The following is a 144,179-nucleotide window of genomic DNA, read 5'->3' as shown; positions in this document are numbered from 1 at the left end:
CCTATATTGCTTGAAGAAGTTTCCTCACTGGAAATTCCAAGATCACTAAGGTAGGTTCTAAGGATACGAAGACAAACATGAAATGACTCCTGTCCTTGAGGAGCTTATACTCTACCCAGGTTCATGTCTGTTATTGTGAAACTTTGAAATGTTGTTTCACCTCAAAATAACTCTAACTCTAAATGCACTGGATTCTATCAATCCTAACCCTAACCCTCGATTCTAACCCTAAATGCGTTTCTTCATTTGAAAAAACAGATTGGATCAGATGATCTCTAAATTTGCTTTTAGTTTCAAATGCATAATTCTATGACTTAGGCTTCTAAGTCCTGTTCGCCTCTAAGCCTGTATACCAGATGAACAAAAACAGGATGATTTGAGGAAGGGTAGAGATAAAGAAAAATCACTTCTTTTATATAGAAGTGATGATTGAATTTGAAAGGAGCCCCTACGGGTTTTGGGAAGTAGAGGTGAGGAGGAAGGGATAGCTAGGGCAAAGCCATGGAGGTGGTAGATAAAATGTTGAGTATAGAGATAAAAAAATTAACTTTGGACCCCAAACTGAAGAGTCTTTATTTTTATCCCTGAAGTAATAGGGAACACAAGTAAAGAGAACCACAGGAAAGACTGAGGCCTCTCTGGGGGAGCCAGGTGACTCGGATGGATATTTGCCTGGACTTGGCTTCCCTATATCCTACCCAGCCTGGTCAATAATGGAAGGAAAAAAGCAAGACCAAAAGGAAAATAGACACAATGACTGCAATAATATAGATTTTAAACCCACAAAAGATAACAATGGGACTCTGGTAAATAACAGTGAACAACACTGGTTTCAGAGAACGGAAGGTGAACACATTCCTTCTCTCAGAAAAGCAGTGGATTACATTGAGAAATGTTTCATATGTTGTCAGATGTGATTGCTTTGACTTTGTCTGTCACAGGTGACCTTTTTGTCATTTTAGGTGAGGAATAAGATGATATACTGGAAAATGACTGTGCTGTGTGTATAAAAATACATAATGATAAGAATGATAGACTTCTTGCCAATCTGTTTATTGTCATATGGGTCACTGACTCCAATAAAAGATTAGGTAGACATGGAATTAAAAAATATTTGCTGTTTCAATAAACAGAAGAGATGATTAACTAAATCGTAAAGGGGTTGTGATATATTTTTGAAGTAGAGATTTTTGAAGTACAAGTTGGTGAAGAATTGACTAGAGTGCTGATAGCAGGAATAGAAAAGAAGGAATACCTCATGGAGAGGGAAGAACTTTGAATTTAGAGTTGGAAGGTCTGAGTTCAAATTCTGTCTCTGCTACTGTGTGACTGGATAAATGAATGACCACCTTTCTTTTCCTTTGTAAAAATGAGAGAGTTGGACCAATGTCTTCTGAAGTCCTTTCCAGCTCTGATTATGTGGGGGATAGATATAAGAGATATTTTGTGTACCCCTCCTTTCCTTATCCAGTCATTGAAATAGCATTTTTTTTTGGATATTCCTTGTGAGATAACTAAAAGGAGTGTGGAGGAGGATTTAGATCCTGTTGAATGTGCAAAATCTAAATCTGTAAGAGGCGGGGCTTACTTGGTTCTTTATGTTCTTTTAGTATCATTCTGTGACCTGGGAACACAGATGGCAGGGTGATCCAAGGCTGTCAATGAGCATGGCAGGAACAGCTGAAGGTGAAAGGAAGAGGGAGTATTGTGTTCAGTTCTGGGTATTTTATTTTAAGAAGGAAATTAATATACTGGAGCAAGTCCAGAAGAAGGTGATAGCCAGGATGGATGGGAAGACTTGAAAACATTAGTTGAAAGAATGGGAGATTTGAACGTTGGGAAGTAAAGACTTGGTGATTAGAGACAGGACACATCAGAGCCATAACCAGAGTGAGTAATGAGCTTTGACCCAGGGTTGGGAATTTCTCACAATGAATAAATTTGTCTCAGCGTAAGGACAGTTAAAGGGTCAGCAATAGCTTTGTTCATCCTTAGTTTTTGGAAAAGACCAATGACATCCTGAGGGTGATGACTTGTGCATGAGTTGTATTTAAGTGAGGCTGAATGATGCAGTCATCATCCCCACTCTCTCTTCCAGAGTCCTTGAAATCCAGCGGCAAGACAGAAGTCAAGATGGCTGACAACGGCTTGGAATGTAGTGCTTGCTTCAGGCACCTTTATGGTCATTGGACCAAATTGTTCTCATCTGCCCATTTGGGCCACAGTAAGTCTTCACAGGCTTGGGGTAGACATTCTCTTAACTCACCAACAGGAATCGGGTCTGTTGGTTACCTCCAACCTGGTTTATCCCTTTTAAAGGGTTTTTTTTTTTTAAATTGGGGACTGGCTGAACAAACTCTGGTTTATTAACATGATGGAGTGTTACCATGCAATAAGAAATGACAAATGTATTCAGAGAATCATAGAAAGATCTGGATGAACCCCTGCAGAAAAAGTACAAAGAGAACAATATGCAGATTGACCCAACAAGGTAAATAAAATAAGGACATCTGGATTCTAAGTAGTTGTCCAAACAAATCTCGGTCTCAGAAAAGATAATAAAGCGGAAGAGAGGGAGTTGATCATGGACAGAGAAGTTGGCAGACATTGCAAGACACCATAACTACGTATACTTCTCAACTATCTGTGTTTGTTTCAAGAAAGATGTTGAATTCTCAGGTTGAAGGAAGCAGAGCAGAAGAATATCCAGAAATCACCGGTGGAATGGGTGAATAAGAACTATTTGTTCCAATGGCCACGAAGTGGCTAAAGTAGGCACTGTGGATAGTTTAGAGCTTGGTCAGGCATCAGACACTCCAAGATCATCCACTGCATCCTGGACTATCACCAGTCATCCTGATTTTTCTCCTGCCAATGGACTTTGATGACTCAGGAAGAGAGAGTGAGGTGGACAACTTTGTGCACCTCTGCTTCACTTAAATCCAGTTCACTCCAAAGTCAAGACATCACCCCATGATGCCACTGGACATTTTCAAAAAGTGAAAGATGAACATCATGTTCCATGAGCTATTTGCCTGTCTCATAGTAAATGATATACAAATGTTTGTTTTTGCTTTCCTTCTCGCTCCCAAGAACATTGGGCAGCAGAGATGAGGAGAGAGAGCATTCCCATAAGGAGGGATAGCCAGCTAACAGGTCTGGGCAGGAGAGAATGTCTTATCTGAGGAAGAGCAAGAAAGCCAGTGTCATTGGATCGCAAAGTACATTGAGAGGCAGGGCACAAAGCATAACTAGACTGAAGATGGGAGGGGAGCAGGTTATGAAAGGTTTTGAATTGCAAATTCATATTTGGCTAAATCTTATATTTGATCCAGAAGTGATAAGGAGTCATTGAAGTTTTCTAGGAGGGAGGGAGAGAAGAAAGAGAGAAGGAAGGGAGAGAGAGAGACAGAGAGAAAGAGACAGACAGAGAGACAGAGATGGTTAGATCGGAAAGTTAGGAAGATCATTGATAACTCTGGGGAGAGCAGTTTTAGTTGAATGGTGCCTTGCCAGCTGGAGAGAGTTATGAGAGAAGGAAAACAGTGGAAAGAAGGACAGACAGATATAGTATGATAACTAGTGGAGATTGACACATCAAGGGAGGATTCTGAGGATGGGGGAGACAGGAATTTTTGTTGGTAGCATGGAAGCAGCTGGTACAAAAGGGGAAGGTGAAGAGTGATGGGAACTATGGGGGGTAATCTGGTGCAGAATTTGGGATGGAAGGAGTCCCCTGTACGCACAAAGGGGTGGCCACCTGTTTCTGGGGGCAGGAGGAGAGAAGGAGCTCTCTGGGAATGGTTGGGAGACAGCAGGTTGTGGGGAGGGCAGGCTAGGAAGAAGCTGTGATGAGTGGGAGTGGGGTCTGGTCAGGGGTGGGTGATTTTCTCCATCAGTAAGTTAGGAGTATCTGAGCTGGAGGCGAGGCTGAGAACTGGCCAAGGAAGACTGTTCTGGGGTTAGGGCGTCAAAGGGCTGAGAAGACTTGGACAGGTTTCCCATCTGGACGATGCTGCTGGAGGAGAAGGTTGCTAGTGGGAGTGGAGGCCACTGTGGGGCACGTCTGGCCAGGGGAGCTGGGGGGACAGTGCCCGGGGCCCAGCGATGGAGTCGGCTGTGCCCAGGGAGGGCCCACCTTGGTGGGAGCCCACTGCTCCAGGATATCGCAGCACTGCGGACACAGTTCAGGGAGGACCAAAAGTGGTACCCAGATCCCTTGACAGCCCACCTCTCGGGTCAGTGATGCCTCAGGACAGCTTGGAGAGGGGAGGCCTGCAGGGAGCTGGACCTTGGGGGGCCAGGCTCAGAGCTGGGTGCGGGGCCCTTTTAAAGGTTTTAATGGGGTGTGGTCACTGTGGATGTTACAACTTCTTGGAGCCACATGTGAGTGCTGGAGCACTGTTTTGTAAGTATTCTTATGTTGTTGTAAGTAAGTATTTGTAAGTATTCTTATATCTTTCCCTTATGTTTGAAGTTGGGATGTATGGCATGTTTAGGGAGGACTAGAGCCTCTGGTGTGAGGGCTTGCCCAGACCATCTCAGGGCTGTTCATCCATCTTTGATGTCCATCTGTCACCCAACTGGTCAGACAGGCTAAACCTGGTTGAGGGTAACTGACAGGCTTTAAACCCATCAGTGAATTAGGGGGATGTTTCCCTCAAGCATGTAGAGACATTGCCTGGCAGAATGGGCCATGAGAACAGTTTGTTCCAATAGCCACCATTGGTCAGACATTGAAGACACCAATCTACTGCATCCCTGGTCATTACCAGTCCTTACTTAAATCCAACTTCAACAACATGTTTGAAACTACAAAACCATAAGGCAGGGTAGAATTTAAATAATCCTTCAGAGATACTCTTTTTAAGTACTTTCTGTTTTAACCCTAAGACAAAGGCTTGGGGAAGGCGGGGCTATCATGCAATTTCACATGTATGAGGCCATACATGTTGGGGCTCACTGACTGGAGAGCAGTACGCAATTAACGGAAACAACCTTAAGTTTGCAGTCAAAGGACTTGGACTTCTTGTGAGAGATCTAGGCCTCTGGTTCAGTCACTACCTTCATGTAGATAGCCAGTCTTGTTATCATAATGTTTGGCCTTCCTGGTTAGATTCACTTTTAGTATCATCTTGGTCTTTTCTATAATGGACAGACTATGGGTGGTACTGGGGACAGTGGCAGCAGCCACTGAGAGAAGGAACATCCCAGATCAGGAAGACTCTTTGACCTCATTGCCCCTGATCCCTACCACCTGGGGCTGCTGTAGGCTTTTGTCTACTTCAAAAGGTAATTTTTAACTTCTCTTTGATTGGTGAATTCCCCTGGCTTCTTCTAAATGTCCTCTTCCTTAAGAGATAGATGTGGGGATTGAAGGTAGACATAAGTGAAAGGGAGATCGGAATCTTGTTCTACTTTCTCTCTATACTTCCTGGCCCTTTCTCCATCTGATCACAGAATGATAGACTTTCTGAGGGAGAGATGCCCAGCTCTGGGTTGATATCTCACTGGAAAAAGTGTCAGGAGCTGATGCTGGGAGGAAGAGGTGCTTAACAGGAGGTTGCAGTACCGAATACTACCACAAGGTGGTAGGCTCAGATCAGCATTTTATTACGCAGTTAGAATGTAGTGGTGGTCCCAAGAATGGGAAAGGTGTGTGTTGGGTCTTGTGTTCTGGTTGTAGGCTTTTATGGGAAGGGATGTGCACTAGAAGGAAGTCTAAGAGCCGCAGAAAAGAAGCTTTCAAGTTGTGGTGCTTGGAGAAGATTTTTAGGAGGTGAAATCAGTCAGTACTTAAATTAATTCAGGCTATTTTCTGGAAAGCTAAATAGTGAAGCTGAAACTTAGATACATTGGCCACATAACGAGAAGATAGAATTCATTAGGAAAAACCCAGGTGTTGGGAAAGACTGAAGGCAAAAGTAAAAGAGGACAGCAGAGGATGAGGTGGAAACAATGAACAGGCTTTGGACAGACTTTGGGAGATAGTGGAGGATAGGAGGGCCTGGCATACTATGGTCCATGGGATCACGATACAACTGAATACCTGAACAACAACATGTTAACAGGGAATGGGCAACTGCCTCCCCAGGGTCAAAAGCCTGCTAGGTTTTAGAGCTGAAAGGGACCTTAGACTTCATCTAATCCAAACTCATTATTTTACAGATGAGGAAACTGAGATCCAGAGAAATTAAATCACTTGTCCAAGGTCACACAGGGAGTAAGTAGCAGAGTTATCACTGTAACCCACATCCTCTTTTTGTAAACACATTGTTATTTTATCTTGTGTGGTTTGTTCTTCTTTTTCAAAGAGGACCATGACATCAGGAAGATGATGACATGACTGGCAATTGAATTAATTTACGTGAGTCAGGGTTGTGCAAAATCACCAACCTCACTTTCTTTTCCGGAGCCATCTGGGTCCAGTGGCCAGATATAGATAAGGACAACTAGAGATGGCCCAGGATTTTTCCACGAAATCACCCTGGGAGTATCTTTGCTGACACATATCTGGGGGAGGTTGGGGAGGAGAGGGTCCTTTTGGGGGTTTTGGAAGACCTTGTTGAGTTCATCACTCCCAGGTTCAAGGACTCTTTAGAATTTTGAAAAACTGTCTTAGTCTCCTTCCTTTTCATCCAGGGGGCTTGTGGTGCAGAAGATGGGAGAACACTGGCTAAAGTCTGCTGGTACTGCATTGAGAAAGCCCTATCTAGGGACATATGGCTGTGAATTACACAGCGTTTATTTAGATTGGTAGCCTGTGTCCTTGGGGAAGGTAAAGTCTGGCAGGAAATACTCCTGGTGGATGAAGCAAGAGACTTGCCTGACCTGGAGCCCTTGGGAGCCTGTGGTGGGGAGAGGTAGGGTGCTGCTTCCAGGTGCAGTCAGGGTCAGGACCTTCTTATCGGTCGTTGCTCAGGAAAACAAATCAAGCTGAGCATTTGGGAATGTGTTATTTGGCGGCACTCACTGTCATCTTATATCTGAGAAGTCCCTTCAAAATTTGGGGAATTTGGGATGGGAGAGTGGTTTTGGCAGGGAGGGAAATGCTATGCTCTTCTGCTTGCAGGTGGAGTCTAACCTCCCCATGAATCCTTTTCTGACCACTTCATCCCATACACATTGGTCCTGCAGCTTAATAGTGGGGGGAAAAACAACATCATTGACTTGGGGAGTCAGGAAACCTGGTTTAATTCCTAGCTCTTCCATTTACTGGCTGTGTGACCTTGGATAAGTTTCTTTACCTCTCTGGGGCTCCATTCCCTCATGTGTAAAATAAGGAGGTTAGATTGGATGATTTCTAAGACCTCTTCTTACTCTGGGTCACATGTGTCTTCCCCATTTTATCTTCTTTAGCAGTAATCCTGACAGAAGAAATCTCTTAGCGGCTTAGAATGTTACCAGTTCAATATGAGTATACCGCTTTCACCAGAGATACCCTAAACTTCCCAGAGCAGAGAGAATCTATTTTGTCTTCCTTCTTCTCCCCTTCAGCTCCTAGCACTGTATGGGAGTCACATGACTGCTGTTCAGAGGGTAACTGTGGAAGTGCTTAGTCTTAAAGCTTAGCTATAGGCAAAGGAGGAAGGCGACATCTGGGATGTATTCACGTAATAGCAAGAAAGGGCAATGTTGGGGGAAAATGAATTTCCATCCTTCAGAGAGAGGCTGTAACAATACTTCAATCCACCAAAAGGATTTTCATTGCCCCCTTGACTCACATTACAATCCCCCTTACTGTTTAGGAAACAGCTTTATGGCCAAAAGAAAATTCATGAAGTTGTTGAGTAATGAAATTGATACAAAAAGGGAGAAAAGAAATGAAATAGTATCAATTAAACAATAAAACAAATGAGGAAGAGAGCAGAAAGAAATTCAGAAGGGACTCAGTGAGACTTCTGTTCTTTAGTTTAACACAGTACACAAGGACTTGTTTCAATTTACTATGTATTTTAAAATAAACCAAACATAACAAAAGTTCTCAGTTCCATATAGAGCCCTTTTTTATGTGCTTCATTTCTTGAAATGTTCATGTTTGTTGAAGTCTGTTAAGTTTATAGTAGAAAAGAAAATAAAAAATTGAATGTTGTGTTGTCTTGGCATATGCTTCCAAGTATTGCCAAGGAGATCAGGATGCTGGACCTGAATGCGTACTGATAGGGTGGAAATCCTCGAGTGTTCCCCTCCTTGACACAACGGGAGTTTTGCCTTGTCTTTGGGACTTGCAGAGGTGGGTAATGTGACTCAGATCCATCTTCTTATCCTAAGGGATTGTGGGGAGAAAAGCTGAGAAGCCACAGAACTGGAGGAGAGAAGAGACAGCAGGAAAAGCAGTGACGGAGAGTAGGCATAGGACCTGGAGAGTGAAAGCCTTAGGGGGAGGGGACTGGAAGGGAGATGCCTCCATGAATTTGTCAGCATTGCATTCCTGTGGTCGAGGTGATGTGACTGAATCACACAGGAAATGTGCTTTTCTGGGATTATTTAGGACTCTTAGGGGTGAAGCCAGTAAATACTCTCTTTTCTTATTTTCCATTTTTTTTTTCCTTTTAGAAAGGGTAGGAAGACCTGTTGATTTCACCTTTGATTTCATCTCTCCATCCTGACCCCTTCTCTCCTCTGACACTGCTTCCCCTCTGGGATGGACCCTCGCTACCTCATGCCTGAGTTACTGCAATAATCTAATGGTGGGTCTGCCTGCCTCAAGTCTCTCTCTATTCCAGTCCATCCTGCGTTTAGTCACTAAAGTGCTTTTACTAGACTCCAAGTTTGACCTTGTTACTGTTTTATTCAATAAACTTCAGTGGCTCCCTGCACCTACCTCCCAAGGTTATTGTGAAGATCAAACTAAGTATTTATAGCATGCTTAGCATAGTGCCTGGCACATAGTAAATGCCATATAAATGCTTATTATTGTTAATAATAAGGATCAAATAAAAATGCTATTTGGAATTCAAATCGCTTCATAATTTTGCCCCCTCCTATCTTTCTCATCTTCTTACACCCTACTCCCTGCCAAATATCCTTTCATCTAGTGACACTGGCTTCCTAGCTGTCCCACCAACACTCCATTTCCAAGCTCCAGACATTTTTCTTGCCTGTCTCCCATACCTGGAGAGCTCTCCCTCCTTAACTGTACCTGCTGACTTTCCTGGCTTCCTCGAAATTCCAATTAAAACCCCATCTTCTACAGGAAGCATTTCCCAGCCTCTCTTAATTCCACTCCTTTTCCTCTCTTACTGATTTTCTATTTATCCTGTATATAGATTGTTTGGACACATTGGTTTATTTTCTTCGTTAGATGGTGAACTCCTTCAGGGCAGGGATTATATTTTGCTTCTTTTTGAATATTCAGCATTTAGCATAGTGGTAACACATAGTGGTAGTGGTGCTTAATAAATGCTAATTGACTGACTGACTGATGTTGAGTGACCGAAAAACCTCTAGAAGGGATAGGAATGGCCATTAGGGTCTGGGGAGAAAAGCCAAAGAGGAATGGACAAAGTTTCAAACAAGAACTATTTGCAGGGATTCTTAGTTGAACCGTGAGCAAAAAACCAGAAAGGGCAGAGTGTTGGGTGATTGTTCATTTACAGGACATACTGCTTTCACTTACTCAATGTTCCTGAAGGGATAATCTGTCACATGTGGGCACACACTTGCCTGTTGCATAGAAATAGATATGAATATGAATAATAAATATGAAGAGATGATTTTTCTTGCTCTTGGCATAAGGCAGGTATGTTTATATGTAACTTAAGTCACAAAGTCCACTTGTATGGGACTTTCTCTTCATTAGTGGAGATGAATATCCTGCTCTGCATGAGGTTTGGGGCAGAGTTGTTGGGAGGGGGAGAGTGCCTATCCATTGGAGAAAGGCTGGGCAGGTTATGGTATTGAATGTTATAGAATACAAATATCCTGTAAGATTATATGATGAAGGGAATGGTTTCAGAGAAAATGGGGAAGACTTGTATGAACAGATGTAGAGTGAAATGAGGAAAGCAGGAGAACAATTCACACAGTGGTTATAATACTGTAAAAACAAACCATTTTGAAAGATCTCAGAAGTGCAGTTAATACAGTGACTAACCATGATCGCAGGGCACTTATGCTAAAACATACTGCCCATCTCTTGACAGAAAGTTGATGGACTCAGAGTAGACTGAGGCATACATTTTTGGACATGGTCAATGAAGGAATTTGTTTGGCTTGATAATGCATAATTGTTAAAGTCTTTATTTTTCTTTCTTTTTCAGTGGAAAGGGAGAGGTAGGAGATAGATTTTAATTTAATTGAAAAAATAGAATTTAATTTGAAAAGAATGATGTTAGGATAAAGCATCAGATTATAATACTTCAAAAGCTGGACTTAAATCTGACTTTCATTTGGCAGACTTTAAAACAAGCTTTAGAGAATGTTGTTCTCTTTTCTTGGCAAATGGAGCATATAACCACAATTCCAAATTTGATAATGTGGAATGTCTAATATTACATAATTCAAGTAAATGCCACTTAACTGAAGCCCTGACAGCTTGAAATATAACAGGATAACTTCAAAGTAATTTTTCTTTGGAATCAAATCCTTCTCATTTAGTGGTAAAAGAAAAGAAATAGAAGGAAGTGAGAATAAAAAGTTATTACTGTGGTTAATTGGCGATGGAGCCTTTGCAAAGGGACCTCCAGGTGAACCAAACGTGATAGGGACATGCGATTCAGTCTTCTCAGTATGATTCACCCGTGTAAACAATTGTTCTCCATTAAAATTCGTAACCTACATATTTACATTTTTAGCTCATTTCAAGAACTATAATTATGTTTTGTAAGCTGAATTTTCAGAGCTATAATTAAGGATTCTTATAATAGGGCAGCTTCAGTTAATTGTGGTGGGGGTAGAGGCACAGAAAACAGTTCCTGCTGGGTGGGGTATTGTTGGGAGAAAGGGTAGCTTGTCCCTAGGGAGCCTGATTCCAGTCGCTGTGCTCTCATTGATGGGCATCCTGTGGTCCTCAAGCGTCAGGAGGAGATGGGGGAGGCAATGTGGATGGCAAAGGCAGATGAGAGAGGAGTGACACAATGATGGGATCCCAAGGGTGGCAGCCTGGGGCCGGAGGAGGGGGCAGGAGCATTTGTGTGGTGCCAGTGAAGCACAATAAACCCATGGGGAGGAAACATGCCCCCTTGAATGCTGACACCCAGGGCCAAAGTGTGAGTTAATTTCCTAGTTTTTGTTCTGTTGACCTCACTTTTACTGACTTTTCTGATCATATATAATTTAAAACATTTTTTAATGGATACATGACCCTTTGTCATTATGCATGATTGCAGAAGTGGCCACCACCTTTGTGGTCTTCATCCTGGTGAAGGGAAAGGGTGAATGGAATTCAATTTCCTTCTCTTGACTAGGACAGAGGGCTGGGAATTGTCCATTGCTCTGAGCATCAGCAAAGCTTGATATAGTGATATGCTAAGTCCTAGGAATAGCTTTGTAGATCATCACAGATGCTCTCCCTTTGCTATGCCTAACAGCCATCATGGAGGCAGCGTGGGGTTTATGAAATGTCAGATTTAGCCTCAGGAAAACCTGGTTTTAGTCCCAGTTCAATCACTTCCCTAGACATATGACCCTGGACAAGTCACTTATCCTTTTAACCTCAGTCTTCTCTTTAGTAAGATGGAATAATATCAGTATTTCCTTCACAGGCTTGTTGGGAGGCTCAAATGAGATTTTACAGATGTGTGTATGTAGAAATGTATACATGTATATATGTATATACACATGCATACGTGTGTGTGTGTGTGTATGTATGTGTATGGGGCAGCTTGGTAGCACAGTGGATAGAGTATCCAGACTAGAATCAGGAAGATCTGAGTTTCAATCCTGTCTCAGACATTTATTAGCCATATGAGCCTAGGCAAGTCACTTAACCCTGCTTGCCTCAGTTTCCTCTTCCGTAAAATGAGCTGGAGAAGGAAATGGCAAACCACTCCAGTATCTTTGCCAAGAAACCACACAAATATATTCACGAAGAGTCAGACATGACTGAAATGATTGAATAACAACAAATAAATATGTACGTATGTGTGTGATATATATCTCTATATCTATCTATCTATCTATCTATCTATCTATCTATCTATCTATCTATCTATCTATCATCTATCACCTACACGTAGAGCACTTTTTAAAGCCTAAAGCAATATACAAATGTTAGCTATTACTATCATGCATGTAGCTTCCTGAAGACATCTTTGGTGGTATTCTCTCCTTGGCCCTCTCAGGCCCACTTTGGAGGTATAGCTCCAACCCCAGGTTGTAGAGCAGTTGGTAAACTACCTTATCAAATTCTGTCTCAGTTACAGGTGAGCGGAGGCAAATTCTGTCTTAGAACCCTTCTCTTACTCTCTGCACGACCTTGGCAAGTCACTTAATTGCCCTGAAACTCAGTTTTCTTATCTGTAGAATGGAGTGCTTAGCTATAAGGTCTGAGTTCCCTCATGGTTCTATATCTGTGACTCTTGTTGTCCCTGCCTCTCCCTCCATGCTTTCCTGGGTGGCTCCAGTTAAGTCAAATAATCTTTCTTTAAACATTCAAATAAAAGGGCCCATTTCTTTAATCATTGACCGGCTCATTTGATTCTCCTGTGAAGCACCTTTAATTCTTTTTGTGTAATAATTGGGGATTTTACACAAGTGAGTCAAGTGGGTTTCTTTTCATTTTGTCATGTGTACAGAGGGATCAAAATGTGATGAGAGTTATTTGAATTTTCATCATGACATCATGTTTATATTCTTGAAAATGAATATTTGAACCAAACGCCTCTCAGCTGAGCAGATGTTCCCCTTTGCTAGCATGGCGCCCCTCTAGGCTTCTTCTCCTGGTCCCCAATGACACTGGCAAGTTTTCTCTTGACTGGAGTTTGGTTCCGAGTAACAGTAGATCGCTCTTTAGATATAACCACCAAAGACCTGTTGGAGAACTCTTGGGTTTAGAGTAACAGACCTGCAAACTCCACTTTGGTCTGGGATTCCGGTCAGGTGATACTCTTCAGATTGGGCCAGAAGCCAGAATGGAGTTCCTGCTCTGCTCCTGGTCTGAGTCACGGTCTTACTCTTTGCTTTGGAATTTCCTCTCTTGTTAGGTACGTAGTCCAACCTTTCCCAGAACTCTACTCCTGGGCACAAGTACCCTCTTTGGTCTGCTCTGGATCTATGATTTGGGACTGAGTAGTGGACAATAAAATTGCAGTTGGCACCTTTTTTTGTACCCTCTCCATGGTGCCCTGGGTAGGAAAAATGATTTATTCTATATTATTTAAATATAAATAATATTTACATCTGTTTAAATCCAACTTTATGGGATTAAAGGTTGTTCATTCCCAGAAAGTAACTTGACCTCAGTAGCTCTCTAGGAATTCTGGAGATGACCAGGAGGTATTTTGGATTTCCTCAGGTCTTTTTGTGGTTGTTGTTTAGTTGTTTCAGTGGTCTGACTCTTTGTGATCCCATTTGGGGTTTTCTTGGTAAAGATACTGGAATGGTTTGCCATTTCCTTCTCCAGCTCATTTTACAGATGAGGAAATTGAGGCAAACAGGGTAAAGTGACTTGACCAGACTCATCCAGTAAGTGTTTGAGTTCCTGGATCCACCCAAATCATTCTTTTTTGGGTTACCACAACCAGGATTTATGATGGGTCCATTCAAGCTTGTGTCTTGGCTTATTGTGATTCTTGTGAGGGGACACTTGTCTAAATCCCATATAATGTAACCTTCAGAGCCTGGACGAGAGGGAGCCACACCTCCTTTCCCTCACCTCCTTTTCCGACTTGTTCCCCTCTACCAAATGACCTAATAGATTTTTTTCTAAAACTATTTAAGATTTTGGGGTTTGTTCTCATGAGCAGCATCTGGTCTAGGTCTGGGACCTCTTCTTGCCCTGTTCCAAAGCTTTGATCTGTGCCAGAGTGTGCTGTGCTTTGGTCAGACTCCATCCCCAGTGCCTGCAGAGCTTTTTTTCCCATGTTGACCTGGGCTGGAAAAATCATTCATGGCGATATTATCTTGTATGTCTCAATAAAGATTTGGTTTGATGCATTTTCTACATCTGTTTAGAGAAGTTTTGGGTGGAGTATGGCAACCCTGGAGCTCACTGTATTCTTTCCTATTATTCTGCCATCTTGGCTTCACCTCCCATGTAGTTCCCTTCAAATGGCCTTTCCCAGTATACTTTGCATTGCCATTATGGGTGTTCACATTTCCTTTACTGGACTGCTGGATCTATGAGGGCAGAGACTGTACAATGTTTGTGTACCCCCTCCTTCTCCGTAATGCTCTGTATATGGTAGGCACCCAATGAATATTCATTGCATGAGTGAATGAATGATCTGCACTTAGTACAGGTTCACCTGAGATTGAAGCTGGCCTTAAAAAATAAAGAACACAGGTAAAATAAGGTAAAAATTTAGGTGGTCTCTGAACCTAATAGAAAACCCCATCCCCTCGTTTTCCAGGACTAGTTAATTGGTCTTATAACTCAATCCAGCCTCTAGTAAGATAGTTAATTCAAACACCTTAGGATCAACAAATTCAAATTAAACAAATTTGTTTTGTGTTGAAGCTGCAAAGGTTTCCTGAGGGAGACCCAGGAGGCAGCATGTGCTAAGATGATTTCCTTCTACCTCCTTCTCTAGTGGAGATAGCCCAGGACTGAGATATCAAGAGCCCCAAGTCTAGTGGTGTTGCCTAGATCACTGATACTTCTTCTAACCCAACCCCTGATCGTCAAATGGAGTAACCCTTGGGGAGAAGGGGTCCACAATCCACTCCCAACCCACCATCATCATCAATACCAATGCCAACTGCCATGGATGAGCAGGTTACCCCTGGGGAATAATAGTGTTCCCCAGACCACCAGGCCTTTTTCCACCCTGGTCTCTCTGGTCATCCTCCAAAAGGAGCTACCTTTGTGGAGATGTGACTTGGAAGCTTCCTACATAGGTGCTACAAAAAGTGCCTTTAGTAGCCATGTTTTTTGAACATGGAGAAAAAAAAGTTCTCACCATAGAAGTCCTTAGTGTTGGGGTGCTTGGGTGCATGTACTTGGGCCCCAATTCTAAAATCACATTTCTCTTGAAAAATCACATCTCTCCTTATTCTCAAAACACCTTCTCAGGCAGTTTCTCCCCAGCCCAAGACACAGCCTGCCCCAGCAACAACTGCTATCTCCATTCCTGCTATAGTAGCCAGCTCCACCTATAGAACTCATTAGTTTGAACCAGCTGTGGACTGAAAATCATGTGTACTCTAGACTTAGACATACCTGTACTCCCTTACATTAATCTTGTCTAACAAGACATTGACCAAAGAAGCCTGGTTTTTCCTGGTCAGCCCTGACCGTTGGTTGACTTAGTGACATTTTAGGCCTAAAGCCACACCTCCTGGTAGCCCCCTCTTGGGCTATTTCCCAATGAATTTTGGATAAAATACCTGCACGGTAGATACCAAAAGTGTGTGTTCCTTTAAGAACTGACCCCTCCTTAACCACTCCCTAATCCCACCCCAAGACACCTAGTTAGCATATTTGGCTCCAGTGATACTACAGAATGTCCTATATAAACTTTCCCTGTACCCCTTTAAGGTTGCAGATTCCCTAAGGACTCTTGCCCGCTGAAAAGTGTAATAAATCTTTACCTTGGCTTCAACAAAGCTTGAGTTCGTGAATTCTTCTCCAGATGACTTGCCCCTGGTACCCTGGTTTTTGTGCGGGGTCTCACACCCCCTTTCCAGGCCTCATCACTTAGCCCTGTCCAATAGCTCCACCTCATCAATGAATATGGTATTATCAGTGAAAATGACATTAAAGAAGATACATTCGCATCGTCTTTGCTCTAACCTCGAGCTTTCCATTTGTCTTGTAGCCGTAACCTCCCATGTATATTACCTCTCCCCTTTAGAATGGGAAGTGCTTGAGAGCCTGCACTACCTTGTTTCTGTGTGTATTTCCCTGGCACTTAGCACAATTCTCTGCCCATGGAAAATGCTTAATAAATGCTTCTTGATTCATTCATTTATAAAGGTAGATATGACATTGATCCTGCTTTCCAGGAATTTGTAGAAAACGTGATAAAAGAAGGTGAGACGTGTGGAAGATACATCTTATAAATTGTAAGAATTCTCATCTACTTTTCTGGTCTCAAAGCTTCTTGCTTGGAGAAAATTTCTTTGTATAAAACCTTTAGTGGCTCCCCCTTACCTACCATATAAAGCCCAAACTCCTCTACTGACATTCAAGGCTCTCCATGATTTGTCTAAAGAATCAGTTTTACAATTTTTTTCTGATAAGAATTTGCTTATGATTTTCTGTATCTGGGACACACCATGTCTGACACTGAAACTGCTTCGATTAAAAAGATCAATGTGCAGAAGTTCTTTGTCCACTCTTTTTATTCTTTTGTTGCGCATGTTAACATTCTTCTCCCTTTGACCTTGGTCTAAAGATTTCCTTTTATTGACAGCAGCTGGTGCTAGCTCTGACTTTAAAGGGAATAGATTCTGTGTAGGATGTGTCAAATTAATATCCAACATGGCTCTCACTGAAGCACTTTAGGGACCGTTTCTTTGTTCTGAAGGCTGTCTAATCATCGTTTCTTTTTTTTTTCTTTCCCTTGCTATTGCATTTTCAATTTCGTTTCTTCCTTTTCCATACTCTCACTAAGAAATGTAGTCTTATACTCATAGTCTGGCTCACTCTACCTGGTTCTAATCGTTTCAGCTTTTCCTGTTTTCCTTTCTCCCCTCACGGCCTGATGCCATGTTGCTCCCCAGAATTGTTGAGGAACTCAAAGTAGTGTGGTATTTTTTGGGACGCCCACGGCAGTAGGAATTTCTGCTTGTTAGGTTTAGAGAGCTTCTGATTTATTTATTTTTAATATATTTTCATATTTTAGTGTGACATTTCAAATTTGTTTTTTAAAAGTGCTTGGAGTGGTAGTATAATTAATAGTTCCTATTTATATAATCCTGAAAGGTTTATAAAACAGTTTACAATCTGTTATTTCGGAGTTAGCTCTTATAATTGTTATTGATCCATTCTCCATCTGTAAATGAATTATTTCATTATACTTGTACCCTGGGATTTTTTTTTTTTTGTGAGGCAGTTGTGGTTAAGTGACTTGCTCAGGGTCATATCGCTAGTCCTTATTATATTCCCCCTTGTATTATGCTCTCTCCTTATGGGTTCTCCTGTTAAATGGAAATTTTCATTTATGTAACATTATGATTATCATCTGTTTTTATTGCTTGTGGGAGCTCCAAGAAGGATATGCATATATGTGCACATGCATGTTTAGAAAGACAGGGTGTCCCAAAAGTCTTAGTGCAGCTCAAAGCTAATTCCCAGCTATTCAAAGCTGCACTAAGACTTTTGGGACATCTCATCTCATCTCTCTGTCTCTCTCTCTTTCTTTTTCTCTGTATATATGTATAGGCTTTGGGAATCTTTGTATCTATCAGCTTCAGGAAAATACTGATACGTATGGCTATAGATATATACATATCTTTTGTTAGATCTAGGGAATTAAAGATAGATATTGATAGATGTGAATATATCTTTATTTCCCTAGTCCTAACAGAAATCTCTTTCCTCTTCTTTCCTTCACTTCCCCTCCCTTCTCCTCCTTCTGTCTCTCACCTGCCCAGGGGACTAGCCCATTTTGCTTGGTCAGATGTTCTTGTACATGAAAATCTTGGGAGAAACTTCAGCCAGGGCGACATAGGCTGACTCTGCTTGTACTCTTTCTCACTGGGGTGATGAATCCTCAACAAGAGGGCTTCGTGATACTGTCTTTCTTGAAAAAGAAGCATAGTCAGTGAAGCTGTGACATCCCCTGTGCTTTCTCATTTGGGTAGGAAGGCTAAGGTACCTGCAAGGAGCTCTGGGGGAGTGGAATTCCTTGATGGAAGAGCTGGGCTCACCCTGGAGGGGCGACCCCAGGTCAGGGGCCTGGATTCTGTCCCTGGGGATGGGCACTCCACTCTCTCACTGGCGCCAGCAGGCTGGGGACTTTTCATCCAACAATAAAATCTGGTCCCCATTACCGAGAAAATAACACGTCTTTCCAACCTGTCTTCTTTTATTCACCCAGAGGACTCTCCCAAAGGAGCATTTCTGGAAAGAAAGAGCGAAAATGAATGGGACAATGTAATGGGAATGATTATGACTGGTGTTTACATTCCTGCATAATAGGGTTAATAATAGTACCAGCCTCAAAAAGCTGTTGTGGGGATGTGCATATGTATGTATGTATGTATGTATGTATGTATGTATGTATGTATATATATATATGTATGTAGAGAGAGAGAGAGACAGAGACAGAGACAGAGGGAGACAGAGAGAGAGACAGAGAGACAGAGTGAGAGACACATAGAGACAGAGAGGCAAAGAGAGAGACACAGAGACAGAAAAACAGAGTAAGAGACAGACAGAGAGGCAGAGACAAAGAGAGACACACACACAGAGACAGAGAAACAGAATAAGAGAGAGAGAGACAGAGAAAGAGTAAGAGACGCAGAAAGTGACAGAGAGGCAAAGAGAGACAGAGACAGAGAAACCAAGAAAGAGGCAAAGAGAGAGAGAGACAGAGACAGAGACGCACAGAGAGATACTGAGCATGCAAAGCGCTTGGTAAACTTTAAAACAACTTGTAAATGCCAGTTATTATTATCATTATTAGTGCACTGTATATATTGCTGTCCCTTTAAAACACCCTTTAAAATGCCTTCACGGAAGCCATGGCCTCCCAGACAAATGAGACATAAAAATCTCGCAAGCAGAGGTAAGGGCACTGGAATGTAGCCAGCTGCCCCGAAGAAATGCTATTAACTTCTTGACCTTGAGGAAGTCACTGCACCTCTGGTTTTCATTTTCCTCATCCCTAAACTGAAAGAACTGCACCAGACATTTTCTAAGTTCTCTTCTAGCTCTAAAATCTTGTGATTCTTCCTGTGGATAGCTATGTGAATTTCTTCTGAGATCCCTAAAAAGCATGATGAGACTTTGAGAAACTTCCAGGGAACCATAGACATTGAAGATCTAAGTAAACCCACGATTTGTTGTAGGAGGAGCGGTCAGATCTGTTTATTGAGAATATAGTTTTGTCAGACACCTCATTGTGACCTGCAGTGTCTACTTGGGATAGCCTTCAAAAACCTAGGGCTGTTTTGATGCCAGGATGAGGTAGCGGAATAGAATTTTCATGGAGAAAATGAAAATAAAAAAAACAAAACAACTTTATGTCTTTAGCATGCACCTCTGCTCCTTTTTAATCATGCACTTTTTTTTCTGTGTGTGTATGTGTGTGTGTGTGTGTGTGTGTGTGTTGAGGGCATAAAGACAACATTCCACACGGCCTGTTTGCTTTTAATAAAGCACTCAATCCAGGAAAATAATCAGGATGACTTGGGTCATTAAAGTGCCCTTTAGAAAGAGTCCGTTTCGTTTGTGGATAATAAGCTTCCTTTTCATGCAGCTCACTGCCTTGTTACTCAGAAATATATATTTTTTCTGTCCCCTGGAACACTTTAGCTCCAGGCTGGACTGAACCAGAATGAATGTCTTACAACACGGAAGAAAGAGTTCTATTAGAAGACTGGAAAATCTCTTCCTCCTTTTAATGACAGTATTTCAGCCAGGCTTGGTGATGAGACCAAAGGGAAGGTATACAGAATCTGCATTATAGTACTATACTTTCAAGATAATAATGATGACGATGATGATAACAAGGCTATCCTTCAAATGAGACATCGGGGTGTCTGTGACTCAAAAGGAGGTAGAATAGCCATCCTTATCCAAGGGAGACCTTGTACTTGTTGTGTTTGTCCTTCATTCTCAAAGAGAACCATGATATCAAGTGAGAGAGGGCTGTGCAAGGTCACCTGCCTCACTTTCTCCTCCAGAGCTATCTGAGTCCAGTGGCCTGATATTCATCAGGAGACTGGAGATGACCCAGGATGCAACGTGGAACCCTTGCCATTTTAGGCTAAGGTCTTATCACATTCTCAGTTTGAGTGAGGTACACCCATTCAATGAATAGGCCTCTTCAAGTAGTTTATCAAGGGCACAATTAAGGGAGACTTTAATTTTTGTCAGAAAAGGAAACAGGAGGTTGGGCCCAGAAGCTTGGCCACTCTATTCTTCTCACAGAGAAGGGATACCAGGTTAGAATGATATCTATTTATTTCCTTAAGTATTATTATTCTAGGAGATGTGGTTTTCAGATTCAAGCTAATGTTCTGATCACTTTTGCTTAGTAGGGAAAGGAAGGCCTACGCTCTGCATCCAAGGCTTCACTTCCTACCAAATATCAGTTCCATGATGGACATACGTAGGAAGTAGCAAAGAAACCCATTTTTTCCAAGTCAATAGCAAACAGAAATTGGGGAATGAATACAAAGAATACAAGCCAGGTAATACAGAGTGAAGGAGCTGTCCCATTTGGATGGTGGCAATAGCTCTTCTAAGAGAGAGAATGCTTTCTTCCCCATCCTTAAGTTAGACCAAGCTATGACTTGCACAGAAATTATGTGATTTTAGTACTAATGTGGTTCAGACTTTTGCAAGATACTTTATGTTTATTTCCTATGTATGTTTTCAAGATCATTTATAAACTTTGTATAATCCTTTTTACAAGCATAGTTATTTTATAGCTGTTCAAACTTCCAAGGGAAAAATAAAAGCTATACCCACTGTTTGCCTAAAAAAAATTAAAAATTAAGAGAGAGAATGCCAGATCTTTTCTACAGTTCCTCAAAGTCTCTAGCATAGTGAACTGAGGATAGAGACATGATAGAGACTCCTAGCTCCCTTCATGTCAGCTTCTTCCCAGAGGCTTTTATTTCAGTGACCTGAAGTGGGATTGGCACTATCCATCTTTTCACCTGAAGCTGGAAGCCAGAAGAGTCTGAAGTTCCCAGTAGAAGCTTTGAAAAAGAGTGGAGTCCACCCCCCCCAATCTCCCTCCCCCATATTTGATCTCCACCAGTGAGGAGAGTTCTATACCAATGGACCTTGGGACTTGGGTTACATAACAACAATAGTAAATAAGGTAGATACTTTTATCAGTCCCATTTTACAGATGAAAAAACTGAGTCCGAGAGAGGTAAAATGACTTACCCAGGGTCACATAGGTAGTAAATGTCAGAGGCAGGTTTTGAATTCAGGTCTATCCTGACTCTTAAGTCCAGAACTGATTACACTATACCACCTAGCTGCCCCTCTAAGGTAGAATTCATCTGGCTTATAAAAGAAAGTGGAGGGATGTTGTAGGTAGAGGAGGTAAAAGGAGGTAAAGGAGCTATTGCATCATTCAGATCAGCCTTGACACTTTGCTAAATGTAATTTCATAAGAGATCATTCAGAAAGCGATAAACAGAACCAACCTACTTTCTTCCTTGGGGAATTTACTCGCCAGTTTCATTTATAGGAGTGATGAGGAGCAGTGATTGAGAAGCACCTTTTCTATGCTGGTCTTTCCTTTGGGTATTTGTGCTTAGCTTTCATGAGTTACAACCATTTATTAAAGTGGCAGCCACTGGGATAGATACAGGGAATACAAAATCAGAAATAATACCATTCTGGATCGCAAGGTGTTTACATTCTGTTGGAGGAGACATGTCTGTATATAAGTGTAATGGGGAGGCCAGCCAATGAGGGCCCTCTCCTGGGAGCATGGAAGTGTGTGATACCCAGTTCAGAGACCACAGGGGTGTCTTAAATAAAAAAAAATTGAATATATTTTATTCCCCCCCGTTACATGTTAAAACAATTTTTAGAAACATTAAAAAAAGTTTTGAGTTCCAAATTCTCTCCCTCCCTTTCTCCCTCCCTGAGATAGTAAGCAATCAGATATAGGTTATACATGTGCAATCGTGTAAAACATTTCCATATTCGTCAATTTGTACAAGAAGACTTGAATAAAAAAAATGAAAGTGAAAAATAGCATGCTTCAGTCTGTCTTCAAACACTGTCAGTTCTTTTTCTGGAGGTGGATAGTATGCTTCATCATGAATCCTTTGGGATTGTCTTGGATCATTGTATCGCTGAGAACAGCTAAGTCATTCACAGTTATTCATTGAACAATATTGCTGTTACCATGTAACGTTCTCCTGGTTCTGTTCACTTCACTTTGCATCAGTTCAGGTAAGCCTTTTCAGGTTTTTCTGAAATCTTTCTGCTTGCCATTCCTTACAGCACATACACAGGTGTCTTCTTACAACATGGTGAAGAACACTCTCTGAACTGGCTGCTGAGGCAGAACCGAATGAGCATACAGAAGGCACTAACAGGACAAATCAATCTCCTTCACCTGTTGAGAGTGAGACAAAAATAGCTGTGGGCCTCCTGGCTGGGGAGGGACCTCAGGCTGTCCACACTGGGCCATCTCCATGTTGTTTGTGAATGTACCAAGATGTAAGAGATTGATTTGCTCTGTTCATGCCCAATGTACACACATTTTATATAGAAGAAAACTGAAGCCTAGAGAGGCACAGTGACTTGCCCAAGGTAACACAGGTGCCAAGTGTCAAGGGTAGGATTTGAGTTCAGGTCCTCTGACTCCAAGGTCTTTGCTTTTCCCCATACACTAACCACAAAGGGCTATATTAATTGTTATTATTATACTAAAATTCAAGAACGGTTGACATTTGTGTAGTCCTTTAAGGTCTGCAAAACATTTTACATATACAAGGTACATGCTATTAAAGCTATTAGAGCTTGAAGCTGCCTGATCCTTTTGGAACACTATGCATGATCTCATATGATCTTTGCAGAAATTCTGCCAAGTAGATACTACAGGCACTATTATCCTGACTTTACAGATGGGGAAACTGAGGCTCAGAACGGTTCCATGATATCCCAGAGGTCACGCAGCTAGTCAATTGGAGAAGTAGGATTGAAATACAGCTCTTCTCTCACGCTTGGGCTGCTGGTCTTTTTTCTAGAACATTTTGCCTCTTCCAGTTTCTTGCTCTATAAGGGAAATGAGAAAGCTATTCTGTTTACATCATTGGCTTATTTTCCTTTTTACTCACATGTGGTTACTTTGCGCTTGGAAGTAGTTAGGTGGTACAGTAGATAGAGTACTGGACCTTTGGTCAAGAAAACCTGAGTCCAAAGGTGGCTTCAGATACTTACAGACCCTCAGCAAGTCATTAAATTGCTGTCTGCCTCAGTTTCCTCAACTGTAAAATAGGGATAATAATAGCACCTACCTCCCAGTGTTGTTGTGGGGAAGCAAATGAGATGGTATTTATAGAGCACTTAGTGTAGTGCTTAGAAGATAGTATGCACCTAACAAATACTTATTCCCCCCTTGAAGATATTGTTTTAATGGTTAACTCGCTATTTCACCATTCTGACTTGTAATATTTCATGGTTAGTTGATTTTTTTCTTACCATAATTAGTGTCAAATTTATCTACTCAATTCATGAAAAATATATCTATTGCTGCAGGGTCTGTCAGTATATCTACAAACTGCACATTAAAATGACATCAAATCCAAGGGCTAAAACATTCCCCAGTGATTTAATGGTAGATTGCATAAAACATTTGGATTTAATAACAAATTTGCTAATGAATTGCAGCCACCTTTTTAAAATTCATTAGAATAATTAATTCTGTCCACGAAAGACCTCTTCTTTCAGCAGGGGATGCTGCTGATGAATTTTTTTTTTAGAAAATCTCAGTTTACTTCTCTGCGTTAAAAAAAACTAAGAAACCAAGGCCAAGATGTGATCCAACAGAGCCTTAATTATTCGTGCTTCTATTCCCTTAGGTTTTTATATAGGTGGTCTCCAAATTATGAAAAGTTTGTGTTCCAAAGTTTCAGACATTGCGTGACTGGATCTCAGAGCACATTTCCCTACAGGAATGATAATAAAAACAATAGCTAGTTAGAACTGGGAAATAGTTTTGGTGTTAAGTCATTTTTGAATTGTGTCTGAATTTTTGTGACGCCATTTGGGGTTTTCTTGGCAAAGATACTGGAAAGTCTTACAATTTCCTTCTCCAGCTCGTTTTACAGATGAGGAACTGAGGCAAACGATTAAGTGACTTACCCAGGGTCACAGCTAGTGAGTGATGGAGGGCAGATCTGAACTCAGCAAAGGGAGTCTTCTTGACTCCAGGCTGGGCACTCTGTCCACTGTGCCATCTAGCTGCCCCTGGGAGATAGTTTAGAGATGATCTAATCCAATACTCTAACTTTATAAAGGAAGAAACTAAAGCTCAGAAAAAGGAAGTATCTTATCTGAGGTTATACATTGTTAGTGGGAGATTAGAATCAATGTGTCAGTGAGTGTCCTGTGATCTTTGATTGCCAGGGTTCTACAACCTCTGATGTTCCCCAGCCCCCTATTAATTCTAATGGCTTCCTTGGTTACTTATTTCCTCTTTATTCTGTATGTTGCTTACTTTATTTGCATTCTGTCTCTCTCATTAGATTGTGAGCTCCTTGAAGACAAGGGCTATATTTTGTCTCTTTGTATCTGCAGCAGTTATCACAGTGCCTGACACGAGTAAGTGCATCATAAATGTTTGATTGATTGATTGAGGATAGGGAAGAGCTCAGAAGGTGTTATCAAGGCTGCAGCTGTTGCTAACCTTGCAAAACAATGTCATTATTATGTGACCTTTCAGCATCATTAGAGACTCTGTTTCTAGTTCTGGCTTGTTAATTCCTCATATTGATCTAACCTTGGACCAGTCACTGCACCTGAATGGACCTTAGTTTCCCCTATAAAAGAGGAATGGGTTGAACATCAGGGTTTCTTTACCTGAAGTCTGTGAACTTAAAAATTGGATAACTTGCTTTCCTTTGTAATCCTATGCATTTTATTTTACACTTTTAAAAATACTATTCTCAGAAGGGGTCCATAGGTGTCACTAAACTACCAAAGATGTCCTTGACACACAAAAAGGTTCAGAACCCTTGGACTAGATGACTTCAGTGCCCCTGGAAGTTCTAATGTTCTGGGCAATGCTTTTACTGTATAATACAGTGTCTTATAAGTGATGATCAGGTTCCCAGGTTTGTCCTAATATCCTGTTTAACCCATCATCTCTAAATACAGGATGATGATGATGGTATGACTGCAATAACAAAGGAGGTCAATGTAGCTGAATAGTGTTGGTCAGAATCTGTGTACTGGAAGCAACAGCAGAAGGGAGGAGGAAGGAAATGTCTTCCTTTTTTTAGGGAACCAAACCCCTTTCTTAGAGCTAGCAAGGCAACATTTCTGATTAGGTAAAGTTTGTTTTTGGAACCTTCTCACTCTCTTTTCTGCAATCCCTTTCTATGTGACGGCATTTCCATCTACTGTACCCCTCCTCCACCACCTAATTGTCCCTATGGTGCTTTAAGATCTTTAGTATAGCACTCTGATTTTATAGGTGGAGTGGTGGTGACAGAATAGCCTACCCTAGTGTAAAAAACACTGAATTTCTCATGAGAAGATCTCTATTTGAATCTCAGCTCTGTTACTTATTACCTGTGTGACATTTGGGAAATTTAATACAATTCAATTCAATAAGAATTTATTAAAAATCTACCGTGTGCAAGCAAAAACCTATGCCTGGAATATAAAGCCCAAAATCAAAGCATCTTTGTCCTCAAAGAGTTCATCTTCTACAAGGAAAATCACTTAGGTTTTCTGGGTCTTATTTTCAACTCTAAAATGGGGAGTGAAGTGACTAAATGATCTCCAGGACCGCTTTCAAGTCTAAATCTTATGCTTTCATGTCATGATAGTTTTACTTACCTTCAGAGTGTTATCCATGTGGTGCATGACTCTTCTGCCCAATCATATCTCCCATTCTCTCATGGGCGGGACCCAGTGTTGACAGAGGATGAAGCTTAGAATGATGATTCTTCATCATAAAATGCACTGTTCATTCACTGAAAAGCTCCATATTCTCTAAAGGAAGAAGATTTGATTTAGAGTTAGAAGATTTGAGCTTTAATCCTACTTACTAGCTATGTGATCTTGGTTGTGGGGTCTCGGGTATTTACATGTGAAATGGGAATAGTGGCTTCACAGGTTTTTAGGAAGGAAACACTTTGTAGAACTTTGAACTCTATGAGAATAATTTTATGTAGATGACTTTTTTTTGAGTATAAATGTTGGCACTTACATTTATTGTTTACAAGTCCCCTCATGGGTCATTCCCAATTTCATAAACATGCCCTTCATGGCATCGTTTAAGTCTTGGATACATAGGCTGAATATATCAAGATCAGGAGCATTTGATAATTCTTAACTATCAAGGCAAGGCTATATAATGTTTAATATACTCTCTTTAAGAAAGCAAAGAAATAACACCTCCCCCCACCCACCAACTGACCAAAAACATTTGCTAGTCCCACTAATGAATGAGAGTGGAAAAAAATAACAAAACGGGGGAGAAGATTAGCAGGCAGTTGGAAATTTTTAAAACTAATCTACTCGAAATTAAGATGAACAAAAACATGCTCCTTTATAGCTCATGATGATTACCTCTGTGATTTTGGTTAAAGATGAAAATAGCTGTTTGTAGCATCCATTACCCATCAGATTGTCGAATCACAAAGGAAGGGAATGAGCATTTATTAAGCACCTACTAGATGCTGGGTACTGAGCTAAACACTTTACAAATAGTTTGATCCTCACAAAAACCTGGCACATAGGTGCTGTTATTATCTTAATTTTACAGGTGAGAAAATGGAAACAGACATAAGTTAAATGATTTGCCTACAGTCACATGGCTAGGAGTGGCCTGAGGTCAGACTTGAACTCATCTTGCTGACTTTAGGCCCAGCCCTCTATCCAATGAGCCACCTAGATGCCTCGCAAACTGGCTACAATTTTGCCCTGGGTTACTGCTGATGGGAGGCCACTATAACAAATTCGAGGGAAGGATAAGGATTGAACTTGGTGAGACAGACATGCTTAGCTTCAGCCTCAATGTGCAAACAGTACTTTGGCAGATATAGGGCTTTTGACAAGTTTGCAGGGTCTCATCAATTGTTTCATAGCATACTGACCAGTGCTTTCCAGTAAGGAAAAGCTGAGAGGAGAAGTATGTAACATATTAAAAAATCAATTCCTATTAAAAATTGGTACTGAAAAGAGTCAACTTTATATCTGGAAAATTAATATGTGACCCTGGAGCAGTGACTAGAACATTCCAACTGTGCTGGATGATGAGTTCCAGGAGGAACCAGTCAGAGGACTGGAGGTTTGAGATGATACAGACAAAGGAGTTAGTGGTGCTTGAAAATCACGGGATCACAAGATTTTAGCTTTTGACCAAGAAATGGTCTTAGATCCCCTCATTTTGTAGATGAGAAGACTGAGACCAGGAGAGATTAGATGCTTGGTCCAACGTTATCAAAGGTAGCAACCAACAGAGCTAGAATTCAAACTTAGATCTTTTGACTTCAAATCCAGTTCTGTCTCCACTCCACCAACCCTGGCTGTGGTGAGGAAAAGATCAAGGTCAGATATGTTGAAGGAAAAGACTGGAAGAATCTAGAGCGTGCCATAATTTATATTTTCATAGAATTTTAGGATTGGGCATTTGGAGCTAAAAGAGTCCTTCCCAGTATCTATTTTTGTTTTTTGCTGGAATCTTAGTTTTTATTATGGTAGCAAGAATGCTTGTGAGGCCTCTGACTAAACCACGGTTGCCCAGAACACTAAGTGTGAGATTGAACTCCACGTTTGCCCCTGGCTAACTGCGCAACCTTGGGCAAAGGATGAGACTTCCCTTTCCTCTATTGAAAATCTATCATGGTTCTATCTGGTCTTTAAGATCCTTTCTGTTTCTGACACTCTTTGATTCTATAGTTCTATTATGATCCTCCCATGTTCACTTCCCTCCTAGCACTTAGGAAATTCTCTATTCCTACCTGTCATTTATGACACTGAGTAACGTGGGCTTCATTTAGACAGGTTAGCCCTGTGTTGGAGTTACAGAATATTGGCATAGGAAGAAAGGACTTCAGAGATCGTATAGGACAAGTTCTCACACTGCATCATACAGAAATCTAGTGTTCCATAAAATATGAAGAGGGACTTCATGAAGAAATGTGATGTGACTGATATTATCCCCTATAAATATTAAATATGAAATGCTATATGTGTAATGACCACTCTTTGGTTCTGGGCTCACTATCCCACAGTTAGGCCACTACATTTCCCTCTCCAGGTTCTAGGGCTACTTCTGAGCAGTTTGGGATCTCTCTTCTCTAGGGCCATCAGTTTGAGTCCCCATTTGGGATATATTAGCCACCAGTGACTAGCATCCTAATTTCATGTAACCTATTAATATAATTTTATTTTTAGTTTTTACAAAAGAATATTTACTATGAAGTTATAGCAAGAAGAGAAATATAAACATTCCCCCTAATATCCCAGAGGCCCAGTTTCCCCTATGCTATCTTGTTCTATGAGGAGACTGGGCTCAGATTTAGTCCATTTTTTTGCATAGTCTTGATCCTACCAAATTCACACACAAATGTGACATCCCTGCCAGATGAATTCTCATCTCAGCTAGTGCTAGATTGGGGTCTGAAGGCATTGATGTTTGGGACATCAGGGTTGGGCTGATGGCAAAATCCAAGATAGCCTCGATTCTGAGATTCACAGACTCCTGGATTCCTGGAATCTTTCTTTCTTTACCTGGTGAAACTTACAAGGCCAGATTAATTTTCTTCACTTAAAAGAAAAGGACAAAAGCTGGGGCGGGCAAAGAACCACGACCCATATTCAGAGCTCCTTGTTGTGTAGAATGGTTTCATTTGTGATGATGCTCAGCTTCTAGGACAGCTTTTTTGTTGCATTCTTAAGGGCATTTTGAGTTCCATATTTGTAGAATGGGAATTCATTGCCTATTAGTTTACAGAAGATAGAAGAACTTCTGGCGTGTAATTCTGGTCAAAATGGGTCATGTCTTGCTGAATATTCCATAGGTGATAAACTTTTGCAACAGACCATAATGTGTTGCAGTTTCTATTGTTTGTACAGTCTGCATCAGTCAATTAGTTCTTGATCTTTAAGGATAATATCTCTTCTGTAATTTCTGGTGGTGATGACCCATTCTTGACTGGCAGATTCCTGTGAGTCAGTTATGTGTTCAATACTTCTTTCTTCTTTTATTGTTGGTCAAGTTCATGCAACTGTTGCCCATGGAGGGCCTTCTGATTCTGCTCTTGGATCTTAGACATTCCATGGGCTCCACCTGGAGAGGAATCACTTTCTATCACATTCATAAAATCCAAAGGTATGTTATAATTGTTACTGATGGAAGGAACTAACCTGGAGAAGAGAAGTCTTAGGTGAGATATGATAACTGCCTTTAGGTATTTAAAGGGTTGTTTTATAAAAGAGGTACTAGTCTCATTCTTCTCTATGCCAGAAGGCAGAGCTAAGGATAATGGATGGGAGTTTCAGAGAGACAGATTTCAGCTTGAGATAAGGAATAACTTCTGGACAATTAGAGCAAGAGAAGTACCTAAGGGCAGAATTACTGGGGCTTTGCCCTAGGGTGCTAACAGCACTGTCTTAGTGTGTGCTCTTTGCTCTTTGTGTCCATACCTGACATGAGCTCATACCCAGATCCATCCCACCCCTTCCTTCTGTCTTACCTCACTTGTCTCAGACACAAACATCTTTAGTTATGGTTCTGACTAGAGATGTTCAAAAGTAAAATGGGACACCTCAAAAGGTAGCATGTTCTCTCTCTCACTGGAAGTTTTCAAATTCAGCTTGAATGACCACTTTGTTATTAATGTTGTAGAGAGAATTTCTGTATTGGCATGGGTTGGAACTGGATGGCTTTTATAAGGCTCTCTTCAATGTTAAGATTCTGGGATTTCAAGCACCCAAAGTATACCATGGTCCAGGTAATTTGGGAAACACTGATTTAGTCCAAACCCTGATTTGACAGGTGAGTAAATCAAGTCCCAAAGAAGGAAAGTGACTCTGTCAATGTCACAGTCACTTGGTGGTCTTGGATCCAAGAATAAGGACAGCACATGTCAAGTGTTCAGAAAAAACTATCAGATTGATGTCATTTAAATGAGTGAACTTATTTGCAAATATGGGCTCCAAGAAAGCAGACTTTACAAATGTTGAGAAGTATAGGGTTCTCCTTGTAGAAGCAAGAAACTACCTTATAGTAGAGAATTATTTTACAGTCTGGTTTCTACTCTTGGCTCTGCCATGCAATCACTCAGTGACCTGTCACTTTCTTGGCCATCTGTATTTAGGGTGAATAGTAATCTTGGTGTCAGCAGGAAAACGGGACAGAGATGGCAACTCCAACCTCTCCAGTTTTGCTAAGTGAAGTTTCAAGGTAATTTGTTGAGTCAGTACTAGTGGCAAAGGGTGTGATGGTAGTTGGGAGGAGTTTTCTCCTTCCAACTCAAATAGGAGACAGGCCCAAGAAAGTTGCAAAATGGACGGAACCAACACAATTCAAAAGATAGATTCGATCTAAGGGATTACTGAGTGATTGAGTGTAGCTATGGGTCTCTCTGACCCCCAAAAGACTGAAATAGTCCTGAATTTATGGGTTGGATGCACAGAAAAGAGCGGTGACCATTTTTCCATAAAGAAGAGATTCCATAGTCACTGAACCAGCAGATGGCAGCAGATAAACAGAGAAAAATCAGATAGTGGTATAGTGGTGGAACTAGGGGAGCAGAGAGATGCTGCCTGCTTGGAGTTTGTAGCTTGGAAGACCAAGGAACTTGAAAAAGCAACCAGGTGGCATTATCAGATCAGCAGATGACATTCAGCAACTCTGTAAGGAAGCAATAAATGGTAGCTTTGGAGCCATGGAAGTTCCAGCCAGGATGCAGTCCTAGAAGCTTAAGTTGCCCTGATTATTTGCAGTCTCTCTGTGTTCTTTCTTTCACATGTGTTTCCTGGTCATTTGTGTTCAAGGAGTGTGTTTCAATGTCCACAGTGACATGGCAATATGTGGGAGAGAGCACTCTGATTGTAAGGAGATTCTTTTTTGTTATGTATCTTATTATTATACAATTAAACCAATGTCTTTTCCTTTGAATTAACGTATCTTCTGGTTTAGTATGGTAAAAAAAACACCATTGGGGGCTTGTGAGATGTGATTTTAATGTCATTTATATGGCCAGTGTGCCTTGAACTCAGGGATAGCTTTAAGGGCCCATATTGAACATCTCCTAAAATATGGGAGTTGGACTAGATAATCTTTAAGATCTTTTCCAGAATTTACATTTTATGTTTAATTTGCATCTTGAAGACCATGACCCTTCAATATGATGGGAGTGAGAGTCTAAATCTCCTTCCAAGGAAGGAACTATTAGAGGCAATAGAGTCCTTGACATGAGCTTTTCCGAAGTTGTTGTTATATGGCTTGCCTACTCTATTTTACTTGTTTGGAGATTGAAAATGATGATCACTTAGCAAGTGGTGCACATACTAGTGAAATCAGTCTGATTGTCAGAATACTTAAAAAATTCCTGTCCCCATTCTTCAGATTCTGGGTGTATAAAAGAAAGTGACTTTTAATAGCCAACTTCTTAAGTGTGTATAGTCTCTTACTATGGAGCTAAAATGTTATTAGAAATATGAATAGAACGTGGAGTAGTATTTTCCACTTTCTCCAGGGAAACGAGTGCATTATAATAACAACAATTCAGGGTTAAATCTTCATACCTGTGCACCCCCTCTTTCCCTCATTACTACTCTCTTTCCTTGCATATTATAAATTCAGGTTTTAGCTCTAACAAGCTGATAAACTGATTACACAGACAGTTGATTCAGGGATGACCCCTATGTCCATAAATAAGTCTTTTCTCTGTTAAAATGTAGTCATTTTCATGTTTCATGATGTAGTTTGGTGCTTGTCAGGTTCAGTGCCCACTGATCCTCTCTTTGAAGAAAATCTTCATGATACAGAGGAGTGAAACTTTTGTATGAACTACTTCTGAAGCATCCTTTTCATCAATTTCTTCTCATCCTTACCTTTTTTACCTTTGCATTGAGGTCTTCAAGTATCAAAGTGTGAATTGATTTGATTTCGGAGTTCTTCTCAAATTCTTCACAGTATTCTCACCACTTCACTCTCAACAGCTGATATTGTCACATGCGCAGTAATTATGCTCATGGGAGACTTTTGGCAAATACTTATCATTAGGTACTGTGCCATGTGATGCTTTGATGTCATCTGGCTGCTCCAGGTGCTGCTGCCTTCTTTTCTAAGATTGCCTTTCATATATTTTGTAGGTATTTTGGATGTACGTATTCATTTACATGTTGAGTTCCTAATTACAATATAAACTCCTTTAGGGCAGAGATTTTTTTTCCTTTCTTTGTATCTCCAGCATTTAGCTCAGTGCCAACACATGGCGAGTACTTAATAAATACTTATTTATTGATAATCATTATTCATTGTGATTATTTTGTTATAAATATGGAAGTAATAAAGTATTTTTATTTTTAAACAAATATCTATATACATTATGTTTTAAAATTCTACTTAAGATTTATTTGTATGTTATTTTAAAATTATAATAAATTCTAAATTTTATTTGAATTAAATACAAGCTAAGGAAATTGCTTGTGTAGATTGTTTTATGAAAACTATGAGCACATGTGACAATTTTTTGCAAAAATGGGGAGCATTTCTATAAGAAGTTGGGAAGCTGCTGCATTGATTTATGATGCACTTTCCTCAGAACAACCCAAAGCTTTGGGTACAGATCTGAGGATACACAACATGTATATATCCACTGAGGACCAGCTTAGTTAAATTTGGAGAGGCTCATCACCAGAAGTTGGGTCATCAGGTGACCCAATTCAATTCCAAGGAATTTATTAAGTGCCTATTTTATGTAGGTAGGTATATTAAGTACTTACCATATGTAAGGAATTATGGTAGGCACTTGGGATATAAGGACAAAGTGAAAGATAGTGCCTGCCCTCAGGGAGCTTATATGTAACATAATTATTTGAGAAGTAGTGACTCTAATAACTAAGGTGATCAGAAGATTCCCACAAGAGTGGGACATGAGTTAAGCCTTTGTAGCAGCAACACCCTGACACATCCAGCATGATCTGCTAGCACAGGTTCTTAGATCTGCTTTTTTAAAAGGAAAGCAACTTTTGAGGGGTCAACAATCTTCTTTAATGACATTCACCAACAGAGAAAATACAAGCAGAGAAATAAAGACCAACAGACAGGGTTTCTGTCTGACCATAAGCAATACATACATCACAGATCAACAGACAGATCCAGCTGTCTGACCATTACACACATACTTAGTTATCAGAGATAGAAACAACAACATCTGTGTTTTCAAAGCCAGGGAGCTCCTTAATAGCTACCCAGAATCTCATCTGGCTCAGGAATCTTCTTCCAAAGAAGCCCCCAAAACTAAAACCTCACTTTAGAGTATATAGACACTTTTCAGAGCTGGAGGGCATGACCCTCATGACCCAGTGCCTCATTAATTAACAAAAGGTGTGGGCTTTCCTACAAAACAAGCCTCTCCTAATCAAGCTTCCCTTAAGGGGCTCCACCTGAGGCCCATTAATGGGCTGGGAAGATCTTTAACTCTCATTAACATTACAGCCTTGAAGGAAACAAGGGCTTCTGTGAGGTAGAGGTGAGGAGGAAGTATATTTACAAGCCTGGGGGAAAGTCAATTCAAAGTTATACAGGTAGGAGATGAATGTTGAGTTTTTTGTTGTTCAGTTATGTCTGTCTGACTCTTCATGACCCCATATGGGGTTTTCCTGGCAAAATTTACATTTACAGATGAGGAAACTGAGGCAAAAAGAATTAAGTGACCTGCTCACTGTCACACAGCTAGTAAGTGTCTGAGGTCAGATTTGAATTCAGGGAGATGAACCTTCCTGATAACAGGCCCAGTACTCTATCCATTATGCCACCTAGTTGCACCAGATAGATAGTAGGAGAACCAAATGACAGCAGGGTCACACAAAAAAACAGTAAGGGGAAGATATCCAGGAAAAGATGTAGTCGGCACTGTCAAATGCTGCATAGAAGCCATGCAGGATGAGGACTGAGAGTAAGCCATCAGATTTAACAATTAAGAGATCCCTGGTTACCTTGAAGGAAGTAATTTTAATTGAATTATGAGGGTGAGAGCTAGAAATTGTCTACTGGGGTATGGTCTTTTTTATGTATCAGTGCAGCTGGGTGGTGCAGTGAAAAGAGAACTGGGTCTGGAGTCAGGAAGACTCGAGTTCAAATTCAGCCTGAGACACTAGCTGCATGACCTTGGACAAGTCACTGTTTGCCTCAGTTTCCTCATCTGTACAATGGGGATAATAATAGCACCTACGTTTCAGGGCTTTTATGTGGTTCAAAGGAGATGATAATTTGTGCAGTGCTTTGCACGTAGTAGCACTATGTAAATGTTAGCTATTATTATTACCTAACTATGTATTATTAGCTAACTATTAACTCATGTGGAGGGTGTACTCATATCAGTGAAATCTTAGATCTTTGAAGTATCAAAGTCACATAGTATTAGAACTTGAAGAGTCCTTATGAATCATCCAGTGCCTTCCCCTCACTTAAAAAAATCTAAGTCATATTGATGCTTTGTGTTTGAACTTTTCTTTATAACAAAGAAAATCAATTAAGCAAAAACACCCTTTACAGAGACCTCCTTTGACAATATGTATAACATTCTGCTCAAGTAGTCGCTCACCTTCCTATCGAGAGGAGAGAGTTATATTTAACATTCTGTTCTCCAGGACCATTATTATCAACTTTCTAATTTTTCACATAAGGAAACTGAAGTCCAGACATGAAGGATCTATATAAGGTTACACAGGGCAAAAGAATCACATTTGAACTCAGATCTTCTGCCCCCATGTCCAATTCTTTTCAATATAATATGCTGCTACTGGAATAACCATATTCCTATGATTTTTACTCTTTCTACTTTGAGCACAACAGAATGAATAAACTATAAGATAAAATCACAGCCTTAGTGTGTCTATATGCATGTGTAATTAGATTGTTTTAATAGAGTTAATAAAGATACTAATCTACTATACCAAGTAGTCAAAACATTTGGGTAGTCAGGATCAAACTAAGATTTAGAGAGTGCTTGTTGGCTTTGCTAAGGAACCTTCAAGGCAGTGAAACAGCTACTTCTGAACCAGTCAGTTCTTCAGAACTTGAAAAGGTCAGTTCTTGCATTTGTTTAAACTTGTCTCTTCCACTTTGAATTTACTGTCAGTGTAGTGTGGTGTGCTATAGAATAATGTCGTAAGACTAACACTGGATTCATAGTCAGGAAATCTTGAGCTCAACTCCTAGTCTTGGTACTTATGTGACCTTGGACAAGCTACTTTTCCTTCCTGATATTCAGCCCTACATCACCAATTGCCCATTAGACATGTCCAACTGGACATCACAGAGGCATCTTAAAGTCAACGTCTACCATGGAAATCATTAGCTGTCCCTCTAAACTCTACCCTCTTTCAAACTTCCTTATTTCTGTCCAAGCCATCACCATCTTTTCAGTGCCTCTGTCTGGTGTCTGATCGTGACATTGTAATTTACTCCACATATCTAATCAGTTACCAAATCTTGCTTGTTTGATGTTCACATCTCTTGCATCTGACCCCTTCTCTCTACTCATACAGATAACATATTACTTCAAGAGCTCATTTACCTCTCTCACCTAGATTATCACAACGACAGCCTCCTAACTGATCTCCCTTCCTCAAGTCTCTCCTAATCCTGCTTTAAGTAATTTCCTTTTAGGTGCAGAACTGATCATTTGATTATCCTACAACCAACTCTACTGTCTTCCTATTACTTCTAGGATAAAAGATAAACTTTCATGATTAGTTTTTATTTTGACTTTTAAAAAAAGCATTTATTTATTTATTTTCAGTTTTCAACATTCACTTTCATAAGCTTTTAGTTTTAAACTTTTTACTTCTTCCCCTCCCCTCCCCCAAGACAGTGTGCAATCTGATATAGCATCTACATATACATTAATATTAAATGTATTTCCACATTAGTCATGTTGTAAAGAAGAATTAGGACCGATGGAAGGAGTCACAAGAAAGAAGAAACAAAAAAACCCAACCACAACAAAGAGAGTAAATAGTATGCATTGATCTGCATTCAGACTCCATAGATAGATTTTTCTCTGCATGTGGATGGCATTTTCCATTGTGAGGCTTTTGAGTAGCCTTAGATCCTTGCATTGCTGAGAAGAGCCAAGTCTATGAAAATTAATCAACGAACAATGTGGCTGTTGCTATATACAAGGTTCTCCTGGTTCTGCTCATTTCACACAGCATCAGTTCATATAAGTCTTTCCTGGCTTTTCTGAAGTCTTATAGAACAGTAGTATATTGTCATATTACCACAACTTGTTCAGCCATTCCTCATCTGATGGGCATCCCCTCAATTTCCAATTCTTGGCCACCACAAAAAGAGCTTCTGTATGCATATTTTTGTACATATGGGTCCTTTTCCCATTTTTATGATCTCTTTGAGATATAGATCTAGAAGTGGTATTGCTGGGTCACAGCATATGCACAGTTTTATAGCCCTTTGAGTATAGTTTTAAATTATTCTCCAGAATGGTTGGATTGTTTTGCAACTCCATCAATGTTGCATTAGGGTTTCAATTTTTCCACATCTTCTCCAACATTTACCATTTTCCTGTTTTGTCATGTTAGCCAATCTGATAAGTGTGTTGTGATACCTCAGAGTTATTTTGATGTGCAGTTCTCTAATCAATAGTGATTTAGAGCATTTTTTTCATATGCTATAGATAGCTTTAATTTCTTCATCTGAAAACTGCCTGTTCATATCCTTTGACTATTTATCAATTGGGAAATAACTTACATTTTTATAAACTTGATTCAGTTCTCTATATATTTTAGAAATGAGGCCTTTATCAGAGACACTGGCTGTAAAAATTGCTTCCCAGCTTTCTGCTTCCCTTCTAATCTTGATTGCATTGGCTTTGTTTGTGCAAAATTCAATTTAATGTAATCACAATCATCCATTTTGCACTTCATAATGTTCTCTATCTCTTGTTTGGTCATAATTTCTTCCTTTTTTTCATAGATCTGACAGGTAAACTATTCCTTGCTCTCCTACTTTGCTTAGAGCATCAGCCTTTGTATCTAAATCATGTACTCATTTTGACTTTATCTTGGTTTAGGATGTAAGATGGTGGACTATGCCTAGTTTCTGACATACTATTTTCCAGTTTCCCCAGCAGTTTTTGTTAAATAGTGAGTTCTTATCCCAGAAGCTAGAGTCTTTGGATTTAGCAAGAAATAGATTACTATAGTCATTGACAATTGTATCCCTGATTAGCTTTTTAAAGCTCTTCATAATGTGACCTTGATCTTTCTTTCCAGTCTCATTGAGCATTATGCCCACTCCTATATTCTGTGATCTAATCAAAACTGGTCTTATCTCTGTTCTTTACTCATGACACTCCATTTTTCATCTTCCTGCCTTTGCACTGGCTGTGGTCCATTCTTAGAATGCCTTACCTTGGACTCATAAGGTCCCTCTAATCCTTTATGAAGCAGCTCAAGAACCATCTTCTGCATGAAGTCTTTCCTGATACCTGCAACTTTTAGTGTTCTCCCTCCCAAACTACCTTGTATTTTGAATATATGCCTATACCTGCCCTTTGTTTATGCTGTATCTATTTATATGTGTACTTATTGTGTCCTTCCATCTCCCCCACATATGAGCAGTGATTGTTTCATTCCTTGTTTTGTATGCCAGCAGCGAGCACAGTGACTACTTAAATACTTGTTGACTTTCCTCTCTGGACTTCAGCTTCATTCTTTGTAAGAGGAGAACATTCGATGGTGTTTCTAAGGTTTCCTCCATCTCTAAATCCTCTGACTGTACACTGAATTTCTCTCATGTTGATTACTTCATGGGTTGCAAAAATCAAAGATATCATTGCAAGTCTTTGAACAGCACATGTGCTCCACTGACAATTTAAAGAAGACTCAAGGAAGGTCCCCAGCACATTGAACGGACTCCTGAGAGGACATGAATGATCGATGCAGAGGATGGGCAGGCTTAGGTGCATTATAATCATCCTGCTGAAGGGATGTACTTAAACACGTCAGTGAGGATACAGACCCATAAGAGTGCATGGTGCTGATCTCTAGAATTACAAAAATACTTACATATATTAGCTATTATTTTCATGTGCCACGAATTACTCTTTAATTGGATACAAACTTTACTCATTTGGGAAAAAAAAATGATAAAAGAAGTGGGAGTTTTTTTTCCTTCCTTTTCTACCAGTCTCCGAATGGTAATGTTTGATTCTGGCATTTATCACGCTGACAGCCACTTAACTGTTAGCACTTGCAAACTCTTTCCCAGGCCTTGGCTCAAAGGGAGAAGTATCATATCCTGTCTTTGTCTCAGAGTTTACAGGATCCCTAAGCTCTGTGATTTGGCTTAAATCAGTGACAACCCGTGTGGTTTCTCTGATGGAGAAGATGTTTCTTCTCACCCCTGTCTGAGCTTGCATTAATACCATATTTTCTGCATATTTGAAGCAGTTGCTTTTCTAGTTTTTTCCTGTTTGCCCATTATGTGGTTAGATGCCATTCCTGTTAAGACACAAGATGTTCATGAATATAAAACTGTCCTAATTTCTCTAGCCTCTCTGAATTTGCTTATGAGGTCCCAAGGGTGGCTAGAATGAATTCTAGCTCCTATCCCCACTTTCAATTAAATTTAATAAAGAAACATTTATTAACCTCTTGCTATGTAATGCATTGTGATAGTTTCTAGGGATAGAAAGAATCAAAATGAAGCAGTTCTTGCTATAAGCAGCTTTCCTTCTTCTAAGGATATTAACACAGTACCTTTCATCTGTCAAAGTCCCATCTGTCATTCAAAGCCCAACTCAGGTGCCACATCCTCCATGAAGCCTTTCCTGACACATCCTGCTTTTCCTCTCCAGCTGAAGGATGTTTTTCTTTTTTTGCCTGGATCCGTTGATCTTTTGTGATTGTCCCTTCTGCCCATCCCATTGGATGTAAACTCCGGAGAGCTTGGTTTTTGTCTTTGTTCCTGTCTCTTCATAGGATGCCTGAAAATTTTATTCTTTGCACTGGCCCTATGATATTGTTGGTAAAGGATGCGTCTTCTACCAATATAGATGGGTACTTGCTCTGTCACTTACAGTCCGTGAGAATTGTCTGGGGAAGCAAGACATCAAGTGATTTGCCAGGGATTATGCAGTCAGTATGTTTAGAGAGAGAACCTGAGCCTAGATCTTTCTGACTCAGAGAGCAGCTCTTCAGCCCCTATACCAGGTTGCCTCTCATAATGGACACCGTCCACATAGCAGGTAATTAATGAGGGGCTGTTCATTTGGCTATTACTTTTCCTTTTATCATAGTTATTTCTCTACCTGTTTTTTCCATTCACTGTATTGTAATTCCTTGAAAGCTGGGCCTTTTATTTATTTATTTTTAAAATTTATTTATTAAGTATATTAAATATTTCTTTTCTTTATTAAATAAATTAACTTGTTTATTTTAAAAAATTTCATTTTTGTCCTTTCTTGGATGTTAATGTGTGTGTTCGTCCTTCATTGTTCAAGAAGACCATGCCATCGGAGAAATGATGACATGGCTTGCACTTGACTTTGTGTTGAGTGAGGGAGGGCTGTGCAGGTCACCAGCTCCACTTCTCCTCCAGAGCCATCTGAATCCAGTGACCAGTTATTCATCAGGATGACTGCAGATGACCCAAGATGAGGCAATTGGGGTTAAGTGACTTGCCCAAGGTCACACAGCTAGTGAGTGTCAAATGTCTGAGGTGAGATTTGAACTCAGGTCCTCTTGACTCCTGCACTGCTGCTTTATCCACTGCACCACCTAGCTGCCTGGATGTTAGTAGTTACTTAATGAATAGTTATTGACTTGACTTGATGTGCATCCTTGCCTTGCATATGGAAAGCATCATGTTTGCTGAATTGGATTAAACAGAAAATTATGCCTTAGAGTTATGTTTCAGGCATTAGTGGAAATAAAGTTTGGAATGCTAAAGAATATAGTTCTAGGACACCTCTTGTAATATCAAGTTGATTTTCATTTGCGCTTTGTCCTTTTTCATCAGTTTCTGGAAATATGTCCTGTGGTAACTAAAATGCTGTAGATCTTTTGGAGCACTGTTGTTGTTTTCAAAGAGGACCAATGACATCATGGGTGATGTCTTGACTTGTGTGTGAATTGGATTTAAGTGAGGTGGAGTTGTGCTATTACTTGTTGGAGAAGCCAAGAGGCACAGAAGAAGGTCTGCTTCGAGTCAGAAGACCTGAATGCAGTGACTCTTCTAGGCAAGTCACATCATTGTTTTAGCCTCATTTTTGCCACCTCTACAAAGGAAGTGATGATTCTTGTGCTGTCTACTTCTCAGGGTTGTTTGGAGGAAAGTACTTCATAAACGATAATGTGTTATAGAATTGTGAGCTATTATTATTGTAATAGCTAATGACAGTCCTGCCTCACTTAAATCCAATTTCCTTGCAAGTCATGACATCACTTTCCTGATGTCATGGTCCTTTTTGAGAATGAAGAACAAACATCAATTCCAAGGGATTAAAAATAGAAAGGAAAAAGGCCTGAGAAAACTGGATGCTTTTTGAAAAAATCTCCCCCCCACCCCCACCCCCGCCATTGCCAGTCCTCTTGACTTACGTCTGGCCACTGGACTCTGGAAGAGAGGGTGAGACTGATGACTTTGTACCGTTCTGCCTCACTTAAGTCCAATTCACTTGCAAGTCAATATATCAAGAAGAATGAATAAAAACAAAATCCTCTTGCAAGAATGCATTCTAACCTACTTTTCTTTTGAGTAAATATGTAGACTCTTCAAGTAACATTTGTTTGAATCAATTTAAATGTAAACTATTCCTATCACTCTTGGCTCCAGAGGGTAGAAGTAAGTGGAAGTTACTGGGAAATAGATTTCAGCTCAATGAAAAGGACTTCCCAATCATGGAATAAGCTGTGTTGGGAGGCAGTAACTTCTCTATCACAGGGGTATTTTAAACATAGGCTGGATAACCTCTGGATAACCAGTGGGTAACATATCATGGTTATTGTATAGAGGTCTATCCATCCAGCAGAGAGTTGGAATAGATAATCGTTATCATTATCATCATCTCAGCATCTTTACATAGTACATTATGATTGCAAAATGATTTTCTCAGTATATCCCTGTAATGGAGATAGATGACCATTGAAGTCCTGGTTAAGTTGAAAATTCTGTGATGGAAAAGAATCCCCCAACAAACTCCTAAGGAATCAGAACCTTTTGTTTCACTGGTTTGAGGAAACTTCTTCCATGGATAAAGACAAATTAATCAAATCAATCTCTCAACAATTTTTGCCTTTTTTTGTATCCCCAGCATTTAGCACATTGTCTGGCATGTAGTAGGTGCTTAATAAATGTCTATTCACTGCTTGATTTGATCATTTCAAGGTACTGTGCTAAGTGCTCCTCCATTGGAATGTGAGCTGCTTGAGGACACAGACTGTTTTCACTTTTCTCTGTATCCTCACAGATTAATACAGTGCCTGGAAAATAGTAGGCACTTAGTAAGTGCTTGTTGATTGACTGGAGATGTAAAGACAAAATTGACACAATCTCTTCTATGAGGGAGCTTATATGCTATCAGGGGAGGCAACATGTCTCCACCCTTCTCCGTCTCCAATACATCTCTTAGACTGACACAAAAATAACCTTCATATAACTTTTCATCAAACATAATTGATAAAAGTTTGATCTCCCTAATATATAGGGAATTGACACAAATGTATCAGACCAAGAATCATTTCTCAATAGATAAGTGATCAAAGGTTATGAACAAATATCTTTCAAAAGAAATATAACATACCATTTTGAAAAAAAAGTACCAAATCACTGATAATAAGGCAAATTAAAGGTTTTACTTGAGATTTTACCTCATGTCCAGCAAATCAGTAAAGAAGATAAACCCAGAAAATAGTCAATATTGACAGGGAGGTACCATGGAAGATATATTAACACGCTATTAGTATAGTTGTGAATTGGTCCAACTACTCTGAACAATCGTTTAGAATTATGTGAGAAGGAAATAACTAAGTTGGTCACACTCTCTCACTCCGTGACCCTGCTTTTGGGTATATACCCTATGGAGATAGATGCCATGATGTTGATAGCAGCATCTGTAAGGTAGCAAAACTGGAAACACGTGGGTGTCCATTGATTGGGAAATGACTGAAAAACAGTCATATAAGGAGTAGAACAGAATAATGATTTGTAGTAAGAAATGACAAATAGGAGTAATTCATAGAAACGTGGAATGATTTGCATGAACGGATTCTAAGTGACATGAGTAGAACCAAAAGAATCCCAATGACAATGGTCACAAAATAGAAATGAAAGCATCGCTAAAAGGAAATTGAATTCTGAATAGTTGAAGAACCAATGATGAGCCAAGAGGAAAGCTCATGAAAGACACCTTCCTCCTCTTCGTAGACAGGCAGAGGACCATCAGGGAAGAATGCTGCATGTATTTGCAGCCATCTTTACTGTTTCAGCAGTAAGGAAATGATGTTGACCAGAATAGAAGGAGTGTCTTGAGCAGTAGAGGTAAATGGAGAGAATACTGGTGTTGTCATCAAAGAAACTGGGTTTGAATTTCAAGTGTATTATCTATCGAACACTGGCCAAGTCTTCTATTCTGAACCTCAATGTCCTTATATGTAGAATGTAGAAGGCTGGTCCAGATAACCTTTAGGGTACCTTCCAGTGATTTTATGAAATAAGTTTGGATAGATAAGGAGACACCAGACTATGGAAGGCAACATATGTCAGTTAATAAGTTTATATTTGATGCAGAAGGAAACTGTGGTATAATAGAAACATTGTGGTATAATAGAAAGAGCATCCAATCTGGAATCAGAAGTTCTGGGTTTGAATCTTACTCTTGGCTGTAGCTTTACAATGCTGTACCAGTTGGTGTCATGTTGGTTACTAACAACCAGGCTGGTTGTTGCTGTTGCCATCACTCTTCTGAACTTCCAAGACCCTCAGCTGGAGGTTTTCTGATAGCCTTGGTCCTTTCTGAGTACTGTGGGACTCTCTCTTTCTTGTTATACCTGCAAAGAGCCTCAAAGGCTACACCTGATCCTGCCAGTCTCTAATGATGTTGGGATGTTATGCTGGTCTGGTATTGACTTATTGGGGGTCTATTACTATTGTCCTCTGGCTTCCAGTTATCATGTTGCTCATTTACTACAATTTCATGTTATGTTTCTTGATCAGTATTCAGTCTAATGGGAACTTGAAGGTTTTGCTGGAGTAGATATATGGCAGCTGGGTGAATTCCTTTCTGTTTAGGCAGTCATATTGGTAGAAGTCTCTTGAAACTCTTTATCATATGAAACATCAAAGGCCTTTGAGTAGGGAAATTAACATGAAGAAAGAAGCATTTATGGAAATAAGTAGTCCTAATAGCAACATGTAGAAATATAATAGTGAAGACTGGTGGTAAGATCTGCTTAGATGGTCCAGGTCTTGTGCAATTAGAAAAACTTTTGAGGACAAGAACATGCATTAGAAAGTGAAATAGGAAATACAGTCGATACTATTTAGCAATTCTTATGGTCAAATGTACTTTGAATTATTGCTTTTGCCTAGTCATAGGACTCTGACAAATAGTTTTGGTTAATTTCTCTGTCATTGTCTCTTTCTTTATCTTTCTCTCTCTTCTCTTTCTCTCCTTTTTTTCCATCTCTCTCTTTCTCCTCTCCTCTTCCTCCTCCTCCTCTGCCTCTTTCTCCTTTTCCTTCCCTCTTTTCTTTCCCCCAACTTGAACATAGTCAAGTCACCTCATCTCCTCTGGCCTCAGTTTCCTCTTCTGTAAAATGAGGGAATTGGGCTAGGTGACCTCTGAGGCCTCTTCTAGGTCTTATTCCATGATTTTAGGCTTATTGTGTCTGTTTCAAGGAGGCAAACATTGTGTAGTCAAAAGAACCATGGAATTGGAGTTAGAACATTTGGTGTGAGTTCACTTATGTTTTCTGCTTTCAGTTTTTTCCTTTATGAAATTAAGGGGTTGGTTTAGAAGACTTCTAGGATATTTTTTAGTTCTGACATTCTCTTATTCTTTGGTTTGACTTGGGCTCTCCACTTGGGACTAGGAGTGGTGACTATTCCACTCCATCCTGTGAGATTATCATGTTTCAAAAATTACTAGCTCAGGAAAGCATTTGTCTAGATTGCAAACAAACTTATACCCAGTTAAAAAAAAGAAGTATTCAAACCCAGATTTCTTCAGTACATTCTCTTTGGAATCATGTGAATTGGTTGGACTGAAAAAGGGAGTCTAGTGAAACCTAAAGGAAGGTACATGGAAATTTGAGATGGTTTTAATGAAAAGGGGGAAGACAATGAGGACACTGGAGTGCATCAACATTTATGGGGAAGGACCTGCCATCCCTGATGCCTCCAGCAGCAATCACTGACCATCTGCCACCTCTGGGCAGGTAAGTCCAAGAGCCCTGGGACCAGCAGTGCCCCTGCTCCAGACTGCAGGACCTGCTTCCAGCCTTCTTCCTCATAAGAGTTTAGAGAAACAGCCCTCATGGAGATATGATCTGGCAACTTTTTCAAGTGTCATATCCTCTGCCTCCCAAGTAGTTACAGCTTTTAAAGAATGGGGAAAATACATTTCCTATGATCTAAATCCTCAGCACTGTCAAGAGATTCAACATCAGAAACAGATAGATTTTTAATAATGGAAATGTCATTAAAGAAGATATGTCACTTCAATCTAAGGACCATAGGGATCTTTCTGTTTGACTCAAAGGTGAAACCTTCTATATTTATTGTCTCCCCTTATTAGAATGTAAGCTTCTTATAAGAGCATTATAAAAATTCTTTCTCTATTTGCATCCCCAGTGCTTAGCAAAGTGCTTTGTGCACAGTGAATGCCTAATAAATGCTTTTAAAATTCATCCATCCCCATCCATCCATCCATCCATCCATCCATCCATCCATTCATCTATCTATCTACTTATCCATTCATTCATTCATAGGAGTCTTATCTCAAGGACCCTTGTCACTGCAGTTTTCTTCACCATTTAGTTTTTTTCATTAAAAATCCCTAGTCTATTCAACTTCACAGCACAACACACACACACATGGTTACTGGACCTTTCTACCCAGTGTCAGCAAGGATGCATTTCCTGACCTCTTTTTCCTACGCCTATCCCAAGTTTTTGAATAAGACAGCCTTAGAGCCTTTTTTACATAAGCTCTATCATCAAACACAACCTTTAAAAATTCGTTAAACCTTATGACTGTCTCCTTCAGCTTCATGTCTCTGTCTAGCAACAACAGTGTCTTTTTGTATGAGGCTATAAATGACCTATTTGACAGAAACCCTTGTTCCATTTTTCTCCCTTTTGTACTTCCTCTGCGCCTAGTGAGTCTTCCTATAAAGGATGCCTGTACCAAAGATAGAAACTTACAGGGTGGCCTTAAGTTGAAGGTCAAAAAGAGTTTACTGGTAGTTAAAGCACTTACTTCTGGTCAGCATTGCTCCTGGGGGCTGGTAGGTGCCAGAAGAGGCACACAGTGACTTGGCTTAGGACTTCTGCTTTTGGATATTTTGGTACTTCTGAATGGGTGAAGATGGAGGAAGTACTGAAAACTGAAAATTAATTTAAAGGAAAAAATCCTTGTGCTTTCAAACTTTGGAGAGATTTGGAGGGAGAAAGCGTCAAAATGCATTTTGCCTGAATTTCTTCAGTGTCCTCTCAAATAGATTTAGCGACCTACTACACCTTCCCTCTCACCCCAACCCCCATCATTTGCTATTTTGTTTTGAATATTCTCTGAGTTTTCTTTTTTGTGCACTTCTCGGTGAAGCAAAACAACAATATATACCAATAAAGGAAATTCTCAGCTGGTCTGAAAGAATAAAAGCAGGAAAAATCTGGTGATTTATGACTTCCAGGTTATTTTTTCACCCTAAAGGGTGTGAGGTGGGGTTTAGCTCCAACCTCAATGGATCCATGATCTCATCATCAATGTGGATATTTCTCTACTAGGGCCGTTTGCAATCCTTCCAAGCCTTCTCATCCTGTTATTCTTGGCAAAGTTTTCCCATAAATCCTCCAGAAATGACTTTACCCAACACTGGGAATTAAGGGGACTGTGATTTTGCCACTGGTTTGTTATGTTTAAGTAACAACTGGCAAATCACTTTCCCTCTCTGGGCCTCAGTTTCTTCTTTGTAAAATGAAAGGTTCAGACTGGATAAATTCTGAAGTGCTCTGATTCAATAAGTTTAGTAGACTGTAAGCTCCTTGAGGGCAGGAGCTGTTTTCCTTTGGTCTTTATATCCTCAGTGCTTAGCCAAGGAGGTGCTTAATAAATTCTTCTTGACTGATTAATTGATTCTCTTGGTGAATAGTTTTACAGGTGATGCTTTCCCTCGTCATCATTATTACTGCTTCTCCTTTACTACTACTCATAGCTGGCATTCATATAATACTTTATAGTTTCCAAAGCACTTTGCATACATTATCTCATTTTAATCTCATAACAAATCTATGAGGTAAGTAGCATATCTGTGATGTCACTGATGCAGATCACAATTCATTTATGCTTGCCGTTACTGTGTGATTCCTTCCATATCTTCCCATGAGTTTGTCTTGGGCAGTCTACCCAATGTGTGAGTGAGTGTGTGTGTGTGTGTGTGTGTGTGTGTGTGTTTCCTCACTTTCTCTTGACATCATGAAGAAGTAGTATTTAATTTTGTTTCCTCCCACCATGTGCTTTCCATTGCTCTCTGGGTGATTATCGATTTCCATTCTTTGGATATGGTAGCATGCCATTATTTGATAGGCAGACAGCATCACTGGGAGAAAAACTCTTTTGGACAAATCCATCATCTCATTGGTACGGGGAACTCCCAGTGGGAAAACTTCTTCTACCAATGTTAGGCACCTGCTCAGCAATTTATAGTGTTAGACGTTGTGTGATTGACTTGATATGTCAGGTATGAGTGGGAGGCAGGTCTTGAACTCAGGTCATCTTGACTCTGAGGATGATTCTCTATCCATTATACCTCATCACCTCTCACTGGAAGAATATGGGTCTTATACAAAGATAAGTTTTTGTTTCTAAATGAAGCTTAGGGTCGTTGAAGAACTTCATAATTTCCCAAAGGCAATCTGGTCTGCTATCCAAGTCCTACTCAGTCACAGGCCCAATTTATTTGTCTATTTGAAACAACTGTCCAAGATAAATAAATTTAAATACACACACATGTGAACAAGCTCTATAGCACACCCTACTCTAGACAATAGTATAAATACTGTTATACTATTGTCCATTTTGTGGATGAAGAAGCATAAACTCTCTTTCCTGAATGGGTTACCTAAAGCTACATAGCTAGAAAATGGCGGACCTCTGGCTACAATCCAGGCTCTCTGCTTCTCAGTCTAGTGTGCTTTCCACTCTACCATGGAGTTGTTAAGTAACTTATAATGAGAGGATGTAGAACCAGAAGAGATCTTTGAGATTATTTACTTCAATTCTCTTATTTTACAAATTAGAAAACTGATGTACATAGAGGTTAAATGACTTATCCCACACCCCACAGATAGTTTTTAGCAGAACTAGGATTTGAACCCAGCTTCTCCAGTTTCAAATCCAGTATGTTTTCTTAGAGGCAGCAAGGGGGTGTAATGGATACAGCCCTGGGCCTTAGACACTTATTAAGTATGTTTCTCTGGGCAAATCATTTAGCCTCTGTTTGCCTCAGTTTCCTCAACTGTAAAATGGAGATAAAAATGGTGTTGTGAAAATAGAATGTGAGAACATGTGTAAAGTGCCTAGCACACTGCCTGGCACATAGTAGGCAATGAAATACTCGTTTCCTCTCTTCTTTTCTCTCACCATGTTTCAGCCCACCCTGGACCAGAGATTCTAATGAATGTTACAAGTGATAAAAGCAAACCTGGCCAGGAGTTGACAAATTATTCTTGACATTTGTTTACATTCTGAAATGCTTGGTTTTCCTGTGACTGAGCCCTCACACAGAATAGTTTACCCAAGAATTTCAGCTATGCTTAAATGGCTCCTGGCTTTGTCCTAGTCTTGGATTAGAGCAACTTGATGTTTTCCTCTTTTTCTCTTGATTTCAGGGAAATTTATGAGACATTGTCATTAATATTTATTATCCTTGTTTTCTTTAGGAAGGAATTAAGCATTTGTTAAATGCCTGCTATGTTCCAGGCACTGTGCTGTTTTTTAAAACAGATCTCATCTCATTTGATCCTCACAACGACTCTGGGAGGTAGACGCTATTATTATCCCTATTTGACCGATGAAGAAACCAAAGCAGACAGCAGTTAAGTGACTTACTCAAGGTCACAAAGCTGGTAGGTTTCTGAGTCTGGATTTAAACTCAAGTCTTCCTGACTCCAAGCTGAATGCTCTATCTGCCACCCCACCTAGCTACCCCTTTAAAAGAGTTACAGGATCTCAGAATTGTAGGAACCAGCCCTGGCCCTTGGTCATCCAGCCTTCTTCAGCAGAAGTCCTACAATAACTTTTGGATGGCCCTGATTATTTCCCCTTCTATCTTAAATTTGCCTCTCTCCAATTCCTCTTCTTCCCCCATGACTAGTTCTGCTCCACAGGCAGGGTCAATCAGAACTATTTAATTGCTCTTCTACTTCAGATACTTGAAGGTGACTGTCGTATCTACCCCTGAATTGTCTCTTCTCTAAACTAAATATCCCTAGTTCCTCCAACTCATTCCTCTATGATAGGGTCTCCAGCTCCCTCTCCATCCTAGCTGCCATCTTCTGAGGGCCTTCAGTTTTGCCAATATTCTTTATTTAATGTGTTGGTGGAACTGACACAAGACCCCAGGTATGGACAGTCCGGGATAGATTACAGAATGATCATCACATACTTTATTCCTACCATTATTAGAATGATTGGGGCAGCTAGTTGGTGCAGTGGATAGAGCACCAGTGCAGGAGTCAGGAGGACCTGAGTTCAAATCTCACCTTAGACACTTGACACTTACTAGCTGTGTGACCTTGGGCAAGTCACTTAACCCCAAATTGCCTCATCCTGGGTCATCTCCAGTCATCCTGATGAATATCTGGTCACTGGATTCAGATGACTCTGGAGGAGAAGTGGGGCTGGTGACCTGCACAGCCCTCCCTCGCTCAACACAAAGTCAAGTGCAAGTCAAGTCATCATTTCTCCGATGGCATGGTCTTCTTTGGCAATGAAGGACGAACACACACACATTGGAACGATCACCATTTTGTTATAGTGGTCTGATCATATAGACATTAGCCACAGGTATTCATAATTGAGACGTAAATCTCCTGCTTATATTACAGGCAATGTACAGACAATCCAAAAGATAATTTCCAACTTATGAACAGGCTGTACTTCAGAATTTATTTTACCAACAAGAAGAGAATAATCATATTCTCTCTGTATTCTTATAATTGTATCCTATTATTACAAGAGAAAAATTATATATATTAAATATACAGCCTTAATCATCACTCATACTACCCTATCATGATGAATATTATTAATAATAACATCGTTTCAAATCATGACATAAACTGATATACATGTTGTGTTTTTACTATTTGTCACATATGGACATCCTATGAGGTCTCTGTATAATGACCTACTTTTCTCTGCTTAGGGCAGGTTAATATCAATCATCCAGCACTCCGCCCCTTCCTGTGAAATCTCCAGTTCAGTTTCCAGAAGAACTGGTCAATCACAACTTGTTGCTTATTGACTCAGCCCCCCCCTTGTCAGCTACTCTTCTCTCCAGATCAATATGGTCTTTCAGTCACTGAAATCTCAAGGTTGTGATTAAATAAACAGTTTAATTAGATTAGTAAAATAACAATAATAGAAACAATAACTAGCATTTATATAGGATAAAATTTACAAAACACTTCATGAATGTAATTTTATTTTATCCTCACAGCAACCTTTGGGAGATGGGTGCTATGATTATCCCAGATAATTTTATAGATGAGGAAACTGAGATTAAGTGACTTGCCCAGAGTCATGTAGCTAATAAGGGTCTGAGGCTGAATTTGAACTCAAGTCTTCCTGAGTCTAGGTTCAGTACTTTTTCCCACTGGGTCACCTAGCTGCCTCCAAATTCAGGACAAAATCAAGAAAGCGTTAGTTATATATATTCTGGGAGTTCCTTATATCAACGAAATTCCAGTCCTTATCCCTATCCTGTTTTTAAAATAACCTTCCAGGCACTTCTCAGTTCATTCCTCATGGCTAACCTTGCCTCTCATATTGGAGTCTATTTCTACTCTCTTCAGTCTTCCCAGTTGGGAGAGAGAGGAAAGCAGGAAGTACATCTGTTTAATGAGAAAAACATCCCCATCTCTATCCACCCCAGAATTATGCTAGTCATTCATGCCAGTTAACTCACCAACAGGTGCTATAGTTTGGAGTCTCTTTTCACTCTCACTGGACAGAGTAGCATGTGCTACTCTGAACATGCCAAGTCGTGTTCTCCCAGCTATTTCCTTCTCCCTCGTTTCATTGATGACTTCTTATGCTTTGTTGAAGCTTGACTGCTAATATATCACTTAAACTCCATATTGTGATAAAACCTCAAGCAATCTATTTAGCAAAAGAGTGACAATATTAAGGGGACACGTCAACAGCAAACATATCCGACATCCACAACCTAAGCTAGCCGATTCATTTCCTTCCCATTTCCACCAACTTCTAATGTGATTTCCCTCATTCCTGCCTCACAGCCTAACTTTGGCTCTAGTCAATCAAGAGAAATTGGAGCCTTTGGAATAACAATTTGTCCATCATTATAGGCAACAGGGAGTCTTCAGGATTGTGAAATCAGGGCTGCTTGACTAGGAACTCTGCTTGTAGGAGATGTGCAGTCCATTTCGGTATGGAAAAGCATGGGCTGCATTGGATCTGAAACCCAGAAAACAGCAGGAGCAATGAAATTTCCTGGGGCTGCAGCAAGTTGACTAAAGCAAAACACAAAGACCAGTCTTGCAGGAGGGAAAGAGAAATACCAGTCTCCAGAACTCTCGGTATGATACAATGTATGTGGCAATGGCCATGTGAACCCCTTGACTTAAAAAAATTAAAAAAGGTCTCATCACTTAATGCATACGTATTTGTAGTCCATTTTCCTGGGATACTAAGTACCTTGGAAGGAAAGGGAAAGCAAAACTATATGTTAGAATATCGGAATATTGGCAAAGTCCTAAAGAATCCTCTTCTAGATAAGATAAAGGATACAGTGAAGATGTGTGCTTATGGCAAACAAACTCAGGTTCATTTTGTCCTGAGCTGTGACGTTACAAAGTACAAGTGTGAGCCAGTTAGGAGCTGCTCAGTTCTTCCAGAAATGTAGACCAACCTAAACAATTGCTTTTTCATACTCAGAAGTAAATGCAGGGAGCTGGCACATGGTAGGTGTTTAAGCCCTCTCTAGAGTGGGAGAGTGTGGAGGGAAGAAAAAAATTTCATGATAATTTTCTTATATATTTGAAAGGAATAGTAAATTGTACATAATAGCTGTGCAGTTTCATGTGGTCATCGTTTTTTATTATACTATGTTATGGAAATGTTTGTTTTATTCTACAACTTAAAATAAATAAATTTGAAAAAAATACAAATGAAAAAGGTAAAAAAAGGTTTATTGACTGACAGATTGGCTCCCTTTACAAATGAGCCAACTGAGAGGAAGCAAATGCCAGGAACCAAGGGATTATAGCTGGTGCAAGGGTAAAGTCCGGGAAAGGGGTTAAAGAAATGGAGGTCAGGGTTGAAGATGAAAAACAGGGCTGAGGGTCATTAGAAATAGGGAAAGATATAATGATAAAAGGTTATGATCACAGAAAGAAATTTCAGAGTTTGTGAATAAGAAAGAAGAGCCCTTGTGGATGATGGCAGAATGGAAAGTATGACGTTCCCTCTGTGTAGCTGGAGTGGAATGAAGGAGTAGGTCATGAGAATGGAATAGATTGAGGAACTGGGAAATCATGACGTTTGGAAGAACATCAGTCCCCTTGTGTGAGGGCAAGAGACGTGGTGGAGAGGAAGGCTGGGTGGCAAGTGACTAGGAGGTGCTGTGTGTCTTGGGGTTCTGTTTGTGCAAGCGTGCCCGTTACTGTTTATCAGTGTAAATAGAGTGTGAGACTATTGTACCCAAATACCTGCATTAAAAGTGTTAGACAAATGTGAGGTTATTACTAAATATCAAAGTACTTTGTGAGATAAAGTTGGAGGAATTCCTTTTTTTCAGAATGCACTTTCCACAGCTGATCCCATTTCACTATCATCTATTGAACTATGCCAGTCTTAATGGCGACCTTAATCTACTTCCGAAGGTGGCTAATGTTATTCATCTCACTGTCATCTGAACAAATATGATTTCTTCTTATTCTGCTTGGTTTTAGAATGAAAACTTAGATGAATGAATGGACATTATAGTGGGAGTAAAGGGAAGATTTCAGCTCAGTGTAAGTGTATCAGAGATTGAATTGGTCCATAGAGATCTTCTCAAGGCAGCATGTGTTCAGTTCTCTCCTGGAAACTTGTGGGGACTTCTGTGACAGGTTGACTCAGCGTTTGGTTATAATCAGCAGTCCTGAAAAGTGCTTCATGTTCTGATGTGATTTAAGTATCAGTTTCCTTGTAAATTACAGGAATAATTATAAGTTGTTATTGTATCCCTTTTTTTTGGTGGTTCTGTTAATGTGCGCTAGGAGTCTTTTACGTTTAACATTTCTTTTGTGCGTAGGAATAAAATACTGATCCCATGCTTGATTCATATTCTATATTAAATACCTTTCTACTCCCCCTTTTTGGGGAAACCCTGGATGTGAGCCTAAACCTAATGGTTAAAAGTCTCTGATACATTTATATTGAGCTGAAACCTCCCCTTTATCCCTGCTGTAACTTCCACTCATTCATCCAAGTTTCCAATCTAGAACAAGCAGAATAAGAAGAAAGTGCATTTGCTCAGATGATAGTGAGAAAATTTAAATAAACCTATGTTTTCAATAACACTTTCCTTAAGGTATCAGTGCAGGAGGAGTTCAATGAACCAGAATATGAGAAAAATGAACCTAATCATTCTCATTAGAAGCAAATCTGCTGAGGAAGGAAGACAATCCAACCATACGCCTGCGTCCAGAGCCAAAGGCTTTCTAAGGAGAAAAGAGTGGTATAGTACCCTACTGGCACCCTTGGGGTCGGCAGTGGTGCCTTGTTGTTAGATGAGGAGGGACTTTTTAATCATCAGAGCTGCCTGATAGTTAAACGGACTACCTTGGGAGGTGGTGAGTTTCTGGACCCTTAAAAGATCTTCAGACAGTCCAGATGACCACTTGTTGATGCTGTTGTAGATGCTGTGCTTCTGTTAAAAACTGGAGCTGATGCACTTTGAAGACCTAACTCTGGCTTTGTTTCCCATGCCAAACTGGGTCTGCCAGATGGAAACTAGAGCTCTTTGAACTTCCAAAGGGCTGATCCTGGAAGTGAGATTTCTTGTTGTTTAAAAAATTACTTTCTCATTTTAAAAAATAAAAAGGGGGAAGAGCAATAGAAACGTTCCCCCCATTGTGTTTGTCCTTTGTTGTCAAAGAAGACCATGGCATCAGAGAAATGATGGCATGACTTGCACTTGACTTTGTGTTGAGTGAGGGAGGGCTGTGCAGGTCACCAGTCTCACTTCTCCTCCAGAGTCATCTGAATCCAGTGACCTGATATTACTCAGGATGACTGGAGATGACCCAGGATGCACTGGGAGACCTTGGGCCCTTTAGGCCAAGGTCTTTGCAAGCACTCACTTAGGGTGAAGGTAACTCCCATTCATTGAATATGCCTGTTTAAGAAGTAGCTAGGGCATGGCCCCTTTAATGAGGTCAAGAAAAGAAAGACATGAGGCTGAGTGGGAAAGAGCAACAGTTACAACTGATAATCACTCTCAAGCTGGGAGGGTCCATATTTGAAGAATGGAAACCACTAACCCCTTGACTTGCTTTCCATTCAGCCTTCTGGACACAAGTACAGCATAGTTTAGGAATATCCTCATCTAATCCTATAGCTGTGAAAACAGGATAGGGTTTAAAAGTTTTTAGTGGCAATATTATGAAAGATCACTAGATGAGAATATTATAACAGTGCCATTTGACACTGCTGATATGTGTGTTTCTCTCTCTCTCTCTCTCTCTCTCTCTCTGTGGACATGACATACTTGTGTTTCTATTTCTTCACTCTGTTTCTGGTTCACTGCACGTGTTTCTTTTCCCGTATCTCTTGTTATTCTCTCTTTTTCTACGTCTATGTCATTGCTGCTCTTTCCAAGAGAAGTTTGGTATTTTAGTAGACTAAGTAAGAGTACTGAGCTTGCAGTCAGAACACCTGCATCGGAACCCTGACTTTGACACTTGCAGCCTGTATGACCATGGGCAAGTCTTTTCATTTCTCTGATTTTCAGTAAAATGGAAATAATAACATTTTGTCATAGGGTGATTGTGAAGAAAAGTGTTTGGTTTAGCATCAACTTCTACATCGTAAAAATTTGTATCCCTATCTCTCTTTCCCTCTTCATTTCCTCTCCTTCCATTCTCTCTCATCCTTACAATAAAACAGAACACATTTTTATTATTTGTTGTACTTATTTGTAAGACAGATAAACACGGTACACTTGAGGGCTACTAGCATAGTTCCCTCTTGATCTGGTCAGACAGGAAAGACACTGAAAAGGGGTTAATAATCTTACTTTTTTCTAGGCTAGTTTTCTCAGAAGAGGATTGCTGATAATGGGAGTATGAACTCCTACAACATTCCCTAAACACCCTTCTCACAGGGACAGGTCTCAGCGGGGTTCAATTGAGACGTGCCCAACTTGTGCTTCCCCTAAATCCCCTCAAGCCTCAATGGGGGTCAATTGAGGTAAACACAGATATTCCCCCAAGCCTTGATGGGGGCCGATCAAGGAACACATAGCATTCTAGCTTGTGCACTCAACCCTAAGGTTCCCCCCAAGCCTCAATGGGGGCCAGGTGAGGCACACACAGAATTTGTGCATTCAACCCTAAAGGTTCCCCATTCATTGTCTAGTGACCACTTGTTTTATAGGCTAACAGACAAATAAGGCATATTGCCAGCAATAGCCTCACAATGTTACATTACCTCATCCCTGTATCTCACTGCGCAGCCACAGTGGATGTTTATTTACCATTATATAACTCTGTGCAAGCGTGGTGGAGATGTTTTGAACCCTAACTGTGGAAACTCATATCAAGTACCTGGGAGCTGGAGATTGTTATGGCTACGGATCCTGAGAAACTGAACTCTGAGAAATAATAACAAAAATTTACTTTACACACACTAAAATTCACTTTGCAAACGTTATTGCATAGAGTTTTTATGATATCTGTTTTAATTTAAAATCAGGTGAATGGGACACCTTAAATTTCTCTCATTTAAAAAACAATTCGAAGCACAACAACAACTCTCAATTCCCCATCCCCCTTTCTAGGTCACCAGTTGATTTTCCCCCTATGGATTAGGAAGAAAATTCCCACTTTTAGTTTAAATATAAATGGATCAGATGCCTGCAGAATGCTCATTGAGAAATCCTTGCTCTGCATCCCACCATGATTCCTATTGGATTCTGGAGATTAGTTAATGATGCTGTGCATACCTGTAGGAAGGCTAAATTTTCCTCCTTCAAACAAGGAACTTGAAGGAATATTTGGAATGCTTCCTCAGCTTTGTAAGCCACGAAATAGATGGCAAAGATGAGAGCTGACCAGACAGAGTGTAAGAAGTGTGTATACATGAGGTCCGGGTACAGATGCAGCAGCTGTCTAGTGGCATTTTTAGGTTCCAAGTTCCTAAAGAGCAGAGCTAAGACAGTTAAAGCATTTCATGCAGTGCCAGAACTCACTGGAGCGAACAGGCAGTGATGTTGGTACTGATTGAAAGATAGAAAAGCTGGTTAATGGAACAGATAAGGTAAATAAGACTCAGATGCAATTGAAAATAGGAGCCTGTTATTTGATAAAGTCAAAGGTATCAACTGCTGGGGTAAGGACTCACTATTTGACAAAAAGTATGTTTCTTTTGCTTGTATTTGTATTCCCAATACTTGGCACACTTCCTGGCACATAATAAGTACTTAACAAATGATTTTTTTTATTTGACTTGACTCGAAAAACTATTGGGAAAACTGGAAAGCAATCTGGCAGAAATTAGGTTTAGATTAACATCTCAGTCTATATACCATAATAAGCTTCAAATGGATACATGACCTAAATATAAATGTAATAATGAACAAATTAGAGGAGAAGGAGAAGGGACACCTTTCATAACTATTAATAGGGGGAGATATTGACCAAACAAGGGGTGAGATGATTAGAAAAGAAAAAATGGGCAATTTTGATTACATAAAAGTGAAAAGTGTTTTGTAAAAGTAAAAAGAAATACAGTGCAATGAGAATTAGAAAGGAAATAGTTAAGTGGGGAAAAAATCTTTGCAGCAAACTTCTTTGATGTCTACAGTATATAAAGAATTGATGCAAATATATGGGAGGGAGGATCAAAAGGATGTGAACAGACACAGTTTTCAAATGATGGAATGAAAGTTATCCATAATCATGTGAAAAAAATCCTCCAAATCAGCAAAAATAAGAGAAAGGCAAATTGAAATGGCTTTGAGGTTCAACCTCACCCTCATTGGTTTGACGAAGATGACAAAACAAGGAAAAACAATAGTTGTTGGAGGAACCATGGGAGGATAGAAACACTACTGCACTGTTGGTGGAGATGTAAATTGGTCCAACCATTTTGGAAAGATATAGAACATCATATCGATGTTTAATAAATACTTGTTGTTTGATCCAACTACAACTGCTTAGGCAACTGCTTTGACCCTAGAGAGGTCAAAGACAGAGGGAAAAGACATGTATGTACACAAATATGTGTAGATTCTTTTTTTTTTGTTATTATAGCAAAGAACTGGAAACAAAATAGATGCTATTCCAATGGAGAACAGATGAACACATTATAATGTAGGTGATAGGATATTATTGTGTTGTAAGAAATGATGAAAGGATCAGACTCAGAGAAATCTGAAGACACATTAACTGTTGCAGAACTAAGTGAACAGAACCAGGAGAATGAGTGATACAATTTGTATAATAATATAAAGGAAAAAACTTTGAAAGAATTATATCTGAGGCAATGATTACTCATATCTCTAGAACACTGATGACAAAGCATGCTTTCCATTTTTTGACAGAAAGGTGATAGGTCAGAGGTACAGAATAGGACATACATGGTCATATATGGCCAATTTGTAAATTTGTTTTGCTTGATTGTACTTATTTGTTACAACAGAGAGCTTTTATTTTAAAGAGGAGAAATGGGAGGGAGAATAGATGACGAATGATAGTAACGCGAAAAAAAATAAAAAGAGAAAAGAACCTTAATGAAATATTTAAAAACATACAGACAGAAACTGAAGGAAGTTTAGAAAGGGATACAGACAACAAACAGGGAAGTTTTGTTATCATCATAGTATATTTAAGATATGGGTCCCAATTAGTGAGAATAATGAAGCCTTTGAAGTGACTACATGATGAGAATAATACAACACTTCATTTGCACTAATTGGAACCTATTACTTAAGCTATACTTAAATTGTACATAATCGAAATGCTATGTCATATAGAATTATCTGCTCCTGTTTTTGTATATTGAATTGCTCATTTGTTGAAATCGTTTTCAATAAAAATCAATTAAAAATAAGAAAATGCAATTCTTTAGGAATCACGAGGGCATAGACGACACCACAAATATTGTCCCACTAGTTTGATTTGCTTAATGTTTGCTTATGAGGACTGTGGTTAGACGTGATGAGAGTTTGTGGTCCATGGGCTGGACAGTTCCATTGCAGATTTGTACCATCAGACCACTTGGTTCTTTCTGTGTGCTTTTGCATATATGTGTTTAGTCTCCTTTGTTCCTGTGCTCCGTATTTATGTCTTTATGTCTCTCTCCAAGGTATTACCAGTATAATGGAGAGAGTACTGAGATGGGAAACAAGAGGTTCTCTTTCTGGTTTTGCCACTTACCAGCTATGTGACCTTGAATTAGTCATTTTACTACTGAGAACTTCAGTTTTTTCATTTATAAATGGGGAGAATGACTTCCCTGAAAACTGTATAGAGTTATTGTAAGAATCAGATGAAAAAATGTGTGTGAAGGCATTTTGAAAACTGTTAGGTGGTATAAAAATACTGTCATATTTTCAAGTTGTCAGCACAATTCAAGGAGTCAGTGAGGAAGTGGAGTTGCAGGGGTAAGAGAAATGGGAAGTGTGGCTAAAGTCCTAATTAGGGCATAATTCCATTCTGAGGATGCCTGCAGCCAGTGAACAAAAGCATAAAGACCTAGAACCTCTGGACTAGTTTTCCTAACCTGGCTCTAGTATTGTAGCTTCAGAGTCGATTATATTTATGGTAGTGAACCAGGTGATCCTTTGCTCTGGAGGGGGTAGCACCGGGAATTTGGTGTAGCTTTCCCTTTTTTGTCTGTGTTCATGGGAAAGTCTTGCCTATAGGGCTGTGCCTGAGACTTTGGACATAGAGAATGCTGAAGGGTTGGATAACAGTGACCCTGTATCAAACAGTTGTATTTTTTGACAGTAACTTCTAAGTCCTTCTTATTCTCTCATGCTTGTCTATGTTAGAGTTTGAAGAACTCTGATAGCCATCAGATGTAGGTCCTATCTTTGTTTATCATCCAGTGCCTAGCACTGCATATTGTATTTTTGCTGTTTAGTCATTTTTCAGTTGTGTCTGACTCTTGGTGACCCCTTTTGGGGGTTTTCTTGGCAAAGATAGATACTGGAGTGATTTGCCATTTCCTTCTCTAGCTCATTCTACAGATGAGGAAATGGAGGCAAATAGGATTGAGTAACTTGTTCAGGGTCACACAGGTAAGTATCTGAGGACAGATCTGAACTCAGGAAGAAGAGTCTTCCTGACTCCAGGTCAGGTCCTTTATACAATGTGCCATCTTGCTGCCCCATATCGTATTTAGTAGACACTGAAGAAATGTGTGTTGAGTTCTACTGAGTGTGGGAGGTCTAATGGGGAAGATGGATGAATAGAGTGATTATTTTCATATATGATGGATCTCTTTTACTCCTCCCAGGACCATCCAAACTCCCCTGCCTATTAGACTCACTGGCTTGGTAAGAATGACAGGTAGAACTTAGGTATGGAAGGAAGAATCATTGCGATGGAAAAAGGTAGCCAGGAAGAATAAACCTGGGCAGTTTCAGACTAAGGTGTTATGGATATTTTATTATGGAGCTGAAATGCTGGTGGGCACCCCAGAATCTTTATTTTGATGGATACATGATCTTATTACCGTCTTCCCACTAGTACAGGGTCCAATCTCTCCACATTGTTTCAACTGTGTTCTTATTTATGTTTTCTCATAAATCTTCTATAGAGGATTTTGTCAACATACTGAAGACCTTCCTCCTATTTTTCTTATGAGACCCAATGTCACCTAAGAGAAAACAAGATTCTACATCCTGTCTGGGGAAGCAGACACTTATCCATGCCTGAAAGTCAGGGAAGGACCAAGCAATGAGTAGCAGTGACAGGATAGTAAGGTAGCCATTAATACTGATGTCTAAAGAATTTGCATATTATTTAATCAATGCTGTCATTACTACTCCTATAATATCTTTTGCATTCTTCTCCTTTTTGTCTCTCACACTACCTCGTGACCACTCACCAGGATTATGGTAGTAGACTCCTAATCGGTTGCTTTGCCTCAAATCTCCAATCTTTCACACAGCAGCCAAAACATACTTCCTAATACACTGGACTGACCAAATTTTTCTCTTGATCACAAAACTTTAATGGATCCCCGTTGCCTGCAGTGCCAAGAAATTCCTTAGCCCAGTGTTCAAAGTCCTTAACAATCTTCCTCCAGCTTGCCTTTCTAGTATATCACTCCCCTTTATACACATTACATTTGGAGCAAATTAGATACACAAATGTACCTCAAACTTGTCAAGCTACTTTCTGTTCTTGTGAATCTACAGAAACCAACTCCCTTGGAATGCATTTCCCACCTCATTGTTTCCTTTTCAGAATCCTTCAAGTATCAACTCAGGCACCAACTCCTCCATGAAACTTTATCACTTCTCTCCAGCTATGGTACATTATCTCCCCTTAAATATCCCTATAGCACTGATCTCCTGTTTTGCTCCCTTCACTTACCGTGTTATATGATATTTATCTATGTGCATGCCATATTCTCCATCTTAATAAAATGTAACCTCTCTGAACACAAGTTCTTTCATTTTTTGTCTGATCACTAGCATCTCATAGGTACTTAATAAAAGTGTGGAAATGGATTGAAAGGAAAAGATTTGGGGGAGACCTGATAGAATCAACAGGATCTTCTGGAGGCCTTCAGCTCAGAAAGCATTCCAGTAGATTTAAGCTCTTTGAATGCAGGACCTACTTTCTGTCTTTGTCTTCTAGTGCCTTGTACATGGTAGGTGCTTAATCAATGTTTCCTGAATTGGAAGGCTGAACTAGGAATAATGGATGGGAGCTGAAGAGAAGACTTTAGATTGATGTTGGGAAAAACTTTGGGATGATTAGAGCCATTCAAAGGTGCTTTGGCAGGGAATGAGTCCCCTTTTACTGGAAGTTATCTAGTTGAAAGTGGATTACTACTTGTCAGAAATATTTTAGAGATGATTTTCTTGAATGAAAAGAACTCTAAAGTCACTTTCAACTCTTAGATTCTGTGATTCAGAGGAGAAGACAAGCACATTATAAAGAATGGGAACCCAAAGTGAGTAGTTATGTAACAAATATTAAAAAAAGATGCAAATGCAACAGAATGAGGCTAGAGGTGAAAGGTGACCCTGTAGATCATCTAGTTATGCAGTCAACATTGGATCCAGCTTCTAATTCAGCTGTGGTCTGTTAAGCAAGAATGGAAAATGAGATGAGAAACTCTGAAAATACTCTAGATCTCCATCATATCCTTAGGGTTCTTGGAACTTGATCACAGTATCAAAGGATTTGAGGGATGGGAAAGACTTTAGGGCAATATGCACAGGATGATAGAGATGGATGGATCTCAGAACCTAGACTTTGAAGAAATTCAATAGATTGTAGAACAAAGAAGAAAAAATCACATTGGAAATAATATTTTCTAACTTCTACATTCCATCCTCTTTTAAAAATGAGGAAACTGAGACTCAGAAAGATCGGTGGACTTGTTCATGGGTCAAATGGCATTGTAGCATCGATTTCTGCTTCCATTTATGGTTTCTGTCTCTGACTTTTCCCTGAAGTACGTCCACCCCCATCTCTGTTTAGTTTTAGAGGTAAGGGTTGGGTGAGAGGAAGATTATTTATGTGTCTATATTCAGGCCCCGGTTTTATTTATTCTGGTCCTTTGACTTCAGCCTTTCATTCAACAAAATATTATTAACCTACTATGTGCTAGATGGGAGAAACAAAGTTTATATGAGATAGTGGCACATACACCTCTTGGCACATACAGTGAGAGAGAAAGAGAGAGAGAGAGAGAGACAGACACACACACACACAGAGAATACATATACAAAGATCATTACAACATGCAACACTGCATGATAAGTAGCTCAGGTAGTTGTAAAATGAAGGGAAATCCACTACCTGCCAAGACGGTTCATCTTATTTTGGTATAGCTCTAGTTATTAAATTATTATTCCATCCTAGCTGTCTTCCTCTAGAGTACGGCTTATTTACCTTTTTGGTGAATTGGATCCCTTTGATCTAATGATTGTCAGAAAAGAGAAATTGGTTAGTCTGGCACCACCTATTCTTATCAAATTCATGCTGACTTGGTCATCACTGCTTCCTTTTCAAGGCATTCATGGACCATCTCTTTAGTAATATATTGTAGAATCTCACCAGCAATGGAGGTCAAGCTCCCTGCTCTATAGTTTGCATATTTGACTCTTTCCTTTTTTGAAAATCGGGAGTGTATTTGCTCTTCTCTTCTAATCCACAACACCTCTCTTGTTTTTTACAGGCTTTGAAAGATCACTGATAGTGACTCAACAGTTTTATCTTCTTGTTCTTTTGCCCAGGGCTATATTTAATCTGGGTTTGGTGATCTAAAGTCATCATGAGCAAATAGAAGCGCTCTTAAAAAATTTTTTTTTTAGTGGACATCTTCCAGTTCCATATTATCTACATTTTCCAATGTATCTCTCCCCACCACCCCCATTACTAGGCATCCCTTATAATAAAGAATAAAAAGGAGAAAAATTTAGCCAAAGTAACCAATATACTGAAAAAGTAAGATGCTATATGCAGTGTTCCAAACAGTCACTTGCAAGTGGGGGTGAGTGGGAGTGGTGGTGGGAAAGAAGGGAAGATGTTTTCTCATAATTCTTCTTTGGGGCTAAGCTTGGTCATTATAATTTTGAAGCACTTCAGTTTCTATTGTTTTGTTGTTGTTATTGTTTTTCCCATTGATACCAGTTTAGTCATTGTGCAGCTTGTTTTTTTAGTTTTGCTTATTTCACTTTGCAGCAGTTCACAGGTCTCCTCTTTCTCCTCAGCATTTAACATATCCAGAGTTTCTTAAAGCACAGTAATATTCCATTCCATTAATTTACCACAAGTTGTGTCCCTTATCCAACTGATAGTCAAAGATTTTGTTTCTAATTCTTCACCATTATAAAAGTGATGCAACATTTTGGTGTTTAATTATGGAGGCTTTTTTTTTTTTTGATTTCCTTGGGAGGTTTGCTTAGTAGGGGAATCTCTAGATTAAAGGATATAGATAGTTTAATCATTCTCTTCATAATTCCAAATTATATTTGTTTCCATGATGTTTGTTCAATTTACAGCTCTACCAACAGTGCATAATGTGACCATCTTCCTACAACTCTTCCAATATTGACTATTTCTACCTTTTGCCACCTGTGCCATGTTATGAGATATGACACAAAACCTCAGGGTTCTTTTGTCTTGTATTTCTCATATTAGCTATATATACTTGTACTAACTCCTTATTAGCCATTTTGTCCTGCCTTTTCCTTTCCAAAGATTATTTTCCTTAGAAAAGTAAACAGAAACAGAAAAAAAGTTGAATAATTCTGCCTTCTTTCTCTTGTCAGCTATTGTTTCATCCACCTGGGGCAGTTGTCTTATCTCTTGTTTTCCCTCTGCTTTCTAGTATAGTTACCTCCCATACACCAACCCCTGTTTGTTATCTTTGGCATTCTTCATGAGCATTCACTCATTCTGATCTTTAGCATTCCTGGTATTATTTTTACAGGATCATGTCATACTTCTGTATCCATTCTGGTTTCTGTACTAGCTTCCACTTTCTGTACATGTCTTTTAAAAACCTAGGTTGGTTGTACTCCTTTCCCCTCATGATTGGAATTGTTTATGGACTCTCTTTGTGTCCTCAGAATTTCATTATTGAGTGACTTCCATCCTTCTTGGGATAGCCACCTTTATAAAATTTTAGGCTGTGAAGTTTTATGGATCTTTTCTTGGAGACTTAGAAATATGCTCTCCCCAAATTTAGGGTTACTCTTCTCTGTTCTAAGATGTGGTGCTCACTCCTCAATCCATTTTTAAGATTCCCATCATTTCTACTTCAAACAACCAGTTCCTCCCTGGTGTTAAGAATCAGGTCCAGATAAATAGTTCTTCTCTGATTCTCCATCTTTTGAAGGATGAAATGATCATTAAAGGCAAACCAAGAAATTATCAGCTGTATGATTTTGGACAAAGAGAGAACTCTAGCAGACAGATGCATCGTCTATATCTCCCTTGACATGGCTTCATTCTAGCTTTATAATCTTCTCTTTCCCTCCCAAGCTCCTCACCTACTTTCTATTGTTCAAGTGGTCAAGAGTAGACTTTTAATGACAATATTGCTTCTATTTCTGCCAATGCTGGTCAATACACAAATGTTCACTTCTATGTTTCTTCCTTCTGGATCCCGATTTTTCTTAACAAGTATATTTTCTAAATACAGTATACAATGATACTCTTCTTTCCTTCCCCTGCCCCACCTTCTCTATTCTATTCCTTGGAAATAAGGTATATGTTCCTCAGTTTTTTTTCTGGGTCCATATTTGAAGCCTTTCCATCTTAGCATAATCTGGCATAGTCTACAAGGACCTGAGATCGCCTCTATACCATAGTGAGGTGTTGGCATAGACTTCAGAGGAGGAATTTGGAGACATAGGTCAATTAATATATCAAGGTTTTGAATGTAAGCTTTGGGATAAGGATTATCCACTTTTAAAATCTCACTATAAATGAATCACAATGCTAATTTATCTGATTTACTTATGACATTATCCTAAATATGTATTCCAACATAATGTAAGCAAGGGCCAGAGAGAATTCACTATTCAGAACTATTGCAAAAATAACTCAGGTTAGCTTACCACAAACATTCACCTAAGAAAACATGATAAATTTAAAGTTTTCACTATCTAAATCTTTTTTCTCTCCATAGTTATTTTGAGTACACAGACTGCTTTCTATTTGTCTTTTCTTTTCTTTTTTTTTAATTTTAAAACTCTTTGTCTTTGCAAATGTGCCAGATGAATTCTTCAAGTCAGGGCCTGCCAAATCCATGACTGTCCTCTGCCTCTTATCTGGCCCTTCAGAGTTTCAACAGGAAGCTTTAGCCAAGAAAATGATGTAATTTGATGGACTTCACAGATATAAAACTGTTCACTGAGTGGGGAGAAAAGTGCATTAGGAACTCCTTTTCTTTTCTTTTTAGAACAAAAGTATTAACCACAAGTAAAAAAACAGAAGTGGTCTAGGAAACCAATAACTGGATTTTTCTTATTCCTTTTAAGGCATGTTATGTGCCTCCTGACTAGGAATAGTATTCTCTATAAGTTGCTCATGTCATAGTAACAGCTTCAGAAAGCAATTCAGAATTCTCATCTCCCTCCTGATTCCTGTATATCTCTTTCCTATGACTGGTTTTAGAAAGGTAGCAGAATTAGAACCCATCTCTGCTTATAAATGATTTACACTTGTGTTGGCTTATAGAAAACCACAATCTTCTAGAGCAGGGGTAGGGAACCTACAGCTTCAAGGCCACACATGACCCTCTAGGTCCTGAAGTGTGGCCTTTTTGACTGAATCCAAACTTCACAGAACAAATCCAACAGAACAAACAAAGGATTTGTTAAACTTGGACTCAGTCAAAAGGCCACACTCAAGGACCTAGAAGGTCACATGTGGCCTCAAGGCTACATGTTCCCCAGCTTTGAGGTGTGTCTCTGAACCATTAGGTAGCATAATGGAAAGTGCTGGACATGCACTTGGAAGATCCTGGTTCTAGTCTCAGAATCAAATATGTCAGAGGTAAAAGGGACCTCCAAACATGCCTGAAAAAGAGTTTCCTGTCCAATATTACGCAACAAGTGGTCACCGAGTGAAGCTGAATCTGCTACTTCTATAAGTAGCCCATTCTAGGATTGGTTAGCTCCTATTGGTTAGAAGCTTTTCCTCATATCCAATTTAAATTTGCCTTTTTTGGCTCCTTCCTATTATTTTTAGTTCTTCTTTTTGGAATAAAAATGAACAAGTCTAATATATCCTTCCCATAGGAACCTTTTTTGATTAGACTCTGAGGATGTCTGAATGGACAGGAAGACAGCTGTCCATGGAAGGCAGAAGGGGCTTGTAGCTGCCTGCAGTTGTTCATTGATCCCTGAGTTGTATTTTTTGATGATGGAGCTCTGTTTGGCATGGCAGGAGGAGATCCAGCCCCTGAGGATGTGTTGGGGAGTTTGCTGTGAATGGACAGTTGGTACTGTGGTTGGAGTGATTAACGGTGTGCAGAAGGAGAGAAAACAGTCACAGTCCAGTTAGTTTGAATGAGAAGCTGTATTTGAATGAGAAGCTGTATTCAGGAGGAGTCATGTGATCAGTGTGGCTTCTGAGCGAGCCTTGTTTTGTGACAGCATGGAAAATGTTGGCACTGGGGTTAGATGGATGCTGGAATCCTTTCCTTGAGCTTTGATCCCTGAGAGTATGACACTGGGTCCTGGTGCCCTCTCTTACATAGTGATATCAGCATTTGGAGAGCAACGAAGAGGGAGCCCTAACAGAACTTATAGCACTATTCCGAGCCCTCCATTATTGCCACTATGGGAAAAGAGAGTAGCCAGGGTCTCTGTGTATATGTGTACATAGAGAATGAAAGCAGGACCAGAATGTGGTGAGTTATCAGGATCAGTGTGTTTGAATGGGTAATATAATATAATATAATATAACATAGCAAAACATAACATAACATAACATAACACGACATGACATGACATAATGTATTGTATAATACAGAATAATATGTAATATAAATATCATACAATATATTGGGCAACTGGGTGGCACAATGGATAGAGTGCCCAGCATGGAGTCTGGAAGACTCATCTTCTTGAGTTTAAATCTGGCCTCAGATTTACTTACTCATCTGTAAAATTATAACTGGAGAAGCAAATGACAAACCGCTTCAAGTATCTTTGCCAAGAAAACCCCAAATGGGGTCACAAAGAGTCAGACATGACTGAAAAAACAACTGAACAACAATAAATACAATATATTGTATATATAAAACCTATGATATAAAATATGTATTTAATTTATGTTGCGGGACAAGAGGACAATTCTATAGAATAGGCTGTTACAACTGTCTGATAATGGAATAGGTTGCCCAGATGGGTAGTGAGTTCTTTCTTACTGGAAACCTTCAAGTGGAGGCTGGATGACCGTTTATCAGGAATGTTGTAGAGGGGATTCATATTTCAGGTTGAGGTGAGAGTAGATGACCTCTGAATTCTTTTTCTCCTATAGAAGTCTCTGATTTTAGATTACAAATGGCAAAGAGGAAGGAGCATGGAAAAAAGAAAAAGTGGAGTAGGGAAGCTGCTTCCTTCCAGACTCATATAAGATTTAGGATCATAGATTGACAGCTGGAAAGAACTTCAGAGATGATCTAACTCAACATCCTGCCTCCATTTTACAGATGTAGAAACTGAGGCCTGGAAGGGTGCTAAATAAAACTTACACAAGATCACACAGGTAGTAAGCATGAAGGCAGGATTTGAATACGTTTTCTGATCAGTGCCCTTAACACTGTGCCACATGAACTCCTCTTACTTGGTTTGCTAGTAAGAAGACCCAAATATCTTAGACAGGATCTCCTCTAGTTTTACCATTTTATAGAAAAAATGCCAAAGAAGGGAACTGAAAAGAGAAACAAGCTAGAGAGCCAAGATTTGAATCTAAGTCTTAAATGTCGGACCCAGTATCTTACCCTGGCAGCCTCTGTTCCTGAAACATGTAATAAGAGCATTGGAGCCCCCAGTGTGTGGGTATTCAAGGAGGACTTGCAACTCTGGGGTGAGGGCGTGCAGAGTCCTTTCTGGGGCTGCGCATCCATCTCTGGTGTCCACCTTTGCTCCAATCTCCCTGTGGCTCCAAGAAACTGCAGTGTGGGCAGCAGCCACACCTTGGTAATAAATGCCTTGGCAGATGGGCTAAGCCAGAGTGACAGTAACTGATGTTGGTAAGTTGGGGGAGTGTCTATCTACCCCAAGAGTGTGAAGACTTCCCCCAGTGGAATAGGCACATGAGAACAACTTGTTCTGAAGGCCATGAGGGTGGCTGTGGAATGCTTAGAGCTTGGTCAGACAAAGAAGACGCCAAGGTCATCCGCTGCATCCTGAGCCATTGCCAGAATTTACTTTCCTCTTGCCACTGGACTGTGTGACTCTGGAAGAGAAAGTGAGCCTGACAATTTTGCACAACTTTTGTCTCACTTAAATACAATTGTTCTCTTCAAAACCGAAGGATGACCAACTACTTCTTAAAAAAGGATTTTTTTTCAAAAGGGTACAGAAACATGCTACAACCACATGTAAGTACAACATATCCTTTATGCTGGCATGATTAAAGCTCATGTCCCCCCATTCCTTCATTCTTCTTCTGTCTTAAGTTTAAATACAAATAACGCAATCAATAAATAACCCAGCCTCTACAGCACGAAGGACGAGGAAATGAATAACCTTTAAATTTTTAATAAGGTTTATTACCTCTTAGTAGCCACCCCTTTCCCTCCGATGACGACAATGATAATAGCGATAGCTGGTATTTATATAGCACCTTCAGGTTTGCAAAGCACTATCTATGTTATCTCATTTGATTATATGCAAAATGAAGGCATCTCTAGGTTTTGAAATCCATTCCTAAAAGTTAAAAGCCTTCCTTCTCACAAAGGACACTCAAAAAGAAACTTTTCTGAGTTCTGCAGGAAAATTCAACTTTGATTTTAAAAATAAACTGTTTTTCAACTTTTAAAACAGCTTCAGTGAGCTGTGGCTAAAAGAGTGAGAGAGAAATTTTGCAATAAACTTTTGGAGAGTCCATCAGAATTTAAAAGTACAACAGTCTGAAAATGCATCTGCTGACTTGAGGGAGATGGGAACGTGCAAGTGAAACCACCAGTAGTTTTCATTCTTAGCATGGCTCTGCAGTATAGTAGAGAATCAAATAGAGTTTGAGGGGTAAGGGGAAAGAAATGAGGGGTATGGAGGGTTTGGTTCTAACTCTTAGACCTTTCTCTCACTCTCAGAAATTATTCTCCTAAATATACCAGACACATTGCTTGACTTTGAGCTTACTAATAGATTATAGTTTGATTAGTGTTCTCTATTTTGCTATTTAGTTTGGGATTTTAAATTTGCTCTTTTCCTAATTTATTTGGTTACATGACACATTCATTGCTCTGCTCTCTCTCTCTGATATTATATATATATATATATATATACATATATATATGTATATTTCCCCCTAAGTACTGCTATAGCTGCATCTCATAAATTTTGGTGTGTTGTCTCATTATTATCATTACCTTTAATGAAATTATTGATCATTTTTATGATTTTTTTCTTTGACTCATTTTTTTTTTAGGATTAAAATATTTGGTTTCCAATAAATTTTTAATTTATGCTTCTAGTGTCCTTTATTGAACACATTTTTTTGCATTGCTCTCTAATAAGGGTGCATTTAATATTTCTGCTTTTTCTGCATTTTTTTTTTGGTGAGAATTTTGTCCCCTTATATATGATCAATTTTTGTGAAGGTACCATATACAGCTGAGAAAAAAGTATAATCTATTTGCATTCAGTTTTCTCCAGAGGTTTGTCATGTCTAGATTTTCAAAAATTCTATTTATCTCCTTTACCTCTTTTGTATTTATTTTATGGTTAAATTTATCTGGTTCTAAGAGGGTTAAGCTGAGGTCCTCCTCTAGTATAGTTTTGCTATTTCCTTTCGTAACTCATTTAACTTTCTTTAAAGACTGTGAATGCTACATCATTTGGTACGAATGTGTTTAGTATTTATATTACTTCATTGTCTATGGTACCTTTTTGCAAAATGCCTTTTCCCTGATTATCTCTTTTAATTAGGTCTATTTTGCATTTCCTTTGTTTGAGATCATGATTGTTGCTCTTGTCTTTTCATTTCAGCTCAAGCATAATAAATTCTTCTCTAGCTTCTTATTTTAACTCTGTGTTTCATTCTGTTTAAGCAATTTTTCTTGTAAACAATATAGTGTTGGATTCTGATTTCTAAACCATTCTGCCATTTGTTTCTGTTTTTTTGTGAGTTCATCCCATTCATTTTTACAGTTAAGATTACTGTGTATTTCCCTCTATCCTATTTTCTTCTGTTTATCCTTCTTTATTTCTTTTTACCCTATTCCTCTTGAAAATCTATTTTGCTTCTGACCACTGCCTCCCTGACTCTGCCTTCCCTCTTATCACTCCCTCCCTTTCTCTTATCTCCTTTCCCTCCTACTTCCCTGTTGGACAATAGATTTCTATCCCCAACTAAGTGTGTATATATTCTTTCCTCTTTAAACCACTTCAGATGAGAATGAACCCTACTCGTTTCAACCTTCTAATTTTTTTTTTTGAGATCATACCAATATAATGTACTCGCTGTTTATGTAGATCCTTCTAACTTTTCTAACTTTTCTAATAATGATATAGTTCTTAGGAGTTACATGTATTGTTATATGCATCATCTTCCCATGTAGGAGTGGGGAATCTGTGGCCTCAAGGCCACATGTGTCCCTCTAGTGTGGCCTTTTGACTGAACCCAAACTTCACAGAACAAATCCCCTTAATAAAAGGATTTGTTCTGCAAAACTTGGACTCAGTCAACAAGCTGCTCCAAAGGACCTAGAAGGCCTCATGTATCCTCGAGGCTGCAGGTTCCCCACCCCTGAACTAATCCCTTTTCCTCAAGATAGCCCTTCAAAAACACTTGAACATAGCAATTTTGTCCTTTCCTCCTCCTCTGCCTCCTCTAGTCTCTTCTTCTCTAGACTAAACCCATCTATTTCTCTTGGCCAGTTCTTTCTTCTCATATTATTTCTCTCTGTGCACTTGATGGTCCAGTTCAGTTGTGTTACTTTCCACTTCCAGAGCATTAACCCAAATCTCCTACCTCTGTGAATTTATCCACACTGTGCTCTAGTTCTGGAATGTCTTCCTTCTGTACTTTCACCTGTTAATTTTCTTGTTGTTCAGTAGCGTTTGATCCCATCTGGGGTTTTCTCGGCAAAGATACAGGAAGGATTTATCATTTCTTTTTCCTTATTTTATAGATGAGGAAACTGAGGCAAATGGGGTAAGTGACTTGTCCAAGGTGACACAGCTAATGTTTGAGGCCAGATTTGAACTCTTGAAGACAAATCTCCCAGATTCCAAGTCCACTGTGCCACCTAGCTGCTCCATTAAATTTCTAGCCATCCTTTAAATCTCAATTAACTTGTCACATCTTACATGACTGTCAGTCTTCTCTGATCCTGGCATGTTGATGACCCTCCTCAGACCTTGTATAGTAGACTGCTAGGCACCAATCCAATTCACTTATTTGTTTTTCTCCCTGAGAGTAGATGTGGAAACTGAAGCCGAGAGAGATTTAAACAACTCACCAAGATCACCCAGCTACTAAGTGGTAGAGCTGGGTTTCAAACTAAAGCCAACTGCCTCAAAATCCAGTATTCTTTCCACAACACAGAACTACCTCCCATATGAGAATGAATTAAAGAGACTCAGCATGATTATCTTTGAGTCCAAGATGGTGTTTCAGGGAGTGTCATGAGATCTGTTTTCAGGTATTTAAAGGGCTTTTAGACCAATTCTTTTGGGTCCCAGAGGGCAGATTTAGCAGTGGAAATAGTCAAGAGACAGATTTAGGCTCTGAGTGGGAAAAAAGAAACATCCCACAATCAGAGCTAATTATCCAAAAGTAGACTGAACTGCTTTGGGAAGTAGTGGGCTTCTTCACACTGAAGATCTTAAAGTGGAGTTTAGAGAATCACTTTCTGCCATGTTCTCAAGGGCATTCTTGGAAGATATTTTGCAGTCTCTTTGAACTCCGAATCTGTTGTTCTGTGACCAGAACTCAGAACCATTATGGTTCTAAGATATTTCATTCTCTTTTCCCCATCCCATTCCCTTATAAATAGAATACTGCTCACCCTGACTCCAGATGTCATTCCAGAGAGATTCTTTTCTCCCCAGACACTGCTGGCTTCAGGGAAATGAACTTGTGTTCAATTTTTGTCTTAGCCAAAGAACGTTTGCTTTTGATTTCTTAATTTCTGGAAAAGCTTTGGTGGGCCAGGACTTTCCCTTAAATCATAGGGCTCAGACTCTTATCTTTGTTACTGGTTTTGTAGCTCTCCATGGAAGACATCCTAGCACTGAAACCTATTGATGAAGCATCACCTATTCAAACAGAGAACCTGGGAGTCTTCCCTCTCACATGTGGGCTTCAATCAAGCTCCCGGTAAGTGGTTTGTATCCACTTAAGACTGCAAGTCAGAGCCATAATTGATTTGCTTACTTTTCTGACCACCTGTACAACACAATAGTTGAAGCTAAGGTATTTAGTGAAATGACATTGTAAGAAAAGTAGCAACAAAGCATTTCCCTCATGGTCAGGGCACACTCTCCCACAGACCCCAGCAGTGGGAAGAAGGACGTATTGTGTCTTCTGATCTTGTACCTGCTTTCTTTCCACTTCAGGCTCTTGGGTTTCACATCTTCAGGGTGTCTGTTGGCCACTGTAGCAGAACAGATGTATGTGTAAAATGTTATGTGGAAAGACAGGGTAAACAAAAGCTTCAGCTGTAATGGTGACTAACATCTGAACCCAGTCAGCAAAACCACTCATGTACTTAGGAACTACTCATGGTCCTTAGGAAGGGGCCAGGAAAACTCTTTGTACGAACTACCCAGAGACCTGCATCATGTTCTAGGTTTCACACCTAGGGGAATTCTAAAGAAAGTCCTGACCTGTTTGGCTCACTGATGTTTCCTTTTGGACAGAGTCAATGATACTGGAAGTTCCCCATAGGCCACTTTGAATGTTATTTCTTTACTGGGGTTTCTCCATCACTAGAAGTATGAGGTGCCATCTTTACTAAAAATATTTTTTTGTTAGCACATTGTGGTTCTCATTGCCCCTAGTGCTCCAATAATATAAACCCAGACCCTCCTCAGGCAATAGCCATCTTAGCTTCTATATGCTAGGATGCATTGGCTGATATCTCTTTAGACATAGCTAAGACTGCAAGATGCCATACCCAGCTAAGGGACAAAATCCACACAGAGTGTCCCTAGATAAGATTAGCTCTGGTTTTGAACTCCTTTGTTTGAGGTTGAACTCTTAATTCTTTGTCCCAGGCAATTATCTGACAGTGTTAGAAGCTCTCAAGGTCCATTGGTCTCCCCTGCAAATGAAAGGGAATATAAAACAATCCTCTCTCCCCCTGTGACTTAGATCAGAAGTCCAGAACAGGAGTTGTTAACACTTTTTTATGATATGGACCCCTTTGACAGTCTGGGGAAATCTATAGGTCCCTTCTCAGTATCATGTTTTTAAATGCATAAAATAAAATGCCTAGAATTATAATAGGAACTAATTATATTGAAATACAATTATCAGCATATTAAAGAAATCACTTCATGGAACCTGTGTTAAAAATCCTCGATCTAAAATAAGAAAGGGACCTTCAGAATCATCTAGTCTAGTATTTCTGAAAGTGTGGCCTGGGGACCCTGAAGGACTTTGAGATCTTTTTTGGGGGTCCTTAAGATAAAAGTTATTTTTGTAATAATGTTAAGGTATTTTGATTTCCAGTATGATATTGATAGACATAATGCACATAAATAAAAGCTCTTTGAGGGGAAGTCCTCAGTAATTTTCAAGAGTCTAGAGGGGTCCTGAGATAAAAAAATTTGAAAACTACTTATCTAATCCAACTTCCCTATTTCATTGAAGAGGAAACTGATCTCCAGAGAGTCTCAAAGAGTCATGCAGCTAGTAAGAGGTTTATTTGAACTTTCTAATTTCATATCTGGAGCTCTACAAAAGGCAGAGGAGAACCTGTAGAGAAATTCCTTAGGGCACAAGAAAAATTGACCAGAAAAATTATCCTTTTCTGTTGACCAGTTTTTTCTCTTATATTTATGTTTATTTATTTGGTTTTCCTTCACTTCAAAAATATCAAAAGCATACTCTAAATATACTACTAATAGATAGAAACTTTACAACAGACAGAAAATGCAAGAAAACTTGTAAGCAAATAACACTGAAGACTTGGGTGCTTTTCAGGTGATGTTCTAAGCCCCAGAGATGGCATCGGAGTCTTCTATTTACCTTCGCAGGAAGACCGCTGTCCATTTCTGGTTTGATTGTTGCACTGGGGAACAGCTGGGATCAAGCCTGGCCCCCTCTTAGCATCTTTCCTGTTTGCTCTGCTTCATTTTGATTTCTGTTGTTTTAAAGTCTCCCTGTGAAGCTGAATAAGTACCCTTTATAAAGAAACTCAGTGTAGATTTGTCCAGCACCTTTTCTACAGGCTTGGAGTTCTCAGTTTCACCTCTTGTAATTTCACTACTTTCCTTCAAGGCTCAGCTCAAGTACCATCTTCTACATGAAGTATATTTTTATCCTCCTTTTCCTCCCATATCTCTAGCGACCTTTTCATCTCCTTGTATTTACTTGTTTTGTATTTTGTTTTCACTTACCTGTGTATACATTGTTTTCTGCCAATAAAATATGGCTTCCCTGAAATCAGGAACTGTTCAGTTTTTATCTTCATATCTCCAGTGCCTTGCTCAATATCTGGCACATAGTCTTCAATAAATACTTGTTGAATAAACAAATGGTCTAAATCCATTTGGGGGGACTTTCTCAACCTCTTGGCTCATAACTTCAAAATAAGAACTATGAGAAAATGTATACATGATGAATTAGTGAATCAATAAGTCAAAAAGAATTAATTAAAGGCTTATTACATCCCAGGCTAGCATTCCTTGGACCAGGGGCCTGACATCTTAACTACCACCAACACCAACTGCTGGATTGTGATGCCCCAGAGTAAATTAATTTACTACTGATAAAATTCTTTACCATTATTTGCTGTTTAAGGAGTCTTTAAAGAATTTTTTAGCACGAATGCTTTGGATTATTGTCATGAACTCCCTAGGAATCTGTAAACCACTAAATGGGAACCATTGTTCTAGACATATATATATTCTTACCAGGGTGTATGTTCTTCCTTCGTTGCTGAAGAAGACCATGCCATCAGAGAAATGGTGACATGACTTGCACTTGACTTTGTTTTGAGTGAGGGAGGGCTGTGCAGGTCACCAGCCTTCACTTCTCCTCCAGTTTTCTTAATCCTGTGACCAGATATTCATCAGGATGACTGGAGATGACCCAGGATGAGGTAATTGAGGTTAAGTGACTTGCCCAAGGTCACACAGCTAGTGAGTGTCAAGTGTCTGAGGTGAGATTTGAACTCAGGTCCTCCTGACTCCTGCACTGGTGCTCTATCCACAGCACCACCTAGCTGCCCCTCTGACCAGAGTAGTGCATAGTAGGACTATCATCTCCTTCTTTCTCAACATCATGGACTACTTAAAGATCATTTAGTCCAGAGGTCCTTAAACTTTTTGTTTCATGAACACCTTTGCAGTCTGGTGAAACTTATGGACTCCTCAGAATAATGTTTATAAATACATAAAATAAAATTCAGAGAATTGCACAAAAAATTGTGTTGAAACACAGTCATCAGAATATTATTTAAAAATCACAGATTCCAGGTAAAGCTCATTCAAGTCCAATTTCCATATTTTATAGGGGAGAAAACTGAGGCTCAGAGAAGTGTAATAACTTGCTCAAATTAATAAGTGATTGATCTGGCATTCAAACCCAGATCTTCTGACTCCAAATCCAGTTCACATTTTGTAACATTATATGGTTAAAATGCTGAAGACACGCTGAGATGGGAAGGATGGAAAATCTAGCTTCAGGTGGCATTTTTCCCCCAGCGAGTCAGCAACAAGTTTGTCTGCTGAACTGAGAGAATAAGGAGTGATGAGATGAAGAGATGAAGGGATGTTTTAGGGATCTGGAAGAGCTGCTGTGGTGCTTGATGGCAAGTTCCAGGTTTTCTAAGCAGGAATTATAGATTATTTCTCCATTTCATTTTTTTCTAGAGTATATCCAGATGTTCAGATATTCTCCAGGGGCAGGGAAGAAGTTCTGAAACCTAATCATGAATTCTGGGACTTGTAGTTGAACACCTGGTTGTACTAGGGAGAACAGAGTGACGTCTTCCTTGGACACAATGATCTTTCTCTTTGTCCTTCAGGCACTAGCTGCAACTGAAATCAATCTAATTTGGTTCCAGCACAGGAAGGTAATGCAGTAGGGGAAAGAGCCTTGGTTTCAGAGTCAGAAGAACTGGTCTGTGCTATTGGTTACCTGTACAATATTGGGCAAGTCTTGGTCCATCTCTGTGCCTCAGTTTACTACTTTATAAAAAGAGAAGCCTAGGTGATTTTCGATATCTCTCCCAGCTCTAAATTCTATACTTTATTTTTTCTTCTAAAACTTTAAAAATTTTCTTATTTAAAAAATTCTGAACTTAATAATTTCCAAAGAAAGCAAACATTTCTATTTGCACGTAGAAGAGGAGATGGTTGTTGTTCCTGAAACCATGAACCTCCATTATGTAGAACTGACTTTTTTTTCTCAGTAAGTATATAACACACATATAACTTTTGAAGCTGTTCTGTTTGCCCTTGGTTTCTGCTAGCCTTTCTTCTGTTCTTTTGGTTTATTTTTCAATGTTGTTAATGGAATGGAAACGTATGGAGTCAAATTTGAATGTAGATTAAAGGGAGGACAAAGTTTGGCTCTCTCAGTCTTTCATCCCAATCAGGTTTATGCTAATTGGTTGTAGGGGGCTCTGACATTTTGGCAAAACATTTCTGTGAAATTATGCAAATAGCCTTCAGAGAGGTAGCATAAGTTCTTTTTGAAGAAAACATTTGCAGCTCCCTGCAGGTGCTCTTTGTTCCAATTTCCCAAAGCAGTGAAGATGCATGCTGAAAAGCTTTAAGTGGGAACTGAAGGATTAATGAGTTGTGTCAAGTAATGTGAGCTGAAATTGGAAATGAGCTGCTCTTTGAAAGTCTGAACTTGTTTAAGAACAAAGAGGTGGAACATCTGAAAGTCTGGTGGATGAAATTCATTTCGGGAATTTCCAGCTGAAGTGTGACTACAGGCTAACCAATGCTTGGAATGTGATAATTTGGCTTTTCTTTTATTATTGTTAGAACTGGAAGTAAAATGTCATAGGAGGGGGAGGGTTATTTTATGTTTTGGCTTTCTGATGGATGTCAGAGGAAGACTGGAATCAGGGCTTTCAAAGAAATGAAGGAATGTAGGGTTATGGGGAGGATGTAGCAGATGGAGATGTTGTCTCTAATTCAACAAATATTTATCCAGTGTCTATCATATAGAAGGCATTGCCAAGCATTGTGGGAAATCAAAGATGAAGAAAGAGTCTTCCCTGCCATCTGTGTTAACCTTGCAGTAGATTATTAAGATAAACAGATAACTACAGTGCAAACTGGAATGGAAAAAAAAACCTTTGGAAGAACTACAGACAGAGTTGTTGGACTTCATAGGATTACTTTGGGGAAAAGATTGGGGAAAGTTTCATGGAGGAGCTGGTATCTGAATGAAATCCCAAGTGTGGATAGGAAATAAATAAGTGGAACTGGGAAGAGAGAGTATTCCAGGCAAAGTGAACAATATGAACAGACGCTCAGAGGCAAGAATTAGAGAGGCATGTTCAGGGAATAGGAAGTAGTTTCATTTTAATTGGAAACGTGGAGCATACCGGGAAATGCTTAACAACGAACTGAAAAAAATGTAAGCATGACACACTTTTAAGCTCATCTTCATTATTAATACTTTCCCCATCACTTTCTTAAATCTAGATGGTCTACAAAACAACAAATCAAACTGTGATTTGTTGGGTTTGCTTTTTTCAGAGTTATTGTTTATTTCAGCCGATTTAGCAATCAGCCTGAGAGCCTGTAAGAGCAGGCTTCACCATAGATTTGTATGAGAGTGACATAAATGGAGAGTAATGGGAAATAAATAAAGTTTGGGCCAAAACAAAGACAGTTAATAGTAGACCAAGGAGTTAGTCTTCTGGAGGCAATAGGGAACCTTAGAAAGTTCTTGACCACAAAAATGACATGGATCATAGAATTTAGAGCTGGGAAATCTAGTCTAACTCCCTCATTTTTCAGGTAAAACTGAAGCTTAGGGAAGTTCAGTGAGTTTCCTCATGTGTAAAAGAGGGATCATGATACGTGTATTAATGTATCACAGACTGGTCATGAGAAAGGCATTTTGCAGACCTTAAAGCCTATACAAATATGATTCACACAGGTTGTAACTCCAAATCCAATGCTTTTGTCTCTGTCCCACAGTTACATCTCTATGTAATCAGTTAAAATTTTTCTTGCCGTGTATGTAATATGGACTGGAAACAGGGGAGAGGCTTAGAGTATTTTAGGTCTTTTGGAAGCAGGATGTTAGGTATTAGCTTGCATGCTACTAACTGGTTATTGAAGGGTGACAAGGGTTTGGGAATATAGTTCTGCCACAGGCATAAGAATACTGGAGTATAGCTTTGAAGGAATGGACACATAAGAATGGAAGGTACAAGCTATGTGGTTTTAACAGAGGTGCTCATAAATAACCTTATGTGGGGGTGGAGTGGGGCAGGAAATGTGACCTGAGGCAGCTAGGTAACACGTTGGCTAGAGCTTTAGTCTCAGAGATAAGTTCAAGTCAAGCCTCAGACACTTACTAGCTGTGTGACCCTGGGCAAGTCACTCAACCTTAGCGTCCTTATCTGTAAAATGAGGATAATAAGAACACCTAACTCTCAATGCTATTATGAGGAGAAAATTTATTGTGACGTATGTACATGTTAGTTATAATTACCATGTTACTATGTAATTCAAACTCCCTCTAGTATGTCTTGGAGGATGAGATGATGGGGGCTGGTCTCTGGTTTTCCAAAAGTGGATTTGGAAAGTAACGTTTTTATAGGCCATTCTCTCCTTTTGAAGGTATGACAGGAGATAAGTGACTGCCCCATTTGGTTTTTTAAACTAAGGAGCAATCTGCCTCCTCTTTCTAACCCCCCCTTTCCCCTTCCTTCCTGCAACTCTATACAGGCACCAGGCTTGAAAGAAAGAAATCCGAGGCAATTCTTCCCTTTCCCTCCCTCCTCCTCCATGCCATTAACAGGCCTAGAGGGCCATCACTTGTGACCGTGACTTACTGGCTGAAAATTCCTCCTTGCCTCATAATCTCTCTCCTATTGGCCTACAACAGATCCTCTGTCCTTATCATATGGTTTGAAATAAATCAACCAATATTTATTTAGCACCTACTATGTGTGTTATGAGATATAGCTTTGTAATGGTTTGAGTTGGAAGGATGTGGGTTCAAATTTCAACTCTGACACAAGTTAATGTATGATATTCAACTGAGCCTTTGATGATGCTCTAAAACTGATGCTCTGGTTCTTATCTGCTTCTATAGAATGAGTATTTGTGGATAGAATCACAGGTCTAAACATTGTGGGAGAGTAAAACCCCTTCTCTTCCCTTCCTACTTCTTTGTATGTCTCCCATTTTGTACTCTGGGCTTTGGCCTAACTGGGCAACTTACAGAGGGCTTTGAAAGTTTGCCTTCAGGGGCAGGGAGCAATAGGAAGTATGGGTATCCAGAAATAACTACAGTTACGTCATTCCATAGGTGTATTCGTACCAAGGTATTTATATTCATGATCTGTTTGTATGTGTTATATGGGGGAAGCATCTGATTTTTGGACTTGGTCATTTTATTTTAGTTTATTGGGAACTGCAGCTTGGGTGAACTGACTGAAGAGTTTAAAAATCACTTAATGATTTCTAGATTAATGGACCTCCCAGCTGTCATAATACGGATGTGGTGCTAGCTCTGTTGTCTTGCAGTGGGCTGCTTTCACTTGGAATAATAAATTTGTTGTATAACATGAAACTATACAGTCTACCAATGCTGGGGATGATGCCTACATTTGGTATCTGGAATATTTGGTATGATTTATTGTAATTCAGTGAGAGGACCAAATTAATATCACCTCAAGTTTCAACTGTATTAATTCTACAATGAAATTGATTTTATGCTGTATTGATTTTTATAATTAAATCTATATCTGCCTAGCGCTCCCTTTTTATGTCCTTGAATTGAGCTCAGGAATTCAGTTGTCCCTCTGAGTTAGTTTGAAATTATAATTAAAAGAAAAGTTGTTGTCTCTCATACCAGTTTATTTCCAGGACATCTATTTGCTGTCTTGAAGTTCCACAAATTAACTTGGTGCCATCCCCAAAAGATATGTCATCAGTCCTTGCCTGGCCTTGTGCAATTAGGGGAGTTTTTATCTCTTTCAAGGAGACAGCAAGTCTAGTAGATCCCCTCACAAAGATTACAAGATGGAGATTGGTCCTGTAAAGCAATCTTCATTGTTGCTGTTCATTTCTTTTATGTCTGACACTTTCAGATGCCATTGACAAAGATACTGGAAAGGTATGCTATTTTTATCCAGCTCATTTTACACATGATGAAACTGAGGTAAATAGGGTTAAGTGACTTGTTCAGGGTCACGTAGTAAATGTCTGAGGTTGAATTTTAACTCAGGTCTGCCTGACTCCAGCCCTGGTACTCTATCTGTTGCATCACATAGCTGCCCTTCATTATCAGAAAAGGGGTGACTAGCCACACTTGAATACCAACCCTCTTTTCTTAGTATAGCCAATAGTAATGTTCTACAACTACCAAGACCTTTTCTTTGTTGTATGTCAATAAAAAGGTACCTTCCTCACTGGGATCCCTGGCTTTACTGAGGTTTACTGACCTGCTTTGTTAACAGATATGCACATCACTGCTAATAAACTGATTTTGCTAGGAGTTGTGTACCTCAGCTTGCCTTTCTTGATTTTATTTGCCACATCCACATTACATATTGTAGAAGTGGTGATCATATTCAGTAGCTCCCAGTTTTAAAATGGCCTTATAATGGTACAGTAAATTTGACAAGAGATTTGCTGTTGACCTCCAGAACCACTCTTCATGTCTCATGAACTTCCTTAGATGGAGAGAGCTCATCAGTTAAATTTTTTTTGGAGGAGGAACAATCCTTTGAAATACAATTTTAAAATTTACTTAAGTTGAAAGGTACAAATGATCTTGACTCCTTTGTTATATCAGTCTCTTTTCTCTCAGAAGGAAGGAAAATGAAAATAAATCTTAAATATGGGGAGAAAAAAAAGTAAGGTCATATCTTTCAGGATTAGATAGTGGCATAAAGCTATCACCAGTGTCAGTACTCTTTATTAAGTGTTAACCACATTAGGAATTGCAGAAAACTCCAGATAGAATCTTTGTGGTTCTGATGAAAATGACATTATGTATTACATTTGTACATTAAAATGGTAGCCTGATTTACCAGGAAGAGGGACCAACTTGGAGCCAGAAAACTTGGGCTCAAATTCTCCCCTGGTCACTGACCAGGGATCATGAGCAATTCACTTCTCAGAGCCTCAGTTTCCTCATATATATGGCTACTAGTACTTGTAGCAATGTCTTATAAATGCTATCTAACATTACTATTATCACAACTTAAAGAACATAAGAAAAGCGTTTAAAGGTTTGGGAATTGGCAGCCCTCTTTGGACAGCCCTTCCGCTGATATCTCCTCTTTCTATTTAGATTCATGTCAAGGTAACTGGGTGGTGCAGCGGTACCCTGGTGTCCTCCAGGAATAGCTGTTCTTGTTTTTATGGAGAGGCCAAGAGAAATCAGAGTAGTGTTAGCAGTGCCCCTGGAGAGAAGGGAGAAGAGGCTGCTTAATGCACCCTAAGCACTGGTGCTTGAAGAGAGAAAAAGGTGTGTGTGTGTGTGTGTGTGTGTGTGCGCGTGTGTGCGTGTGCGTGTGTGTGTGTGTGCGTGTGCATGTGTCCCCATATCCCCTAAGACCTCTGAATGAAGGTGTTTGGAGAGTCTTGCCAAGGAAAGGAATGAAGACAGGACAATTAACTATACACAGGCACACGTGGTGCTGATGCACAAAGAAAGCAAAGGACACACACACATACAGCACACACACAACTCTCTCTCTCTCTCTCTCTCTCTCTCTCTCACACACACACACACACACACACACACACACACACCCCTCTCCTCTCCCGTCACAGATTTTTTCCTCTCTCTGTCCCTCCTTGCTCCAGCAGTCCTGCCTCTCAGTGGTTCCGGCCCATAACTCCCCTGGAGGATCCCAGAATAGCCACTACATCCTTTTCATCCTTCAACCCCAGCGAAGAGGACCTGCCGTGGGGGGAGGGTACAACCTCCCCCTCCACCCCCCCCCCCCAAAGTAGAACCAGGACAGTTCCAGCGGTTGGGCGCTGAGGGGCGGTCTGCCTCTGCTTGGGAGGTTAGGTCGGCTCTCCTCCGGCTCCTGCGCCCGGACTGGGAGAGCAGACGAACGGAGCCAGGGGAGCACGAGTTGCGGAGCAAAGAGCCGGGCTGCCGGGCGCTGCCGCAGCTGCTCTCCTCTCTTGGCCGCCTCGGACTCCCCCTGAACCCCGGCTCCTCCTTGGATCCTCCCCTCCACGCCCCTCTTGTGGGAGCCTCGCTCGGAGGGTTCCCCGGAGCAAGCTCGATGGAGCCGCGAGCTCGGCGGCTGCTGCGACTTCTCCTGGTGCTGCTCTGGGGTAAGCAGGGACAAGGGCGTCGGGGAGGGACAAAGGGGCCGGGAGCCGATCGGGCCGAGGGCTCTGACCGTGGCTCCGAGCAAGGTTTCTCGGTGCAGGGAGCCCGCGCCGCCTCCCGCTGGATCCTCTAAGTTTTTCCTGTGAAGTCTTGTCTGCCCGCCAGGAACTGTGTGCCTGGGAAGCCTCGCCCTCCCTCCTTCTGCCCTGCCCTGCCCAGCCCGGGTACAGCGTGGGCTTGAGCCTCTGGGAACGAGAAAGGAGCTGTCCCTGCTGTCCACCCGCGGAACTTGGGCGCGTGGTGCGGCTGGTCAGCAGGACTGCGAAGGGGATCCGGGGGTGGGGCATTCCACTGAGCACCTCTCTCCCTCTCCCTCTCTCCCCCTCCCTCTCCCTCTCCCCCTCCCTCTCCCCCTCCCCCTCCCCCTCCCTCTCCCTCTCTCTCTCTCTCTCTCTCTCTCTCTCTGTCTCTCTCTGTCTCTCTCTGTCTCTGTCTCTGTCTGTCTGTCTGTCTCTGTCTCTCTCTGTCTGTCTGTCTCTGTCTCTCTCTGTCTGTCTGTCTCTGTCTGTCTCTCTGTCTCTGTCTCTCTCTCTGTCTATCTCTCTGTCTGTCTGTCTCTGTCTCTGTCTCTCTCCCCTCTTCCACCTTCTCTTCCCCCTCCCCAGCCCCCCGCCCCAGTCCCTGGCTAAGGAGTCAGAGGAGTACAAGAGCTGGGTTCTTGGCTGGAGGTGGGGTCTCATTGTCCCAGGCGGGGAAGGGGAAGTGGATTTGGGGCCGGGCAGTGGTGGTCTGGGAATTCTCTGGCCAGAAACATGGTATACCTGGGAGGCGGCTGGACTGTAGCCGAGAAGAGGGACCTGTGTTTTAGGATGCAGCGTTGGGTGCATTGCTTTCCTGTTTCATTTGTCTGCTGGATCTTTACTTTTTTGGGGGGATGGGGTAGATGGGGGAAGGAGGTAGGCTGAGAAGGGGAACTGGGAAGATACATGGACTGAGAACGGGTCTGATAAAATTCCAACATCACCTAGAGATGCGCTTCAGTCAAGTCAGTAGGCTTGGGTTAGAGTCCGAACTTTGTTACTGACTACCTGTGTGACCTTGAGCAAGTCATTTCGCTTCTCTCGATATCTTTTTCCTCATCTCTAAAAAGACGAGGTTGCTGCGGATGGTCTCTAGGGTCCCTTTCAGCGTCGAGAATGGCTCACCTATGAAAACCAGAGAGGATTTTATATATTTTTCCGCCTGTGAAGATGGGGGCAGAGGCGGCGGTGGCTACAGTGAGTGCCCAGAGGAAAAGGAATATTAAGAGTTGTGGGAAGGCTGATCTTTGAGGCAAACTGTTCTTCACCCTTTCATGGCTTTTCAGTAACTGGGATAACCGAGGCACAAGAGGCACCTGTTCTAACGGGTCCTAGGGGCCAGGAGTTTCTTCTCTCCCCGAACCCCCTCTCCCCGATCTCTCCTCTTCCCCCTCCTTCCTTCACCTCTCTCCCTCAACTCTCACCCCTCCCCCCCCCCCCCCCCGCCCCCACTGGGGTTTTGGACTAGGCTGCGGCTTGGGCTCATTCTTTTTTTCCCCCGGCTAAGGAGTGAGATCTCATATCTAACACTGCAGTTTTTGTGGCAGGGACTGTCTTGTTTAAATGTTGTACCTCTAGCTTCCCCTCCCTCTCCCTCTATCCTCTGCTTACTAGTACAGTGTTCTGTGTACAGAGGCCATGATGAATATTTGTTGAATTGAATTGTGTTGGATTCCCTAGATTGAAAATGGAAGACATGGAGGAAAAAGGAGATGAGAATTAGGCGCTGCGGCAAGGGTTTAATTGGGATCTCTCAGAACTGAACTGATTGTGTGAGAAAACCTATTTGTCACAGTTGCGTATTAGTAGGTTTTTGTTGCTATTGATCTTTTTTGGTGGAGAGGAGCTGGTGGTGGTGCTGTGAATTGGATCAGAAACCCTCACTGAGGAAGAATAAGGCCAGAAATCTGTAAAAGTAAAAATACACGTCTAAGGTGATATGGAAGGAAGGATCCGTTATCCCCTAGAGTGGTTCCTCACTCTGTCCTGTCCTCCCCCAATCCAACTGTTTTTTTCTTATTTCTGTATCTGAAGCTTTCTTGGTAAGGTGATGGCATGACTTCCATTCAGTTTGCACAGGCTTGGCCGTAAATTGATACCATTAGATGTCTTGTAGGTTAACGCATTTTTTTTTTTTTAATGATAACATTAAAATGTTTTAACTACCCAAAAGAAGTTATACTAGAGTTTTGATTTCATATGTCCTTTAACCATAAGGAACCTAGAAATGTTTTTGGTGTTTGTGATGTGCTTTATTTTGAGTGTTAAAAGTGGTGTGGTAAGGATAGTTTGTATAGACATGTTTTTAAGCTGGCTTTGGGTGTGCATGGGTGTGTGAATTTTGTGTGTACCTGCCTCTTTGGCTTGAGGGCTAGATGGAAAGTGAAGGAAAGGAAACTTCCACTCCCTGGTTTTAAGGGAATAGCTCACAGCAGAAGAGCTCAGTTTTGTGCTTTTACTGTTACAATTCCCACATTCTCCACTAACCATTCAAAGGAGGTATCAGCTTCTCTTTGGATCCTGAAAGTGGTTATTTTGGTAAGTTACCTTCACGGATCTGGAGTTACAAAGTGTGCACCCCACCCTCCACGTGTGCTGATTGCATCATTAACTCTAATGCTTGCCTAGTCCAGATCTTTTACTTTAGCACAGGGAAGCTGAAACTGGAGCACATACTGATGCTGGAAAACTAGAAAAGGCTTATTCCATTGAATGTGATTTACTAATTGATCTCTCTGCCCCCATTAGGATGCATTAATAAAAGGAATGCTTTTGGTTTTCAAGCAGTTTGTTGTTCCCTCTTCCCACCTCTTTATTATTTTTCTTGGGCAATTCCCAGAGATTAACAGTAAGCTATGGCAGCTAGGTGGCACAGAGTGCCAGGCCTGAAGTTAGGAAGGCTCATCTTTATGAGTTCAAATCTGACCTCAGACACTTACTAGTTGTATGACCTTGGGCAGATCACTTAACCCCATTTGCCCCACTTTCCTCATCTGTAAAATGAGTTGAAGAAGGAAATGGCAAACCACTCTAGGATCTTTGCCAGAAAAACCCCAAGTGGGGTCACAGAGAGTTAGGATGTGACTGAAAAAATGACTGAGCTACAACAGCAAACAATGTGCTATCTCACTCTGTGGATTTGTAGCAGTTGAGGAGTGAGTATCTTGCCCAATATCCTTAGGTAAAATGAATATTAAGGAGCAGTGCCATAGGACGAGTGTTGTACAATTAGGTGAGTGACTGGGTGCGTGACATTTTAGTGCAGTTTCCCAGCTTGGTTACAACGTTAATGTAAAGTGACTTGATTGAGACAGCTTTGTGGGGATATTCTTGTAGTTTTTCACAACAATTTATTTAGGGTAACTTATAATATTGAAAATAGAATTTGCTTGTTTTTCAACTATTTTAGTAGGATTATTTCAGCAGAATGTAAACTCCTTGAGGTCAGGGACTATTTTTCTTCTTTGTCCTTGTGTTCCTAATACTTGGTATGGTGCCTTGGACATAATAAATGCTAATTTGCATGGTTTGTATTTCAATTGCAGGATTCTTAGAGCTGGAAGAGACTTGAAAAGTGATTTAGTTCAGTTCTGTTATTTTATAGATGAGCTAACTGGGACCAAAAAGTGACTTACCCAAGTCATACTGCTAAATTTTGGCAGAGCTGATGCTGGAACCCAGACCTGTTGGCTCCTACTTCATGCTCTGCCGATGATATCCCTACCTCCTTCTTCCATGGTGATCATCCTTCCTTATTTATTTTTATTTCTGCACATCTCACTTTACATCTATTTTTTTCCATTTATTGCTTGCCTGACACTGTAGTCTGGAAGTCATTGTTTAAAACAAAAGAAGTGAATGTAACACACACCAATTTATTTTTAGGGTCTGTATGTGCTTTTTTCAGCTTTTAGCAGCAAAGAGCATTCGTATTTTTAATGTATTTCATCCATTTAATAATATAACAGGCAGTATGAGTTGAAAAGGCACCCATTTGTGTTTATAGAAAACCAGTTCCACGTGTTTACCACCTGGGATGAGGTTTGTGTTTTCTTTATGGATAGGTATTTAGCCATTTACTTAGTGCTGTTTGTTCAGGTTCATTGTAGATCTATTATACAGTCATAATGGGGGCCATAATTCAGTATATGAAAAGAACACAGCAAAACAAAACCGTTCAGTGATTCCAGTCTTCTGTTCTGAGTTTGAGAGAGTAGAGCTGAGGAAAACTGGAAAGTGTAAGGAAATGCAAATCACAAAATGCATCAGAACCCTCTGTCTTGACACAAAACGTGTTTTTCTGCAAGTAAGAATACCTGATTTGTTCTACACTGCTAACTTTACTGTTAAAGTTCTGCACTGGGCTTGTAAGTTCCTGAACCTCATCAGATCACCCAGTCTCAGAATCTCCAAGGTCATATAGCTCAACCCACATATGCTTCATCAGGAATCCCCTCTGTGACATTCCTAATAAGCATACATCCAGCCCTCATTTGCATATCTCCAGGGATGGGAGCCTACTACTTCTTAAGACAGTTCATTTTTCAAACAAACAGACAAAAGTCCTAATAAACAAAAGTACTTCATTAGCAGCTTCAGCGGTGTCAAAGTGAATAAGTGTGGTCCTTGATTTGTTGTTATGTATTTTAATTCTGCAAATTGCTGTCATTCTCCATAGCTAACACAGATGGGCATCTCATGAACTACATGGATGGAAATTTCATGAATTGCACAGGCTTTTCCAGGTGGTGGCAGCAGAAGATGTCCCAAATTCATGCCCTAACTCCCCACACAAAATCTTCTTTGGAAGAGATATAGTTTGTTACTTCATCAGAACTACAAATAACAGAGAGAGAGAGAGAGAGAGAGAGAGAGAGAGAGAGAGAGAGAGAGAGAGAGAGAGAGAGAGCGCACTCCTTTTTCTGCCTTTTGAACAGCATATCTTAGTTGATCATTTGTTGTTTTCCTTTTGCTTGGGAAGTCAAAGAAAATAAATACAGTAGAAACTGTTTCCTGAAACCTCAGCTTTGTGCTCTGGTGCTAACCCTAACCCTAACCCTAACCCTAACCCTAACCCTAATCCTAACCCTAACCCTAAATGCACTTCAAGTGTTTGGAGGAAGCTATTTTGCCTTTCTGAAGTCTTCTCTTCTCCAGGTTCAGACACACTCACTTCATTTAACTAGTTTTCACTTTTTTTAACCAGCATACCAGATCTTTATCCTTTGTATGAGAATTTTGCACTTAGTGGATTTACTTGACATATGAGAATCTAAATTCTTGATGACATGGCATCTCATATTTCTCTGAAAAAATTGAAGCCATTCACCAAGAGCTCCTTCTCTCCTCCTCAAATCACACAATTCAAATGCCTTCCACCACTATCTCCTTTGTCATCCTTGTTTCATATGACTCTCCTCCTCCTCTTCCTCCTCCTCCTTCTTTCTCTTTTCCTTCTCCTCTTTCTTTCTTTCTTTCTCTCTTTCTTTCTTTCTTTCTTTCTTTCTTCTTTCTTTCTTTCTTTCTTCTTCTTTCTTCTTCTTCTTCTTCTTCTTCTTCTTCTTCTTCCTCTTCTTCTTCTTTCCAGGATCAAATAAAAAATACTCTGATTGGCTTTTAAAGCACTTTATTGCCTGGTCTCTTTCCACTTTTCCAATATTCTTATACTTTTTTCCTTTCCACATATTCTATGATTCAATTACATTGACCCCCTTGCTTTTCCCTAAACAAGTCACACCATCTTCCAACTCTGCTTTTTCCTTGGCTCTCACCCATGCTTTGAATTCTTTCCCTTCTTATCTCTACCTCCTGGTTTTCTTCAAGTCTCCTCTAAAATCCCACCTTTTGCAGTCTGCCTTAAAGGTAGTGCCTTCCCTCAGAGATTAACTCCAATATGTCCTCTCTCCCTCTCCCCTTTCCCCCCTCTCTCTTTCTCTCTCTCTTTTATCTCCATCTCTGTCTCTCCCTCTTTCTGTTTCTTTCTCTTCCTCCCTCTGTCTCTATCTTGCTGTCTCTTTCCTCTTTCTCTCTCTCTGTGTCTCTCTTCCTCTGTATCTCTTTTCTCTCTTTTTCCTTATCTCTCTCCCTTTTTCTCTGTCTCTCTATCTTTCTCCTTCCCTCTGTCTCTGTCTCTTTTCTTTCTCTCTCTCTATCTCCTTTTTCTCTCTCTGTCTCTGTTTCTCTGTCTCACTGTCTCTTGTCTTTCTTCTCTCTCTGTCTCTGTCTCTCTGTTTCAGTCTCTTCTCTCTCTGCTTTGTACATAGTTGCTTGCACGTTTTCTCCTTCATTGGACTATTTAGACTCCCCCATTAGACTGTGAGCTCCTTGAGGCCAGGGACTATTTTTGCCTTTTTTTTTTTGTATTCTTGGTGCCTGCCACAATACCTGGCACATAATAAACATTTGTAGACTTGAACCTTTCTTTTCCTTCTTGACTTATTTTCACTTTAAAATAAGAAAAATGAAAGGGAAATTTTATGAACATCCAAGACCTAATCAATAGTCTTTGTATCTTTTTCTCCTTCTTTTGCTTTTTCTCTCTGCTTCCTCTTTTGTTTATAGTTAATATTTATTATTGTTGATACCATGATCTATAATATGCAGTCCATGACTTTAAGGAACTTGTAGTAGAGGACATAAAAATATACACAGATATAATATGTATAACATAATATGTATAGTATATCATATATATTATAAATATATGAATATAAAGAAAACGCAAGGAAACTGAATTTTAGAGTTGAAAATGATTTCAGAGGTCATATAGTCATATCTCTACCTGAACAATTATACATAATGAAAGTCATTCTGAGTCATTACAATTTCCAGTAGAGATCAGAGATCATGGACTTAGAGTGGGAAGGGCTCTTTGTCATCATCTGGTCCAATCACTTAATTTTTATGGATAAAGAAACTAAGACTTAGGGAGGCTAAATGTCTTGTTCCAGATCACACTGGTATTAAGGGACAGGAGTGGGATTTGAAAGCAGGTGCTCTCCCTAGTGAGTCTTCTTTTCGTAGCTCTGTACTACTCTTGCCCTCTGGTTGAACATTCTCAAAGGCTTTTCATGTATTAACATAGTTCAATACCACCCAAAGTTCATATTCTGTAAACATTCAGGTCAGATGAGGTGGAGATCAGGTGAGGCTGATAGGTGGGAGTAGTGTGGAACTGTAGCTCATTCTCCCCTTTTACTCTAGCCAGTGCCTAGGAGGCAGTGGGGACTTTAATGCTTTGTCTTTCCTTGCAAGGATGGCATATGGGCTATTCCTTTTATTTTTTGCTAGCAATAGTTGTTTTTTCTGAGAAAAAATATTTTTTGCCATTTTCTCCTCAGAATGGGTTAAAGGATAGAGCAACATGAGAGGTGAATAAATATGATCTTATTTCTAAGGCATAGACTAATCTTAGTTGTTTATGCCTAAGAAAATCACTTTGGAGATTAGTGTAGTTTTGAACTGCTGCAAGCATACAAGTTCCTTAATTAGAACTGTATGAAGGAGAAAATTGCTTTGCTGGCAGAAAACCACATTTTCTCTGGTTTTGTAGAATCTTAGCAATTTTTGGTTTCACCTTAAGACTTCTGGCTGTGGGCCATCCAAGTGACAGGACACAGAAATGAGCAGCACTTTTCTAGGGTCAAATGTTTTAAGTCTCCCCTCCCCTCCCCTCCCCTCCTCTTCCCTCCCCTCCCCTCTCCTCTCCTCCTCTCTCTTTCTTTTTCTCTTTGGTACTGATCCTCCTTTCTTTTCTTCCATCCACTTCAATGAAATTCATCAATCTACAGAAAGCTCAAGAATGAGATATTTTGACCTTAGCGTTTCTCTCTGATACCCACAGTATGCTGAAACTTGGTTAGTCTCTTGATCTTTCAGATTAGGGGTTCCAGTTCCCAATCTTTCTTCTAGGGCTTATGAATAAATGACCAATTTGTCCAAAGCGCTTCACAGCTTTATCACTTTATTTATTGGAATAACATTGTTTTTGCCCAAAGTGCAAGACCACATATGGAATGTAATTATGTATAGTTTTGCATAGAATGAAGTTTTTTCTTAAGCTATAAAGATTTATAAGATGGGTCTCTTAAAACATAAGGATAATGACCTGTGTTTGGTAGAGAGAGCAGCTATGTTAGTGAAATAAGTTTTTTGGGAAATATTGAAGAAAATCATAAGCAGAGAATGGGCAGAAGAAAGGTTGCTGCATGATTTTTAGTAACGGAGGGAAAACATCTAAAGTAAATTCCTTCAGATAGTTAGAGACTTGCAGAATGTTAGACAAAGGCTAGATTGCCCCTTCGAGATAAACTAGTCTAAATTTTTCGTGTTACAACTGAGACTCAGAGAGACCTGCCCATGATCACACAGCTGGAGTCAGGATTTGAAAACATGTCTTCCATTACCAAGCCCAGTGTTCTTTCCCTTATATATCACAAAAAAGATCTGAAAAAACTTTTTAGTATCCAAATTGATTGAAATTTATTTATTTGTACTTTGTAGAAAGAAGCTCATGGTTTAAGGTCAGCCCTCTCATTTTCTGTGGATCAACTTCTTATATGAACAGGGAAGGCTGAGAAGTTCATACTGATGCTAATTTCTCTGTCATTTAAAGAGCAGGTCAGCAGCCTGTAGAACTGTGAACTGCAGAGACAAAAAAGTGAGTGGAAAACCCATCGTGTTGATGTCCAATGGGCTTATGTTGCTCCTACCTAATTTTTACAACACAGAAGCTTTGTCTCATAATAGATGTCAACAGCGTTACATTTCTACATTATTGCCTTTCTCTTTGTGCTTGTCATAGCATGCCTTTGAGATGTCTTTTCCATGTGCAATCATCTCTTTCTAGCCCATGGAGGGGAGCTGATAGCTCCACAGCTGAAGAAAGATCTCTCCTTGTCACTTTCTTAGTGGCGCTGCAGGGTAAGCTTTGTCCAGAAAGGTGTGATATTATAGGGCAATTAAAAATCTCTGGCTTCGTAGTGTTGAAAATTATGTTGACTGAGTATTCCATGATTCCCAGCCCTGCTTATTCCCTCCCAGTGTTGGAGGAGGTTTTGGTGGAGAAGGAGACACCAAGTCTGCAATTTTTTTCCATACTTGCTCTTTATAACGGTAACCCTACCAGCAAATTGTCAGGTTCCTGCTACCTTGGGGAGGAACTGAGATTCAGGGGTTCAACTTCTATCTGAATTGTCTTCAAGTTACCTATAAAAGCTGGTCCCACCTTGAAGCCTTTGCACATCTTCAGTGATCAGCTTGTCAATGTGTTGCTACCTTGATGTACTTATAATAAATTGCTTTTAATTTTCTTTGTACTGAGTTTTGCCTTATTAATATGGGCAGAAAGCCCAAATGGAGAATCTTCCTTTCAGCATGAGGCTGCTGTTAATATAATTTTCTAGAGAAGGGAGGAAACCTAACTAGAAAGTTATAAGCTGGTTTTTCTTTAAAGATTTTTTTTTGGTCACACAATAAGAGATGGAAACTACTTGTTTTTTCATAAGGGTCAAGAAACATTTGTAGAAGGCAGCAAAGACAGTAGAGCAGTAATTTCAGGATGTGGTTGGACTGGGACAGCTAGGTGGCATAGAAACTGATTCAGGAATCAGAAGGACCTGAGTTCAAATCTATCCTCAGACACCTACTAGTTGTGTGATCCTGGGCAAGTCACTTAACTCCAATTGCCTCCAAAAAAAAGACATGGTGGAATTATATGATGTTGGAAAATGATGTAAAATTTCTGGAGATAGTCCAGCCTTTGTCAGTTTCCTGAGACTAGTGTGGCCCTCCACAGTACCGCTGGTCTTTGCTTTCACTGATATCGGCACTTCCTCTAGTGATGTTCTTTGTGACTTAGCCACCTCCTTGTATTTTGAATATATATGCCGAAATAAACTTTTTCTTTATGCTATATCTATTTATATGTGCGCTTACGGCATCCCTCTCTCCCTCCACATGTGAGTAGAGATTGTTTCATTCTTTATTTTGTGTACTCAGCAGCTAGCATGGTGCTTGGCACATAGTAGGCACTTAAATACTTGTTGATTGGCTTTTATGGACTTCAGCTTCCCCCTTGATAAAATGAGAATATTCAGCTATGTGGTTTCCATGGTCTCAGGGCTAATTGTTTAGACTTTGATGGCTTAGAATGAGTGTAAATAGTAATTATTTTCACTTTTGGCAAGAAAATTTGAGAGTCTTCCTCTTCCTGACTGATGTTTTTGTGATGGTAAATTAGGCCATCTTTTGTCACAATTCTTGCCTAACCTTTAGTCTTGTTGCTAGGAAAAATGGAGGCCTGTGAAATGCCTTAATTTAGAAAGGTCAAGGTTATCTGATGTATCTTGATTCTGTCCACCTTCTTCTGAAAATTTGTGCTGGGGGCACATGTTTGCTAGGGGCCGTGAAACCTCCAGGATGCCAGTGGAGGCCATGAGCTGTCCATCAGATACGTCTCATGTTCATAGTGTGACCAAATCATCTCTTTTTTGTTTTTTTCTCAGATGTTTCTTGGTTGGTATCCTTTACCTGCTTTTCCTATTTAATACTGTGTAATATGGCATGGCCTGCTCATACTCATCATGTACCTCTCCTTTGTCTATTGGATGGTCTTCCATTTGAAATCTCACTGGGAATAATGTATTTTAGGAAATCCTCCCAAACCCTTTTAGCTAAACTTGTATAAACCAGTGTAATTAGAACTGAAGGAATAAAGGGATCTTTTGAATTAATACTCTGAGTGTGCTCAAGATAGACGGATGGTCTTTTAACACAGATTTGGTACCATATTGATTTTTAAAATGAACAAATGTAGAGCAATGGGGAGAATCATGAATTTGACCAAAATAACTGACATCTGTAAGAGGGTTTTTAAGACTGAAAAAAGCACATTCTCTGTTACAACCCCCTGTGATATATAGGACAGATATTTTTGTCCTTATTTTGTAGGTGAAGGTACAGGCTCAAAGAGGTTATGTTATTTCCCCATGTTTGCATGGTTAGTGTCAGAGTTGAAATTTGAGTTCTTCTGATTCAGAGCTTGGCCGTCTTTCCAAATGTGGAAAGCAATGTGTGTGTATGTGTGTGTGTGTGTGTGTGTGTGTGTGTGTGTGTGTGTTTGTTAAAATACATATGCAAGTATATAGGATGGTAGAGCTTGAAATGATGGATAGAGGTGGTCTTGGAGTAAAGATTACTTTTGTTTTGTTGTTTATCAGTCAACAGAGATTTTGTACTGGTCCCACAAGATGTTAAAAGGTGCTAACAGAAGGACATTGAAAAATTGGATAGTGCTCTTTTTCTAGGAGTTTTTGGGAGCAAACTGGACAAAATTTGTGCAAGATGAAGGGGCCTGAATAGGTTGTGAACTGTAAGGATTGCCCACATTGGTAAGACTGTAGCTCCATTGAAGCATTATTCAACCCATGCTCATGTCCAGTGAGCATTGCTTTCTTTCCTAAGTTCACACTAACCAGGAAAAACATCAATTATTCTGGGAAAGGTGAAGAAAACATTCTCCATTAGATATTCTGAGGTCTCTTCTGAGAAATTCTGTGAAATTTACTGGAGATTTGATGTTGGGTTCAATAGTCTAGTTACTAGAATCTATTTTTTGTTTTTTTTGTGAAAAATTGTAACAATTTTCACCTGTTTTCTGGTTACAATGCTTTTTTCCCACCATGTCTCAAATTTGTTATAGTAATCCTTCATTTGTAGATATAGATTCTTTCAGTATCAGATGGTGTAATTTATCTATATTTAGATGCTTGACCAAATTTAAAGAGGATACTGCACTCTTAGTTTGTCCTCAATGATGATTGGACTACCCTTTGCAGTTTGGAGAGCATTCCTTGATGGAGAAAATGGAAAAAAAGAGTGCATTAGTTTCCCCTTCCTCTTGTTAATTACATGACACTATTAGGATAACGAATTTATGTTTGTCTGGTACTTTTCAGTTTACAAAGTGTCTTCATGTGTGCTCTCATTTGATCCTCATAATGACTCTAAGAATTAGCTAGGACATGCGACAGCTCTGCATTCTTTATATGAGGGAACCAAAGCCATGAGAGCGTTTTAGGGCTTTGTGACTAGGAATGGCAGGGCCAGGGCTTCTGACTATTTCCATAGACTGATTGGGATGCATCTCTCTGGTCCTTCATCAGGTAGGGGGCATTATTCCTTCCCACTCTTCTTGTTCCAAATATAAGAATCTTTAGCATTCTCTGTGCTCCTCACTTCTTTTCCTGCCCTTACAGACACTATTTTTTAAAATATATATTATACATACTTATATATAATATATATGTGTGTATAATATGTATATATATGTGTGTGTATGTGTGTGTGTGTAGGATAAATACACAAATGATTGTGGTACATGAGAAATTAGGAGAAGTGCAAAGCAGAGGCTCCACTCAAAGTGCTTTGAGAAATCTAAGGAGGGACACATCACCATTTCTTGGTGGGCAGTTGAAGATGTCAGGAAAGACTACATGGAATGTGTTAGGGAATAACCCAGGCAGGGGGGATTCAGATGACCTTTCTTGAAGTTCTCTGTGTGTACTATACCCCCTCAGAAGGAAATGAAAGCCACATATACTTTTTGTGCTCCATCTTGGAAAGACTTCTACATTCTAGTCCAATACTTGCCACTGTACTTGGCATATAGTAGGCACTTGCTATATGTTTATTATTGATTGATCTTAGTCAGAAATTGAAAAGATAAATAGATCTTATTCATTTTAGTGCCTTGGTCACTTCCATGTAGACTTCATTACTGTTTGTCTTTCCATCTCAAAGAACTAGACACCAGGAAGGTGATGTTTTGGCTTGCAAGTGAATTGGATCTAAGCTGTGTAAAGTCATCAGCCTCACTGTCCTCCAGTGCATTGGAGGCCAGTGGCAAGATATAGGTCAGGATGACTGGCAATGACTGTGGATGCAATGGGGAACGTTGGCCTTTTAAAATGAAGATCTTTCGCTCCTCCCAGTTGTCTGGGGCAACACCTATTCACTAGTTAAAGACTAGGTAAGAATTGAGGCACAAGACAGCCTAGTTTTCCTTCACAAAAGAATCAGTCTGGGAGGGGCAAACCCTCAGAGTTTCTGTCCAGAACAGAATTTAGCCAGTGGGGTAAGGAATGCCGTTTGGAAATCCTGACTCTCAGTTAAAATACCAATTCTCAAAGAACTCACGTTTTTAACAAGTCATTAGTTTTGAGGATGAAAACTTATCTCCTGGAGCATTCAGACCCAACAATCAAAGTATAAAAGAGAATTAAGTTTGAGAGACAAGTTTATTATTACAACACTGTGCTTTTTGCCAAGTGGTGATTGACATTTCCTTGTCCCCGAAGATTGCTGCCAGGTTTTAGATGTTCTTATTCTCCTCTTCTCTCTAGTGTTCTGACAGCTCAGAACAGTGGAAGTGAACTATTTTTCTTGACTTTTGCAGCAAAAACTAATCTTATAGGCTTTTGTGAGCACTGAAGTTGTGTGTGCATGTGTGCGTGTGTGTGCGTGTGTGTGTATGTGTATGTGTTTTCCCCCTTCAATGGAACAAATTATATCAATGCCCTCAGAGGCCTGACAAGCAGTTGACTCTTCTTAGAGAACCTTTTCCTTGGTGAAGAAAATAAGTCAGAGAAAACTGGCTCACTCAGGTGTTCTGTGGATGAACGCTGTGCATGGATGTTTACGATGTTTATTTCTTTAGCGAATTAAAAGGTGAAATATTCTTAAGGAGCTACATGAGGGCATCTTATTTCTTTTCCAGAGAATAAGCCTTTTCGTACAACTTACCCAAAGGGGTGTGTACAGTTGGTAAAAGGGGAATATAAATGGGTGTTTTTGAATATTTGGTTGTATACATTTACATGTTGGTTTGTGGCGTAATCCTTTTTGTCAATGGAGGGAAGGAGATTAGTATTAATCTTCCAGTCTTGGAAACTGTCTACTGCCTTGATATTGTAGGAATTTGCTCTGCCTCCTTTATGGAAGTCATTTCATACTAGGCGTCTGTCTCCAATAATATAAAGTGATGGTGGTTCTTTACACCTTCCTGGGTAGTGGAGAGAACACTGGAGGTAGAATAAGAACCAATTTCAAGTCTTTGGTCTGTTATTTATTAGCCATTCGACTTTCAATCACGTCATCTCTCTGCTCTCATTTTCGCCATTTTTAAAATGACAGAATTGGATCAGATAGTTCAGGGCTTAGCACGGTGCCCAGAACATAGTAAGCATTTAATAAATACTTGTTGATTGATTGACTGACAGTCCGGAAGGTCTCTTCCTGCTCTGATATGCTGTCATTGTTTTAATAGTTATGGAATGACACTTGAATGGAATTTCAGAGGTTATCCAGTTCAGTCCATACCTGAACAGGGAACGCTTCTACAACATCTTTCCAAAATTGGTGCACCACTGTTGGAGGGCTTTCAGAAGAGGCTGGAGGATCACTTGTCAGATGCGGTCTGCACAAATGAATGGTTAGAAGAGAAAGGATTTATTAAGCCATTACTATGCGTCAGATACTTGAGATACAGAAGCTAAAACGATACTCCAGGAATGTTCAATCTAATAGGGAATTCTGATAGGGACAGTTTAGCTATCTGTCTGTCTGTCTGTCTGTCTGTCTCTATAAAGGGAGGAGAATAATAGGGAAAGAACAGCAGAACAATATACAGAGAGAGTCTTATCCTACCGTACATTATAGCTATGTAGTCTTTCTCTACTATTATCCTTCATATATGTATATGTGCATATCTATCTATGAAGGGAGGAAAGAAAGCCTTTTTTAAGTACCTGCTGCTTTCCAGGCACTCTGCTCAGCACGTCACAAATATTATTTCATTTGATCCACTCAATAACCCTGGAAAATAGATGTTGTTATTATCCCCATTTTACATTTGAGGAAACTGAGGCAGACAGAGGTTGAGGGACTTGTCCAGGGTCACAAAATATTAAGTGTCTGATGCCATATCTGAACTCAGGTCTTCCCACCTCTAGGCCCAGAACTCTTTCCATTAAGCCTCCTAGCTGCTTATAAGGAGGTGACAGCAAGGTAAAGAAATTTTAGTTTGGGGAGTCAGAGGGAGGGTGAGAGGAATCAGAGCAGTTGATTAGCATGTCTCTGTCTATCTATCTATCTATCTATCTATCTATCTATCTATCTATCTATCTATTTATCTATCTGTCATCCATTTAATTTTAAGAAGCAATGGCAGTCATGATTTGATTACTATTTCTAGAGCAAAAGGTGGAAAATGAAGTGGGGGGAGGGAGAAGAGGCCTAAGGCTGGAGGCAAGAGATCTGGAGAGAATGAGTGAATGTGAAGTATGGCCTAGGGCCTGTGAAATACAGAGGATATGGGAACATATTACAGTGGGGCTTCCCTTTTGGAACCAGTAAGACTATATGTCCCCAAATTCCTTCCAGTTCTCAAATTCTGTAATTTTATGGTTATCCAGTCACTGCTTGAAGACCTACAGTGATGGAAATGTAATTCCTACAACATAATGTTTTAAAATTTTAGAACTTCTATAAAAGTTCACTTGACTATTTGCATTTATGAATTTTAAACTTACCTTTTGCCTGCATTTACCGACCTGAGCTCTCTGACATCCTTCTTTCTCTTTGTTGTGCTGGCAATCAGAACTAGATCTAGAAACATGAAACTTCTATTGGCACTGAGATTTGTTTGCACATATTACAGAGTATGGTTGCAATCTATTACTTTTATTATCTTTTCCTACTAACTTCTTCATGTTTGTTATTAGTATTGTCAATCCTTCTTCCCAGGTCTTGACAGAGAGATTTGTCACAGTGTTTGGATAAATATTCATATAGTGTCTATTACGTTTCTGGAACAATTTGGTGCTGTGAAGAATACAAATAAATATAGCATAGAGTCTTAGAGTGGAGTAAGCCTCTGAGATCATCTGCTCCTTATAAGCATAGCTAGGTGGTTCAGTGGTTAGAGTGGGGGGGCCTGGAGTTAGGAAGACCTGACTTCACATCTGCCCTTAGATGTTGACTTGCTATGTGACCTGAGGCAAGTTACTTAACCTTCCTCTGACTCATTTTCTTTATCTACAAAATGGAAATAATAACAACACCCATTTCGCAGAGTTGTTAAGAAGATAAAATAGAATGCTTTCTATAAAATATATATTTATATAACACATTTTGCAAACCTTCAAATACTGTAAAATGCTGTTTTACCCATTATTTAAATAATTCCCTGTCATTTGAAACAAATGGGAGTGTTACTACTATCATATTAAATTTATTATATACTTAAATGTAATCTATATGTAATCGAGATTTAGTGTCATATACTCTTTTCTGTTATTTGTACATAGAAGAGTTTGTGTTTATTGATGTTTGTCAAGTTCATAAGAAAAACAAAAGCATTTTATTAGAATTAGATATTTTCATTGTTAATTCACCAGGTAGTATAATTTCCTTACAGAACGCTAAGTCAATCATTAAAAAATCCCAAACCTAATCTTCCCCCCTACATGCTAGGAATCTGACTTGTATAGGAAAAGTGTGGATTGGTTTTCTCTTACGCCATCGTAGAATAACAGCCTGTCTTCTTTTCTTTACTTCGAGCATCAGGGCAGTGTGGGGATAGTCTGCACCTGTTGGGGATGATCTGGGAAGCAGAGCACTCACTTCTAAACTTCCATCATATCACTTCTTTCAGAAATATAGATAGAAGTAACACATATGGAAACCAAGTGTGCAGCCTCTCGTGATCTCTACTCATGCAGTCTTTGGTGTCACATAGGGGAAAGATGCCAAGTTTGTATTTGCCCTCTGACAGGCACAGCTCTGTACTATGCAGACATAGGCAGCCAGACTTCACAGAAAATTATTCCTAAAGTTGCCCAAGGGCTACAAGTTCAAACCAAATGGTTGTACCATAGCTTTTTTTTTTTTTGTTAGAAATCATACAGTTTAATGTGAGAGAAATGAGGATGAGGATTGAAAATATGAAAGAAAATTGGAAAGATGCACAGAAGTAATGTAAAGAACCAAAACAAAAAGAATTACCATCTAAAACTTTTATTTAAAATAAGATTGCAGCTCTCTACAACAGGCTTCATGTACCACTTCCATTTCTAGCCCCACAAGCAGTGTCTTTCCTGATTATGTATGGAAATTGGTGGCATTTTTATCTGTAATGGAAGACTGAGGTAGTGATTGGGACTGAGTAGCTAGGTGGCACGGTAGACAAAACACTGGCCTGGAGTCTGGGAGGCTCATCTCCCTGAGTTCCAATCTGACCTCAGGTACTTACTAGCTGGGTGACCCTGGGCAAGTCATTTAACCTTTTTGCCTCAGTTTCCTCATTTGTAAAATGAGACGAAGAAGGAAATGGAAAACCACTGTAGAATCTTTGCCAAGAATACTCCAAATGAGACCATGAAGACAGACTTGACTGAACAACAAATTCAACATTTATCATCAGTTTCTTAGCTGCAGACATAGAGATCATACTTACCATGTTTGCAGAGGACACAAATCTGGAAGAGATAGCTAACATTTTGGACAACAGAATCGTGATTAAGAAAAAAACATCAGCAGTCTGTAATGCAAAGATTTCAAGCAGAGGTGGTGGTTTAAAGTCCTGAACTATGGTTTAACAAAATTAGTTGTGGCAGTACATGTCAGGGGAGACCAGTTCATGTGAAAGAAGATTTAGGGAAGATAGTTGACCACCAGCTTAGTATGAATCAATATGACAAATGTTCTTTGACAGACAACAACAACCTAATGTAACCACTAATACAATCACAGGGTTCATTGGTATGAAATGACCAGAAATAATAGACTAATTATATTCTTTGCTGGTCAGTCTAGTTTCCAGTGATGCAATGTGGTATCCACTTTTAAGAAGGACCAGCATCAAAGCACACATCACCTGGAAGAAATATCTTACTAAGTATTTGCTGCATTGGTTAAAATGGTTGAGTGTTTAGGAACTAGGCAATATAAGGAAGGGGTGAATCCACTGGTTTGTTTAGCTAAGAGAAGGGTAGTAGAAGGAGAGGCATTTTAGTTGTCTTCCAGTATTTTATGGGTTATGATATAGAAGAGGTAGTTGACTTGTCCTATGTTTCTCCAAAAGAGTGGAAACTACAGGGAAGCAAATTTTGACTTAATATTAAAAAGACATTTCCAACAATTAGAATTGTTTGACAATGGAACCTCATGAGGTAGAATTCTCCATGATAAATGGCATCTTTATGGTGAAAGCTGCTGAAGGTATTCATTTTGGCATACATTACATATGCCATATACAAAGAACAGATGATAGGATTGTATATGACACTAAGAATCTCTACTGCATATATTCTGAATATCCTATTCTGTGTATTTTCTAAATGTTTCATTGACAAAATTCTTCCTTCCTTCCTTCCTTCCTTCCTTCCTTCCTTCCTTCCTTCCTTCCTTCCTTCCTTCCTTCCTCCCTTCCTTTCTTTTTTTCTTTCCTTCTTTCATTCATCACTGTCTACCACTTCTCCCCATGTCAAATAAAAGTTCTCTCTCATAATGTGTGTCTGTTTTTCAAAGGATATTGTCTACATCCATCATCCCTTGGATCCTCAGGAATTCCAACTGTATAAGATGGAGCAGGTGGTATTGTTCCTATTTTATAAATAAACAAATGGGATAGGGTTTAGTGACATCCCCAAACTCACATTACTGGTATAAGGAAGAGGAAGAAGAAAATCACATTAGATTTCAATGGAAAAATTGTTTGACTCTTTAGGGATCTCAAGTTGCTTGTTGTTGCAAAAATATCTTTTTAAAAAAGAAAGTACCATTATTCTTCTGCTGCAAATGACAGAATTCAGTTAAAATTTCAGGCGACATCAAGGGCAATGGAAAAATACGTGGTGGAAATAATATGCTGAAGCATTTTACCAATGATGGTTTGCATTCTTGAAGAGGTTTAGGACACCATCAAGGAGGATATTCATGACTCAAAAAAGAAGTGAGCCAACCTTGTAGTGAGAATGAGTAATAACAAATGGGTAGACTGAGTGTTTTGGTTTTTAAGAAATATTATCAGAGCCCCAGGGTAAAACCTCCAATTCAGTGGTGGATCTTCTATGGAAAGAAACAAAAAATAATTATACAAGTCAAGAAGGTGTGCAGGAATTTCTGTCTGTATTAGTAGACGAGGCCAACACACTGATAAGATTACGGATCAACTGAACTACCCAAAGATTTGAACAGTGCTTTGTAGCTTGTAAATATGTTATCTCATTCAGTCTTCATGACAATCTTGTGAAACAAATAGTGTAATTATTCTGATTAGGAAACCAGCTTGGAGAGATAAAGTGCTTTGCCCGAAGTTACAGGATTCATTTAGTGTTAGAAGTGAAACTTCAACCCTGCAGTAGCAATGTATTAGGACAGTGAAAGTACCTACTGTAGATTTTCTTCTCCAATGGTGTTAGGTGTCACAGTGGATAAACTCTGGGTTTACAGCCAAGGAGAACAGAGTTCAAATCCTGTCTCAGACACTTGCTAGCTATTGGACACTGGGCAAGTCCCTTACCATCTGTCTGCCTTGGTTTCCTCATGTGTAAAATGAAGGGGTTAGATTCCAAGACCTTTAGGGTTCTTTGCAGCTCTAAAGCTGTGATTTTGGTTTTAAGCATGCTCCTAGGATACTATGAGTTGAATTATTCTACATATAACTTTTTATTGTTGGTCTTGTCCGTCACAGGTAGCAGAATCACGGACCAACTTTCTTATGGAAATTGTGCCTCTTTCCCTTTGTGTGCATGACAGCCTCCTTCCATTTCCTTTACCTGGCTTGGTATCAATTTGTAAATCAGATTTGGGAGAAGAACAATACTTTAAAATATTAAGAATTAAGTTGACATTTCAGGACCTAGATTTTTTGTGAGTTCTTTTTTGATTGCACCTAGATGTCATCTTTTTTTTTTCATTTTATTTGAAGTTTTCATTAAACCTGAAAATTAGGAAGGGCCCAACCACAGGCATGCTGAAAACTTGAAGTTATACTTTGATTTTTCTGGAACTCAATTTTCCATTTTTCTAGTCTTGGATAATATCTATATTTATGCTGAATTCTCTTGAATAAATTTCTAGAGTCAGAAGATTTGAGTTCAAGTCCTTACTTCACTGGTTGTATGATCTCATGCAAATCACTTCCACTCTGGACTTTTCACATGAAAATATTTGAAATTAAAGAACTAGATTTTCTCAAAGGCCCTTTCTGATTCTGAAGTTTAATAATAACTAATTACACTCATTACACTAATAATAACAAATTAATGGTGAATAATCATTTTAAGTGAACAGCTTCTTGGTATTAAACTTGAAAAATTTGAAAAGTCAGACCTAGGCTTTAATAACATGCCTATATTTAATGTTCATCCCCCCTCAATCTTGTGATACTAAAATTTTAGGTGTTTCAAATACTGTAATTACTAAGGCTACAAGTAGCGAATCAATGATTTTCTTGAAAAAAAAAACAACATGACCAAGTCAATACTGCTCCCCTAAAAAAGCTGTGTTTCTAATTATTTCAATAATTGCAAATGTAAGAAAACTAAATGAATCCAGAACTTTGAGATGAGACAGTTACAATGAGCTTGGCTTATTTCTGCATTTTCGGAGCTTCTCTTTCATTTTGTGTGTTCCTAAGAATAATGGAATGTTTCTCACTCAGAGAAATACCATCCAGTTGGCAGATTCTCAGGGATGATTCTCTTCATCAATAGGCTAAAAATATTCTCCTTACTCTGGTTGTTTGCTTCTCCACACTGCACTTTCATTGTCTTGAAGCTATCCATTTTTAGACAGACATACTCCTCTGGGAGAATTTCTCTGTTCAAATTCCAGCTCAGTTCTTAAGACCAATGGTCTCATAATTCTGACTATCTTCTTTTTATCCTCCAGGAAGCTTTGTTATTTAAAATAATTAATTTTTGAAAATTTTTTTTTTTGGTTTTCTTTGTGTCTTTTCTAGGAACACTGAGCCTATACGTCATTCTCTTGATATTTATTGGGTTCCTCTCTTGTAAGGGTCAGGGAAGTGAGAGAAGAAGACCATAAGGAAGAATTATTCAAGTTCTACCCTTGGAAGTCTTTTAAAACTAGTTGGAAGATTGTGAACTGAAAAAATGCTAAACTGAGAAGTGAGTATTAGACAGTAAGTGCACAGGAATGGAGAGAAGGGAAAAAGTCTCTGTGAGCTAGGAAAGGTTCCAGTGGGCTGCTGTGGTCAGGGAAAGAATCACAGAAGTTGTGTGACTTGAGCTAGACATTACTAGATGGTTAGGTGGAGAATAAGGGTTAGTGAGAACAGGAGAGAGGTATTTGTATCTATCCCTTTAAACTATTAGCTCAATTAGGATGAAGCTCGTGACTCATCTAAATTCAGTATCTACCCTGATATGCAAAAGATGCTTAATAAATAATTGCTGTATAATTATAACATGCAGTTATATAATATGTTAAATAGAAGATCTAATGTTATGTGATGTATTATGTAATTGTCATAAAGCAATACTTATTAAATAATTATATATGGTAACATTAATAATGATGATGCAACACATAATAATGATGCAATGTTGTAGAGAGCTTTAAAATTTACAGAGCACTTTCCTTATAATGACCCTGTGAGGTCGGCAAATGCAGTTATCTAGGAAACAGAGGCTTAGAGAACTGAAATGAGCTTCTCAAGGTTACACAGCTAGTAAATTTCAGAACCAGGATTTGAATCCAATCACTGTGCTCTTCCACGCTGTGTTGAATTTGTGTTGAATGAGTAAAAGTTTAGCATCATGAAAACACATGGCACATTCAGAGTACAATGAGTAGATAAATTTGACTTGAAACAGAATTTATGTCAGGAAATGGGGAGACAGAGATTTAATTAGAAATTGGACTAGATTCCAAATTCCAATCTCAAGAGTTTGGACTTGATTCTACAGGTAATGGAAAATAATTTTGTATTTGTGACTAGGGCACTGATGAGATGACAGTTGGGTTGGGGTTATTTTTGGTGACAGCTTAAATGGAGAGAATTTGCATTCTGTTACAGATGAAGAGTGAATTTCCTCATCTTAGCATTTATGATAGGAACAAGAAGCATTTATGATAGGAATAAGAAAACATCTATGGTGTTCTTAGAGGCAGCTAGGTGGTAAAAAAACCAAACTAACTCCATTTTGTGAACAGCATCCATTTTGTGACTTAAAGTTCTATATTCCTGTGAAAGCTTTGTTCATATGATTTCAGGGAAATACCACAAAATTTTCTCTACACCTTGTGGTTAGTACCTTTTATTTTTGTCATTCTCTGGCCAATCAGAATGAAGGAATGCCCTTGTTGCTGAAGATTATGTAACTCAATATATTTCTTTTTTTTAACTACAAGAAAGCTTTGTTATCTATTATTCAGTGGTCTTGTGTTTACTGAGGGGCCTCGAATCTATTTTGTTATGTAACTGTATGCCTTGCTAATAAATCAGTATGTTCAGGTTTAATTATCTCAATCTTATTAATTTCACTCATGACAGTTGACAAGACAGCCAGGCAGTTGAGAGAGTGACCCTGGCCTCCAAGATAGCCTTTTTAAAGAACCTCTTAAGAGTGCACTAAGGAACTTCTCCACGGAGGTCTGCAGTGGAAGTTGGACTCCTCTTGACCTCAATCTCAACTTTCTAAGCTAAGGGAAGCCTCCAAATTAGTGGGGGAGTTCCTTAAGGGGAAAAAAAAGCCAAGGCAAGGGGCTTAAAGGAAAAGTAGAAAAATGTCTCATATTTTGGGGCCATGGGAAAAATGCGCTCCCTGTTCAACTGGGAATAACAAAACAGTGTGTGTGAAATTTGTTCTAAAATTGCAAGAGATTCAGCTGACAAATATTCTGGCTTAAATTTCTTATTTTAAGTTACTGTATATTAAAGACATTGAGATTGTCCATTGAACAACCCCATCCCTACCAAATGAATTATTGGTTTTGCTGGGATTCCCTGTCTAAAGGACAATGCCTTCTGCTTCTTAAAGGGCCACTCCTATCTGTCAAATGAATGATTTTGAGATTGTTTTAGAAAACTGTGCATGCTGACTTTTGATTAAATTATCATTGGGAGATGAGAAGGAAAATTTTGCCAGAAAGCACATCTATGTGACTGTCCTATTTGCATTATTTGTGATAAATGCTATGAACTTCCTGTGCCTGATCAATTGAAGGAAAAAGAATGTATTTTTATGAGGAACTTTCAAAGCCTTCAAAAAGGAAAGTCTCTATCTTTGTCTCTCTGCCTCTCCTCCTTTTTTAGCTCTGGCTAAGTTGGGGAGGCAAGCAAGAGACGTAGATAAGAAGGAAGGGAATCTGTCCTAATCTGTAGGAATTTATGGTATTATAAAGTAATCAGAGACTAAATTTGTGATTGAAATCTAATTTCTCAACTGTGAATTTCCAAATTGTGGTTTGAATATTTTTTTTTATAAATGCTGAATTGTTTTGAGTGAATTTTGAGGTACTACTTTATAGAAATTTATTTTAAGGAAAAATAAAAATAAGATGCTCTGAAAGTTACATGAAAATAGACCGAGAAAAGAGAGAAGTTTTTAAATCAGGGAGCAACTTAAAGTAAGTAAAATCTAATTTGGAAGAATGGTTTGTGTTTTTCTTTTGCGAGTGATAGAACACAACTTAATTGTTTAGGTAAACTAGAAGCACTATACATCTAATGCTAAATTGTTAAAGAGAAAAATTCAGTGAAAATGAAGATTAATTCTATAGATAGTTTGGAATATGATTGGGAAGTAAGGACTAGAGGAATTAGGGAAGTTGAAGAACGTAAGAGAAGTATTGTATCAGAATATGAAACAAACAAGACAGATGAAGTTAAGAAATTTGTAGTCTGTTTGCACTGACAGTGTGAGTAGAGGGTTTGAATGCAAAGGGTTTTGAAGTTTTGGAAAGGGAGATTTGAAGAAGGCTTTCGATCTTATTGAGATAAGAAGAATATGAGAAACTGTTATTATTTCTTATGATATGGAAAATATAGGAATATAATTGCAGCATTGAATTATGTAAGGATAGCATACCAAAATTCTGTCTTTGTAGTATGATTAGAAGGGTATATTTTAGTTTTTATTTTTTTCTCTTTTTAAAAAATTGTTTTGTAGTTGTTCCTCTTTTTTAAAAATTTATTTATTTAAGTTTTCAACATTCATTTCCACAAAATTTTGAGTTCCTAATTTTCTCCTCTCCCCCCACCCCAAAATGCTGAGCATTCTAATTACCCCTATCACCAATCTGCCCTCCCTTCTAACATCCCTCCCTTCCCTTATCTCTTTTGTCCTGTAGGGCAAGATAAATGTCTATACCCCATTACCTGTATTTCTTATTTCCTAGTTGTATGCAAGAACAATACTCAACAGTTGTTTCTAAAACTTTGAGTTCCAACTTCTCTTCCTCCTTCCTTCCCCACCCATCCCCACTGGGAAGGCAAGCAATTCAATATAGGCCATGTCTGTGTAGTTTTGCAAATGACTTCCATAATAGTCGTGTTGTGTAAGACTAACTATATTTCCCTCCATCCTATCCTGCCCCTCATTTCTTTTATTCTCTCTTTTGACCCTGTCCCTGCCCAAGAGTGTTGACTTCTAATTGCTCCCTCCTCCCATGGCCCTGTAAGATAGGTTTTCATACCAAAATGAGTGTGCATTTTATTTCTTCCTTTAGTCGAATGTGATGAGAGTAAGCTTCATGTTTTTTCTCTCACCTCCCTCCTTTTTCCCTCCACTGAAAAGTCTTTTACTTGCCTCTTTCATGAGAGATAATTTGCCCTGTTCCATTTCTCCCTTTCTCCTCCCAATATATTTCTCTCTCACCCCTTAATTTCATTTTTTAAGATATGATCCCATCCTATTCAACTCACCCCGTGCTCTCTGTCTCTCTGTCTCTCTGTCTCTCTCTCTCTCTCTCTCTGTGTGTGTGTGTGTGTATAATCCCACCAACTACCCAGATACTGAAAAAAGTTTCAAGAGTTACAAATATTGTCTTTCCATGTAGGAATGTAAACAGTTCAACTTTAGTAAGTTCCTTATGATTTCTCTTTGCTGTTTACCTTTTCATGCTTCTCTTCATTCTTGTGTTTGAAAATCAAATTTTCTTTAGCTCTGGTCTTTTCATCAAGAATGCTTGAAAGTCCTCTATTTCATTGAAAGACCATTTTCCCCTGAAGTATTATGCTCAGTTTTTCTGGGTCGGTGATTCTTGGTTTTAGTCCTAGTTCCTTTGACTTCTGGAATATCCTATTCCACGCCCTTTGATCCTTTATGCAGAAGCTGCTAGATCTTGTGTTATTCTGATTGTATTTCCACAATACTTGAATTGTTTCTTTCTAGTTGCTTGCAATATCTTCTCCTTGACCAGGGAACTCTGGAATTTGGCCATAATGTTCCTAGGAGTTTCTCTTTTAGGATCTCTTTCAGGAAATGATCAGTGGATTCCTTCAATATTTATTTTGCCATCTGGTTCTAGAATATCAGGGCAGTTTTCCTTGATAATTTCATGAAAGATGATGTCTAGGCTCTTTTTTTGATCAAGGCTTTCAGGTAGTCCCATAATTTTTAAATTGTCTCTCCTGAATCTATTTTCCAGGTGAGTTGTTTTTCCAATGAGATATTTCACATTATCTTTCATTTTTTCATTGTTTTGGTTTTGTTTTGTGATTTCTTGGTTTTTCATAAAGTCATTAGCCTCCATCTGTTCCATTCTAATTTCTAAAGAACTATTTTCTTCAGTGAGCTTTTGAACCTCCTTTTCCATTTGGTTAATTCTGCTTTTGAAAGCATTCTTCTTCTCATTGGCTTTTTGAACCTCTTTTGCCAATTGAGTTAGCCTATTTTTCAAGGTGTTATTTTCTTCAGCATTTTTTTGGGTCTACTTTAGCAAGGCGTTGACCTGCTTTTCATGATTTTCTTGCATCTCTCTCATTTCTCTTCCCAATTTTTCCTCCACCTCTCTTACTTGATTTTCAAAATCCTTTTTGAACTCTTACATGGCCTGAGCCCATTGAATATTTATTTTGGATGTTTGGGATACAGAAGCCTTGACTTTTATGTCTTTCCCTAATGGTAAACATTGTTCTTCCTCATCTTAAAGGATGGGAGAAGATATCTGTTCACCAAGAAAGTAACCTTCTATGGTCTTATTTTTTTTCCCCTTTTTTGGGCATTTTCCCAACCACTTACTTGACTATTGGGTTCTTTGTAAAGAATAGGGTATACTCTGGGAATTTGTAAGATCTCAGTTTCTCCAAGGTGGCACAATCAAGTGTGTACACTGGTCTGGAGCAGTAAGAGATTTTTGTGCCCAGAATCTTAGCAGTTTCCTCTTCACAACCACCTCACCTCCAATTCCTCCAAGCCAGCACTGGGGACTGAGATTCAGATAAGCTGCGGGGGCAGGGCCACCATTCAGTGTGAGATAAAGATCAGCTGCCTCATGGCCTCTACACAAGGCTGAGGTAAGAATCAGCTGCTCAGTGCCCCCAGGGGTTTTATGATCCAACAATGGATGTGGGCTGCTGTAGGGGCTGCTGTGGGAACTGCTGCCACCCACTGATGTGGTCTCTGCAGCCGTTGCCTAAGGCTGGAGCTATGGGAAGGCCCTTCTCCTTTCCCGGCCAGCTGAAAAAACCCTGGCACTGACCTTTGGTGCCTGTGAGTTGAGGGATCTGTGAACTGCTTCTACTTCCACCCCCAAGGCCTGTTCTCAAACCAGGCCCATGGCCAAGGCTGGGTTAGGCTCTGCCCTGCTTCTGGTGCAACAGACATTTCCTGTTGACCTTTCAGGTCATCCTGGGCTGGGAATCTCCTCCACTCTGTTGTTCTCTACTTCTGCTGCTCCAGAATTTATTGAGAGTCCCTCTCTACAGGTATTTTATGGGCTGTGTGGGGAGAGCCAGCATATGTGTATCTTTGTACTCTGCCATCTTGGCTCCGCCTATTTGAGTTTTTATGTAGGAAATCTACATTCATAATTAAAGAGAGGTGAAAAATGCAAGACTCACTTTTAAATCTTTGACAGTAGACTAATTAGAAGTTTCTGGCAAAGTATTACCATTTGAAATTGTAAACCCAAACTTGATTTGGTTGAAATTTTTTTTTCTAAATTAGGAAAGTAAATTATGTGGTCTCATTTATGACGAGATGTGTTATCCTATTAGGATAATTGTGGTAAATCAGAATTAAAAGTCAAATACATTGAATCCATGATTCAGAAAGGCCAAGTTCAGGTGTGATCTCAGAAATTTATTGGCTGTGTGACTTCTTGCAAGTTGCTTCACCTTTGTTTACCCTGATTTCCTAATCTGTGGAGGGACAATAGTACCTACCTCTCAGGTTTGTTGGAAAGATCACATGATTGTTAAGAGCTTAGCGCAGTGCGTGGTACATGAAAAACCCTAAGTAAATCTTAGTAAATGTAAGTATTCTATATTGGTCTTGAATGCAATCAATATAGAATGCAGAAGGTGATGAGATGAATGATATTCTATGTAGGATAATTTGGAAATGCATTAGACTCAATGCCAACTGACTAGAAATAAGTTTTTTTTTGTGTTTTAAATCCATGCTGTCATATATGTTCTAAATTTTTCTTTTATTTTGAAATTTAGTGGACCATCATTAGATTAAGGGAGAAGCTGCCTTTCTAGGAGCATTTCTAATACAGTACTATACTGTAACTTCTCTTTTAATCTGGATGCTGTCATATTATGAATTGAACTGTTAAAAGAATTTGGTAAAATGTTTGAAAATGTTAAATATTTGAGATATATTTTGATTTAAATTGTATAATAATAACAATAACAAGTTATTATTGACAGAAAAAGTAGCAGTTATATTAACTGTTACTGTACACCTGAGAGAAACAGTAATATCCTAACCCCAAGCTGTGATTAGGGAAATTTTGCTATTTAAGATAAAATCTCTTAGGACTGTAATTTGATATTGTTTTAAGTTTTGATTTCAGGTATGATTGTCTGTATTGGTATTAAGCCAATAGCCCACCATTCAAGGGGAATATCATATGCACTGAGGTCTGAGAACTGCTACAGGTGGATATCTGTTCTTGGGAAAAGTTAAGGGGAAGAATTTGTATAGATACAGGTAGGATCCTCTTGGCTCAGTTTTCCCATTGTGCTATTTTCCTTTCTGAACAGGAAATTTTCCCATCTGGTTAATTGTGAGCCTGGCTTTTTATTCCCTGTGAATAATGTGGAACTATGCTGTGTGACTGGCTGTTAACTATGCCTGGAACCAAACAGAGCTAAGGAAGTTTTCCCTTTTTATGCTTTTTGTCAGGTCAATCTGTCCTCTTAAGGGGACAGTCTTGATATCATTACAACCATGTCCCTCCTTTTGCCTTTCATACCAAATTTCTATAAACAGGATGGGTGAATAGTGAAAGTTTTGTACAATACTAAATTTATTAATTAATAGATTAATATTAAAACATCTCTGAGTTACTATAATGGGGATGTAAGTATGAAAAATCTTACCATTTCAATCAATTAATTGTTCACATATAAGATTACTTATTCCTTCAGGATGGTTTAGGGATAATATTCTTATATAGAAGAATTTATAGTTTACATTTGAGAGCAGTAGGATCAGTTTCCACATATACATGTATATGTACACACAAACAGAACACACACACAAATACACAATTGGTTTTTTTTTATTGTTTCCAAATGTTTCTAAGGGAATATACAGGTCTTAACTATATTTTAGTAACAGCTTTTAAAACTGGATTAAGTATTTTAATTGCATTGATAATTGAAATTATTTTCCTACTTTGAAGTCTTTATCTGATATAGATTCTTCCTTTAGCCTGTTGATGGCACTGTTCATATCAGATAAAGGGTTCAAGTGAATATAGAATGAGCAAATTGTATGTAAAAAATAAAACTTTTTGAATTTTCAGGTGAATTATGGGTTCCTAATTTGACATTCTTCTTATAGCTGTATTGTTAATAGAATCAGAACCATAAGATTTGAGCTGGTTTTCACCACATGAACTGGTTAGAGGAGGGGGTTATACTAAATTTGCTTTTCCAATAACTAGTTTATGTGGCAGATTTTAGAAGAATTACCTAGAAATCTCTTCAAGTTCCTTGGAACCAGAGAAACTGATCTACTAGCTGCCCTGGATGACATGTAAATCTCTCCTTTTAAATGAGTAAGTGCTTAAATAAGTGATCCATGGGGGACAAGTTCCCCAAGGATCAAAGGCAGGAAATGAAGAACCAGACTAACTCCATTTTGTGAGCAACATTCATTTTGTGACAATCGTCTATATTCCTGTAAAAGCTTTGTTCATTTGATTTCAGGGAAATACCATGAAATTGTCTGTATAACTTGTGGTTAGTACCCTTAGGTTTTGTCATGTTCTGGCCAATCAGAAAGAAGAAATGCCCTCATTGCTCAAGATTATGGTACCTGATATATTCCTCGTTATTAACTATAAGAAAGCAATGTTATCTATATTTGGTGTCCCTGTGCCTACTAATGGGCCTTGGATCCAATTTGTTATGCAACCCCATGCCTTGCTAAAAAATCAACATGCTCGAATTTAATTGCCTCAGCTTTTACCAGTCTCATGTGCTACAGCAGTACCATTGTACTTAGTGGACTGAAGTTGGAATCTGAAAGACCTAGGTTCTTAGTTATGCAACCCTGGGCAAGTTGCTTCACTTCTCTTGGCCTCAATTTTCCTCATCTGTAAAATGTATATTATAAGAACACCTACCTTTGTCAATGTGTTCACTTGGAATTGAGAAGACTTGAATTCAAATACTGCTTCAGACTCTTAGCTGTGTGACCCTGGGCAGCCTCAGTTTCTCAGTTTCCCAATCTCTAAAAGGAGGATAATAATAATAATGCCTACTTCACAGGGTTGTTGTGAAGATCAAATACATTAGTACATGTAAAGCACTTTGTAAATCTCAAAAGACCCTAAATGCTAGCTATTATTATTAGACTAACTTGTCAAAGTTTATTCCTTTTTTTTTGTTCCGAAACAGAAGCACAGTCTTTCCAAGCATAGTGTCTCTCAGGCAGTGTTTTGGAATTCTGATACACTCGCTTGTTCATTTTAGAGTTGAGTCAAACCCTCTCTAAAGCCACTTTGAATTTTAGTGCCTGCAACCCTAGCATCTCTGGTGTTAACTTAATAGTTGTCTCTCGACATTAGGGGAAAACAATTGTCCTGTGGGGAATCGTTACTGAAATGCAATTTCAAGTGGTAATTGCACTTGTAGAATCTGTTATTGCTGTGGTTACAGGGTGACTTCCCAAAAGTCCTCCTTGGATGTCTTGTCATGGTGGAGAAATGACTGTCGTTTTTCTGACTTTGTGACTTTGGAGTGTGAGCTTTGGCAAAGGTCCTGTCAAGTCACAGAGGATTCAAGGATGAGTTGTGTGTCTGTCCCCTGAGTCTAAGTCTGGCTGAGTACTTGGAAATTCAATGGCAGAAGCTTGACCAGGAGGTGGTGATTTTTTCCCAGCCTCTGCAATTCATTAAACTATTTTCTAAAGCACAGAGAAGTTGGTGTCTTCACTGGAGTGTGTGTGTGTGTGTGTGTGTGTGTGTGCGCGTGTGTGTGTGTGTGAAGAATTTTAGATCTTGGACTTATCAGAGTCTTATCACTGGCCGAACTCTATGAGGTAGCTTAATATTTTGTCATTTACCAATGTAGGTATTTATATTGGTACTTACTTTTTTCCAGGTGCTTTTCAAAGAACAAGTGGTTGCAATGAAACACTCATGCTGGAACGGTTGCCTGCATGTGGGAAAGCATTTGAAGACATGATGAAGAAAGTGGACATAAAGAATTGGTGCAACTTGACGGAATTTATCATGTAAGTTCTTTAAATGGATGACAGATTGGAGCCTGTTTTCTTATCTGTAATGCTGAAACTCTTCATGATTGTTTTGGGGCCATGCTCCTAAAATCTTGCCCTAGAGACCCGGATCTTACTGAGTTATTCTTGGATAATCTTATTGAAGTCTATTAGCAAGGATAGGTAGTGTGTGCATTAACTGTCCGTTAACTGAACTATTTATCTGTGAACACCATGGGGAATCACGCAGACCCCAGCAGAGTTTCGCACTCATTTCTTAACTTCATTGTGTTCTGTTGAAAAGTGCTTAAAAAGTGTTCTACTGTAGCAGGGATTTGTAACCAGGAAGGGAAGATAAGTTCTCTTTAAAGAATTGAGTTATTTTTTGGAGCTTTAAAAATGTATTTGAGCTAGAATAGCCTAATCCTGGACATGCCGGCTGATAAAAGGAACTAAGCGTGTAGCCTTAAATGTTTGCTCAGAAAGGAGGGCAAAAACTGGGACCAAGTAATTCAGGAGGAGAAAAGGGGAAAATCATTTTCCTCTTGCCACAAAAAGATTGAGAAGATGAAGATGGAACACACATGGCCTGAACTTTTCTCTTCTTTTATTTCTGCTAAACTATGTCAGGTTGAATGTAAAATTTCCTTCCAAGTGACAGGGCTAGCTGTTTGGATGTTTGGATAATGAGAATGCTGAGCCCCTCCTAGGTGGCCAGTGAAATGGCTCTTTGCTTCAAGTTTTAACCGATATGACAAGAAAAGATAGAAGGGAAATTTACTGAAGTAAATAGGTCAGAGAAAGAATTAAAGATTCTCTTTTGAAAGCTTTGGAAGAGAAAAGAAGGAAATTTATTGCTGTATGGAAGTAGTGAAAAAGGTACCTGATCATTTCTGGGTGTTTGTATCTCTTTAGACAGAATCTAAACCTAATTGTCTATTACTATTATAAATATAGTGACTAGCAAATGTTTATACTTAGTGAGTTAATTTTTTAAAAAAGTATAATTGAATGGAAACTATTTCATCCTCTTTGACTCATTTAAAAATGCCTTTGGTGAACCTAGACTTTGAACCATGAAATTATTAGGCTGCTGACCTTTCAAGTTCAAACATCTAACTAAAGTGATGGTGATTGTTTCATTTACTGTCTGTTTTTGAAGAATTAGGAGAAGGTTTTCTTCAAGTTCTTCTATGGTTATAGAAACATAATTTTACATAATTTTCATCCTAAGTTAAAAAATAACTTTGATATATTCTTTTCTTGTTACTAGGACTTTAATATTTGAGGTTAGGTGTTCAGGTTCAGACTGAGCTTTCACATTGTCTGCTAGATAATCTACTGTTTTTTTTCTAAGACTACTTTTAAGCTGATTCATATGAAGCTAACCAAATCCCTGTGATTTTTTTCTTAAAAGAGTAAATCTACAGTTTTATGCAAGTTGTTTGTTTCAGTTGTGCCCTACTCTCGGTGTCCCATTGGGGTTTTCTTGGCAGAGATACTGGAGTGGTTTATCATTTCTTCTTCAGTTCATTGTACTGATGAGAAAACTGAGGTAGATAGGGTTAAGTGACTTTTCCAGGGTGACACAGCTAGGAATTTTCTGAGGCCAAATTTGAACTCAGAGAGATGAGTCTTCCTGACCCCAAGCTTGGCGCTGAATGCGCTGTACCACCTAGCTGCCCATGAAAGTCAACAAGCCAACAGATATTTATTTATTATGTACTTACTATGTTTTAGGTACTGTGCTAAGTGCTGGGGATACAAAGAAAGACAAAAAAATAGTCACTCTCAAGTAGCTCAGACTACATGCAAACAACCATGTACGACTAATATACATACATACATACATACATACATATATATATATATATAGTATGTATACACATACATGATAAATAGAAGATAATAAATGAGTGGGAAGGCACTAGCATTTAGAGGGATTAGAAAGGCTTTTAGGAGAAAGTGGGACTTGCAATTCCCTAAATCCAAGAAGTAACAAGTCTAGACACCCCCCACCCCCCAAATGGAGGGGAAGGAGCCAACAGTGTCAAGTCCAAAGGTGAAATTAGTAATCGAAACCTATGAAAGATCAATTTGGTCAAGTTGGGAATTGAAAACATAGGTCAAACCAGACAAAGCACACGGACAGAAAAGCTAGGATAAGACAAGGTAAAGAAAAAAAAAGACAGTCACCAAGGACAAAACGGTCATATGACAAGGAGGTCCAGTCAAGACCTCTTCATCAAGGAGCACTGGGGCATGGTTCAGTCATGTCCAATTCTTCATGACCCAATGCATCATAGCACTCCAGCCCCTTCTGTCCTCTACTGTCTCTCAAAGCTTAGTTTGGACCTGAAAGAAGTCAAAAAAGCCAGGATGACTTCTCAGTTATCTGCCTGTAGATGATAGGATATCAGCATGAAGTTTGAGCATTGTTTCCTGTCTCGTGGCCAGCCCAATTCCTTTGCAGGAGAATCACATTATACCAGCTACTGCAGCATGGGAGAGCAGTTCTGCCCACCCTGGCCCAAATGACAGATCTTCTTAGACCTCTTCTTATCTGGGCTGATGCTCCCCTTCCCTCATAATATAGTACCTTGAACACTGCAGACACTTCATAAATGCTTGTAGGACACTATTGACTGTAGTGCTTTTTTTTCAGCACTTTTTGTTGGGTCTGCATCATTCCTTTGAAAATGCATACAAGATACCTATGAAGTAGTTGGAAACTAGTGTTAGAGGGAAGGCTCTAGCAGCTTAGTGGAGGGGACTAGGAAAAGTCTCCTCTAGAAGGTACATTTTGAGCCATCTTGAAGGAAACTAGAGATCTTAAGAGGCACAGGTGAGGAGGGATTGGGGGACAGCCAGGACAAGACAGGAGACAGAGTGTCATGTTTGAGGGACAAGTCAGCAGTGTGGATGGATCATAGAGTGCCCAGAAGGGTAAAGAAGACTATATAGATAGGAAAAGACTAGGCTGTCACATGTTAGTCTCAGAGACAGGATTTGAATCTAGGAGTCTTCCTGCCTCGAAACCTAACCCTGAATTGAAAATGCCAGGCTTTCTCTTGGGAAAATATGGGCTTAATACTCCTAAGAGATAGCAGTACTCAAACACAATAGGCAATATATTTTGATAACAAATCTCTTGAGTTTTTTTCTTTCTCTCTTTCAGATAAATTACTATTCAGGGATGCTACCCAAAGCCCAGCTGTGAAAATATAGGCTTCCAGGACTTTTGATACCAAACCAGACTTAACGTACTATCTAAAACCTTCCTGAGATAAATAATTTGTGTTTATGAAATCACTTTGCCTACCTCACTAAAATCATTTTCTAACCTTTTATGATAAAGTAAATGTGAGGATATTCGTAGGCTTACCCATGCTCTCCTTTGCTAACAAAGTTGTTATGATGTTATGCAGCGCCATGTTCGGTGCTGGGGAATGTTATTTCCAACTCCAGAATGAGCTTTATTTAGAGCAGAGGTCCTCAGAAGATTCATTTAAAGCAATTCTTAATTGTTTGAATTGCAATAATGGAAAGTATAATGGGCCAGACAATTCCTTTCAGTGCCCATAGATTTCCATAGAATATCTGGGCTTATTTCTTCAGGGTTTTCTCCTTGGTATTCATTTTAGTTAATGATGGGGCCAACAAGGCAGTATTGCACATGGCATTTATGTTAAAGGAAACAACGGAATATTCTGTGATTATGGAATTGGAAGAGGTCCCTGCGCGACCAGAGCTGGCACTTAGAGTCCTTGTGCCTTCTCCTAATCCAGGACCCCCTCATCTCGGGCTTTGAGCCACTTGAGACTCCTAGAAGAGTCTGATGCTGGTAATAAATAATTGTGTGGTCAGAGCCACCTGTGGTTGAGGATCACTAAAGGGTAGGAGAGAATGAGGAAGACAGAAAATTGTGAGGGGAGCTGCTAAGGGGATACCTTGGGCCATTCCCTATATACAAAGTGGGGATATAATTTTAGTTAGATGAGATCAGAGTAGAAGGAAGTCTGCTGGGAAAATGGTGAGGTCACAACCTTGGGAGAGTCTTAGAGAGCAAGGCAGGAAGGGAGGGAGGAAGTTAGATTAGTCAGAACAATCATGAACCTCCAGTCTAAGTTCAAACTCCTAAACAACATGTAGGGAGAATGTCAAAGCCAGAACCGTGGAGAAGCAGATTTGATTCAGGATACAAGCTGAGTTCAGAATGCCAGTGGTCTACCAATTGTGTGTGCGTGTGTGTGTGTGTGTGTGTGTGTGTGTGTGTGTATGTGTGGAGGGGAATATTTCAATTAAGGCAGCCTTTCAGGAATGATGAGTTGAACTCCACTTTCTTTAGAAATAATGGCTCCAGGGCTGGGTGGGATTTAGAATTTTTTGGCCCAAAGGGTTTTGTGTGGAGGCTGATCCTAGAGTTCTTCAAGTTTATGTTCAGGGGCTTGGAGATGCAGCTGGAGTTCCGTATCATCATTCATTGAAAGTCAAGAAACTTTTTCCTCCTTATCTCCTTCCTCTTTGTGAACAACCAAAGCAAGTTAAATATTGTGGCCAGGGTCACGCAGCTATTAACTGAGTCTGAAGTATCAGATGTGTTATTTGATCCTGGGTTCAAATCATTCATTTAACAAATGTTAAGCCCTGCCAGTGTATAGAACTCATTGCTCAGCTTTGAGGGAAATGTAAAGTTTAGTCTGCTGACCTGTTTTGTGCTGCTAAGTAGCTTCACTTCCTTGGGGTCATAGTTCCTCATCTGTGAAGTAAAGGAGTTGACTGGATCATCTCGCGTCCCCTTTTAGCTCAAAAATTACATAATTTTGTGATTGTATATCAGGAAAGGACATGTGTAAAATGGGCTATTTCCTGTGATAAATGCAAAGCCTGTATGGGCACATGCCACTTAACAAGGTTGTATAAATTATTGGTTGTATAATTGTGCATTGGTTGTATAAAAATACACCACTTAAAGGGGGGGGCACAGTTATTTCCTTAGGAACAATGATGCAAAGGGCGCAGATTAGCTGAACAGCATTTCAGCAGAGTTTCACAACATTACTATCGTGGGAATTGGTTGTAATAGTAATGTGGTGCATTGGGAAGAGAATTATTTGGAGTCTGAGAACCTGGGGGAAAATTTAGCTCTGCTTCTAACTACTTGTATGACCTGGACAGAGTCAGAACCTTTCTTGGCCTCAGTTTCCTCATGAGGGGTTAGGTTGGGTGACTTCTGTGGTTCCTTTCCTTTCTGGTTCTTCAGTCCTATGACATGAATGTGGTTTGGGACAATCTTAGATCTGGGGTATTGAGCACGAACCTTGCCCTTTACCACCAGAGGGCACTCTTGGATTGCTAAGGCAAAATATGGGCTGAGGATCATATTTTTGGTTAAAGAGATGGCAGAAAGTAGTGGAAATTGTTAAATTAGTCAAATTAGTGGGTTAAGTGGTAGGAAGTAAAACATAGGGTTGTTATGGTGCTTTTATGAGAACAGATCACCAGAACACAAATTGTTGAAAAGTGGAATAAACTTGTAGTTCTCTTTTACTCTTCAAACGGGTACAAGATCAGAAAATTCTCGGTTGGAGGATCATAAGATTTTAAGTTAGAAGGGAACGAGTCCAATTGCTTTATTTTATATATGCTTATATATATATTTGGGATATAGATATATTTTTATATATATTAGGAAGCCAAAGTTCTCCCCCCTCTTCTTCTTTTACCGAATTCCTTCCTGGCCTTCAAGTCCAACTGAACTGTCTCCCCGCCTAGAATGGTGTTAATAACCCTGAACCCCAATTAGTAACAACCATCATCCTGGGATCTCATGATATATTTTGCTTGTTCCTCTCCAGAGTGTGAACATGTAATATGGTTGTCTGTATTAGTGTCTTATCCCTTTGTTTGACTATAAGCTCCATGAGGACAGAGACTATACCTTATCTAAACTTTGTATCTACCCTGACACTGAGTACAGTCCTTTATGCCCTATGTAATGTTGCTAATCTTGTCCTGATGGTTTGCAGCTGTCCTGATATGACTGATCATTCTGGGTCATACTGAGCTTTTTATTTTTAAACCAATTTCTCAAATTATGGGTAAAATAGGGTCCCTGTAGTCTGGTGATATCAAAGAGAGAAAGTCATCCAAATGCCTTATTTGCCTATCTTTTCCTATTTCTTAAACAAAAAGTGAGAGCATCTGTCTTTTAAGATTCCCAAGGGACCTTTGTGAGAACTCACAGACTTGGTGATGGCAACATTAAGCCCAGAGTCCAAGCTTTATCATTTCTGCAAAGCTCTGTACCTGTCTATCCATTACACTTTTCTGAAAAATCATCTTTTTCTTTTTCGCTTTTTCTTTTTTTTCACTATCATCCACCAAACCTGGAACTCTCTCCTCTCACTCCTCATCTCTCCCTCTATTTTTCTTTGGCTTCTTCCAAATCTCAGCTAAAATCTCACTTTCTTCAAGCAGCCTTTCCTGGTCTTCCTTAATGTTTTGCCTTCTCTCTGTTGATTATTTCCACTTTATCCCATATATTGCTTGCCTGCACATAGTTGTTTGCAAACTGTCTCTTCCATTACACTGTGAGCTCCTTAAGAACAGGGACTGCCTTTTGTCTTTCTTTGTATCCTCTGCATTTAGCACAGTGCCTAGCGCAGAATTAACACTTATAGAATACTCATTGACTTGATTTCTTTTTCAATCTTTGCCTTAGGCATAGAGGAAATGTTTATAAAATGCAATAAAGTAGTTTTATGTCTTTCTAGCAGGTTTTCTTTTTGAGATATGATGTTGAATATTAGATATTCTGTGGACTTATTTGGGATGGAATAATTTTCTTGAAACAGTAAAAGCAACATTTACAGAGAACATTAATACAGCCTCTTTTATTTTGTCTGATCTCCTTGGTGGAATGCTTCATTCACTTGTAGTTAAATAGAACATTTATTACACACCTTTTCTGTGCAGGGCATGAGAGGCAGCAGCATCTGATTATGGATTTCATTGTTGGCCTTGGATTTAGGAAGATCCGGGTACAAATCTAGCCTCTGAAATCTGGTGGCAGTGTAATCCCAGGCAAGTTACTCTTGGTTCCAGAGGCAACTCTCTAGGACTTTCAGTTGCAGAGAAGGTGCCAACCTGAATTGGTACAGGGAGTTAGTTCTTTACTGGGAGCTTGATACCCTAATGACATCGAAGGACCAGGAAAAACAAACAAATAAACCCCAAATCAAAATTAACTGGGCACAGTGATAAGTGTTGAGGAGCATACAAAGATAAATAAGACAGCTCCTACTTTCAAGATGTCTACCTTACGTTGGAAAATCACTTTTGAATTAAAAAAATTACTTTTAAAACATCATTTCTCCTGACCCCCACAGTAATCTTGTAAGGTAGGTAGGAAAAGGATCATTATTTCCATTTTATAGGTGAGGCTACTGAGGCTTACCCAGTGTCCTTCACTGCCTATAACTAGTTGCCTACTACATAGTAGGTGCTGAAATGCTGATTTGGTACAGCAGAATCTTGAATCTAGGTCTTCTGACTCTTGAAGTATTCCTTTCTCTGCCATGCTGTGATGCTGTCTGCTTGTTCCTGCTCTCTCTTTTCCTCTTATTCCTTCTTTCTTATTCACTCATCTTCTTGCCTTTCTCTCCAATTTTGAATAAAACTTTGTGCTATAGACATATTTTGATATGGAAAATTGGCTCCATCAGAATCAGATGGGGACTCTCCTTCTAGCACAAATGGCTTCCTTTTTTCAGTTATTCTCTCTGCTGTGGTAGATTCCATCCTTTTGCAAGTATACCTAGAGTTCCTTTCCCTTCCCATCATTGAGTTGAGTGCCTCCATCAAAGAAATGAGGATATCCCTATATCTGGGGAAGTCAAGGAAATCTTCAAGCATTTCAACTGATGGCATGTCATTGAAGTAGTCCTATAAATCATGTGTATTTCAAAAGAAGAAATCATCTTAAAAGCGCTTCTCTGTGCTGATAATTTATTGCAAACATGGGACTGAGAAGATTCTGGATGAGACCTGAAGTATAATTTTAAATGTTTATGCTTATGCTTTAGTTTGTGCTTACTTAGATCGACTTTCTCCTTCCTGCACATGTGTTAGATTGACTTCAGTGACAGACACAAGAGGATTGGGGTGGATGAGTCAGACCAACAGCCCTCTAGATAAGAGGCACTGAGGAATTTTGAAGTTAAATAATTTTTTTACTACACTTGAATGAGTCACCCTCACAATATTTTCCTTAAAGTTTCTGCAAGAAGAAAAACTTAACAGGAAATATTTAAAGATGACAAAGAATGTGCTTAAATTTGGAATTAAGTCCCCAAAGTTACTAAAAACAGTGCATGCCCTTTGATGAAAGGATATCACAGCTAGATCTACATCCCAAAGCGATCAAGGGAAAAGGAAATGGTGCTATAGATACAATGATATTTAAACCAGTTCTTTTTTTGTGGTGGCAAAGGACTGGAAACTAAAGGGATGCCCATCAGTTGGGGGAATGGTTGAACCAACTGTGGTATATGAATGTAATGGAATAGTATTGTGCTGTAGGAAATGAAGAAAAAACTATTTTGGAGAGACCTAGGAGGTCTTGTATGAACTGATGCAGAGTGAAGTGGGTAGATCCAGAAGAACTTACACTGTAGCATCAGTACTGTAAAAAGGAACAATTGTGAAAGACACAAGAATAAAGAACTCTAATTAAGTACATGATAAGCCATCATTCCTGTGGACTTATAAAGAAGAACGGTGCTCTTAGTGGGTTTGATCTTGTAACATCCATCTGAGAAGTGATAAAGGAAAAGATAATACATGTTTCTTTCATGGTCTTAATCCTTCAGTAGATTTATGATCTCATGGAAATGAGTATTCCCTTCACTGGTATTCATTAGGAAGTTTCTCAGCCTATGCAATTGTTGTCCATGAAGGTTCTGAGGGGTATGAATCTAGTGTGCTACAGACTTTCCTCTGGGTCTTTCCTTATATTGCGTTTGTACCAGTGGAGTAGTCTCGCTTTCCATTTGTTATCCCTTGTTACTTATACATTATCTGTCCACCTCCTTTTCCTGATCAGACATTTCACTTCTTGTACATAGACTGTACTTGAAAATATGTTGGTCACCACCATTCATGTCTCTGTTGCTCTTTGGAACTTTGATTCATCAGAGATTGTGGTGTCCTAGGACTTGCAAGTCAATGTGTTGCTAGGAGGACATTCAGGTTGATGTGGGCCTTTGTGACAGGGAGCAGCTTGGTATTATTGAAAATATCACAGTTTCCTAAATGCAATGAATTCTGTTTTCTCCTCTTTAATTTAGGATTGATTCATTGTCCATCCGTAGTATCTGTCCCAATTAAACTAACTGATGTATTAATTCAATTGATTGGCGTTCCAATCGCAGAGCATGGTCTTAATTAACAATCGACATTTTTCTTTTTATTGATACCTTTTGTTTTTGCATCCATTATATTTTCTATTATTTCCCCACTCAGAAAACTATCCTCTATAACAAAGAGGAAAAAAACAATTAAGCACAACATCCACAAAATTTGACATTATATGCAATGTTTTTCATCCATCGCCTACCACTTCTGCAGAAGATGGAGGTGCAGAACTCCCCCATGGAGCCAAGCATAGACATTAGAATTCCGCAGAATTTAGTTTTGATTTTTTGTTGTCTTTTTTTCCATTTATGTTGTTGTGGAGTATATTGTTTTCTTGATTCTGCTTGTTTTACTTGTTTCAATACATTTAAAGTTTCCGATGTCTCTCTGTGTTCATCATACTCATAATTTTTGCAGTACAGTAATATTTCATTATGTTCAAGTACCAAAATTTATTTTTCCATTCTCCAGCTAATGGAAATAATTTTATATTTGGTTCTGTGCTACTGCTGTCAATATTTTGGTTGTATGGGATTAAAAAAAACCCTTGGGTTATATGCTTAGCAGTGGGATTTCTTGATTGGAGTATGAATCTTTTAGTTAATTTCTTAGAAGAACTTCGAGGTATTTTGCAAAATGTTTGAATGAATTCACAGCTTCATCAATGGGGGAATTAGTGTGTTTGTATTTCTACCACACCTTCAACAAGTATGCAGCTTTTATTAATTTCTCTTATACATACTGTTTGACTGACCTCTCTTCATGGATCTCTTTGAGGAAGCACTATCATGTGGGGCTTGATGTAACAGTCATTGTTTACTTCCCCCAAATCAGCCCTTTCTCCCAATTTCCCCATTTCTTTTGTCATTAAGCAAGTCAGAGTCAGATCTAGGATTTGACTTAATGTTAAGCATGTTGATATAGAGAGGCAAGGGACCTCTGCAAAGCTGATAGTATCCAGGTTTAACAATAACTTTAGCAATATTAAAATAAGTTTAAAATTTTTAAACATTAAATATCCATATTAACATTCTTTCCAGACTGAACTTCGTCATGCTGTTTTTTATTTTTTAAAACAACTTCATAAATAACTGGAATAATAATGGCTGGCATTTATTGCACCTTTAGATTTGCAAACATTTAAAGTACATTATTTCATTTAATCATCCTTATAAGCCTAGGAGGATAGACCCTGTAATTATTGTTATCCCTGTTAATCTTGAAGAAGCTTCAAAGGTGAGATTCAAACCAGGTCTCTGTAGACTTGATGTCTGGCATTTTCCCCACTATACTATGCTGTCTCACGGTGGTGGTGGTGGTGGTGGTACTGATGGCGGCTGTGGTCGTGGTGGTGGTTGTTCATATTGTGGTTCATTGGATCAGAAAAGTTTTTACTCTAATTATTTAAAAAACTTGTACAGTAACATTTCTCTTATCAGAATGTCACCTATTGACGAGCGGTGTGTCTATAAACAACCAAAAGTGATGTTCCAATGTTTACCTACTTTTTTCAAAGGAGAGTTGTTTGGTCTTGCTTGGAGCTTTTGACTCTACTTTACACTTAATTCCAACATACTTAGTTATCTGGTTTCCCAGACTCCAACATGTTGGAAGTAGCAAATTAGAAAAATAGATAAATTTAAGGTCAGTAGCAAGAAATGACAGATGACAATGTGACTTGGAGGAGAAAAAATAAAACTACAAAAGCAGACAAAAACAGAATCATCTCTTATAAAAGGGACAGAAACTTGGACCTGTGATTTCATTGGGAATCTCCTAGGGAACTCCCGGGGTAGGAGTGAGGCAACTCCTTGGATCAATACAGTTGGCACCTTCTCTATAATTTAGTCAGAGATTTTGTTAAAGCAATGAGAGCTTAAATGACTCATCTAGGACCCACATGGACAGTGTGTATCAAAGGCAGGACTTGACTCCAGATCTTCTTGGCTTTGAGGTTGACTGTCCACTCTGTCACACTACCTCCCTATCTCTTATAATGAAGAGTAAAAAAGAGGAAAAGAAAGTTCAGCAAAACAAAGCACCATCAGTATTCTCTTTCAGTCTCCTCCCTTCCTCTATCCCAAGCATTGTTGTGCATTTTCCAAGAGAGCCCACTCATCATCTGGGCTTAGAATGAGACAACAATAAAGTAGCAAAAGCTAGACAGTTTAGGAAAATAGACATGCTTGACCCTATTTTTCCATAATTTTAGGGAAAAAAGTATTTTGTCTGTGCTAAATTGAAATCTTTAATAGAATTAAGTAGCTACATGAGAGATTAGTTTTCTAACCACAGCATTTCTCCTGTCTATTGGGAATATTCCAGTGGAGATTGGACTGTTTCTCTAAAAATAGTAATGAATCCCAAATCCTTTCTTTGCACTTGGCAGTAGTAAAATTTCAGAGTAGTGAAGAACTGAGATCCTCCTTTCTACAATCAAACCGAGCTGTCCCAGCTGAGACAGAGAAGGGAAGGAGTGAGTCCCACTCATACCAGGCCTGCCTCACCTCACCCCATTCTGTCTATACCCACTGCCTCCTTGGAAGTTAGGATTCTAAAGTGAGGAGGAAGGGAGCAGCAGAGGCGCACCCAAGCTAACAGAAAAAACAACTCTTTTTCCTCTTTTGTTCTCACCCCTCTTTTTCCTCAGCTATATTTAATGTAAGCCTCTCTGGGGGCTAGAGGTGTGCTCATTGGTGTAATCTGGAAAACATTTGGGACACTGTGGCCACCATCAAGAATCAGCAAAGAAGATGAAAATCATCTGGCCTCATTCTCCCAGGGCTTGGAAGGGGAACTAAGGAGGCTTTGGGCCATTGATCTTACACATGGCAGAGAAATAATGAGGAGACATTTGTCCTTTTCCAAGAGTGGTGTGATGTCATGTGTAGTATCTGTGCCATTTGCACCCCCCCCCCAACACGTGTGGATATCCAGAAAGCAAATCCAGGTTTGAATGGATCAGCAACCTCTCAGAATCATAGCTCATATGTTTCCACCAACGTGTTTACTTTTATAAGGACAAAAGGCACATTAGTTAAAAGCAAAAGTTACTTAAAAAGAATAACAAATTATGTGACTAGAAAAAAAATTCCCCCATATATACATTGGGTACACTCTTCTCTGAGTTGTCATCACATCAGTGAAGAGGATATATACATATACGTGTGTGACTAGAACACATACTCAAAAGGTATATGCATGAAGAATGCATACTGGGTACAGTCATGGAGGGTATTCACATGGGGGACGTGTCCAGCCAGGGCACTCAGTGGAGACAATATGTGTCAGGTCATGTATGAATGCCACAAAGTCGCTGCTGATTTCTGATGATGGTGTCATCTTGTTTTCTACTGGATATTGCCCATCTGCAGCCAACTTGGAGTTGTACTGTTTCAACTGGACATCTTGCCCTTGCTTCCTGGCATGTTCTTGCTTTCTGCACATCATCTTTTCATCACATTGTAGCTTCATTGTCCACTGGATGTCTCCACTGTTTCCCTAATAACAGCCACAAATAACTAACAGTGCCTTAAAGTTTGCAAGAAGGCAAAGTACTTTACATGTATTATCTATTTTGATCCTCATGAAAGGACTGTGTGGTAGGTGCTGTTAAACCCATTTTACAAATGCAGAAACTGAGGCAGAGAGAAGTCAAATGACTTGCCCAGGGTTGCACAGCTCATAAGTATCTGAGTCATATCTTGAATTTGGGTTTTCTGGAAGCCAAGTCCATTCCTTTCTCCATGAAATCACCTAGCTGCCCCCTAGCTAGTTTAACAGTGACTGAGCTTTTCTTAACCAGTTGTTGGTCTTTAGCTATTTTATTTAAATTCTTTTAGAGCATACTCTGCTCTCTGCTACCATTTACTGAGGGTACAGTGACTAGTAAGACTTTCCTAGGCAAGTTAGTCAAAGGTTGACTAGAAACCTTTTAGTGCCTACTCCAGGACCATAAGCCACCATAGCCAGAAAAAGGTAACAGAAGTTATTTGTTTAGATTGATTGTACTATTGACTACCTTTCTCCTGGGTCGTAGGTCCTTGGCTCTAGCCAGTTATCTGAATTGAACTGATAAAATTCCTTTTAAGTTCTCTCAAGGCCTTGATTGTTCATCTGACCTTCCAAAACCTACTTTGGAGTCTCCACCTAGATCCGTGTGGTGATGTTGCTTAGCTACTGTGATGCTCCTTGGTCAGCAAGCAGATGAACCTGGAACAAAAGGGCTAAGTGAAGCCTTAGAGAGCCACATTTTCCCCTTCATTCTTCACAATTAACTTCATTATGTAGTTCTGCTTTTCTGACTTTTGCAGGCATTGTGGTCAGCACAAGTCTCTCTGATTTCCCTACACATTCGTTACCACGTTTCTCTAAAGCACATTTTTGTTCTGGTCTGGGCTTGTGAGTTTTTTTGTGTAGGGAGTTCTGATGATGAAACTATCTCTATTAATACAGACTGACATTGTTTTTGAAACAGTGAGAGGGCTTCCTGGGCTATAGAGAAGTGAAGTGATCCACCAAGGCTCCCACAGCTAGTATATCAGTTGTGGGACTTGAACCCAAATCTTCATGGCTTTGAGGCCCACTATGCAAGGTTGCTTGTCATACTGAATGGAAGGGGATATTGCTGAAGCAGTTCTATACATCCAGAAAGTACCTCCCCAAGGTACTTGATGTGTTTACAAGTATGCTTTTGTTACAGCAGCCTCTCCTGCAAAAGCTCAGGCTACTGTACTTGTCAAAGGGAGAAAGGGATGAAGAAAAGGTCATTGAGTTAGCACTTCCTTTTTATCCAAGTGGCAAATCTGACTGAAGAGATAGAAGAGAAATGCGAACTTGGTGAGCGGGAGAAAGTCAAGAAGAAGAGGAAGGGAAAAAGAACAACTGAACGCTTGGAGTTAAAAACAAATTTGAGACTTTTCCAAAAAAGAAGGGGTTTGGATACTTAGGAAGGAAGTAATTGCTTGACTTCAAAGAGATGCTAAAGTAGATCCATGGATACTGTCAAGTGAGTGATAATACAATAAAGGTCACTAGAAGGTCTTTAATGATGTGAACTCCCTGATCGGAGGTACTGAGGCAGTTGTTTCTTGATTTGATAACAAGTGTTTGATTTCATAACAAGTATTTTGGCTTCCTAGGATAAGTATCTGAAATATGACATAGAAGCTCTCAAGACTTTGTAAAAGTGGATAACTATTAGTTGCTTTTGATGATTGATACAAGCATAGGTGATACTGCCAGAAGGAACATTTAAGGTATTACCAAAGATTACAAGATCTTGGGCAAGAAACGAAGACCAGACAGGTTACAGGTGGTGTTTTCCTCCATGGAACCCATTGAAAACAAGTAATATATAAAAGAAAATGATTTGGGGAAGTGAATATACTTAAAGTGAAGGGGTCTGAGAGTGGGTTTTCGATTTCTGAATTATAGCTTTAGATATGGGAATAACTGGCTACTGGCCAAGGATGGAGTATACCTCACAAAGGCTAATAAGAATATATTCACCTGTATGTTTAATGTGATTGTACATGTATAACTTGTATCAGATTGCTTGCTATCTTGGGGAGGAGCAAGGGGAAAGAGGGAAGGAGAAAAAATTTGGAACTCAAAATCTTATAAAAGTGAATGTTTAAAATTATCTTTAAATGTAATTTTAAAAAATAAAGTATTATTAAGTGGAAAAATATATCACCTAGTAAATATATAGAATTTTAAACTGGAAAGGAAGGTAGAGGGAGAAAACTACCTATGTGTATCCATCTACTGAGTTAAATATTGTAGATGCTAACTACAGTGTAGGAAGATGGATAGTGATAAAGAAGGTAAGAAATTCACAGGAGACAAAATTTAAGAAAGAAGTAGAATGTGAATAGTAAAAGGTACAAGCAAGATAAACTAGAGGTCCTGAGGCATGGAAATAAATTTGACCTTATGAGAATCACTGAAACTTGGTGGGGTGAATCCCATGACTAGAATATGACTCCACATGGGTGTGCCTTATTCTAAAGAGATGGGATAACTAAAAGGGATGTGGGGGAATGGTGAGGGTAGCATTATATTAAGATGATAGACTCATGAAGAAGTCCAGGAAATGTAGACAAAAAGCATAGTAAAGTTTACTAATTGAGTGAAAATCAGTGATGGGAGAAACAAACAATTTTTGTCAATAGAGCATATCATAGGACACCTAGAGAGAAAGAGGTGATAGATGAAGAATTTTGGAAACAGATCATAAGACTGGGACAGAGGTGTGATAAAGAAGACCTAGGGATCCTCAGTTATTTAGACATCTGCTGGAGTGCATACTCTCTGACAATAGCAGAGAAACTCATAATTTCTTGGCCATAAGATTTGCCATAATGATACCGTTATCTTTCAACATGTGGAAATGTCAAGGTTCTATTCTGAACCTAATCCTCACAGGAAGGAACTGGTTGCTGGCACAAAAAGGATGAGAAATTTATGAAGGAGTAGTTTCCATTTTCTCCTAGAATTTGTGACAGAGGAAAGGAAAGCTGAGCATAGTCTGACATGCTCTCTGGATTCTGAGGACAGCAAATTTCCAAGGGTTCAGAGGAAGGTTGGATGAGAACACACAGACTAAAATTCTTTAGGGGAAATAAGTCCAGGTAGGAAGCTCTTAAGAATAAAATTCTTAAAATTCAAAATAAATTCTGATGACACAAAAAAGAGGCAATTTAGTTGAGGAAAGTGGCAGTTAGCTGAAGACTGTGAGGATGCTTAAAGAATTCGCCAAACGACTCAGATTAAAAATATGCATAGAAGATGGAAACAAAAGCATGGCAAATTATTCTAAAGATACCATCAAGAGCGGTAAAGCTCAGAATGAACTAGGGTGATAAGAACAACTTAAAAGAAACTCCCAAGATAGCTTTCTGGAGCCAAGATGTCAGAGTAAGCAGTAAATTGCCATAACTCTCTCATATTCACCTCCAAACACAATAAATTAGGCCCAATTTTGCTTTTTATTTGCAGGTTTCCACCTGTCACTCTCAGGTACTTGCATGTTCAAATGAGCCAGAGTTAACACTACTCCAGTCCCTACTTCCAAGTCTTGGGGGGTTGTTGGGCAACAAAGCCAACAGGGTAGGTCCTTGGGCTTATGGTGCCTCCCCCTTCCACCATAAACAACCATCCCAGGGGTGTGTGGCAGAAGAGCATTCTCACTGCTCCTGACTTGCTGCAAAGCCTCCATCTGGACAGTCCTGAATTCCCAGGGTTTCTCCCCCTCCTGCAGGTTCATGGGCTGACCACTCCTGGCTCCTGCCTGGGTCCACATGTAGGTAGCTCTCCACTCTTGCTCCATGTCTCAGCTCACAGGAGGAGAGACTTCTCTAGTTCAAGCTCTCCCTGCTCCTGCCTGAATCCAGGCACAGCAGGCTTCACAGCTCCTGCCCCCAGCTCCTATCTCTGGGAAAACAAAGCTTAACAGGGCAACAAAAGTATTTGCACAATCACCACCATTGCCATTGCAATTCACTTTTATAGCCCAGAGGCTCCTTGATAACAGCTACTTAAAAGGGGTGTAAGCTAAGTGTCCTTCCCATAGGTGGATCTCCTCCAGCCAGTTTCTCTTCAGCAGTTCTCCTCCTCCCTAACTAGTTCCTGCTGCTGCTTCTCTCAATTCTCAATGCTCATTTTCTTCTCGATCTTTATTTTCTCTCTTTGCAAGTTTTCTCTTCTTCATGCTCATTTTTCTTCATGTGTTTCCTGCTTCTCCCTCACCCTCTCAGTACTCTCTATTTATACAGTTTTTCTCAGCATCTGATTGGCTCAGCCTGAAAAGCATGAGAGCCCACAATGCATAGTGTCAAAACTCTGCACCTGATTGGCTTAGTGCCCTAAGGCACAAAAGTCCATGTGCCTCAGCACCTAATGTCCTATTGCTGTGAATTACCATGGTTCAAAGAAGATTGATCCTTCAGATGTTTACAATTTAGCATAAGCCTAGGAAACTGAACTTCAAAAGAAAAGCAACAAAAATCTTGCCTTGCTTGCACTCATACCTGGTCTGCCCTTTTTTTTGTACCCCCTCCCCCACTTTCCTGCCAGGTAAGATAGATTTCTATATTCAACTGATTGTGTATGTTATTCCCTCTTTGAGCCAATACTGATGAGAATGATGTTGAAGTGATGCCCATTTCCCATCCTTCCATATTTCTCTCCACTGCAATAAGTTTTCTGCACCTCTTCATGTGAAATAATCTACCCCATTCTACTTCTCCCTTCCTTCTGTACCCAATATACTTCTCTTACTCATCCCTTAATTTTGTGTGTGTGTGTGTGTGTGTGTGTGTGTGTGTTTGTGTCATTCCCTCCAAGTTATCTTATATCCACACCCTTTGTCTATGTATTGGGATAAGGGAGGAAATTGCATATTGCTGAAAGGTACCATAGATAACGAAGCAATATCAATACTAAACATATATGCACCAAGAGGTATAGCATCCAGATTCTTAAAGGAGAACTTAAGTGAGTTACAAGAAGAAATAGAAAGCAAAACTATACTAGTGGGGGACCTCAACTGTCCCCTTGCAGAACTTCTTAAGTCCAACAAAAAAATAAACAAGAAAGAAGCTATGGAGGTAAATAGAATCTTAAAAATGTTAGAGGTGGCAGACCTTTGGAGAAAACTGAATAGGAACAGAAAGGAATATACCTTTTTTTTCAGCAGCACATGGCACCTACAGAAAAACTGACTGTGTATTAGTGTATGAAATCCTCAAAATCAAATGCAGACAGAAATATTAAATGTATTCCTTTTGGATCATAAAACAATAAAAATTTCTTTCAAAAAAGAGCAGTAGAAAGATAGATTAAAAATTAATTGGAAACTAAATAATCTAATCCTAAAGTGGTTCAAAGAACAAATCATAGAAACAATAAATACTTTCATTAAAGAGAATAACAACAATGAGCAACATCCCAAAATTTATGGGATGCAGCCAAAGCAATACTTAGAGGGAAATTTATTTCTTTAAATTCTTACATCAACAAAATAGAGACAGAACAGAACAATAAATTGGGTATGCAACTAAAAATGAAAAAAAGAGAGCAAATTAAAAAATCCTCAATTAAGCACCAAATTAGAAATCCTAAAATCAAAGGTGAGATTAGTAAAATTGAATAAAAAATATTGAGTTTATAAATAAATCTAGGAGCTGGCTTTAGGAAAAAACCAGTAAGGTAGATAAGCCATTGGTTAATTTGATTAGAAAAAAAGAAAGAAGAAAACCAAATATCCAGTATCAAAAATGAAAAGGGTGAAATAACCACAAATAAAGAAGAAATTAAAGCAATTATTAGGAAATATTTTGCCCAATCATATGTCAATAAATCTGACAATCTCAGCAAAATCAATGAATATTTACACAAATATAAATTACATAGATTAACGAATCAGGAAATAGAATGTCTAAATAACCACATCTTAGAAAAAGAAAATGATTAAGCCATTAATTAACTCCCCCCAAAAAAAATCCCCAGGGTCAAATGGGTTCACAAGTGAATTCTACCAAACATTTAAAGAACAATTAATTCTAATACTATATAAACTCTTTGGAAAATAGGAGAAGTAGTCTTACCAAACTTCTTTTATGACACAAATAAAGTTCTGATATCTAAAGCAGGAAGAGCTAAAACAGAAAAAGAAAATTATAGACTAATTTCCCTAATGAATTGGATTCCAAAATTTTGAACAAAATACTAGCAAGGTGATTACAGAAATATATTACAAGGATTATACACTCTGAGCAGATGGGATTTCTACCAGAAATGTAGGGTTAGTTCAATATTAGGAAAACTGTCAACATAATTGACCATATCAATAACAAAACCAACTGAAATCATATATTGCCTCAATGAATACTTTAAAAACTTTTGAGAAAATACAGCACCCATTCCTATTAAAAATGCTAGAGAGCATAGTAATAAAGGGGGCATTCCTTAAAGTGATAAGCAGTATCTATCTCAAACCACCAGCAAGCATTATCTTTAATGAGGATAAGCTAGAAACCTTCCCAGTATAATCAGGGATGAAGTAAGGATGCCCATTATCACCACTCTTACCATAGTAATCTAGTGTTTGATAAACTGAAAGACCCCAGGCTTTGGGATAAAAACTCACCATATGACAAACACTTCTGGGAAAACTGGAAAACAATAGGGCACAAACTAGGTATAGACCAATATTTCACACTGCATACCAAGAATAATGTCAGAATGGGTACATGATTTAAATATAAAGTGTGGGGCCATAAGTACTGAGTTGTTCCTTTGCTAACTAGAAAGCAAACTCTAGAAAAGCAGGGACTTGATTTTGTTTATAGGATTCAGCTCAGTACTATTCATGTAAAATAGATACGTAATAATTATCTATTGTTGACAGCAAAATGGAAAAGATTCCATTTTGTAGGATATATAACCATGGTTATATGGTAGTGCTAGTTTTAATAATAGTGCTATCTAGAAACAATATTTCTACAATGAACTGGAAACTAATGTGACTGGGAGAGAGCTAGAATTGCAGGCTAATGAGAAACAATGACTTGCTTATGTGATAATCTCACTTGTTATCAGCTTCTTTGGGCAGTACTGACTGGGCAACCTTCCTGTGCTTTATGCATGAAAATGGAGAGAAAAACACCCTCCAAGAAACGGTTATGTAGCTACTAAAATTCATTTGAAGATTATAATAGAGTGAAACAATGCATGGGAGATTGAGGTGGAAAAAAGATCTGTCCAAAAAAAAAATATGAAAGCATTATAATTATTCAAGAAGATTGGAGACCACTCTCAAAGAGTATGCTGCACATGATACATAAGGATTGGTTGAAGGAATTGGGAATGTTTACCCTAGAGAAGACTGAGGGGACAAGAGTTGTATTTAAATATTTGTATAACTTAATGAGGGAGAGAAAATACACTTATCTATTTGATCCCAGAGGGCAGAATTAGGATTAGTAGCTGGAAGTTATAGAGACAAATTTAGGCTTTAAGGTAAGGAAAAACCTTTATACAAAAACAAATGATCCAAAAGTGGAATGAGTTGTCTTTGGAATAGTAGATTCCTTCTCACTGGAGGTCTTTAAGCAAAGGATAGATGATCACTTGTCAGGTATTTTTTAGGAGGAATTCCTTTTCAGGTATGAGTGAAACAGATGGGCTTTGGAGTCATCTCCAACTCTGAAATTATGTGATTCAGTACTGAATCATAAAATCCCTAAGTTTTTTCTTGTGTGAAACTGGTAAGTCAGATCTTTCCAAGACTGTACTTGACTTGGATATATGCACCAAAAAGTGCAAGAATTCACATTTATATCCTTTAAAAATTAATTCTTATGTCATATTTTATCTGGGCTTGGAAACTTCTAGGAGTGGGGTACTCTTTTCATATCTTAATTTTAGTTTTCCCTCTTATTTCTTTAGGTACTATGACAACTTTACCTCTTGCACAGAACTTGAAACCAACATCGTGGGGTGCTTTTGGCCCAACCCCCTAACAGAGGGCTTCATCACAGGAATTCACAAACGGTTCTTTTCTAACTGTACATCGGACAAAGTGCATTGGGAAGACCCACCAGATGAAATTCTCATTCCCCTGATTCTGATTCCTGTCCTGTTGACAGTGGGAATGGCAAGCTTGGTGGTGTGGTGTAGTAAACGGAATGATGTTTTGGTGTAGCCTCCACTTTCCTCTTTTGACTTTCCTTGTTTCCTTTTTTTTTTTTTGAAAAAGAAAAAAAGCCCAGCAGAAGTCAAGCATCAGGAACCGTTGGTCTATGGCTGCTTCAGCCTAAATGGCTCCTCTTTCTGGACTTGAAAAGTCTTGATAAAAAGCTGCCATTTTGGAGTTTGTGTAATGAAACTTATGAATTTTTAAAGATGCAAAGATACTGGGTTTCGTCAGATTTCTAACTCTATCAGAGGCAAAATGGAAGTTTCTAGAGGAATTGACAGTGTGGAAACTGCTGAATACAGAAAGATGAAAAGCAATCTGGGCCAATGAGAGCTAAGTTTATCCATTGTTTCTAGCTAACCATTCATCTCAGACATAGCTATGATAAAGTTTGAGTCCTTGTCTCTGAGAAGGCTTATGTTGTGTACTGATGGATTTTGCAGAAGGCTATCTCAGTTCTTTTATTTGTAGAAAAGAGAAGAAAATACAACCAAAGATGAGCACTGCTCTTTTGAAGACAACAATTTAAATAGTCACATTGTACCTTTAAGGAGAAAAGACTGTGTCACATGAAGGGATAGTAACAAAAGTGCTTTGTAGGGATGGACTTCTGGACTTGAGGACATGGAACTGACTTCAAGAGGGATGCAGAACCCTTTCTCACAATGAGGAAAGAATGAAAGGAAACAGACTGCCTTAACTTCTCAAGGAGTGATGAAGAAGCTGCAGACATACCAGATTCCTTCATTTGTTTTTTAATTAATGCTGTGACTTCTATGAAAACATGTGTACTGACTGGTTTCTTCCCATGCCTTCTCTCAGCTCCCAAAGGGATTGTGTGTCCACAGTGTTCTATAAATAATAGAATGTCCAGGCGGCAGAGATGTCTTTGAAATGTTAACTGTCAGAAACTGGCTTTCTTTTTAGATAGATGGATTAAGGACAGACATTAGGAATGGAAAAGAAAGCCATGAGGAAGTTTGTACCAGTCAGTGTGGATTACGTAGAAAGAGGAAGAAAACAGCTCCTCCAGCAAAGCGGGAGAAATCCATTTCTACAGGTTGCCATAAAAAATATGGATGCCTGTATGTTTGCTGGGCAATTGCTTTCCCTGTTCCTTTTGTGAGCCCCTTCCCTATCACTTCCCGATTGTCCTCTAAATATTCCATGTGGAGTGACTAGTCCAGTGTGACTTCTTCAGTCAAAATTTTTATCCTTTAAATGTATCTTTCCTGGGTCCCAGTTGGCTCTTTTATTCTTAAGTGAGCTAAATTTGTGTTTGTAGCAAGTGTGTATATAATTCCTACATGTAAGATGTGCTTGTGGGTTTGAACTATTCAGTGGTCCTCTGTTTTTCAAAAGTCTCCAAGTAAATGTGTATATTTGTTTTTTTATTTTTTTTGTCTTTTTTCACGCTTCTCCAGTAAACAGCAAATGCTTTCACCAATGCTGAGAGAAGTAGACCATGTTATTTCTTGACTGTTCTAATAATCGTATTTCTACTGATTTCCTCCCCAAATCATTGGATTGTTCTGTCTTCTGGTTAATTGGGTTTCAGATGCAGCAGTGGTTTTCTTTTGTAGCAGCCCTACTTTCTGTTCCTTGACAGTGATCCAGGAATCAGATTTTGATCTTTTAGAGACTAAAGGAAAGTTCTTTGTGAGTGTTTTGATGGTAACAAACCAGTGAATTTTTCTACACTGAGATATTTTACAAGTACAAATTGCTAATCAACCTTGTTAAATCAATTGGAGAGATTGTTATTGTTTTCTCAAAAATATCCCCTATAACTTAGAGAATTGTTGCTTAGCCTATCTCCATGGCTGTGTGTGGCACTGAATATTTACTGGAAACTTAATCACAGGATCTCAGGGCTGGAAAAGATCCCAGAGATAATCCAGTACTGGTTGAATAAGAATTTACTCTACAATATACCCAGAAAGTACTTATCTACCCTATATTTCAAGACTTCTAGTGATTGTAACAAACCTATTACCTCCTAAAGAGACTATCCAATTTTTGGAAAGCTACGAGGATAATGATTATCATGATAATAACTGACAACATATGTCAAAACTTTAAGGTTTGCAAAGTGCTTTGCATACATTGTTTCATTTGATCCTCCCAGATGGAGAAACTGAGGCTTAGCGAGGACATGTGCCTTACCCGTGGTCATATAGCTAGTAAGCTGCAGAGGAGGGATCTGAACCCATTTGTAATTGTTAAGAATTTTATTTCCTTACATCAGGCATAAATTTGCCTTCCTGCAGTTTCAAACAATTCTAGTTCTTTTTTCTGGGGCCAAACAGAAGTCAAGTTCTGCATTTCAACATTATCTAAATAGTTAAGGGTTAGGGAACCCTAACCCTAAATGTTCTCACCTTGCCCCAAGTTTCCTTTCCTAATATCCCCAGATTTTCCAACTCATCTTCATTACACGATGATCTGCCTTTACCTCACTATCATGGATGCCTTCATTGGGATATGTTTTAGTTCATTAAATTCTTTCCTAAAATGAACCCAGAACTGAATAAAATACTGGAATTTGTTCTGACCACACTGGTGTATAATGGGATTATCACATTCTTCATTCAAGACCCAGTGTTTTTTTTAATCATGCTAATGTTGTGGTCACCCTATTACACTGTTGACTCATTTTGAGTTTGCAATCTGCTAAAAATCTCCCAACCTTTTCTATTTAAATTAAATAGCTGTGCTTCTACCATTCTATATTTCTACAATTTATCTTTTTGAACTCTGGCCAACTCATTTCATCTTGTTTGCCTCAGTTTCCTCATTTGTAAAATGAGATGGAGAAGGAAATGGCAAACCACTCCAGTATCTTTGCCAAGAAAATCCCAAATGGGGTTGCAAAGAGTTGGACATGAATTAAAATGACTCAACAATAGCAAATAATAAGTTTTGTCTAATTAGTTCTAGCTCATTATTTGAGTTTGTGAAAGTATTTTTGAATCTTGGTTTTAAAGTTTTGAATATTAGATGTTGTTATTATTGTCTCTTATTCAACGTGTTAACTATCTCTTACTGGTTTAGATTATTAGCAAAATGATAAACATTTTATCTATTCCTTCATCCAATAAATCAACCACTCAGCAAGCATTTATTATTCACTTACTATGAGTTTAACACTGTACTAGAGTGGATATACAAAGACATTGATTACAATTTTGAATAGGATGGATTAAGGACAAATTCTCTTTGATAGGCCACCAGAGATATTCCAAAGGTTGACACTGACCCATTAATCACTGTTCTTTGAGTCTGGTCATTCCACTGGCTCTGAACCAACCAACGATACTGTCATTTAATACACAATTACAGCTTGAAAATGTTTGTCATTTATATTGCAAGAATTAAGACTTATTATATCTATCTCGGTATTTCTGTGGATGTGTATCTTACACATACATAGTCATATACATACACAAATACATACATCACATATGTGTGAATGTTGTTAAAGAAGGAAGTTAAATAAGTTTAGCATCATCTTTTTTTTATGAAGAATTTTTCAGTCAATGCTCATTTTTCCAAATATTCACAAATTATCCCTCTAATAATTCATTCACAAATTTTGTCAGGAATTAAATTTAAGCTCATCAGCTTATAGTTTCCACTCTACTTCTACTTCTCTTTGCTTCCCTTTTGTGAAAATGGGGTTATTTGCCCATCTTGAGTCTGGTGGTGCCTCTCTCATTCTCCACAGATTTTCAGAAATCATTGATAGCAGCTTATTAATCACATTTTCTAGTTCATTTGATAATTTTGGATACACTTTGTCCTAGCTTGGATGATTTGCTCATGACATGTTTTACAAAGTCCTCTTGCAATGCATCATCATGGCATGGAAGTGTGACCTTGGGTCCTTAAAGTTATGCTAGTAAAGTCCAAGTTTTGTGAAGTCTGACCTAGCTGAAAAGGTTTTGCGTATGTCTTTTTATCTGGGAATCAGCCTAATAAACAGGTCTTGATTTTTTTCCCTTATAGCCACCCATGAAGATTATCCAAGCTTTAGAGGGAGAGGGAGTACTCTGATTGATGCAATCACATATCTTAGAAGTAATGAAATATATATAGTACATCTGTAAATACCAGTAGTTCTAGTGTTCTTGGATAATTAAAAAAATACATACATACACTTACATATATACATCACACACATGTGTTGTGTGTATGTATGAATGTGTATGTATACATACACACATATGTGTTTTGTGTATGTGTTTGTATATGGCTATGTCTATGCATGATACACACACATATAGCAGCACAGATCAGCAGATCAAGGTTTCAACCGGAACATATATTAAAGCAAGGCAAACTCAAGTCAACCCTGAGACAACTCAGGCAGGCTAAGGAAGCAGGGTAGACTTTTGTCTTCAGGGCAGGTGTAAATCCCCAGGTCACATGACAGCACCATGGATAGTTCTGAAGAATCATTCTGGGATATTCTCTACCTTCCTCACTCCCCTGCCCCCAAAGAGTCCATGAACTTAGGGTGGGTCATTTTAATATAAGCCACATATATTTCAGTATAATAAGTAGTCTTATTTATTTTATTCATGGGGAGCTAGGTGGTGCAGTGGACAGAGTACCAGTACAGGAGTGAGGAGGACCTGAGTTCAAATCTCACCTCAGCCACTTGACACTTACTAGGTGTGTGACCTTGGGCAAGTCGCTTAATCCCAATTGCTTCATCCTGGGTCATCTCCAGTCATCCTGATGAATATCTGGTCACTGGATTCAGATGGCTCTGGAGGAGAAGGGAGGCTGGTGACCTGCACAGCCCTCCCTCACTCAAAACAAAATCAAGTGCAAGTCATGTCATTATTTTTCTTATGGCACGATCTTCTTCGGCAACAAAGGATGAACACACACACATTTATTTTATTCAATTAAAAACGTTATTCAGAAAAAGACCCATAGGTTTTGCGAAACTGGCAAGGGAATCCATGACACACAAAGATCATGAACCCTTGTTATGTGGGTTGAAAGAAATACACATCTTTTATTTGGAGGCAACCTTGTGCCTTTTTGGTTGCTTGTGCCCCCAAGGAGAGCCTGCAGGTTTTTAAAAGTCTGATCCTGTTATATTTAATTCTGTAATGTTAGAGGCTGTTTTCTATCCAGGACCTGAAACAGGTTAGAATCTGTGGGTATTACCATGCTCTCCTGATGGGTTAGGGCTTTCAATTTTCACTTAATGGAGTTAACCTTTCTTATGGCTTTCAGATGTAATTTCTTTAGAATCTTCTTTTTCTGTTGCCTTGAACCCATTTTTATTGGAATCCCAAGTTCTGAAAATGGATTCCCTGCTTGTGACACTTGAGAGTAGTTTAGTAGGGTGGCCTGCTATAAATTACATGAGACTAATGTAGAATTAGAGTGTCAGCAAACACTCATTAAGCATCATTTGAATGTTACTTTCTTTTTCTAGTGGAAATTCAGAAACTCGCTGAAAACTCTCTCACATCAAAGACAGATTTGTTGCTTGAGTGTCATACTATAGAATATACTTTAGAAAGAGGAAAAAATTTTTAAAATGTTCTTAATATTTTATTTTTTCTAATTACACATAAAAACAATTATTAACATTCATTTAAAAAATTTTGAGTTCCAAATTCATTCCTTCCCTTTATGCCTTCCCCACTGACTGAGAAGGCAAGTAATTTAATAAAGATTATACATGGGCAGTCATGCAAAACCTTTCCATATTAGCTGTATTGTGAAAGAAAACACAGACATAAAAACCCTCAAGAAAAATAAAGTAAACAATAAGCATGCTTTGATTTGCATTCAGATCCCATCAGTTCTTTCTCTGGAGAGATAGCGTTTTTCATCCAAGTCCTTTGGAATTGTCTTGGATCACTGTCTTTCTTAGAATAGCAAAGTCATTGAACATTGGACAATGTTGCTGTACCATGTACACTATTCTCCTGGTTCTCCTCATTTCACTTTACATCAATTCATGTAAGTCTTCTCAGGTTTTTCTGAACTCACCTTGCTCATTATTTTATAGCACAGTAGTATTCCATCACAAACATATACCACAACTTGGTAAGATATTCCCTAATTGATGTGCACTCCCCTCAATTGCCAATTCTTTGTCACCACAAAAAAGTTGCTATAACCACTTTTGAACATAAAAGTTCTTTTCCTTTTTTGAAATCTCTTTATTATCTAGACTTAGTAGTGATATTGCTGGATTGAAGGGTATTCATGGTTTTATAGCCATTTGAGCACAGTTCCAAATTGCTCTCAGTTTACAACTCCAGCAGTGCTTTAGTGTCCCAATTTCCCTACCTCTCCTCCAACATTTGTCACTTTCTTTTTCTGTCATATTAGGCAATCTAATAGATGTGACGTGGTATCTCAGAGTTGTTCAATTTTCATTTCTCTTATCAATAGTGATTTGGAGCATTTTTCATAGGACTATGTAATTTTGATTTCTTTGTCTGAAAACTGTTCACATCCTTTGACCATTAATCAACTGAGGAATGATTTATAATCTTATAAATTTGACTCAGTTCCCTATATATTCGAAAAATGAGGCATTTATCAGAGAAACTTGCTATAAAGTTTTTCACAGTTATGATTACTGTGTATTTCCCTCCATTCTGTTTTTCTCCCTGTTTCCCCCATCCCCCTGTGTCAATCTTTCATCCTGCCCATCCTCTACGGTGTTTTGCTTCTGACTATTGCCTCCTCCACTCTGTCCTTCCTTCTATCAGCCCCTCTCTTCTCTTATTCCTTTCGCTCCTTCCCTGTAGGGTAAGATAGATTTCTATACCCAACTAAGTATGTATTTTATTCCCTGTTTGAGCCCAAAAGTTCAAGTGTTGAACTTCCCATATTCACCTCCACCGTAAAAACTGTTTCCCATCTCTTTTATGAGATAATTCACCCCATTCTACCTCTTCCTTGTTCCTTCTCCCAATCCATTCCCCCCTTTCACCTCTTAATTTTATTTTTTTAGATATAATTTCATCATAATAATCCCCCAGAAAGAGGAAAATTTAAAAAGATATGAATGCCATCTTAATGTGTACAGGAATTAAAAGATGAATGAAATATTTCTTCATTCAGGTTTTCTTTGGCATATACTCTAGTGATAAGATGTACCTTAACAATGTCATCTCTGAGGAAATCAGGTTCTTCAAAAGGTCAGAGAGATATGTTTTTAGAGAAAAGATTTTGAGGTCATTATCAGGAGATAATAGAATGTAGAGCTTTAAAGGACTTTGAGGTCATATGGCTCCTAATACTTCATTATATAAATGAGTTAAATAAGCTTCAAGGAACTGGGAGGCGTCTTCCATTGTCACTGAAGTAATAGAGTTAGGATTTGAATACAGATTTTCTAATTCCAAATAATGGTGAAACAGAAAAGGTGGGAAAGTCAATTAAAAAAAATTATTAACTTCCCCCTTTGTATTAATGAATACAAAGATAAAAATGACATTCCCTGACCTTAATGATCTCACATTCAACAAAAGGCACTATATATATTTATGATAAATGAATTTGAATTAATTTTGGGAAAAAGAGCATTAACTCTTTGTGAAAGAAGGTGAAAGAAGGATTGTAGAAGGCTTGAAGGAGGAGATGGCACTTGAATTGAAACTTGAAGTTAAGAATTTTTAGAGATGGAAATTGGGAGGAAATGAATTCTAGGCTTGGAAGGTAGAGCTGGCAGAAAAACATGAGGAGAGAAGATGGGAACCAATTTTGTGGGACATCTGGTAGTTTGACTTAAAACGTATGGTGTATAAAGTGGAGTAAAAGAAGAATGTACAGGTAGGTTGGAGTTAGATTATGAAAGGTTTTAATGACTGGATTTAAGAGTTTGTATTTTGTCATAGAGCCAATAGGGAGCCACTTAAGGGTCTTGAGTCAAGGGAGTGACATGGTCAGATTTGTGTCCTTGGAATATTAATTTTCCAGTGGAGGACAGCATGGGAAAAGATTAGAATCAAGGAAATCACTAAGGAAGATAAAATGCTTCAAATAAAAGGTGATGAAGAGGCCCCGAATAGACAACAAAGAGCAACAATAACCTAACATTTATATACTGTGTTAAGGTTTGCAAAAAACCTGTGAGGTAAGTACTAGTGAGGCTGGTGACTGTATGAACATGGAGAAGGGGACACATTGGAACATAGGGCAAGTAGAGGTAGAGTTGACAAGATGGTCAACTGATTGGATATTAGCTGGGGTGAAGAAGGAATAGTCAAGGATGACTCTAAGGTTGTGAACTTGGGGGACTTGTAGGAAGGTGATCCCCTCAACAGAAATAGGGAACCTTAGATGAAATGAAGTTAGAAGAGAAGACAATGAGTTCCATTTTAGAGATCTTGAATCTGATATGCCAATATCCAGTATAGGTGGTCCACAGACACTACATGATAAGAGATTGGAGTTCAGGAGAGATTAGAGTTCTTTATATCTGTAGTTTGAGCAATCATCCGTATAGAGATAATGGAACCCATCAGATTGGACAAGGTCACCTATAGAGAAAATACAGAAAGGAAAAAAGAGGGCTCAGGATAGAATAATTTTTTTGGAAGTGGTCAACACAAAGAGGTTACAAAATATGAATAAAGATCCAGCAAAGCAGATGAAAGAGTAGTAAGATGGAAATCAGAAGACACGAAGACTTCAACAACTAATATAGAGGAACTAGGTTTTGGAACCTTTGTAGCTCAATAGGCAGTGTTGCATAGTTGATAAAGAGTTGGCCTTGGAGAAATGAAGACCTGAGTTTAAGTCCTGTCTCTGATACATATAGACTGTATGACCTCAGGCAAGTCATGTAACATTTCAATTATTTAGGTGAGGGGCAGAGACAAGATGGTGGAGAGAATTGAACATTTCTGTTGAGCTCTTCCAACTCAATTCTCTAAACAATTAAAGAAACCCCAAAATACCTGAAACAAAATTTTGAGCAGGATTTTAAAAAAGTTACAGTTTCTCATTTTTTAGCCCAGGACAACTTCAGAGAAATGAGAGTTCTGCTTGTAGACAGGGTGGGGGATGACTGGGAGCTTGTGTAGGGGAAGCTACACCAGCTGTGGGAACCTGAAGACAGTGACAGCAAGCAGCAGCAGTGGTGGCACCAAGAGCATTATGGGAACTAAACTCCTGGTTAAAAAATATTAAAGAGACTCTTGTATTAGGTCTGGGTGCAGTACTGGTGCCATCTGCCTCATACTGAGTTCCAAATCACACTTCTAAGGTCGAGAAGAGTGTTTGCTGTCTCTGGTCACAAGAGAGCAGAAGTCTCACCTGGATAAAGACTAGGGGGATAGTGACCAGAATTCTCAGAATCATACCATCTTGGAAGCATCAGATGTGTATAGGCTTAGCCATAGAAGCTCAGATTAGCCTTCCTCACTTCCCCTGTCACTGAGGTAAGCATAGCCTAACTCTAACATAAAAATCCAAAGCCAAGAAATAAGCTGGCAAAATGAGCAAAAAACTAAAAAAGTACCTGACCAAAAATTTTCTATGGAGGTAGAAAAGCTCAAGACACAAACTTGGAAGACAATGATATGAAA

At 39.1% G+C, this 144,179-nt stretch overlaps 1 protein-coding gene across 3 annotated transcripts; it reads left to right on the top strand.

Annotated features, from left to right (window-relative positions):
- Nucleotides 1-67,991: 67,991 nt before the first annotated feature.
- On the top strand, nt 67,992-136,048 carry RAMP3 (receptor activity modifying protein 3). Of its 3 annotated transcripts, XM_072649265.1 has the most exons (4): nt 67,992-68,168; nt 72,006-72,115; nt 113,366-113,498; nt 134,352-136,048. In XM_072649265.1, the coding sequence occupies exons 2-4, from the start codon at nt 72,043-72,045 to the stop codon at nt 134,605-134,607; spliced, it is 462 nt and encodes a 153-aa protein (XP_072505366.1). In that variant the 5' UTR covers nt 67,992-68,168; nt 72,006-72,042; the 3' UTR covers nt 134,608-136,048. The 3 variants fall into 3 exon arrangements, with proteins under 3 accessions (XP_072505366.1, XP_072505373.1, XP_072505356.1); XM_072649272.1 differs by lacking the exons at nt 67,992-68,168; nt 72,006-72,115 and adding an exon at nt 81,843-82,470; XM_072649255.1 differs by lacking the exons at nt 67,992-68,168; nt 72,006-72,115 and adding an exon at nt 83,498-83,745.
- The last annotated feature ends 8,131 nt before the right edge of the window (nt 136,049-144,179 follow it).

Source organism: Notamacropus eugenii, chromosome 1 (assembly GCF_028372415.1).
Source record: "Notamacropus eugenii isolate mMacEug1 chromosome 1, mMacEug1.pri_v2, whole genome shotgun sequence".
NCBI lineage: Eukaryota > Metazoa > Chordata > Mammalia > Diprotodontia > Macropodidae > Notamacropus > Notamacropus eugenii.
This window is presented reverse-complemented; position numbering and strand designations above follow the sequence as displayed.

Excerpts from the sequence above, each read along its gene's own strand:
- RAMP3 (XM_072649255.1), top strand. The coding sequence starts at position 83,634 with ATGGTCTCTAGGGTCCCTTTCAGCGTCGAGAATGGCTCACCTATGAAA. Across the intron at positions 83,746-113,365 it reads CAGAGGCGGCGGTGGCTACA|GTGCTTTTCAAAGAACAAGT; the intron begins GTGAGTGCCCAG and ends ACTTTTTTCCAG. Across the intron at positions 113,499-134,351 it reads AACTTGACGGAATTTATCAT|GTACTATGACAACTTTACCT; the intron begins GTAAGTTCTTTA and ends TTATTTCTTTAG.